The sequence below is a fragment of the Urocampus carinirostris genome, chromosome 8, assembly GCF_059441175.1.
Source record: "Urocampus carinirostris isolate Australia breed hairy pipefish chromosome 8, RoL_Ucar_1.0, whole genome shotgun sequence".
NCBI classification, from domain to species: domain Eukaryota; kingdom Metazoa; phylum Chordata; class Actinopteri; order Syngnathiformes; family Syngnathidae; genus Urocampus; species Urocampus carinirostris.
Genome location: NC_142356.1, coordinates 695241 through 839419, shown reverse-complemented (window position 1 = coordinate 839419; position 144179 = coordinate 695241). Strand labels below are relative to the sequence as shown.

Here is a 144179-nt window from a genome sequence, read left to right as displayed (position 1 = left end):
ATGTCGAAAAAACACAAAGGGGTTAGTATGTCAAAAATATGAAAAAACACAAAGGGGTTACTATGTCGAAAATGTCGAAAAAACACAAAGGAGTTACTATGTCCCCAATTTAAAAAAAACAATAAAGGGGTTACTATGACGAAATTTCAGGAAAAACACAAAGGGGTTACTATGTCGAAAATGTCGAAGAAACACCAAGGGGTTACTATGTCGAAAATGTTGAAAAAACACCAAGGGGTTACTATGCCGAAAATGTCGAAAAAACACAAAGGGGTTACTATGTCGAAAATGTCGAAAAAACACAAAGGGTTTACTATGTCGAAAATGTTGAAAAAACACAAAGGGGTTACTATGTCGAAAATGTTGAAAAAACACAAAGGAGTTACTATGTCCCTAATTTAAAAAAAACAATAAAGGGGTTACTATGACGAAATTTCAGGAAAAACACAAAGGGGTTACTATGTCGAAAATGTTGAAAAAACACAAAGGGGTTACTATGTCGAAAATGTCGAAAAAACACAAAGGGGTTACTATGTCGAAAATGTCAAAAAAAGACAAAGGGGTTACTATGTCGAAAATGTCGAAAAAACACAAAGGGTTTACTATGTCGAAAATGTTGAAAAAACACAAAGGGGTTACTATGTCGAAAATGTTGAGAAAACACAAAGGGGTTACTATGTCGAAAATGTTGAAAAAACACAAAGGGGTTACTATGTCGAAAATGTCGAAAAAACACAAAGGGGTTACTATGTCGAAAATGTTGAAAAAACACAAAGGGGTTACTATGTCGAAAATGTTGAAAAACACAAAGGGTTTAGTATGTCGATAGTTTAGAAATAACAATAAAAGGGTTACTATGTTAAAATTGTTGAAAAAAACTATTGTCGGAAATTATGAAAAAACATAAAACATTAGAAAAAACACAAAGGGGTTACTATGTCGAAAATGTCGAAAAAAGACAAAGGGGTTACTATGTCGAAAATGTCGAAAAAACACAAAGGGGTTACTATGTCGAAAATGTCGAAAAAACACAAAGGGGTTACTATGTCGAAAATGTTGAAAAAACACAAAGGGGTTACTATGTCGATAATTTAAAAAAAACAATAAAGGGGTTACTATGACGAAATTTCAAGAAAAAACACAAAGGGGTTACTATGTCGAAAATGTCGAAAAAACACAAAGGGGTTACTATGTCGAAAATGTCGAAAAAACACAAAGGGTTTACTATGTCGAAAATGTTGAAAAAACACAAAGGGGTTACTATGTCGAAAATGTTGAGAAAACACAAAGGGGTTACTATGTCGAAAATGTTGAAAAAACACAAAGGGGTTACTATGTCGAAAATGTCGAAAAAACACAAATGGGTTAGTATGTCGAAAATGTTGAAAAAACACAAAGGAGTTACTATGTCCCCAATTTAAAAAAAACAATAAAGGGGTTACTATGACGAAATTTCAGGAAAAACACAAAGGGGTTACTATGTCGAAAATGTCGAAAAAACACAAAGGGGTTACTATGTCGAAAATGTCGAAAAAACACAAAGGGGTTACTATGTCGAAAATGTCGAAAAAACACAAAGGGGTTACTATGTCGAAAATGTTGAAAAAACACAAAGGGGTTAGTATGTCAAAAATATGAAAAAACACAAAGGGGTTACTATGTCGAAAATGTCGAAAAAAGACAAAGGGGTTACTATGTCGAAAATGTCGAAAAAACACAAAGGGGTTACTATGTCGAAAATGTCGAAAAAACACAAAGGGGTTACTATGTCGAAAATGTTGAAAAAACACAAAGGGGTTAGTATGTCAAAAATATGAAAAAACACAAAGGGGTTACTATGTCGAAAATGTCGAAAAAACACAAATGGGTTAGTATGTCGAAAATGTTGAAAAAACACAAAGGGGTTACTATGTCGAAAATGTTGAGAAAACACAAAGGGGTTACTATGTCGAAAATTTTGAAAAAACACAAAGGGGTTAGTATGTCAAAAATATGAAAAAACACAAAGGGGTTACTATGTCGAAAATGTCGAAAAAACACAAAGGAGTTACTATGTCCCTAATTTAAAAAAAACAATAAAGGGGTTACTATGACGAAATTTCAGGAAAAACACAAAGGGGTTACTATGTCGAAAATGTTGAAAAAACACAAAGGGGTTACTATGTCGAAAATGTTGAAAAAACACAAAGGGGTTACTATGTCGATAATTTAAAAAAAACAATAAAGGGGTTACTATGACGAAATTTCAGGAAAAACACAAAGGGGTTACTATGTCGAAAATGTCGAAAAAAACACAAAGGGGTTACTATGTCGAAAATGTCGAAAAAACACAAATGGGTTAGTATGTCGAAAATGTTTGGAAATTTGGAAAAAACACAAAGGGGTTACTATGTCGAAAATGTCGAAAAAACACAAAGGGGTTAGTATGTCAAAAATATGAAAAAACACAAAGGGGTTACTATGTCGAAAATGTCGAAAAAAGACAAAGGGGTTACTATGTCGAAAATGTCGAAAAAACACAAAGGGGTTACTATGTCGAAAATGTCGAAAAAACACAAAGGGGTTACTATGTCGAAAATGTCGAAAAAACACAAAGGGGTTAGTCTGTCGAAAATATGAAAAAACACCAAGGGGTTACTATGTCGAAAATGTTGAAAAAACCCAAAGGAGTTACTATGTCGATAATTTAAAAAAAACAATAAAGGGGTTACTATGACGAAATTTCAGGAAAAACACAAAGGGGTTACTATGTCGAAAATGTCGAAAAAACACAAAGGGGTTACTATGTCGAAAATGTTGAAAAAACACAAAGGGGTTAGTATGTCAAAAATATGAAAAAACACAAAGGGGTTACTATGTCGAAAATGTCGAAAAAACACAAATGGGTTAGTATGTCGAAAATGTTGAAAAAACACAAAGGGGTTACTATGTCGAAAATGTCGAAAAAACACAAAGGGGTTACTATGTCGATAATTTAAAAAAAACAATAAAGGGGTTACTATGACGAAATTTCAGGAAAAACACAAAGGGGTTACTATGTCGAAAATGTCGAAAAAACACAAAGGGGTTACTATGTCGAAAATGTTGAAAAAACACAAAGGGGTTACTATGTCGAAAATGTTGAAAAAACACAAAGGGGTTAGTATGTCAAAAATATGAAAAAACACAAAGGGGTTACTATGTCGAAAATGTTGAAAAAAACACAAAGGGGTTAGTATGTCAAAAATATGAAAAAACACAAAGGGGTTACTATGTCGAAAATGTCGAAAAAACACAAATGGGTTAGTATGTCGAAAATGTTGAAAAAACACAAAGGAGTTACTATGTCCCTAATTTAAAAAAAACAATAAAGGGGTTACTATGACGAAATTTCAGGAAAAACACAAAGGGGTTACTATGTCGAAAATGTTGAAAAAACACAAAGGGGTTACTATGTCGAAAATGTCGAAAAAACACAAAGGGGTTACTATGTCGAAAATGTCAAAAAAAGACAAAGGGGTTACTATGTCGAAAATGTTGAAAAAACACAAAGGGGTTACTATGTCGAAAATGTTGAGAAAACACAAAGGGGTTACTATGTCGAAAATGTTGAAAAAACACAAAGGGGTTACTATGTCGAAAATGTCGAAAAAACACAAAGGGGTTACTATGTCGAAAATGTTGAAAAAACACAAAGGGGTTACTATGTCGAAAATGTTGAAAAACACAAAGGGTTTAGTATGTCGATAGTTTAGAAATAACAATAAAAGGGTTACTATGTTAAAATTGTTGAAAAAAACTATTGTCGGAAATTATGAAAAAACATAAAACATTAGAAAAAACACAAAGGGGTTACTATGTCGAAAATGTCGAAAAAAGACAAAGGGGTTACTATGTCGAAAATGTCGAAAAAACACAAAGGGGTTACTATGTCGAAAATGTCGAAAAAACACAAAGGGGTTACTATGTCGAAAATGTTGAAAAAACACAAAGGGGTTACTATGTCGATAATTTAAAAAAAAAAATAAAGGGGTTACTATGACGAAATTTCAAGAAAAAACACAAAGGGGTTACTATGTCGAAAATGTCGAAAAAACACAAAGGGGTTACTATGTCGAAAATGTCGAAAAAACACAAAGGGTTTACTATGTCGAAAATGTTGAAAAAACACAAAGGGGTTACTATGTCGAAAATGTTGAGAAAACACAAAGGGGTTACTATGTCGAAAATGTTGAAAAAACACAAAGGGGTTACTATGTCGAAAATGTCGAAAAAACACAAATGGGTTAGTATGTCGAAAATGTTGAAAAAACACAAAGGAGTTACTATGTCCCCAATTTAAAAAAAAACAATAAAGGGGTTACTATGACGAAATTTCAGGAAAAACACAAAGGGGTTACTATGTCGAAAATGTCGAAAAAACACAAAGGGGTTACTATGTCGAAAATGTCGAAAAAACACAAAGGGGTTACTATGTCGAAAATGTCGAAAAAACACAAAGGGGTTACTATGTCGAAAATGTCGAAAAAACACAAAGGGGTTACTATGTCGAAAATGTCGAAAAAAGACAAAGGGGTTACTATGTCGAAAATGTCGAAAAAACACAAAGGGGTTACTATGTCGAAAATGTCGAAAAAACACAAAGGGGTTACTATGTCGAAAATGTTGAAAAAACACAAAGGGGTTACTATGTCGATAATTTAAAAAAAAAAATAAAGGGGTTACTATGACGAAATTTCAAGAAAAAACACAAAGGGGTTACTATGTCGAAAATGTCGAAAAAACACAAAGGGGTTACTATGTCGAAAATGTCGAAAAAACACAAAGGGTTTACTATGTCGAAAATGTTGAAAAAACACAAAGGGGTTACTATGTCGAAAATGTTGAGAAAACACAAAGGGGTTACTATGTCGAAAATGTTGAAAAAACACAAAGGGGTTACTATGTCTAAAATGTCGAAAAAACACAAATGGGTTAGTATGTCGAAAATGTTGAAAAAACACAAAGGAGTTACTATGTCCCCAATTTAAAAAAAAACAATAAAGGGGTTACTATGACGAAATTTCAGGAAAAACACAAAGGGGTTACTATGTCGAAAATGTCGAAAAAACACAAAGGGGTTACTATGTCGAAAATGTCGAAAAAACACAAAGGGGTTACTATGTCGAAAATGTCGAAAAAACACAAAGGGGTTACTATGTCGAAAATGTTGAAAAAACACAAAGGGGTTAGTATGTCAAAAATATGAAAAAACACAAAGGGGTTACTATGTTGAAAATGTTGAAAAAACACAAAGGGGTTAGTATGTCAAAAATATGAAAAAACACAAAGGGGTTACTATGTCGAAAATGTCGAAAAAAGACAAAGGGGTTACTATGTCGAAAATGTCGAAAAAACACAAAGGGGTTACTATGTCGAAAATGTCGAAAAAACACAAAGGGGTTACTATGTCGAAAATGTTGAAAAAACACAAAGGGGTTAGTATGTCAAAAATATGAAAAAACACAAAGGGGTTACTATGTCAAAAATGTCGAAAAAACACAAATGGGTTAGTATGTCGAAAATGTTGAAAAACACAAAGGGTTTAGTATGTCGATAGTTTAGAAATAACAATAAAAGGGTTACTATGTTAAAATTGTTGAAAAAAACTATTGTCGGAAATTATGAAAAAACATAAAACATTAGAAAAAACACAAAGGGGTTACTATGTCGAAAATGTCGAAAAAAGACAAAGGGGTTACTATGTCGAAAATGTCGAAAAAACACAAAGGGGTTACTATGTCGAAAATGTCGAAAAAACACAAAGGGGTTACTATGTCGAAAATGTTGAAAAAACACAAAGGGGTTACTATGTCGATAATTTAAAAAAAACAATAAAGGGGTTACTATGACGAAATTTCAAGAAAAAACACAAAGGGGTTACTATGTCGAAAATGTCGAAAAAACACAAAGGGGTTACTATGTCGAAAATGTCGAAAAAACACAAAGGGTTTACTATGTCGAAAATGTTGAAAAAACACAAAGGGGTTACTATGTCGAAAATGTTGAGAAAACACAAAGGGGTTACTATGTCGAAAATGTTGAAAAAACACAAAGGGGTTACTATGTCGAAAATGTCGAAAAAACACAAATGGGTTAGTATGTCGAAAATGTTGAAAAAACACAAAGGAGTTACTATGTCCCCAATTTAAAAAAAACAATAAAGGGGTTACTATGACGAAATTTCAGGAAAAACACAAAGGGGTTACTATGTCGAAAATGTCGAAAAAACACAAAGGGGTTACTATGTCGAAAATGTCGAAAAAACACAAAGGGGTTACTATGTCGAAAATGTCGAAAAAACACAAAGGGGTTACTATGTCGAAAATGTTGAAAAAACACAAAGGGGTTAGTATGTCAAAAATATGAAAAAACACAAAGGGGTTACTATGTCGAAAATGTCGAAAAAAGACAAAGGGGTTACTATGTCGAAAATGTCGAAAAAACACAAAGGGGTTACTATGTCGAAAATGTCGAAAAAACACAAAGGGGTTACTATGTCGAAAATGTTGAAAAAACACAAAGGGGTTAGTATGTCAAAAATATGAAAAAACACAAAGGGGTTACTATGTCGAAAATGTCGAAAAAACACAAATGGGTTAGTATGTCGAAAATGTTGAAAAAACACAAAGGGGTTACTATGTCGAAAATGTTGAGAAAACACAAAGGGGTTACTATGTCGAAAATTTTGAAAAAACACAAAGGGGTTAGTATGTCAAAAATATGAAAAAACACAAAGGGGTTACTATGTCGAAAATGTCGAAAAAACACAAAGGAGTTACTATGTCCCTAATTTAAAAAAAACAATAAAGGGGTTACTATGACGAAATTTCAGGAAAAACACAAAGGGGTTACTATGTCGAAAATGTTGAAAAAACACAAAGGGGTTACTATGTCGAAAATGTTGAAAAAACACAAAGGGGTTACTATGTCGATAATTTAAAAAAAACAATAAAGGGGTTACTATGACGAAATTTCAGGAAAAACACAAAGGGGTTACTATGTCGAAAATGTCGAAAAAAACACAAAGGGGTTACTATGTCGAAAATGTCGAAAAAACACAAATGGGTTAGTATGTCGAAAATGTTTGGAAATTTGGAAAAAACACAAAGGGGTTACTATGTCGAAAATGTCGAAAAAACACAAAGGGGTTAGTATGTCAAAAATATGAAAAAACACAAAGGGGTTACTATGTCGAAAATGTCGAAAAAAGACAAAGGGGTTACTATGTCGAAAATGTCGAAAAAACACAAAGGGGTTACTATGTCGAAAATGTCGAAAAAACACAAAGGGGTTACTATGTCGAAAATGTCGAAAAAACACAAAGGGGTTAGTCTGTCGAAAATATGAAAAAACACCAAGGGGTTACTATGTCGAAAATGTTGAAAAAACCCAAAGGAGTTACTATGTCGATAATTTAAAAAAAACAATAAAGGGGTTACTATGACGAAATTTCAGGAAAAACACAAAGGGGTTACTATGTCGAAAATGTCGAAAAAACACAAAGGGGTTACTATGTCGAAAATGTTGAAAAAACACAAAGGGGTTAGTATGTCAAAAATATGAAAAAACACAAAGGGGTTACTATGTCGAAAATGTCGAAAAAACACAAATGGGTTAGTATGTCGAAAATGTTGAAAAAACACAAAGGGGTTACTATGTCGAAAATGTCGAAAAAACACAAAGGGGTTACTATGTCGATAATTTAAAAAAAACAATAAAGGGGTTACTATGACGAAATTTCAGGAAAAACACAAAGGGGTTACTATGTCGAAAATGTCGAAAAAACACAAAGGGGTTACTATGTCGAAAATGTTGAAAAAACACAAAGGGGTTACTATGTCGAAAATGTTGAAAAAACACAAAGGGGTTAGTATGTCAAAAATATGAAAAAACACAAAGGGGTTACTATGTCGAAAATGTTGAAAAAAACACAAAGGGGTTAGTATGTCAAAAATATGAAAAAACACAAAGGGGTTACTATGTCGAAAATGTCGAAAAAACACAAATGGGTTAGTATGTCGAAAATGTTGAAAAAACACAAAGGAGTTACTATGTCCCTAATTTAAAAAAAACAATAAAGGGGTTACTATGACGAAATTTCAGGAAAAACACAAAGGGGTTACTATGTCGAAAATGTTGAAAAAACACAAAGGGGTTACTATGTCGAAAATGTCGAAAAAACACAAAGGGGTTACTATGTCGAAAATGTCAAAAAAAGACAAAGGGGTTACTATGTCGAAAATGTTGAAAAAACACAAAGGGGTTACTATGTCGAAAATGTTGAGAAAACACAAAGGGGTTACTATGTCGAAAATGTTGAAAAAACACAAAGGGGTTACTATGTCGAAAATGTCGAAAAAACACAAAGGGGTTACTATGTCGAAAATGTTGAAAAAACACAAAGGGGTTACTATGTCGAAAATGTTGAAAAACACAAAGGGTTTAGTATGTCGATAGTTTAGAAATAACAATAAAAGGGTTACTATGTTAAAATTGTTGAAAAAAACTATTGTCGGAAATTATGAAAAAACATAAAACATTAGAAAAAACACAAAGGGGTTACTATGTCGAAAATGTCGAAAAAAGACAAAGGGGTTACTATGTCGAAAATGTCGAAAAAACACAAAGGGGTTACTATGTCGAAAATGTCGAAAAAACACAAAGGGGTTACTATGTCGAAAATGTTGAAAAAACACAAAGGGGTTACTATGTCGATAATTTAAAAAAAAAAATAAAGGGGTTACTATGACGAAATTTCAAGAAAAAACACAAAGGGGTTACTATGTCGAAAATGTCGAAAAAACACAAAGGGGTTACTATGTCGAAAATGTCGAAAAAACACAAAGGGTTTACTATGTCGAAAATGTTGAAAAAACACAAAGGGGTTACTATGTCGAAAATGTTGAGAAAACACAAAGGGGTTACTATGTCGAAAATGTTGAAAAAACACAAAGGGGTTACTATGTCGAAAATGTCGAAAAAACACAAATGGGTTAGTATGTCGAAAATGTTGAAAAAACACAAAGGAGTTACTATGTCCCCAATTTAAAAAAAAACAATAAAGGGGTTACTATGACGAAATTTCAGGAAAAACACAAAGGGGTTACTATGTCGAAAATGTCGAAAAAACACAAAGGGGTTACTATGTCGAAAATGTCGAAAAAACACAAAGGGGTTACTATGTCGAAAATGTCGAAAAAACACAAAGGGGTTACTATGTCGAAAATGTCGAAAAAACACAAAGGGGTTACTATGTCGAAAATGTCGAAAAAAGACAAAGGGGTTACTATGTCGAAAATGTCGAAAAAACACAAAGGGGTTACTATGTCGAAAATGTCGAAAAAACACAAAGGGGTTACTATGTCGAAAATGTTGAAAAAACACAAAGGGGTTACTATGTCGATAATTTAAAAAAAAAAATAAAGGGGTTACTATGACGAAATTTCAAGAAAAAACACAAAGGGGTTACTATGTCGAAAATGTCGAAAAAACACAAAGGGGTTACTATGTCGAAAATGTCGAAAAAACACAAAGGGTTTACTATGTCGAAAATGTTGAAAAAACACAAAGGGGTTACTATGTCGAAAATGTTGAGAAAACACAAAGGGGTTACTATGTCGAAAATGTTGAAAAAACACAAAGGGGTTACTATGTCTAAAATGTCGAAAAAACACAAATGGGTTAGTATGTCGAAAATGTTGAAAAAACACAAAGGAGTTACTATGTCCCCAATTTAAAAAAAAACAATAAAGGGGTTACTATGACGAAATTTCAGGAAAAACACAAAGGGGTTACTATGTCGAAAATGTCGAAAAAACACAAAGGGGTTACTATGTCGAAAATGTCGAAAAAACACAAAGGGGTTACTATGTCGAAAATGTCGAAAAAACACAAAGGGGTTACTATGTCGAAAATGTTGAAAAAACACAAAGGGGTTAGTATGTCAAAAATATGAAAAAACACAAAGGGGTTACTATGTTGAAAATGTTGAAAAAACACAAAGGGGTTAGTATGTCAAAAATATGAAAAAACACAAAGGGGTTACTATGTCGAAAATGTCGAAAAAAGACAAAGGGGTTACTATGTCGAAAATGTCGAAAAAACACAAAGGGGTTACTATGTCGAAAATGTCGAAAAAACACAAAGGGGTTACTATGTCGAAAATGTTGAAAAAACACAAAGGGGTTAGTATGTCAAAAATATGAAAAAACACAAAGGGGTTACTATGTCAAAAATGTCGAAAAAACACAAATGGGTTAGTATGTCGAAAATGTTGAAAAAACACAAAGGGGTTACTATGTCGAAAATGTTGAGAAAACACAAAGGGGTTACTATGTCGAAAATGTTGAAAAAACACAAAGGGGTTACTATGTCGAAAATGTCAAAAAAAGACAAAGGGGTTACTATGTCGAAAATGTCGAAGAAACACCAAGGGGTTACTATGTCGAAAATGTTGAAAAAACACCAAGGGGTTACTATGTCGAAAATGTCGAAAAAACACAAAGGGGTTACTATGTCGAAAATGTCGAAAAAACACAAAGGGGTTACTATGTCGAAAATGTCGAAAAAACACAAAGGGGTTACTATGTCGAAAATGTTGAAAAAACACAAAGGGGTTAGTATGTCAAAAATATGAAAAAAACAAAGGGGTTACTATGTCGAAAATGTCGAAAAAACACAAAGGGGTTACTATGTCGAAAATGTTGAAAAAACACAAAGGGGTTAGTATGTCAAAAATATGAAAAAACACAAAGGGGTTACTATGTTGAAAATGTTGAAAAAACACAAAGGGGTTAGTATGTCAAAAATATGAAAAAACACAAAGGGGTTACTATGTCGAAAATGTCGAAAAAAGACAAAGGGGTTACTATGTCGAAAATGTCGAAAAAACACAAAGGGGTTACTATGTCGAAAATGTCGAAAAAACACAAAGGGGTTACTATGTCGAAAATGTCGAAAAAACACAAAGGGGTTACTATGTCGAAAATGTCGAAAAAAGACAAAGGGGTTACTATGTCGAAAATGTCGAAAAAACACAAAGGGGTTACTATGTCAAAAATGTCGAAAAAACACAAAGGGGTTACTATGTCGAAACTGTCGAAAAAACACAAAGGGGTTAGTATGTCAAAAATATGAAAAAACACAAAGGGGTTACTATGTCGAAAATGTCGAAAAAACACAAAGGGGTTACTATGTCGAAAATGTCGAAAAAACACCAAGGGGTTACTATGTCGAAAATGTTGAAAAACCCAAAGGAGTTACTATGTCGATAATTTAAAAAAAACAATAAAGGGGTTACTATGACGAAATTTCAGGAAAAACACAAAGGGGTTACTATGTCGAAAATGTCGAAAAAACACAAAGGGGTTAGTATGTCAAAAATATGAAAAAACACAAAGGGGTTACTATGTCGAAAATGTTGAAAAAACACAAAGGGGTTACTATGTCGAAAATGTTGAGAAAACACAAAGGGGTTACTATGTCGATAATTTAAAAAAAACAATGAAGGGGTTACTATGACGAAATTTCAGGAAAAACACCAAGGGGTTACTATGTCGAAAATGTTGAAAAAACCCAAAGGAGTTACTATGTCGATAATTTAAAAAAAACAATAAAGGGGTTACTATGACGAAATTTCAGGAAAAACACAAAGGGGTTACTATGTCGAAAATGTTGAAAAAACACAAAGGGGTTAGTATGTCAAAAATATGAAAAAACACAAAGGGGTTACTATGTCGAAAATGTTGAAAAAACACAAAGGGGTTACTATGTCGAAAATGTTGAGAAAACACAAAGGGGTTACTATGTCGAAAATGTTGAAAAAACACAAAGGGGTTAGTATGTCAAAAATATGAAAGAACACAAAGGGGTTACTATGTCGAAAATGTCGAAAAAACACAAATGGGTTAGTATGTCGAAAATGTTGAAAAAACACAAAGGAGTTACTATGTCCCCAATTTAAAAAAAACAATAAAGGGGTTACTATGTCGAAAATGTCGAAAAAACACAAAGGGGTTACTATGTCGAAAATGTTGAAAAAACACAAAGGGGTTACTATGTCGAAAATGTCGAAAAAACACAAAGGGGTTACTATGTCGAAAATGTCGAAAAAACACAAATGGGTTAGTATGTTGAAAATGTTTGGAAATTTGGAAAAAACACAAAGGGGTTACTATGTCGAAAATGTCGAAAAAACACAAAGGGTTTAGTATGTCAAAAATATGAAAAAACACAAAGGGGTTACTATGTCGAAAATGTCGAAAAAAGACAAAGGGGTTACTATGTCGAAAATGTCGAAAAAACACAAAGGGGTTACTATGTCGAAAATGTCGAAAAAACACAAAGGGGTTACTATGTCGAAAATGTCGAAAAAACACAAAGGGGTTAGTCTGTCGAAAATATGAAAAAACACCAAGGGGTTACTCTGTCGAAAATGTTGAAAAAACCCAAAGGAGTTACTATGTCGACAATTTAAAAAAAACAATAAAGGGGTTACTATGACGAAATTTCAGGAAAAACACAAAGGGGTTACTATGTCGAAAATGTCGAAAAAACACAAAGGGGTTACTATGTCGAAAATGTTGAAAAAACACAAAGGGGTTAGTATGTCAAAAATATGAAAAAACACAAAGGGGTTACTATGTCGAAAATGTCGAAAAAACACAAATGGGTTAGTATGTCGAAAATGTTGAAAAAACACAAAGGGGTTACTATGTCGAAAATGTCGAAAAAACACAAAGGGGTTACTATGTCGATAATTTAAAAAAAACAATAAAGGGGTTACTATGACGAAATTTCAGGAAAAACACAAAGGGGTTACTATGTCGAAAATGTCGAAAAAACACAAAGGGGTTACTATGTCGAAAATGTCGAAAAAACACAAATGGGTTAGTATGTCGAAAATGTTGAAAAAACACAAAGGGGTTACTATGTCGAAAATGTCGAAAAAACACAAAGGGGTTACTATGTCGAAAATGTCGAAAAAACACAAAGGGGTTACTATGTCGAAAATGTTGAAAAAACACAAAGGGGTTAGTATGTCAAAAATATGAAAAAACACAAAGGGGTTACTATGCCGAAAATGTCGAAAAAACACAAAGGGGTTACTATGTCGAAAATGTCGAAAAAACACAAAGGGTTTACTATGTCGAAAATGTTGAAAAAACACAAAGGGGTTACTATGTCGAAAATGTTGAAAAAACACAAAGGAGTTACTATGTCCCTAATTTAAAAAAAACAATAAAGGGGTTACTATGACGAAATTTCAGGAAAAACACAAAGGGGTTACTATGTCGAAAATGTTGAAAAAACACAAAGGGGTTACTATGTCGAAAATGTCGAAAAAACACAAAGGGGTTACTATGTCGAAAATGTCAAAAAAAGACAAAGGGGTTACTATGTCGAAAATGTCGAAAAAACACAAAGGGTTTACTATGTCGAAAATGTTGAAAAAACACAAAGGGGTTACTATGTCGAAAATGTTGAGAAAACACAAAGGGGTTACTATGTCGAAAATGTTGAAAAAACACAAAGGGGTTACTATGTCGAAAATGTCGAAAAAACACAAAGGGGTTACTATGTCGAAAATGTTGAAAAAACACAAAGGGGTTACTATGTCGAAAATGTTGAAAAACACAAAGGGTTTAGTATGTCGATAGTTTAGAAATAACAATAAAAGGGTTACTATGTTAAAATTGTTGAAAAAAACTATTGTCGGAAATTATGAAAAAACATAAAACATTAGAAAAAACACAAAGGGGTTACTATGTCGAAAATGTCGAAAAAAGACAAAGGGGTTACTATGTCGAAAATGTCGAAAAAACACAAAGGGGTTACTATGTCGAAAATGTCGAAAAAACACAAAGGGGTTACTATGTCGAAAATGTTGAAAAAACACAAAGGGGTTACTATGTCGATAATTTAAAAAAAACAATAAAGGGGTTACTATGACGAAATTTCAAGAAAAAACACAAAGGGGTTACTATGTCGAAAATGTCGAAAAAACACAAAGGGGTTACTATGTCGAAAATGTCGAAAAAACACAAAGGGTTTACTATGTCGAAAATGTTGAAAAAACACAAAGGGGTTACTATGTCGAAAATGTTGAGAAAACACAAAGGGGTTACTATGTCGAAAATGTTGAAAAAACACAAAGGGGTTACTATGTCGAAAATGTCGAAAAAACACAAATGGGTTAGTATGTCGAAAATGTTGAAAAAACACAAAGGAGTTACTATGTCCCCAATTTAAAAAAAACAATAAAGGGGTTACTATGACGAAATTTCAGGAAAAACACAAAGGGGTTACTATGTCGAAAATGTCGAAAAAACACAAAGGGGTTACTATGTCGAAAATGTCGAAAAAACACAAAGGGGTTACTATGTCGAAAATGTCGAAAAAACACAAAGGGGTTACTATGTCGAAAATGTTGAAAAAACACAAAGGGGTTAGTATGTCAAAAATATGAAAAAACACAAAGGGGTTACTATGTCGAAAATGTCGAAAAAAGACAAAGGGGTTACTATGTCGAAAATGTCGAAAAAACACAAAGGGGTTACTATGTCGAAAATGTCGAAAAAACACAAAGGGGTTACTATGTCGAAAATGTTGAAAAAACACAAAGGGGTTAGTATGTCAAAAATATGAAAAAACACAAAGGGGTTACTATGTCGAAAATGTCGAAAAAACACAAATGGGTTAGTATGTCGAAAATGTTGAAAAAACACAAAGGGGTTACTATGTCGAAAATGTTGAGAAAACACAAAGGGGTTACTATGTCGAAAATTTTGAAAAAACACAAAGGGGTTAGTATGTCAAAAATATGAAAAAACACAAAGGGGTTACTATGTCGAAAATGTCGAAAAAACACAAAGGAGTTACTATGTCCCTAATTTAAAAAAAACAATAAAGGGGTTACTATGACGAAATTTCAGGAAAAACACAAAGGGGTTACTATGTCGAAAATGTTGAAAAAACACAAAGGGGTTACTATGTCGAAAATGTTGAAAAAACACAAAGGGGTTACTATGTCGATAATTTAAAAAAAACAATAAAGGGGTTACTATGACGAAATTTCAGGAAAAACACAAAGGGGTTACTATGTCGAAAATGTCGAAAAAAACACAAAGGGGTTACTATGTCGAAAATGTCGAAAAAACACAAATGGGTTAGTATGTCGAAAATGTTTGGAAATTTGGAAAAAACACAAAGGGGTTACTATGTCGAAAATGTCGAAAAAACACAAAGGGGTTAGTATGTCAAAAATATGAAAAAACACAAAGGGGTTACTATGTCGAAAATGTCGAAAAAAGACAAAGGGGTTACTATGTCGAAAATGTCGAAAAAACACAAAGGGGTTACTATGTCGAAAATGTCGAAAAAACACAAAGGGGTTACTATGTCGAAAATGTCGAAAAAACACAAAGGGGTTAGTCTGTCGAAAATATGAAAAAACACCAAGGGGTTACTATGTCGAAAATGTTGAAAAAACCCAAAGGAGTTACTATGTCGATAATTTAAAAAAAACAATAAAGGGGTTACTATGACGAAATTTCAGGAAAAACACAAAGGGGTTACTATGTCGAAAATGTCGAAAAAACACAAAGGGGTTACTATGTCGAAAATGTTGAAAAAACACAAAGGGGTTAGTATGTCAAAAATATGAAAAAACACAAAGGGGTTACTATGTCGAAAATGTCGAAAAAACACAAATGGGTTAGTATGTCGAAAATGTTGAAAAAACACAAAGGGGTTACTATGTCGAAAATGTCGAAAAAACACAAAGGGGTTACTATGTCGATAATTTAAAAAAAACAATAAAGGGGTTACTATGACGAAATTTCAGGAAAAACACAAAGGGGTTACTATGTCGAAAATGTCGAAAAAACACAAAGGGGTTACTATGTCGAAAATGTTGAAAAAACACAAAGGGGTTAGTATGTCAAAAATATGAAAAAACACAAAGGGGTTACTATGTCGAAAATGTCGAAAAAACACAAATGGGTTAGTATGTCGAAAATGTTGAAAAAACACAAAGGGGTTACTATGTCGAAAATGTCGAAAAAACACAAAGGGGTTACTATGTCGAAAATGTCGAAAAAACACAAAGGGGTTACTATGTCGAAAATGTTGAAAAAACACAAAGGGGTTAGTATGTCAAAAATATGAAAAAACACAAAGGGGTTACTATGTCGAAAATGTTGAAAAAACACAAAGGGGTTACTATGTCGAAAATGTCGAAAAAACACAAATGGGTTAGTATGTCGAAAATGTTGAAAAAACACAAAGGGGTTACTATGTCGAAAATGTCGAAAAAACACAAAGGGGTTACTATGTCGAAAATGTCGAAAAAACACAAAGGGGTTACTATGTCGAAAATGTTGAAAAAACACAAAGGGGTTAGTATGTCAAAAATATGAAAAAACACAAAGGGGTTACTATGTCGAAAATGTCGAAAAAACACCAAGGGGTTACTATGTCGAAAATGTTGAAAAAACACAAGGGGTTACTATGTCGATAATTTAAAAAAAACAATAAAGGGGTTACTATGACAAATTTCAGGAAAAACACAAAGGGGTTACTATGTCGAAAATGTTGAAAAAACACAAAGGGGTTACTATGTCGAAAATGTTGAATAACACAAAGGGTTTAGTATGTCGATAGTTTAGAAATAACAATAAAAGGGTTACTATGTTAAAATTGTTGAAAAAAACTATTGTCGGAAATTATGAAAAAACATAAAACATTAGAAAAAACACAAAGGGGTTACTATGTCAAAATTGTCGAAAAAACACAAAGGGGCTAGTATGTTAAAATTATGAAAAAACACGAAATGTTAAAAAAAAAACACAAAGGGGTTACTATGTCAAAAATTTTGAAAAAACACAAAGGGGTTACTATGTCGAAAATGTTGGAAAAACACAAGGGGTTACTATGTCGATAATTTAAAAAAAAACAAGAAAGGGGTTACTATGACGAAATTTCAGGAAAAACACAAAGGGGTTACTATGTCGAAAATGTTGAAAAAACACCAAGGGGTTACTATGTCGAAAATGTCGAAAAAACACAAAGGGTTTACTACGTCGAAAATGTTGAAAAAACACAAAGGGGTTACTATGTCGAAAATGTCAAAAAAAGACAAAGGGGTTACTATGTCGAAAATGTCGAAAAAACACAAAGGGGTTACTATGTCGAAAATGTTGAAAAAACACAAAGGGGTTACTATGTCGAAAATGTCGAAGAAACACCAAGGGGTTACTATGTCGAAAATGTCGAAAAAAAAACAAGGGGTTACTATGTCAAAAATGTTGGAAAAACACAAGGGGTTACTATGTCGATAATTTAAAAAAAACAATAAAGGGGTTACTATGACGAAATTTCAGGAAAAACACAAAGGGGTTACTTTGTCGAAAATGTCGAAAAAACACAAAGGGGTTACTATGTCGAAAATGTTGAAAAAACACAAAGGGGTTACTATGTCGAAAATGTTGAAAAAACACAAAGGGGTTACTATGTCGAAAATGTTGAAAAAACACAAAGGGGTTACTATGTCAAAAATATGAAAAAACACAAAGGGGTTACTATGTCGAAAATGTTGAAAAAACTCAAAATGATTACTATGTTGAAAATTTTGAAAAACCACAACGGGGGTTACTATGTCGAAAATGTTGAAAAACACAAAGGGTTTAGTATGTCGATAGTTTAGAAATAACAATAAAGGGGTTACTATGTTAAAATTGTTGAAAAAAACTATTGTCGGAAATTATGAAAAAACATAAAACATTAGAAAAAACACAAAGGGGTTACTATGTCGAAAATGTTGAAAAAACACAAAGGGGTTACTATGTCGAAAATGTTGAAAAAACACAAAGGGGTTACTATGTCGAAAATGTTGAAAAAACACAAAGGGGTTACTATGTCGAAAATGTTGAAAAAACACAAAATGATTACTATGTTGAAAATTTTGAAAAACCACAACGGGGGTTACTATGTCGAAAATGTTGAAAAAACTCAAAATGATTACTATGTTGAAAATTTTGAAAAACCACAACGGGGGTTACTATGTCGAAAATGTTGAAAAACACAAAGGGTTTAGTATGTCGATAGTTTAGAAATAACAATAAAAGGGTTACTATGACGAAATTTTGGAAAAAACACAAAGGGGTTACTATGTTAAAATTGTTGAAAAAAACTATTGTCGGAAATTATGAAAAAACATAAAACATTAGAAAAAACACAAAGGGGTTACTATGTCAAAATTGTCGAAAAAACACAAAGGGGTTAGTATGTTAAAATTATGAAAAAACACAAAATGTTAAAAAAAAAAAAACACCAAGGGGTTACTATGTCGAAAATGTCGAAAAAAAAACAAGGGGTTACTATGTCAAAAATGTCGAAAAAACACAAAATGGTTACTATGTCCAAATTTCAGAAAAAAACAATAAAGGGGTTCCTATGTCGAAAATGTTGGAAAAAACACAAAGGGGTTACTATGTCGAAAATGTCGAAAAAACTCAAAGGGGTTACTATGTCGAAAATGTCGAAAAAACACAAAGGGGTTACTATGTCGAAAATGTTGAAAAAACTCAAAATGATTACTATTTTGAAAATTTTGAAAAACCACAACGGGGGTTACTATGTCGAAAATGTTGAAAAACACAAAGGGTTTAGTATGTCGATAGTTTAGAAATAACAATAAAAGGGTTACTATGACGAAATTTTGGAAAAAACACAAAGGGGTTACTATGTTAAAATTGTTGAAAAAAACTATTGTCGGAAATTATGAAAAAACATAAAACATTAGAAAAAACACAAAGGGGTTACTATGTCAAAATTGTCGAAAAAACACAAAGGGGTTAGTATGTTAAAATTATGAAAAAACACAAAATGTTAAAAAAAAAAAAACACCAAGGGGTTACTATGTCGAAAATGTCGAAAAAAAAACAAGGGGTTACTATGTCAAAAATGTTGGAAAAACACAAGGGGTTACTATGTCGATAATTTAAAAAAAAACAATAAAGGGGTTACCATGACGAAATTTCAGGAAAAACACAAAGGGGTTACTATGTCGAAAATGTTGAAAAAACACAAAGGGGTTACTATGTCGAAAATGTCAAAAAAACCACCAAGAGGTTAGTAAATCTAAAATTTTGGAAAAAAACACAAATGGGTTAGTATGTCGAAAATGTTGAAAAAACACCAAGGGGTTACTATGTCGAAAATGTCGAAAAAACACAAAGGGGTTACTATGTCGAAAATGTTGAAAAAACACAAAGGGGTTACTATGTCGAAAATGTCGAAAAAACACAAAGGGGTTACTATGTCAAAATTGTCGAAAAAACACAAAGGGGTTAGTATGTTAAAATTATGAAAAAACACAAAATGTTAAAAAAAAAAAAACACCAAGGGGTTACTATGTCGAAAATGTCGAAAAAAAAACAAGGGGTTACTATGTCAAAAATGTTGGAAAAACACAAGGGGTTACTATGTCGATAATTTAAAAAAAAACAATAAAGGGGTTACTATGACGAAATTTCAGGAAAAACACAAAGGGGTTACTATGTCGAAAATGTTGAAAAAACACAAAGGGGTTACTATGTCGAAAATGTCAAAAAAAACACCAAGAGGTTAGTAAATCTAAAATGTTGGAAAAACACAAGGGGTTACTATGTCGATAATTTAAAAAAAAACAATAAAGGGGTTACTATGACGAAATTTCAGGAAAAACACAAAGGGGTTACTATGTTGAAAATGTCGAAAAAACACAAAGGGGTTACTATGTCGAAAATGTTGAAAAAACACAAAGGGGTTACTATGTCGAAAATGTCGAAAAAAGACAAAGGGGTTACTATGTCGAAAATGTCGAAAAAACACAAAGGGGTTACTATGTCGAAAATGTTGAAAAAACACAAAGGAGTTACTATGTCGAAAATGTCGAAAAAAGACAAAGGGGTTACTATGTCGAAAATGTCGAAAAAACACAAAGGGGTTACTATGTCGAAAATGTCGAAAAAACACAAAGGGGTTACTATGTCGAAAATGTCGAAAAAACACAAAGGGGTTACTATGTCGAAAATGTCGAAAAAACACAAAGGGGTTAGTATGTCGAAAATATGAAAAAACACCAAGGGGTTACTATGTCGAAAATGTTGAAAAAACCCAAAGGAGTTACTATGTCGATAATTTAAAAAAAACAATAAAGGGGTTACTATGACGAAATTTCAGGAAAAACACAAAGGGGTTACTATGTCGAAAATGTTGAGAAAACACCAAGGGGTTACTATGTCGAAAATGTCAAAAAAAACACCAAGAGGTTAGTAAATCTAAAATGTTGGAAAAACACAAGGGGTTACTATGTCGATAATTTAAAAAAAAACAATAAAGGGGTTACTATGACGAAATTTCAGGAAAAACACAAAGGGGTTACTATGTTGAAAATGTCGAAAAAACACAAAGGGGTTACTATGTCGAAAATGTTGAAAAAACACAAAGGGGTTACTATGTCGAAAATGTCGAAAAAAGACAAAGGGGTTACTATGTCGAAAATGTCGAAAAAACACAAAGGGGTTACTATGTCGAAAATGTCGAAAAAACACAAAGGGGTTACTATGTCGAAAATGTCGAAGAAACACCAAGGGGTTACTATGTCGAAAATGTTGAAAAAACACCAAGGGGTTACTATGTCGAAAATGTCGAAAAAACACAAAGGGTTTACTATGTCGAAAATGTCGAAAAAACACAAAGGGGTTACTATGTCGAAAATGTCGAAGAAACACCAAGGGGTTACTATGTCGAAAATCACAAATGGAGTTAGTATGTCAAAAATGTTTATTTAAAAAGGCATAAGGGGTAAGGTAAAAAAAAATTTTGAAAAAACACAAAGGGGTTACTATGTCGATAATTTAGAAAAAACAATAAAGGGGTTACTATGACGAAATTTCAGAAAAAACACAAAGGGGTTTCTATGTCAAAATTGTTGAAAAAACACCAAGGGGTTACTATGTCGAAAATGTCGAAAAAACACAAAGGGGTTACTATGTCGAAAATGTCGAAAAAACACAAAGGGGTTACTATGTCAAAAATGTTGAAAAAACACAAAGGGGTTACTATGTCGAAAATGTCGAAAAAACACAAAGGGGTTACTATGTCGAAAATGTTGAAAAAACACAAAGGGGTTACTATGTCGAAAATGTCGGAAAAACACAAAGGGGTTACTATGTTGAAAATGTTGAAAAAACACAAAGGGGTTACTATGTCGAAAATGTCGAAAAAACACCAAGGGGTTACTATGTCGAAAATGTCGAAAAAAAAACAAGAGGTTACTATGTCAAAATCGTTGGAAAAGCACAAGGGGTTACTATGTCGATAATTTAAAAAAAACAATAAAGGGGTTACTATGACGAAATTTCAGGAAAAACACAAAGGGGTTACTATGTCGAAAATGTCGAAAAAACACAAATGGGTTAGTATGTCGAAAATGTTGAAAAAACACCAAGGGGTTACTATGTCGAAAATGTTGAAAAAACCCAAAGGAGTTACTATGTCGATAATTTAAAAAAAACAATAAAGGGGTTACTATGACGAAATTTCAGGAAAAACACAAAGGGGTTACTATGTCGAAAATGTTGAAAAAACACAAAGGGGTTACTATGTCGAAAATGTCAAAAAAACCACCAAGAGGTTAGTAAATCTAAAATTTTGGAAAAAACACAAATGGGTTAGTATGTCGAAAATGTTGAAAAAACACAAAGGGGTTACTATGTTGAAAATGTCGAAAAAACACAAAGGGGTTACTATGTCGAAAATGTTGAAAAAACACAAAGGGGTTACTATGTCGAAAATGTCGAAAAAAGACAAAGGGGTTACTATGTCGAAAATGTCGAAAAAACACAAAGGGGTTACTATGTCGAAAATGTCGAAAAAACACAAAGGGGTTACTATGTCGAAAATGTCGAAGAAACACCAAGGGGTTACTATGTCGAAAATGTTGAAAAAACACCAAGGGGTTACTATGTCGAAAATGTCGAAAAAACACAAAGGGTTTACTATGTCGAAAATGTTGAAAAAACACAAAGGGGTTACTATGTCGAAAATGTTGAGAAAACACAAAGGGGTTACTATGTCGAAAATGTTGAAAAAACACAAAGGGGTTAGTATGTCAAAAATATGAAAAAACACAAAGGGGTTACTATGTCGAAAATGTCGAAAAAACACAAATGGGTTAGTATGTCGAAAATGTTGAAAAAACACAAAGGAGTTACTATGTCCCTAATTTAAAAAAAACAATAAAGGGGTTACTATGACGAAATTTCAGGAAAAACACCAAGGGGTTAGTATGTCAAAAATGTCGAAAAAACACCAAGGGGTTACTATGTCAAAATTCTCGAAAAAAACACTAATGTCGGAAATTATGAAAAAACACAAAATGTCAAAAAAAACACAAAGGGGTTACTATGTCGAAAATGTTGAAAAACACAAAGGGTTTAGTATGTCGATAGTTTAGAAAAAACAATAAAAGGGTTACTATGACGAAATTTTGGAAAAAACACAAAGGGGTTACTATGTTAAAATTGTTGAAAAAAACTATTGTCGGAAATTATGAAAAAACATAAAACATTAGAAAAAACACAAAGGGGTTACTATGTCAAAATTGTCGAAAAAACACAAAGGGGTTAGTATGTTAAAATTATGAAAAAACACGAAATGTTAAAAAAAAAAAACACAAAGGGGTTACTATGTCGAAAATGTTGAAAAACACAAAGGGTTTAGTATGTCGATAGTTTAGAAAAAACAATAAAAGGGTTACTATGACGAAAATTTGGAAAAAAACACAAAGGGGTTACTATGTTAAAATTGTTGAAAAAAACTATTGTCGGAAATTATGAAAAAACATAAAACATTAGAAAAAACACAAAGGGGTTACTATGTCAAAATTGTCGAAAAAACACAAAGGGGTTAGTATGTTAAAATTATGAAAAAACACAAAATGTTAAAAAAAAAAAAACACCAAGGGGTTACTATGTCGAAAATGTCGAAAAAACACAAAGGGGTTACTATGTCGAAAATTTCGAAAAAACACAAAGGGGTTACTATGTCGAAAATTTTGAAAAAACTCAAAATGATTACTATGTTGAAAATTTTGAAAAACCACAACGGGGGTTACTATGTCGAAAATGTTGAAAAACACAAAGGGTTTAGTATGTCGATAGTTTAGAAAAAACAATAAAAGGGTTACTATGACGAAAATTTGGAAAAAAACACAAAGGGGTTACTATGTTAAAATTGTTGAAAAAAACTATTGTCGGAAATTATGAAAAAACATAAAACATTAGAAAAAACACAAAGGGGTTACTATGTCAAAATTGTCGAAAAAACACAAAGGGGCTAGTATGTTAAAATTATGAAAAAACACGAAATGTTAAAAAAAAAAAACACAAAGGGGTTACTATGTCGAAAATGTCGAAAAAACACAAAGGGGTTACTATGTCGAAAATTTCGAAAAAACACAAAGGGGTTACTATGTCGAAAATGTTGAAAAAACTCAAAATGATTACTATGTTGAAAATTTTGAAAAACCACAACGGGGGTTACTATGTCGAAAATGTTGAAAAACACAAAGGGTTTAGTATGTCGATAGTTTAGAAAAAACAATAAAAGGGTTACTATGACGAAATTTTGGAAAAAACACAAAGGGGTTACAATGTCAAAATTGTCGAAAAAAACTATTGTCGGAAATTATGAAAAAACATAAAACATTAGAAAAAACACACAGGGGTTACTATGTCAAAATTGTCGAAAAAACTCAAAATGGTTACTATGTCCAAATTTCGGAAAAAACAATAAAGGGGTTCCTATGTGGAAAATGTTGGAAAAAAAGGCATAAGGGTTAGGGTTAGGGTTAGCGTTAGGGTTAGGGTTAGGGTTAGGGTTAGGGTTTATGGTTTAGATTTAGGTTTAGGGTTAGGGTTAGGTCAAAAATTTTGAAAAAAAACACAAAATGGATACTATGTCGAAATTTCGGAAAAAAACACAAAAGGGTTACTATGTTTAAAATGTTGAATAAAAAAAGGCATTTTTTGGAAAAAGACCAAAACTGCTTACTCTTTGACGGCCCATGTGAGCGCCTTTGATTCAGATGCTGACCCTACCTCTCTTTGACAAATCCCACCTTGACATCAGCCTTTTGCCCCGCTATTGCTGGATTTTTTTCAAAATGGTGATCTTCTCCTTGAGCCCCAGATTTTGCCTCCTCCTCCCTTCTTGTGTCTTCGTCCAAGCGCCTTTGATTCTGACCCCGCCCCACACTGACAAATCCTGCCCATTATCAGCCTTTTGTTTCACGATATTTCAAACTTTTTTAACAAAAAAAACGTGAAAAAGCGGGTGTGCAAAATGATTCAGCCCCTTTACTTTCAGTGCAGCAATCTCTGTCCAGAAGTTCAATCAGGATCTCTGAATGATTCAATGTCGATCTAAATGACTAACGATGATCAATGGAATTCACCTGTCTTTGTATAAATGCACCTCTACTGTGATTGTCTCAGGGGTCTGTTTAAAGCGCAGAGAGCATCACGAAGAACGAGGCACACACCAGGCAGGTCCGAGATACTGTTCTATAATATTGAAACGGAAGGAATATCAGACCACTGCAAAACTACCAAGATGGGGCTGTCCCCCCAAACTTTCAGCTCATATGAGGAGAAAACTGATCAGACAACAATCGGTTGTATACTGCACAAATCTGGCCTTAATGGAAGAGTGGCAAGAAGGACGATATCCATAAAAAGTGTGGTTTAAAGTTTGCCACAAGCCAATTGGGAGACACTCCAAACATGTGAAAGAAGGTGCTCTGGTCAGATGAGACCAAAATCCAACTTTTTGGCAACAATGCGTAGAAGCAGCACAGCTCATCACCACTGTCAAACATGGTGGTGGCAGCATCATGGTTTGGGCCTGCTTTTCTTCAGCAGGGACAGGGAAGATGGTTAAAATCGATAGGAAGATGGATGGAGCCAAATTCTGGAAGAAAACCTGACGGAGTCTGCAAAAGACCTGAGACTAGGACGGAGATTTGTCTTCCAACAATGGAACGGCTCACCAAAAACATATCAAGGCGTTAGAATGTCCAAGACGAAGTCCAGACTTCAATCTAATTGACAATCTGTGGAAAGAACTGCTGTTCCATCCAACCTCACTGAGCTTGAGCTGTATTTGCAAGGAGGAATGGGCCAAAAGATCAGTTTCTCCATGTGCATAACGGATAGAGCGACTTGCAGCTGTCATTGCAGCAAAAGGTGGCGCTACACAGTATTAAGTCGACGGGGCTGAATCATTTTGCACACCCACTTTTTTTTTTTTTGTTTTGTTAAATTTTTTTAAAATATCCAATAAAATGGGTTCAACTTCATCTTTGTGTCCCACATATTGTTGATGCTTCAGAAGAAATGACACTTTTAGATCTTGAAGTCTGAAATGTGGCAAAAGGTGACAAAATTCAAGGGGGCCGAAGAGTTTCGCAAGCCCCGGTCCTATTTTCTGGGCAGCAGGTTTGTTTGCACCAGCAGGCGTCTCTTTACGCTCGACGGGAATCGGGCCGTCCCATTCTGGTCCGACCGGCTTCTTCCAAAAACAAAAAATCTCTTTCCAAAATAAAAAAAGAGACAAAAAGTTGATTGTATACCTTCACTTTTATTTTGAAATTAAGAGGCTGCTGATTATCATTTCTTACTTAGGCAAGTCTTGTATTTATTATCTATCCGAATGTTTTTTTTTCACATTGAATGGAATTCTTCTTTATGTTTGCCTTCCTTTTGGCCATATTTCCCTTTTTTACCATTTTATACTTTTCCTTTTTTTCTTTTCTCCTTTTTTGTGCTTTTTCTCTCTTCCCCTCTATTTTCCTTTTTTACCCATTTTATTTATTGTTTTCAATTTTCTTTTTTACTCTTTTTTCTTCCTTTCTGTTTTTTCTCCTTTTCCCATAGTTCCCATTTTTCCCATTTTCCAGATATTTTTCTTTTTTCCTTTTTGTGATTGATTACTTTTTTCTTTGGTTTTCTTTATTCTTTTTTGGCTTTTTCCTTTTCTTTTTCCCTTGGTTCACGTTTTTCTTGTTTTTGACCTTTTCCTCTTTTTCCCCCTTTAATATTGTTTTTCTCATTTTTCTTGTTTTATTCTCTTTTCCCCCTCTTTTCTCCTTTTTCTTTTCCCATTTTCCCTTCTTTTTAACCTCTTTATCCTTTTTCTTGTTTCTTTCCCCTATTTACCATTTTTTAACTATTCTCTTTTTTGGTTCTTTTTTCTTTGTCTTACTCTTGTTTCCTTAATTACCCTCTTTTTATGCTGCCCTTCTATATCCATTTCTCCTTTCACCTTTTCTCTCTATTTTTCTCTTCCTTAAAATGTTCTCTTTTTTTTTTACCCTTTCTTCTATATTTTCTTCCTTTTTTATCTAAGTCTCATTTTCCCCCCCTTTTATCCTTTTTTCCCTTTCCCTCTTCACATTGTGAATTTCTTTTTTTACTTTTTTTCTTTTCGGTTTCTCTATTTCTCCTTTTTAAAATTATTTTTTTCTGTTTTGCCTTTCAATTTTGTTTCTTCCCTTTTCCCCTCATTTCCTATTTTTTACACACTTTTCTTTTTTTTTCCCGCTTTCTCTTTTTCTTCTCGTATCCTCTTATTGCCCTGCTCTCCGTTTTCTTTTCTTCTTGTCATTCCAAATAGACATTTCTTGACTTGGGCCCATTTGTTAAAAAAGGAACACACGCTAAATCAATGTTTTTTTTTCCTTATTGACACGCTTTCCCTTTAATATCGGACGGTCTTTTATGAGCTGTTTCTCCAGCTGTTGTTCCACGATAAACAATGCTCCTCCCTCTTCTTGTCATCAATGATAACGGAGTGGATTTTTGAACGGGATCCGACGGGGGACGGACAATATTCCTAGAAAGTCTCCGATCGAATTTCCAGTAAAGGTCACCCGGCTTTATTTTCTCGACATCGATTCTTCATCCGGAGAAAAAGGGACGGATTCCAGGGAATAGATTTTATTCAGAATGTCACCAGACAGACACAGAAGACATATACTCCAGAAAATCCCACCACTTTCCAGGATTAAAAAACGCCGACCAAAAATAAAACCTTACCAATGAGATTTACAAGGTCTCCCCTGGAGATAAGGGGGCGGGGCTAGTCATTTAAGGGCGGGGCTAGTCATGTAGGGGCGGGGACAACAACCTCCCCCAGTCAAAAAGAAAATGGAGGATAAAACAAGGCTTCTAAAAACAATATAGTTCTGAATACAGATTGAAATGTTCATTGCGATGGTTCAGATTTCCGACAACTTCTTCATAAGACACTCTGGAGTTAAAGCTTTAACTCGGTGTTAAGGCTCTGCTTCGAAGATGATTCAACAATTACGCTTTCTTTTAGCATTCAATTAAATCCCGATGAATAACTCAATTTACAATTATGTTCCGTATTTATTCTCCATATGGTAATTGGAGCTAAATTGGAATGAACACAGAGTTAAAGCTTTAACTCAGTGTTAACGCTCCTTCTAAGATGATTCAACAGTTAAGCTTTCTTTCGGCATGCAGTTAAATCGCGATTAATGCCTCAATTTACACCCTAAAAATAGAAATGATGTTCCATGTTTATTCTCCATATTGTAATCGGAGCTAAATTGGAATGAACACAGAGTTAAAGCTTTACCTTTTGAAAGCATGCAATATGTCTTGAGAATTCATTCAGGATTAATGCTTTAACTCAGAATTCATTTAGAATGAGCTTTGCTTTTCTAATGGGTTCAAACGAGTGCGTTAAAAAGTGAATTGAATCTCCATAGTGTGGACCAAAACTTTCATTTAGAATTCACTCATTGTTAAGGCTCTTTAACTCACAATTAACTCAGCTGTAACACTTTACATTTTGATGGTACACATTTCAAGCCTTTCAAAAAAAACATTTATCTCCATGACGTAGCTGGAATTAAATCGAGATCAATGCTCTACCTCACAATTAACTCAAAGTTAAAGCTTTACGTTTTGAAAGCACGTAATATGTCTTGAGAATTCATTCAGGATTAATGCTTTAACTCAGAATTCATTGAGAATAAGCGTTGCTTTTCTAATGGGTTCAAACGGGTGCGTTAAAAAGTGAATTGAATCTCCATAGTGTGGACCAAAGACTTCATTTAGAATTCACTCATTGTTAAGGCTCTTTAACTCACAATTAACTCAGCTGTAAGGTTTTACATTTTGATGGTATACATTTCAAGCCATTCAAAAAAAAAAAACATTCATCTCCACAACATAGCTGGAATTAAATCTAGATCAATGCTCGACTTCACAATTAACTCCGAGTTAAAGCTTTAACTTTTGAAAAGACACATTTCAATATGGACATGATACTTAATCACCATAAGATGAAGTTGAGCGAAGGTAAAGGCTTTGACTCTGAGTTAAAGCTTTAACTTTTGATTTTGACACTCTTAAAACACATTTCAATGTGGACAGTATAAAGAGAATTGTAGATAAATGTTGTATGAAAGAAATCTTCAACTTCAGAAAGCACTGAACACTTTAACGATGATATTTAATCTCCGTGGGATGAAGACCAGCGAGGGTAAAGGCTTCGACTCTGAGTTAACTCAGAGTTAAAGCTTTAACTTTCGATTTTGACACTTTGAAAACACATTTCAATGTGGACAGCAGTAAGAGAATTCTAGATAAATGTCTGAAGGATATCTCCAACTTCTGAAAGCACACCTTTAACGACGATGTTTAATCTCCATAGAATGAAGTCGAGCGAGGGTAAAGGCTTGGACATGGAATTAACTGAGAGTTAAAGCTTTAACTTTTGAAAAGACTCATTTTGACACTTTGAAATCACATTACAATGGATGGTACAAAGAGAATTCTAGATAAATGTTGGCAGAAGGAAATCTTCAACTTCAGAAAACACACTTTGACGATGATATTTAATCTCAGTAGGATGAAGTCGAGCGAGGGTAAAGGCTTCGACTCATAATTAACTCAGAGTTAAAGCTTTAACTTTTGATATTGACACTTTGAAAACACATTCCAATGTGGACAGTATCAAGAGAATTCTAGATAAATGTTGTCAGAAGGAAATCTTCAACTTCAGAAAACACACTTTGACGATGATGTTTAATCTCCATAGGATGAAGTCTAACGAGGGTAAAGGCTTCGACTCATAATTAACTCGGAGTTAAAGCTTCAACTTTTGAAAAGACTCATTTCAATGTAGATAGTATAAAGAGAATTCTGGAAAAAGGAGGAAATCTTCCACTTCAGAAAGCAATGAACACTTTAACAATGATATTTAATCTTCACGGGATGAAGTGGAGCGAGGGTAAAGGCTTCGACTCGGAATTAACTCGGAGTTAAAGCTTTAAAGAGTCATTTCCCCACGAGGGCTTATCTCAGTCCGCCCACAACGCCCCACCCCCAGGAGCAGTCGGGTATTTCCAGTTTCAGGCGCAGCGCCTGTTGTCCCTCTTGCAGAGGATCTTCTTGAAGGACCTCCTGAAGTCGTTGTTGAAGATGGTGTAGATGATGGGGTTGAGGGCGCTGTTGCAATAGCCGAACCAGAAGAAGAACTTGAAGAGCGTGTCGGGCACGGCGCAGCCTCGGCACAGCGTCATTAGCATGTAGGTGAAGAAGAAGGGCAGCCAGCAGGCCACGAAAACGCCGATCACCACCGCCAGGACGAAGGTGAAGCGTTTCTCTCGATTCTGACGGCCTTTCCAACGACCGGCCGTCTTTTTGCCCGTCTCCCCGCCCGGTTTGACTTTGCCCCGCCCCTTGTTCGTCTTCCTCTTGCCCCGGCAGGGGTTGTCCACTTTATGGTCGGAAGATGTGGATTCCTCGGCGTCCACCGCGCCGTTGACGTTCCTCAACTGGATGTCCTCGTTGTCGCACTTGGGCCTGCGCTCGCCAGGGGGCGCCCTGGTCCTCTTCTTGGCGATCTGGTAGATGCGGACGTAAACCAGGACCATGATGACGCAAGGCAGGAAGAAGGATCCGATGCAGGAGGCGATGACGTACCAGCGATCGTTGTTGATCTGGCAGACGGGATCGGCCCCGGCGTTCTCCTTCTCCGCGGTGATGAGCGGCGGGAAGGAGATGACGGCGGCCAGTACCCAGACGATCACGATGATGCATTTGATGCGCCGGGGCGTCCGTTTCAGGTTGTACTCCACGGCTTTGGTGATGGACCAGTAGCGGTCCAGGCTGATGGCGCACAGGTGGGCGATGGAGGCGGTGCAGAACAGGACGTCCAAGGCCAGGTAGATCTCGCACCACACCTCGCCGAAGTACCAGTAGCCCATGATCTCGTTGGCCAGGGAGAAGGGCATCACCAGCGTGGCCACCAAAATGTCCGCCGACGCCAAGGAGACCAGGAAGAGGTTCTGCGGGGCCCGCAAGGCCCGACTGGTGAAGACGGCGATGATCACCAGGACGTTGCCGAAGACGGTGAGCAGGATGATGGTGCTGACCAGCGCCGTGAGCGGGAGCGCCGCCCGAGGGCCGAGGGGCTGGGGGCCGCCGAGGGTCTGGTTGCTGGCGTTTTCCGAACCCATGGGGGCGGGATGCCGGAGGAAGCGCTCAATCCCGCCGGGACGGAGTTTGCTCCGCCTGTAAATACAAATCGGGATCGTCAGAGACTTGCCGACGGTGTCCCGGACCCCGCCTCGTTCCCGTTTCTGGTAGGCGCTACGGGTCCTTTTGGATCAAGGACCAACAGGTTCTTCCCCAGGGTCATCGCCACCCAAATTTAAAACCCCTAGCTTTCAATCCTTGTTGGAAACTCAAAGACTCCTTCAAACCTTAGTCCTAAGGCCTAGTTGGAATCTGCAAAAATGCTTTAAAACCATAGTTGGTCTGCAAAGCCTATTTTTAAATCCAACTTGGTCAAGTCTCATAGGGATGCACAGACACGAAAATCAAGCTCACAACAAAATGTAAACATCATTATAGAATCAAAGTGTGTTTTCAGACTAGATTCAATGATTCTAGATTCTTGGCTCTTGCGATCATTAGAAGACCGGCATTTCACAACAGTATCTCGGACCTGCCTGGTGTGTTCCTCGTTCTTCATGATGCTCTCTGCGCTTTAAACAGACCTCTGAGACCATCACAGTGCAGAGAATTTATTCCACACAGGTGGATTCCATTGATCATTGTAAGTCATTTAGATCAACATTGAATCATTCAGAGAGCCTTACTGAACGTCTGGACAGAGTTTGCTGCACTGAAAGTAAAGCATTTTGCTCACCCACTTTTTCGTTTTTGTTTTTTTTTGTTAAAAAAGAAAATATCTGATAAAGTGTGCTCGAGCGGGAACCCTACTTGGAAACCCTTAAAACACTTTCATACCCGAGCTGAAAGCCTCGTTGGGAACCCTATAAACCGCATTCAACTCAAAATTTGAAGCTCAAAGACAAATTCAACCCTAAAAAAGGCTTTCAAACACAGATTTCAGGCCCTAGTGTCAGCCCGGACCCTAAACCAGTGATTCTTAATTATTCCGTCACTTAGTTGGAAACCCTATAATGAAGACAAAACCCGAGCTTAAAACCCTGGTTTTATTTTCAAAGCCTAGTCGGAAACCCTAAAAACGGTTAAAAACCCAAATACGAAGCAGAAATCCTGTCGGATATTCCCAATAACACTTCCAAGTCCCTGGATTCAAGGCGAAACCCTAGCCCATTTTAGCATCAAGTTAGGGTTTTAACGTGTTTGAAGGTTCTAACTAGGGTTTTAAACTATTTTGTATAAGCTTTAAATTTGTGTTTTGAAGCATTTCATGATTTTACTAGAAAATCCCAACGCCTTTCAGAACCGGTCTGCCCGCTACTCATCCTTAGGGAAGATACCATGCTGGATACCCCTGCCCTAGCATCAGCCCTATTTTACCCTAGCCCTACTTGGAAACCCTATTTGGGAAGACTTTAAAACCCATGTTTAACCTCAAAACCCTAGTTTACAACCCCAGTTGCGAACCCTAAAATACTTTAACATCCTATTATAAGGCGACCAACCTAACTTTAAACCCTTGTTGCAGTTTTAAACCCTGATTGCAAACCCTTAAAAATGCTTTAACCCCTAGCTTTTAAACCAAACCCTAATTGGAAACCCTGAGAGTGCTTTAAAGCCACCCAAACCCAAATCTTAAACCCTAGGCGGAAACCCTAAAATGCTTTTAACCCCTATTATGAATCCAACATCCTAGCTTTAAACCCTAGCTGCAGTTTAAAACCCTGATTGGGAACCCTTCAAAGTGCTTTAAAGCCCTAGTTTAAAGCCCTAGCTTAAAGACCTAGTTCAACGCCAAAACCCTAGGTTTAAACCCTTTGTTTGGAAACATGAAAACCCCTTAAAACCCTAGTTTGATGCCAAAACGCAAATCTGAAAAGCAAGGCTGGAACGCTAAAAGTGCTTTAAAGCCACCCAAACCCAAATCTTAAACCCTAGATGGAAACCCTAAAATGCTTTTAACCCCTACTATGAATCCAACACCCTAGCTTTAAACCCTAGCTCCAGTTTTAAACCCTGATTGGGAACCCTTAAAGGTGCTTCAAAGCCCTAGTATGCATGTATGCATGTCTAGATATAGATAGATAGATAGAGATGTCTAAAAAGATAGATGTCTAGATCTAGATTTTCAAACATGTTAAGTGACATTATTTTGTCGTTGACTCATTGTTTTTGTCCTGTTTTTATTTTAATGTTCGAAATAAAACTTTTCATTCATTCATTCATAGATAGCTAGATACTTTATTCATCCCCGTAGGGAAATTGAGCCCTATTTTAAAGCCCTAGTTTAACGGCGAAACCCTAGGTTTCAACCCTTGTTTGGAAAGACGAAAACCCTTAAAACCCTAGTTTGAAAACGCAAATCTAAAAAGCGAGGTGCGAACCCTAAAAGTGCTTTGAAGCCCTAGTTTAACCCCCAAACCTGAGGTTTTAAACCCCTGTTATGAAGCCAACACCCAAGTTTCAAAACCTCCTTGGAAAGCCTGAAAACCCTTCAAACCCCTAAAACGTCCACCGCGTTCTTATCAATAACAAAAAAGAAAACAAATATTGACTCCGTGTGACGTCACTGAGCGACTCCAAACTCTCCTCCTCGCCTATGACGTCACGAGCGCTCGAAAAAATGCTAAAATGACGTTACCCGAGGCAACGCTGACCCCTCCTGGTGCGAATTCTTCAACCGGATCATCGGGAAACCGACCAGATCCCAACCTGGATTCGAACCCGGTACCGAACAGGTGCGCTTTCTGCGTGGTGCCGCCGGCGCGCGGCTCATGATCCGAATCCGATCGAGATCGGAACCGAAGCGCGTTGGAACGGCGACGGGGAGGCGAAGTAGTTGCTGGTCGATCTCCGACTGGGCTGGATGAGGGACAGGCGCTGGTTTTATAGGCGCGGGGGCGCGCCGGATTCGAGGGACGCGCGGGCGCGCGCCTTGGACGCGGATCGGAAAGGCGAAGGAGGAAACTCAGGTGGGAGGGAGAGACTCATCTCGAGCTGACTGACGATCTTTGTCCCTTCCAGTCATTCGAATATTCGAATATTTGAGTGAAACTCAAGGTTTTTTTTCTAGTTGTACAACTTTACTTTTATTTTTGTAGCATTTCTGTAGTCGTTTATTTTTCGTAGTATTTTCATAGTCATATTTTATAAAATTGCTGTTGTATATCTGTCGTTTTTTGTTGCATTACAGTAGTTTTAGGATTTTAGTAACTTGGGAGTATTACTGTAGTATATCTGTCATATTTTGTAGTATATAGTAGCATTTTTATTTTATTTCTATAACATTTATGTTGTATAACTGTTGTATTTCAGTAGTAGTATCGTCAATTTTTGTGATTTTAGTAACTTGGGAGTATTACTGTAGTATATCTGTCATATTTTGTAGTATATCTATAGTAGCATTTTTGTTTTATTTCTATAGAATTTCTGTTGTATAACTGTCATATTTTACTATTATTATAGTAGTATTTTTGCTTTTAGTATTTTTGTAGTATTAATGAAGAATTTTCAGTATTTGTTGTGTCTTGTAGTATTTTGGTCGTATATTACCAAATATTTGTTGCATATCTGTAATATTAGAGTCATTTTATGATTTTGGAATTTTTTTAGTATCACTGTATTTTTCAGTATTTTTGAAGTATTTCTGTCATATTTTGTAGTCTTTGCATAGTCGAATTTGTTGTTGTATACAATTGTATAGTATTTTCGTAGTACAGTATTGATGTGGTTTTGTTTTTGTAAAGTCTTTGTTGTATCAACATATATTTTTTTCTAGTACTGCTGTAGTTGTGTTTATGCAGTATTTCTGTTATAATACTTCAATAGTATTTCTGAAGACAGTTCTCTTATAGTGTTTTGTATTTTGTAGTTATATTTATGTAGAAGTATTTTGATGTATTTCCAAAGCAGTATTTCAGTCGTATTTTTGTCATATTTATGTATTAAAAAAAACATCTCAATGATCTACAGTACATATATATAAGTGCTCTTGGGAGCCTCCTAGTGGTCGTAGGGCTGTAAACAGCCGGTTAGCTCGCTCATCTCTTGGGTTGGCTCTGGTTGGGAGGATGACTTTAAAAATGTAATCGGATACAATAACAAACGACCCGTCGAAACGCGTCATCCGTAACGTCGTCCGAATACCGGAATCCTAAAGTATCGTCACACAATCGCTGGCCGTCGACGCTGAAGAGCGAGTCGACGCTTTACAACGGAACGGCGACCAGATGATGAAGGTGCTGTATCTCGGTCAGATCAGGAAGCTTCTCCCTCTACCGGTAACAATAGAAAACCCGGTAGCGGCGGTGTCACGCGGGGGGAGCAAACCGCGACCGAAAACCGGCCCGGGGAAGAAGGATGGGCGCCGCCAGGCTGTGCGTGCCCAAGACACACTGCAGGAAGTGGTGCCCAGGCGGTTAAGGGATCCGGGAACCTAGTATTACTGTAGTCATCAAGGGCTATACAAATACACACGACAATATCGTAATACTACAAAAATACTATTGTAAAACTTTAAAATGACATTGTGTAATATATGAGCAGGAGATGGCACTGTATTGTCTAATGCGAAGAAAAAGCAGTGCCAAATGAGCACAGCGTAGCAGCAAGATGCAAGACAAAGATGGCAGTGACGACTAGGGAGGGATTCTGATATGTACAACAAATACACATTTCTCAATATTTATGGAAATAAGAATTAGTAAGGTAGTTCATGCATTTCTGGCTAGGTTTTCAATCAGTATTTATTCTTTTTACTGAATGAAGTGGCTTTTTTGCGTCACTAGGGGGCACTAAACATGACACACGGTCCTTTTAAGTTAAAAATAAGAAAATAATACTATGGTCCCAAAATACAACTACAAAACACCACAATAACAAACACACTAGTACTCAAAAACAATACTAAAATACCACAGAAATGCTACAAAATACTAAAAAATGTTATCGTAATACTTGAAAACGATATTGTGTCGTATAGAAGCAAGAGATGGCACTGTGTTGTCTCTAGCCAAGGAAAAGCAGTGGCCAAAGAGTAAAGCGTAGCAGCAAGATGCCAGACCAACAGGGCAGCCACTGTTAAATATGGATTTTAAAGAAAAAACTAGAAATATTTCTAAAAAAGAACGTTGATATGACCGTTCATGTATTTTTGGCACCCCCAGGAGGCTCCGGATATGACACACTGCCCCTTTAAGAATCTGCTTTTTCTTTTTCTGAAGTTTGCGTTGCCTGGGAAACGCCCAACTCTGGATTCTGGATTTCAAAATAATACTAAAAGCGATGGGTAAACAATGAAGTTTTCGGGCTTTTCCAAGAAGTACTGAGTACGTGCTCCACTACATGTATTTTCCCTCCCAGAGGAGAGATTAGAAAATTCCCCGCTCGCTTTTGGAGAATAAGATGTTTATATCTATTTGAAAGTGGAACATTTATAACTGCAAGTAGTATTTTTTATTGTAGTATTTTGGCAGTAAATCCATAGTATTTTTATAGTGTTTCTGTAGTATTTTTGTCATATGATGATTTTTCGTTTTATATCTCTAGTACTGTTGTCGTATTTCTGTTGTAGTTTTATAGTACTTTCATTGTAGAATTTCTGTATTATAAGTGTAGTAGTTCTTGTAGTAATGCTGCAATAGTATTTTTGTATTTTTATAGTATTTCAGCAGTAGCGTTATAGTAGTAAATCCATAATATTTTCTAGTGTTTCTGTAGTTTGATTGTAGAGTTTTTCTATTATATATGTAGTAGTTTTGTACTAATGCAGCAATAGTATTTCTATATTTTTCTGCAGTCAGATTTGGGGATTTTTTTGTAGTATTTCTGCAATAGTATTTTGGTAGTAAATCCAGAGTAATTTTCTAGTGTTTCTGTCGTATTTTTGTCAAATGAGGGTTTTTCGTTTTAAATCTCTAGTACTTTTGTAGTCTTTCTGTTGTGGTTTTCTAGTAGTTTGATTGTAGAGTTTTTGTATTATATCCATAGAAGTTTTGTAGTCATGCTGCAATCATATTTTTGTATTTTTCTGCAGTCAGATTTTTGTATTTTTTGTAGTATTTCTACATTCGTATTTTGGTAGCAAATCCATAGTATTTTTCTAGTGTTTCTGTCATATTTTTGTCATACGATGATTTTTGTTGTATATCTCTAGTACTTTTGTAGTATTTCTGTTGTGGTTTTCTAGTAGTTTTATTGTAGAGTTTTTGTATTATATCTGTAGCAGTTTTGTAGTAAAGCGGCGATAGTATTTTTTGTATATTTCTGCAGTCAGATTTTTGGATTATTTGTGGTATTTTCTACCGTTTCTGTAGTATTTTTTTCATTTTCGTTTTATATCTCTAGTACTTTGTAGTATTTCTGTTGTGGTTTTCTAGTAGTTTTATATCTGTAGTATTTTATATTTCTGCAGTCAGATTTGGGGATTTTTTTGTAGTATTTCTGCAGTAGTATTTTGGTAGAAAATCCATAATATTTTCTAGTGTTTCTGTCGTTTTTTGTTATGATTTCTTTCATTTTATATCTCTAGTAGTTTTGAAGTATTTTAGTTGTAGTTTTCCAGTATTTTCATTACAGAGCTTTTGTATCGTATCTGTCGTAGTTTTGTAGTAATGCTGCAATAGTATTTTGGTATATTTCTGCAGTCAGATTTTTGAATTTTTTTGGAGTATTTTCTAGTGTTTCAGTAGTTTTTGTTGTTGTCATATGATGACTCTTTGTAGTGTTTCTGTTGTAGTTTTCAAGTATTTTCATTGTAGAATCTTTGTATTATATGTGTAGTAGTTTTGTAGTAATGCCGCAATAGTATTTCCTTATATTTCTGCAGTCAGATTTTTTTTATTTTTGTAGTATTTCTGCAGTTGTATTCTGGTAGTGTTTATGTAGTTTCTTTTTGTAATTTAATGTTTTACATCTCTATTACTTTTGTGGGATTTCAGTTGTAGTTTTCTAGTATTTTCATTGTAGAGTTTTTGTATTATATTTGTAATTTTGTAGTAATGCCGCAATAGTATTTTTGTATTATTTCTGCAAACGATTTTTGCAGCATTTCTGTAGTATTTTGTTGCATTACTGTGGTTTTAATTTTTTAGTATTTGTGCAGTAGTATTTTTATAGTAAATCCATTGTAGCATTTTTGTAGTGTTACCGTATCTTTGTAGCAACTTCATAGTACAATTTGTATTGTACATTTGTTGCAGTTTTCCAGTATTTCCATTGTACACTTTTTGTTAGATATATGTCGTATTCTTGTATTTCCATCGTAGATTTTTTGTAGCGTATCCGTAGTATTTCAATCCTAATATTTGGTGTTTTGTATCACAGTATAACGATAGTGGTATCTTTAGTGTATATTTCTGTAGTAGAATTTCCACTGTAGTATTTTCATGATATTTCTAAAAAGCGTGAATAAAATCTAACAAAATAACAAAAACTTTGAAGAGATTTAAGAGAAAAAAATATTGCTAATTCACGAGAAATGAGCCATTACCAAGAAAAAAAAATGAAGGAGAAAAAAAAAAGGCAGTTTATCTATTGCGAGCGTTTTCTTGACCACTAGGTGGTGCTAAATAATACACACCGCCTCTGACTGAAAAAATATGACGAATTGACTCGAATTGAACCAAAACTGTGGTGTTGTTACAAAAAGGCAACATAAGCGACATATTGAATGGAAATATTCTTGAGACATTACAAAATGGCGAAACTGTGAAAAACAAACAAAAATCATGAAGAAAACCTCAGATATCAAAGAAAAATATGTCATTTTTGCAACAATACTGAGATAAAATATGACAAAAGTAATATATTGATATTTGTATTTGTGATTCGTATTTTTACTGCAACCAACTTCAAGTGAAATGAATGAAAAGTGCTTTGTATTGCTTAAATAAACGCAATTCTTGAAGTATTCTTTTTTGTTTGCGTAAACAAATACAACTCTATATTTAAAAGACAAAATTCAAGCTTTGCTGCTGCTGGTGGTGGGGAAAATGTCTTCTTATTTTACCCGAATTTAAAAATTTAAAATATATATTTTTTAAAACTGCAGATTAAAGAGACATTTTTTAAGAGGCCTCGCTGCATTTTTTTCTACAGTGCTGGTTGCCTAGCAACCCCCGGTCAAGCATTTTCATTCGTCGTCAAGCAACGTGAATCACTTCCGGTTTTTTACTCTGGATTTTCAAAATAAATACAGAGATGAAGGAAGACCGGAATTCGATCCTTTTTTGCTATTTAGAATTATTGATGACGTTTGGAGGAAAAGAACGAAAATAAATGAAACAATAACACGAACGATAACAGAGCAGAGCGTAGCAGCAAGATGTCGGACAAAGATAGCGGCGACTGCTAGGTATGGATGGTGCTATGTAAAAGAAATACAAATGAATACTTGGAAAAATCAAAATCTCTACAATACTTGATGCATTTTTCCTAGTATTCAAATCAATATTTGGTTTTCTTGTACCACTAGGTGGCCCCCAATATAACACACTGTCCCTTTAACTCAAAATATGACAGTAATATTAAATACAAAACTACACTACAATAATTAATTCATAGTAATAATACTACAAAAATACTACTTCAGAATACTACAAAAATACAACTACAAGGAAGTACAAAAACTATATTAAAATAAGACAGAAATGCGACAGTATACTACAAAAATACTATCATAATACTCTGAAATGACATTGTGTAATATATAAGCACTAGAATAAAGTATTTTGCCACTAGGGGGCACTAAAGATGACACACTGTCCTTTTAAGTTAAAAATAATAAAAATAACATGATTGTACCAAAATACAACTACAATAACAAAACTACAGTAATACAACTTTGGGAGTACCACAAAAACGATACTAATATACCACAGAAATGCAACAAAATACTATCGTAATACTACAAAAATACTATCAAAATACTTTAAAATGACATTATGTAATATATGAGCACTAAAATAAAGGATTTTTGCCACTAGGGGGCACTAAACATGACACACCGTCCTTTTAAGTTAAAAATAAGAAAATAATACACTGGTACCAAAATACAATTACAATAACAAAACTACAGTAATACAACTTTGGGAATACCACAAAAAGGATACTAAAATACCACAGAAATGCTACAAAATACTATAGTCGAACTACAAAAATGTAATCGTAATACTTAAAAACGACTTTGTGTCATATAGAAGCACGAGATGGCACCGTGTTGTCTCAAGCCAAGGAAAAGCGGTGTCAAGGGTAGCAGCAAGATGCCAGACCAACAGGGCAGCCACTGTTAAATATGAATGTCAAAGAAACAACTAGGAATATTTCTAATAACTAACAATAACACGAACCCCCCCCACACACACACACACACAATGTTCCCCCCCCCAAGCTCGTAAAAGTCCAAAGAGTCTCAAAGGCCTGCACAGATCAATGACTATTATGACAGCATCCCCTGATCTAAAACCTACATGAGGGCAAGGTAAAACTCAAAACCTAGGTCAAGTCAAGTCTTGTTTGTTTGGGACACCCTTAATCCCAAAGAGTCTCAAAGGGCTGCACAGACCACAAATGATTGCAAACCACAGACTATTATGACACCATCCCCTGATCTGGAACAAACATGAGGGCAAGGAAAAACTCAAAAACCTCAAGATGAGGAAAATGAAGAAACCTTGAGAAGGGACAGTCTCAAAGAGCTGCAAAGACCACAGACTAATTATGACACTATCCCCTGATCTAAAACCGACATGCGGGTCAGGAAAAACTCAAAAACCTCAAGTCATATTAGCCATATTTATTTGTATAGTCCTTTATCACAAGGAGTCTCAAAGGGGTACACAGACCATAACTATTGCAAACTACGGACCATCCCCTGATCTAAAACCAACATGCGGGTCAGGAAAAACTCAAAAACATGAGGAAAATGAGAAACCTTGAGAAGAGGCCTCACAAGTCGCCATCTCTCTTCCAGGAAAAAACAATAAATGTCGTAAAGTCTAAATGAAACATTAGGAGTTTCTCAATATCGTCCGGGCCGTAAAGTGGAGCGAGTGCGGACGGTCGATCCCCGGGCGAGCGAAATCGAACGTCGCGGTTTGTGCCGAGGCGCGGCTTTCGCTAAATTGCCGGCAAAGTGAAAGTTATTGGCGCCCGTAAATAGCGGCCGCGGCCGCCTTTCATTTATTTGCTGTAAGTGGGCTCGTTTTTCATCTCGGGGAGCAAGAATTTCAGCCTTTGAGCGCTCGCGAAGACGCCCTCCATCAGGTTACGGTTTGAAACGAGGAATAAGGTTCAAAAGTCAATCGAGGGCTTGGGATTTGGTTTTACAACTAAAAGTCTGGTCTCCTAATCAAAGGTTTGAAACAATTCAGGAGTTCAAACTACATGTTTGGGTTTTCAACAGAGTTTAGGGTTCCTATGATGGATAAGGTTCAGAACTAAGGTTTTGGTTGCAAATTAGGGTTTTAAAAAAAGGTTTTATTAGGGTTTTGAGTTTGGCTTGATATGATTAAAATGCAGGAAAACCCCAAATATGAGACCAGGAATTCGAAACCCTGACTCTTTAAAACCCTAATTTCTTTGAGTCAGCCTCAATCAGGTTACGGTTTGAAACTATGAATAAGGCTCTATATCGGGGGCTTAAAGTCGATTGAGGGCTTCGAATTAGGGTTTACAACTAAGCGTTTAGTCTCCTAATCAAAGGTTTGAAACTATTCAGGACTACAAGTTAGGGTTTTCAACAGAGTTTAGGGTTCCTATGATGGATAAGGTTCAGAACTAAGGTTTTGGCCACAAATTAGGGTTTTAAAAAAAGGTTTTAGGGTTTCAACCTAGAGTTTTGGCTTGATATGATTAAACTGCAGGAAAACCCCAAATATGAAACGAGGAACCAAGTTTGAAACCCTGACTCTTTAAAACCCTAATTTGAAGTCAAAATGATTGAAAGCAAAAAGCAAAACCCTCCAAAAACCCTTTAAGACCTTAATTTGAGGCTAAGGCCCTAGATTAAGAGCAAAACCCACCAAAAAGCTCGAAAACCTTTATCTGAGGCTGAAATCCTTGTTTGAAACCTGAATAACGCATGATGGATAAGGTTCAGAACTAAGGTTTTGGCCACAAATTGGGGTTTTAAAAAAAGGTTTTAGGGTTTCGAACTAGAGTTTGGCTTGATATGAGTAAAATGCAGGAAAACCCCAAATATGAGACCAGGAATCAAGTTCGAAACCCTGACTCTTTAAAACCCTAATTTGAAGTCAAAATGATTGTTTCAAAGCAAAACCCTAAAAACAATGAAAGACCTTTATTTGAAGCCAAAATCCTCGTTTAAGTCCAGAGTTTTAAAGCCCAACAAAACCCCTTAAAACCCCAATGAGGCTAAGGCCCTTGTTTAAAAGCAAAACCCACCAAACACCTTGAAAACCTTTGAGGCTGAAATCCCCGTTTGAAACCTGAAAAACGCTTTGAAACCCCAATTTAAAATCTCCGTTTACAACCAGAGTTGAAAACTCCCCAAAACACCTCAAAACCCTCATTTGAAGCTGAATTCTAGTTTTGAAACACAAAAACGTTTTCAAACTCTAATTTAGTTCAAAACCTAAATAATGCTTTAAAACCCTACCGCAAGCCAAAACCAGAGCCCTAACAGAACTTGGACCCAAAAAAAAAAAAAAAAAAAACTTGATTTGAGGCCAAAATCTTAGTCTGAAACCTTAAAAACTCTTTAAAACCTTCATTTGCAGCCAAAATCCTCATTTCACCCCTGGAAAACTCTTTACAACCTTAATTTAAAGCCCAAATCCTAGTTAAAAAAAAAATCACAAAAAACACTTGAAACCCAAATTTCAAGGCAAATTTCTAGATTGAAATCTGTGTGGGATCTCCTAAAAACGCTTTAGAAGCCTGATTTGAAGCTGAAACCCTAACATTTCTTTAAAGCCCGACTTTCAGCCAGAAATAATAGGGTTTGGGTTCCGAATCGGGGTTTCAAACAGACTAAATCCCCCTTAGAGTTTTAAACTTGAGACCCAGGTTTCAATATCCTAGGATTACCAATTCAGGTTTGAAAGTAGGTTCTGGTTTTAGGTCAAGGTTTTAAATTCGAGGCTTGGGATTCATTGTCTTGTTTAGGGTTTCAAATCAGAGTTTTAAGGTAAGTTTTTCTTTTAAGTTCATTTCTTAAACTTCAGACTCGGGGTTCAATGCTAACATGAGTGGCTAGAGAAGGAGACAGTGGGAAAAACAATGAAAAATCCTTTGAAATCAAGGTTTTAATGTGAGCCTGGGATTCAGGTTTAGGGGAACAGATCGAAGATTTCGTGGAGGATTTGGATCTCAAAGTCAGGTTTTAAATTTAAATTGGGTTCTAACTTGCAGATAGAGTTTTATAGTCGGGTTTGGGTTTTAAATGAGGTTTTGATTTTTTAGATTAACACAGCCGATAAAATATGGGCTTTTGGGTTTCATACTGGGTAGGGTTTCAAACTAAGCATTGTGTTTGAAAGGGCAGCGGTGAAAGGATCCTTGTTTTGGGCTAAACATTGTGCCGTGACGTCACACGCCAGTTCAAATTGGCGTCCGGGTTTCGAATTAGAGCTGCAAAGAAGGGTTCGAGGTTTTAAACTTTAGACTCAGGTTTAAAAATTGGGTTTGGTTTGAATATGGGGGTTTTCATTTGAGACCAAGTTTCAACGTAGGCTTTAGGGTTCGAATGAGGTTTTTAAAGTAGGCTTTGGTTTTAAATGAGGGTTCTAACCATATGACGTCAGGTTGGGTTTCAAGTTAAGGTTTGATTTAAGGGAGTATGATTTAGGGGTGTCCAAGTAGGGATTGGTTTAGAATCATGTTTCTAAATTTGAGACTATGGTTTTAAAGTGGGGTTTAGGGTTCCATTCTGAGACTTTGGATTGAGAATTGGGTTAAGTGTCTCAAATGAAGGTTTGATTTTATTTTGGGTTTGAAACTTGAGACTCTGGATTTGATGTTGGGTTTAGGGTTTCAATTTTTGGTTTCAGAGTATGGTTTTTCGGTTTCACACAACGGTTTTAAATTTGAGACTGTGGTTTATAACTAGGGCTTTAACTTGGGACTCAGCTTTAGTGTCTTGAATGAGCATTTTAGAGTATGGTTTGGGTTTCAAATTCGGATTTAAAATTGAGAGTAAAAGAATGATTTGTGGTTTGACAATAGGAATCCGATTATTTTTGGATCGTTGTTTCAGACACACCGTTTAAAAGATGGGCTTTGGGTTCCAAGTTATCGGTTTAAACTGCAGGTAGGGTTTCAAACTAAGTTTTTTTGTCCCAATTCCTGGGGTAAACACTGCTCTATAACGCCCCCCGTGTTTTTTCCTATCCTTAAGTTGACCAGCAGAGGGTGCCGTTGCACAGGGGCAGGGATTTACTTCACGGGAAATGTAGTTTTTTTTTTAATATCAGTACATTTATAATTCATTTCTGAATCAGTAGAATCTATTTTACAACAGTAGCAACTTCAACTATAAGAATAAGATGACATAGTATATTTACTTTTACTTTATAAATGTGTTTAAAAGCCTTTATTGAAGTCTTAATGCCCAATTAGGTTTGATTGATTTATTATGGGAAATAGGTCATTCATTACCAATTTCAGTTACACATTTCAAGCAATTGTTTTCTTGGTAAAATCACATTTAGCTTAAAATAAGCAGAGTCATCCTGCACACACAAATATGTATGTATATTTTACTCGTTTTCTCAAATTGTGTTATTCAATATATTGTTTTAAATGAACAAAATGATTTAGCCTCTGCTATCTCTCTTTAATTGTGTCTCTACTTGTAAACTACCTTTAGTTTTTCTTTGTTTTTGAAGACAAATCCATCCAAAAAAACGAAGTGACTCGAGACAGTGGAATAAATGGAAGATTCTTGCACGACGGGGCTCGTTTTAAGCTTTTTTTTCCAACCGAGGTAGAAAAGATCAAAATGATAATCCATCTGCTAGATAAGACCATTTTTCTTATTTGAAGTGCATTTGTTTGCAGTTTGTAAGTAAATGCGTATGCAAAGGGCTGAGACATGAGTGGCTAGAGAAGGAGACAGTGGGAGAAACAAAGAAACAAAAACTAATGCTGTGCCTTGAAACAAGAAATACATATTTATCCCAGCTGTAAGCCCGTTTTTGGAAGTAAAAGCATATGCAAAAGGCTGACACGAGTGGCTAGAGAAGGAGAGTGTGGAATAAATGGAAGATTCTTACAGGTCAGGGCTCGTTTTGAGCTTTTTTTTCCAACCGAGGTAGAAAAGAAAGCTTGAAATGATCAAAATGATGAACCATCTGCTAGACAAGACAATTTTTCTTATTTGAAGTGCAGTTTTTGTAAGTAAAAGCGTTCGCAAAGGGCTGACATGAGTGGCTAGAGAAGGAGACAGTGGAATAAATGGAAGATTCTTGCATGACAGGGCTCGATTTAACCTTTTTTTCCAACCGAGGTAGAAAAGATGGCTTGAAACGATCAATTTCTTATTTGAAGTGCATTTTTTACAGTTTTTGGAAGTAAAAGCGTATGCAAAGTGCTGACACGAGTGGCTAGAGGAGGAGACAGTGGGGAAAAACAAACAAAATCGAATGCTGTGCCTTGAAACAAATACATATTTATCCCGCTGTAATCCAGTTTTTGGAAGTAAAAGCATGTGCAAAGGGCTGACACGAGTGGCTAGAGAAGGAGACAGTGGGAAAAACAAAGACACAAAATCGAATGCTGTGCCTTGAAACAAGAAATACACATTTATCCCACTGTAAGCCAGTTTTTGGAAGTAAAAGCATTTGCAAAAGGCCGACACGAGTGGCTAGAGAAGGAGACAGTGGGAAAAACAGAAACAAAATCGAATGCTGTGCCTCGAAACAAGAAATCCATATTCGAAAAGTACAAAACGTGGAAGTTGAAGGTTTTCCCGATCGGTTTTTCGTTCGGATTATCCCGATTCATTTTCCATATACGGCGTCATCTCACCTGACTGGACGACCTCGGGAAGAGACGACCTCCGAGACGCTTCCGTCCCTTTTTCTGGAAAAACAACATCTCATTTCTAGAAACCAGGCAAAAAACACGGTTGGCGGTTTTTTTAATATACAGTCACTTGAAATAATACTAAGTGAATACACATCATTAGAAAAAAGAACATTCAATGATATCAAATGAAAACGCCAGATATGCAGATTTTTTTGGGCCTCCGACGGCCAAACTCCATTCTTAGCGTCGGATGGAGAGGACCCCTCTCCCGTCCCGCTACTGCGTTTAACGTCCGATTTTTTGGGAATCCGAAAAAAGTGCATTCGAGCAGCAGCAAAAGTGGGACAGTGTGGGACAAAAAGATCATAAAATTCAACGAAGACGGAATTTGTTGCCAATAGGCGGTGGACCCGAATACGGGAAGCGGATAAAAAGGCAAGGTCCCCCCAAAACACGGTTGTTTTATCATAGTATACAATAAACTGTCTGAACCGAAACCCGTAAAAACAAACCTCAGAAAGCAGGCGGGTCTGGAAAAAGGTCATGGTGGAAAAACGAAGACGGGAAACGGAAAGATACCAGACAGCCCAAAAAGTCGGACGAATATGTTGGGGCGATTCGGTGATCAAATACCGTCCGTTTAAGAGCACCTCGCCTTTTTCCCCCTTCCTGCGTTTGGGTCCGCCGCCCACGAAAACAGGATTCCTTTGAAGGGATATCCGATATTTTTTGGGGGGGGGAGGCTCCGATCCACTCGCCCGAGTCGGATATGTGGGATGAACACTGAAGAGAATATCAAACGAGTCAACAAAAAACGCAAATTGCACTCAAGGCAACAATCAGAATTTGTGTACATGATATAAAAACATCACTTGTCCTTTCTCCCGTCACCTGATTTTTTTTCCGTCGCGCAAAACACATTGGAAAAAAAAAACAAATTCAAAAATTTTTTTGGGTGGCTATTTCTCATATGTTTACATGACAACTTTACGTCCCCCAAGAAAAGTGAATGACTATTTATTTTGAAGGAGACTTTCAGACAGGAAGTGATGTCACATAGGGAGCTATATTGGCGTTTACCGTATTTTCTGGACAATGAGGTGCACCGAAAAACGACACATTGGCCAAAATTGTGAATGTGCTCCTTATATACCGGATAAAATGGGAAATGCATAGTAAACATGAAATCATACTGCATAGGGCAGGAGTGTCAAAGTCATTTTAAGTCAGGGGCCACATGATAGAACATTCTGTCGGGGGCCGGACTAGAAGATTAAAGAGAAAGAAAACAAGAAAGAAATAAGAGAAAGAGGGAGGGAAAAGGAGAGAGAGGGCGGGACATAGAAGACAAAAGAGAGGGTGAGAGCGTGAGAAACAAAACAAAATGTCGCGAGAGAGGGGGAAACGAAAGGGAGAGGAAGAAAGAAATCCAAAGAGAAATAGAAAGACAGAGGGAGAGAAAAGAGACAAAGAGAGTGAGAGACAGAGAGTGAAAGAGACAGAGAGAGAGAGACACAGAGAGAGAGAGAGAGACAGAGAGTTAAAGAGACAGAGAGAGACACAGAGAGAGAGACAGAGACAGACGGACAAAGACAGAAATACAGAGACAGAAAGAGAGAGACACAGAGAGAGAGACAGAAGGACAGAGAGAGACAGAAAGAGAGAGACAGAAGGACAGAGAGAGAGACAGAAAGACAGAGACAGAAGGACAGAGAAACAGAAAGACAGAGACAGAAAGAGAGAGACAGAAAGACAGAGACAGAAAGACAGAGAGAGAGACAGAAAGAGAGAGACAGAAAGACAGAGAGACAGAGAGAGAGAGAAATAAATAAATACAAGTACAGTGTCTTTGTGGGAGGAACCTGGCTTTGGCAAGACATATTTCAACCTGCAGCTTGTTTTTCTCTTGCGCTTCTCTGAGTGTTGTCTCGCGGGCCGGATTCAACCCCTTAGCGGGCCTGATCTGGCCCGCGGGCCGCCTGTTCGGCAGCTGTGGCATAGGGTAACTGCTTTGCCTTTGAGGAACATATCGAGTGGTCTTGAAATGCCCTCTTGTGGTCAACACGTTGTAGGATTGTTGCTTAAAGGAAATAAAATAGGAGCGCAAACCAAAGAGGAAGGGTCTTCAACAATGGCAGCAATGTTTTGCTACTAATTAGCATCTCGGAAATAACAGATTGTTATTACTGTGTTGTTACTGTTCATAGTTGAAAGTAGGATTAAATACTCACAATCAATGAACCAAAACACTGGTTAGCTCATTTAAGAACAAGTCTTCAGGCACCTCAGGAGGCACACCCTAAGGACCCCTCGCCTTAGACGCTAACTTTCGCAAGCTCATCTTTTGTCGTCGCTTCGGACGACAATTGTATGAAAAAGAAATATATTGTAATGACCTGTATTACGATTTTTGTTTTTGTACAACATGACTCTTGTTTGAACGGTTAAATGCAACTGCGTAGGGTAACTGTTCTGCCTTTGAGAAACAGAGTGGTCTTCAAGTGCCCTATTTGAATCAACATGTTGTGTTTGAGCACGGCAGCACAGTGGTTAGCGCGTGTGCGACACAGTTCTGAGGAGGTGAGATCGAACCTTCCTGTGTGGAGTTTGCATGTTCTCCCCGTACTTACGTGGGTTTCCTCCCACATTCCAAAAAACATGCATGTCAGGTTGACTGGCCTAACCAAATTGTCCCTAGGTATGAATGAGCGAGTGAGTCGTCTGTCACTGTGTGCCCTGTGATTGGTTGGCAACCAGTTCAGGGTGTCCCCTGCCCACTGCCTGAAGATAGCTGGGATGGGCTCCCGCACCCCCGTGACCCTACTGAGGATAAGCAAGGCAAGATCATGGATGGATGTTGTGTTTGTTGCTAAATTAATTTTAGTGGTGGAATAAGATGTCATTATGTTCTCATTAATACTTTATCATATTGAAATGTGTTGTGTTAGTTGAATTGCATGCGCCCTATACTTCAGTGCGCCATATATACATATATATATTTAAAAAATCTATCACAAAAGTCCATTTTTGATGAGTAAATGGACTTCATTTCTATAGGGCTTTTCAAGTCACTGAAGATCTCCCAAAGCGCTTTACAATGTGCTTCACACTCTGATAGCGCAGACAGCCATGCAGGGTGCCTACTCGCATATTGGGGGCATTAGGGGTTCAGTGTCTTGCCCAAGGGGACTATGAGGTTTAACTCTGAGGAGCTCGGAATCGAACCTCTGAGTCCTGAGACAAGCACTCTACCTCTTTGAGCCTTAGAGTGCGTAAAATACGGTCATGGTCCTCATTGACACATAGCCCAACCATCAACAGCTTTCGTTGTTGCGCCTTAGACACCATTATCTTAAAAAAGGATAGCGTCCGAGCTCCACTTTCATCCAAAACAGAGGAGTTAAGCTGCAGCTAACGTTGCGTAGCACAACATCAAAACACAGTGATGTTTAAGGCACAATAAAGGAAGTCGATGGCTTCCGACGTGACGTCACTTCCTGTCTGAAAGTCTTCTCCAAAATAAGAGAAAACTAATTAAGCTTATCAATCGTTCCCGGGGGGCAGAACACGACGCCCGCTGCGATTTCTTCACAAAATAAAAAACGTCATCCTCGATAATAGCGCCGGAAACGTCACGTCCGAATGAACACAGCAGTAAAAAGAAAACGAATCGGAAATAATTTATGTGTTTAGAAATGAACCACAGGATCACTCCAAACATAGGCACGGTTTAAAAAAGAAAAGAAAAAGAAAATCGTAAAAAAAAAAAAAAAGTATAAACACAACGTCACTTTTTTGTTCTCTGCGGTCGATCAACACGATTGATAAAGAGCGAATCGTCCCAAGAAAAACCGATACGTGTGAACGTCCCACTTTTTCTCCTTTTTGCATATCGACGTTCTTTCGCTCAAAATCTTCGCTTTTGGCAAAAAAAGGGAAAAAAAGGCGAGAAGATATCATCCTCCTGTAAGATCGGGAACGAGAAGACCGATCGCCGAAACGGAAATCTCCTTTTTTGTCCGCCCGAGAGAAAAAGAAAGAAAAGATCGTTTCTTTACAGTGTATGATACATGGTTTGGCAGGGCCAGTTTGGGTCCTCAGACCATGGCGCGGTAGGGTCCCTGCATCTTGAGGAACTGAATGATGAAAGAGGGGCCCCCGGCCACGATTTGGGGGGGCAAGTGGCTTAGCGGGCAGTTTTCGATGCTCATGATGGATAATTTGCTGCAGAGCGCTAGCTCGAACGGGAGGCTGTGCAGGTTGGGGTTGTCGTTCAGGTACAGCTCCTCCAGGTTCTCCAGTGTGCCTGAGGGGGAGATACATTTAGGAGGTTTTTTTTTTTCTGGACCCTTCACAATCGTCGGAGTTAGAACACACAGAAATAGAACGTCTTTGTTCTAGCCTGTTTGTTTTTGCAACTTAATGCCTGCAGAGGGGTGTAAAATGGGCATCTTAGCTAGAAAACAGCTGGGACAACAGCATGAAGCCTTACCTGCTAAATGTCAATATGAAAAACTAAACATTGTGTTTTACACATTTTTATAAAAGGTACGATGCCAAAGGGTTTCCAAAAGTGGCCCATTGGAGACAACCAGTTTACGGCCCTAAAACCTTTGCCACCTGGTATTTGGCCAATTTTTAAACGTTGTGAAAGAGTTGTAAATGTTTGACTTCTCTTTCCAGATCATTTGATCATTATTGTGCACACGATCATTGTGCGTACAAATGGATCCCGGGTTGCATTTACGCACGTTTATTATCGGCTCGGATTTGAATACACTCCGTACAATTCCATAAAATTATGTTGGGTATATGTAGTAGCATTTAAAGGCGCCATGAGGTGGTTCTGTTAATGCAGGTTTCCCACAGATGGGACTAATGCACTTTGTATAACCAAGGAAAAGTCAACTTTGTCGATACAAAAAAACGAGGATTCCTTGATTTTGTTTTTTTTTCTTCTTCGATCATCGTATAATTCATAAAAAGAATTGCATTTGGCTATAAACTAGTGCGGTAGACTACTGAGACAGGCATCTTAGAGACATAAATTGACATAAATGGCGTAGCACACAGCATTATTTCCAAACAGAAGAGCAGCTTCAGCGACAGACTGCTGTCACAGTCTTGTTCCACGGACAGACTGAGGAGCTCATTTCTCCCTCATGCCACGAGGCTCTTTAACTCCACCCGGGGGAGTCAAAGCCCACATGAAACCCCACCCCCACATTTGCATATTACCCTATTTTTTCCGTAGCACTATTTAAATTTTCCATATCAACACGTTATATTGGGTATTTTTTGTATTCTATATCTTTTATTTTAGGCAGCACGGCGGCGCAGTGGATAGCGCATGTGCGGCACAGTTCATGTCTTGGGAACCTCCTGCGTGGGTTCAAATCCAGCTCCAGACTTCCTGAGTTTGTATGTTCTCCCCGTGCTTGCGTGGGTTTCCTCCGGGCACTCCGGTTTCCTCCAACATTCCAAAAACATGCATTTCGGGTGAATTGGCCGGTCCAAATTGTCCCTAGGTGCGAATGAGTTGTCTGTCCCCGTGTGCCCTGCAATTGGCTGGCAACCAGTTCAGGGTGTCCCCTGCCCACTGATTGCTGGGATGGGCTCCAGCACCCCCGCGACCCTACTGAGGATAAGCGGTTGCAGCTAATGAGAGATAATGAGATCTTTTATTTTATTATTATATTTTATTTTTTAATACAAGGATACTGCTGGAAGTATCAAACACCGCCAAGTTTTTATAGGCACGCTAAAGAATTGGTTGTTGATGTATTACTGTATGGTGGGGGAAATGCCATAAAGAGGGGCCGAAGAAACATTTGATTCCACGCCGTAAAGTGAAAACCTCATAAGGTAGGGAGTTTCTGCTGTAGTAAATGACGTTTTCTAAATTGTATTTTTGGAAAAAAAAACGGTTCAGACCTATAACCAAGCGAATCTCTCGTTTCCAAAGCACTTACCGATCTCCTCGGGGAGATGTTGCAGCAGGTTCTCTCCCAAGCCCAGATGAGTCAGGTTGGTGAGGTGGCCGATGCCTCTGGGTAACGTGGTCAGCTGGTTATTGGTCAACACCAATTTCTAATCAAAGCAGAAAAGAAAGCCTCGACATTTTTTTCTCGATATTTTCCATCCACTTTCCAAGAAAACGGACCTGCAAATCTTTGAGATAGGCGATTTCGTTGGGGAGACATTCCAACTTGTTCTCTTCCAAGTCCAGCTCCCGGAGCTTCCTCAAACTACCGATACCGTGCGGCAACTTCTTCAGGAGGTTGTTGGACAAAATTAACACCTGCGTACAAAACCACAACAAATAGACATCACTCTCTACCTACATCCGTCTCTCGCTCTACCTACATCTACAGTGGCTTGCAAAACTATTTGGCCCCCTTGAACTTTGTGACTTTTTCCCACATTTCTGACTTCCAACATAAAGATATAAAACTTTAATTTCCTGTGACGCATCAACAATAAGTAGGACACCGTCATGAAGTGGAACAACTTTATTGGATATTTTCAACTTTTTTTAACACATAAAAAACGAAAAAGTGGGTGTGATTCAGCCCCATTGAGTTAATACTTCGTAGCGCCACCTTTTTCTGCGATGACAGCTGCAAGTCGCTTGGGGTATGTCTCTATCAGTTTTGCACAGCAAGAAACTGATATTTTGGCCCATTCCTCCTTGCAAAATTGCTCGAGCTCAGTGAGGTTGGATGGAAAGCGTTTGTGAACAGCAGTTCTCGGTTCTTTCCACAGATTCTCAATTGGATTGAGGTCTGGACTTTGACTTGGCCATTCTAACACCTTGATATGTTTTTTCGGTGAACCATTCCATTGTAGCGTTTGCTTTATGTTTTGGATCATTGTCTTGTTGGAAGACAAATCTCCGTCCCAGGCTCAGGTCTTTTGCGGACTCCGTCAGGTTTTCTTCCAGAATGGTCCTGTATTTGGCTCCATCCGTCTTCCCATCAATTTTAACCATCTTCCCTGTCCCTGCTGGGCCCAAACCAAGATGCTGCCACCACCATGTTTGACAGTGGTGATGAGCTGTGCTGCATCTACAACAAACCTAACGTCTCGCATTGTTGCCAAAAAGTTGGAGTTTGGTCTCATCTGACCAGAGCACCTTCTTCCACATGTTTGGTGTGTCTCCCAGGTGGCTTGTGGCAAACCTCAAAGAAGGGGCTGAAACATTTTGCTCACCCACTTTTTCATTTTTTATTTGTTAAAAAAGTTGAAAATATCCAATAAAGTGTGTTCCACTTCATGATGGTGTCCCACTTATTGTTGATGCTTCACAAGAAATGACAGTTTTAGATCTTGAAGTCTGAAATGTGGCAAAAGGTCATAAAGTTCAAGGGGGCCAAATAGTTTTGCAAGCCACTGTATATCCATCTATCTAAATACATCTATCTAAATCTCTATCTCCAGCACATACTTTGCACAAAAGCATTGTTATATAACTGACCTAAGGAACTTGCAAAAAAGTTCGGAACACTCAAATTGTCCAAAATCTGCTTCATTAATAAGATTCCAAATGTCAAAATTGTAAGATAAGCGCTTTTTTTATATTGTAGAGGATGGAGTGGGCATGGCGTTAGAAATCAGGTTGCATGGACAGGTGCTGGAAGAAGTCAAAAGCTTTAGGTACTTGGGTTGAGATGTGGCTGCAGTTGGTGGAATGGAGTGAGAGGTATTGCACGGAGTCAATCAAGGAAGCAAGGTTTTGGCTGCTCTGAGGAGAGTGATGAGCAACAAGAGTACGAGTATGGATGTTAAGAGAGTGTGATTGTGCCGACTGTGTCGTACGGTGCAGAGACCCGGAGCCAGAACGTAGATTTGAGAAGGAAATGAAATGTTTTTGAGATGAAGTGTTTGAAGATTACGTTAGGAGTGACAAGATTGGATAGATTGAAAGAGACAGAACTGGAGTCGTCGTGGAACTGAGCAAGCGTGTGGATAACAGAGTTCTCGGTGGGTTTGGACACATGGAGAGGATGGATGAGGAGCCAATGTTGAAGAGGATCTACCGAGCAGAAGTCAATGGGAGGAGACCGAGAGGAAGGCCGCCATGGACGTGGATGGATGGTGTTATGAGTGCACTGCAGGAAAGACGTCTAAATCTAGTGGAAGAGCTCTTGTTGGTGATAGGAATGAGTGGAGAGGTGTTGTGAAAGGATAGTGGGATGTTTAGACATGTTCTAAGGGGCAGCTGTATGATGCGGCAGGGGTAAACCAGTGAAAGCTGTCGGGCCCTGCTGTTGAACAAAAAAGTGTGAGTGACACGGCCGCTTTCTTGTGTCCCGTTTCATCCGGAGGGAAGAAAGCACGACCATCTTGGGTGCCGAGGTGCTTAACTTGTTTGGGTGTTCGGGCATTTGGGTTGGCCATGGCCCTAAAATTTTTGTGTGTGTTTTTTGGCTACTTTTCCCCCTTTTTTCTTCTTTGTTATTATATGCGTTTGTCTTACTGTCGGTCACCCCTCTTGAGGGATATGACCAAAGTAGGTAGATAGATATTCTAGAGGACCGATGTCAACTCTGCAAGAACTTTACAAGAAGCTAACATCGGAAAAGAATGTTATGTTATATAACTGACCAAAGGAAAATTCTGGACACTATTAATCCGGAGTCGTCGAGGACATTCCTAGCGTTGACACTTTTGGACAAGAGTTGTCTGCGTGTTTTGGTAATCTGGTCTCGTTTCTTAACTCTTTTTCTACTGTGAAACAGTAAGAAGCCTTTGCAGGGTTCCTACAGCTTAAGGCAAATTCAAGACTTTTTTCTTTTTGCCAAATGAAATCAATGATAAGACCAAACAGACATAAAAAACACAATTGAAACAAAACAAAAACAAGGAATAAACAGGATGTTCACTGAACTTCAAAACTGGAAGATAACGAATTTCAGAGAACTATTCTGCTACTTTCATGAACCTTGATGCACGAAAAATGACTTTTTGGTGCAGTGAAAAACGTCTTTGAAAACCATAACACTGCTATATTCACGACCAATTTGGAGTGTAGAATTATAAAAACGCATGCTTGGGAATAAACTGTACTCTATGGATGTAAACAATTGATAAATATCACTCAATCTTTGCGTTTCAATTTTTAGGACCTTGTGAAAATTGGATTGAAGATCTTTTAACGCCAATGAAGGCCTTATTTTCAGAATCATGAATCCAATGTCTTTTAAGACTTTTCAGGAAGGGCTATACAAATAAAAATGACTTGACTTGAAAGGCTCACCTCGAGAGACACCAGCCCGCAGACGTCCTCGGAAATCTTGGTCAACTGGTTGGTGGCCAGGTTGAGCTCCACCATGCTGGTCCATGTGCCAAAGTCCAAGGGTAGAGAAGTTAACTGGTTGTCCTGAGGAACACGGGGTCATTGAGAAGGTCCGTCCATATGGAAATGTCAACTGAAATGGGTCCTCAGACCATGTGTCCAATAGAGACATCTGATACGATAAAACCCCGGGAAACAGCAACGCCCCCCTACAGCGTTTTCACATTATGGTGTGGAATAAGATGGTTCCTAAAGGCATTTACTCAATTTACAGTAACATGCCCAAAAACTTACTTTTGTTATGTCTGGAAGATGTCTGTCTGCCATCGGTTGACATCATGCAAGATGCTGGTCTGCTACTGGTTTGCGTCAAAGCATCATGATGATGCAGATAGGCTATTGGCTGAACTGCCTCCCACAATGCTTAACAAACTATAACTTAAAAACTAAGCTAGGTTCGGAGCTAATAACCATAGGTTTCTATTCCCTCTTTATACGACAAATTCAGCTTCCGATCCCCACGGAACAAATTCATGTCGTATCCCGGGGCTCTTCTGTAACTGATGGAAGCACAAAGTCACATCTCCCGGATGAAGCGCATACCTTCATGTTGAGTTTGCTTAAAACTTTGGCCCTGATGAAGATTCCGAAGGGGATCTTGTTGATGCGGTTGTGCTCCATGTTGAGCGAGTAGATGGTGGAGAACTGGGACGGTCCGCCCACCGGGTACGACTGGAAGCAGTTCCTGGCTAGCGTCAAGCTAGTCAACTTGACCAGACTTGATAAGAGACCCTAGGATAAAAGAAGGTTTTGAAAACCAACCGTGCGTTCCGGGATCAAGTTCCTGATACCGCTTACCTCCGGCAACACCGAAATGTTATTATTCTCCAGATTAAGCTCTTCCAATTCTCGGCATTTGGCTAAGGACCTCGGGATGGCGGACAATCGATTATATCTCAGGCCCAATCGGTTGATGCTGGCGAGGTTTCCTAAAGACATTGGCGCAATCCATTAGCCTCGACTCTCCGCCAAGACCCCTCTCCTTCCCGACGGGCTTACCCAGAGTCTCCGGGAGGTCCAGGAGCTCGTTGTGCTGCAAATCCAGGTTGGTTATTTGTGTGCAATTGCCGATCTCCTTGGGTAAGTGCTCCAACTGGTTATGGGCCACGTCCAGAGTGATGAGGACGCGGAGTTCGCCTGGGAAGACGAGCAAACGACACATTGGTGAAAGTCGAGGAAGGTAGCAAAGACTAAACTTACAGTATTGTCATATCATCTATGCTAAGATGTTTCATTCGATAGAATTCATGTCTGAAGAGATATTCCCTCTTAAATACATTTTACGAATCCTCTTCTCCTCGTGTGTCTAATATAACAAAATCTCATGGATATACTTATTACATAGGTCAGATATCAATAATTAGAATAATTACAATAATCACATATCTTATACATTAATCTTCGTAATAGCATCCCTCAACGTCATAATGCCACTAGTTACCAAAAATCACTGCGGCACCCATGATAATAACAATAAAAATCAACATAATATTTATAATAACAGTTACGATATAATAATAGCAACAATAACAACAGGTTAAGCATAGTTTTAATTTATTTAATAGTTTTAAGTTCCAATCTCACTCATATCCCATTTTCTTCATCCCTGTATTTCACCAGTAATGTTTTTTGTATTTAAATTTGAAGACATGAATAGTTGGACATTGTTTGATCTCATCTTGTAAATTATTCCAAAGTTTGACTCCACACACAGACACACACATACTTTTCCTGGTGGTTCTCACCTTTGGGATCATGAATTCACGACAGCCCCTTAAGTTATAATTTCCCTCTTTCCGAGTGAATAATTTTTGTATGTTTTCTGGCACTATGTTTTTGTTGACCTTAAATAAGTATGTGTGTGTCTGTGTGCGGAGTCAAACTTTGGAACAATTGACAAGACGAGATCAAACAATGTCCGACTATTCACGTGTTCATATTTAAATACATACTGGCGGAATACAGAGATGAAGTAAATGGGGTATGAGTGATACGAGAGATTGGAAATACTGCGTTTACAACTATAGTTCACCTTGTTGTTATTGTTACTATTATTATATCATAACTGTTATTTTTAATATTACTACCATTGTTGTTATTATCATTGGTGTATTTAATAGGGAAGATGAAGTGGTAGAGAAAATAAGCATTTGCTTCTGACTACCCCTTTTCGAACATTATGTAACATTATTTTGTTGTTGAGTTATTGTTGTTTTTGTTCTGTTTGTATTTTAATGTTCGAATAAAGTTTTCATTCATTCAAATTCAACAACTGCAAAATCCAGCTCTCTAGCCGAATGCTAGTTTTTCAGTGCATTTTTTTTCACCGATGACATTTGATGATTTGATAACATTTCTTAAATAATAATAATACTAGAGCCCGTGTCCCTTATCAATAGAAATATACCACCTACTTTGTCTCACTCCTGCGGTAGCTTAAAGTTTGTTACATTGTGAAAGGGTTCTTTTTGTCCGAAATGATGGTTTCAAAACAAGGTGCAAGCAAAGTTATTTTGTAAAAATGTCACAAAATGCAGTGAACCAACTTCGGCGCAAACGGCGCTGGGTGGAAAAAAGGAAGCGAGCGCTCTGTGTGCATAGCTCCACCCACCCCTACTGATCACCCAATCAGTGCTTGCCTGGTTTTTTTGGTACAGTTTGTTCTGTGCGTTTTCATCAAAGTGATAGAAAGAGAGAGAGATAGACATTGAGTGAAAGTTATAGAGAGAGAAAGAGAGAAATAGACATTGATTGAAAGTGATTGAAAGAGAGAGCGAGAGAGAGAGAGAGAGATTGATTGAAAGTGATAGAGAGAGAGAGAGACATTGATTAAAAGTGATTGAGAAAGAAAGTAAGAAAGAAAGAAAGAGAGAGAGAGTCATTGATTGAAAGTGATCGGGGGAGAGAGAGAGAGACATTGATTAAAAGTGATAGAGAGAGAGAAAGAGAGACATTGATTAAAAGTGATAGAGCGAGAGAAAGAGAGAGAGAGAGAAGCATTGATTAAAAGTGACAGAGAGAAAGAAAGAGAGAGTCATTGATTGAAAGAGATCGGGGGAGAGAGAGAGACATTAATTAAAAGTGATAGAGAGAGAGAAAGAGAGACATTGATTAAAAGTGATGGAGAGAGAGAGAGAGACATTAATTAAAAGTGATTGAGAAAGAAAGAAAGAAAGAGAGAGAGAGAGTCATTGATTGAAAGTGATCGGGGACAGAGAGAGACATTGATTGAAAGTGAGAGAGAGAGAGAGAGATATTGACTGAAAGTGAAAGAGAGAGACACTGATGTCTTGGGATCAAGAGGTGCCAGGTTCGATTCCCGGCTCCTCGTGTTAAATGTCGAAGTGCAAGACACTGAATCCCTAATGCCCCCGATAAGCAGGTAGGCACCTTGCATGGCTGTACAGCCGCTATCGGTGTGTGAATGGGTAAGAGTGAAGCAGATTGTAAAGCGCTTTGGGAGCTCTTCGGTCACTTGAAAAGCGCTATAGAAACGCAGACAGTTTACATTTATTTATTTGACGTGTTTTGACTTTCGGCCGGTGGTTCCGGTCCCCGCGGACCTCAAAAACGGAGGAGGACGGGAGGACCTACCTATCTCGGCAGGGAGCTGCTTGATCTTGTTCTCGCGGATGCTGAGCATGGTGAGCTTGGAGAGGTTCCGGATGTCCTTCTCCACGGCCGTGATGCGGTTGAAGCGCAGGTAGAGCGTGGCTAGAGAACTCAGGCGGTAGACCACCGCCGGGATTTCCCGCAACTTGTTGTGCCGAAGGTCCAGCATCCGCAACTTCTTGAGGGCGTCCAGCGCGTCGGGCAGACTGGTCAGGGAGTTCTCGCTGAGGGCCAGGGTCTGAAGAGCCGACAGGCAGCCCACTTCGGGCGGCAGGCTCTGCAGCTTGTTGCTGTACAGGTAAAGTTCCGTCAGTTGGGTCAGCTCCTTGACGGAGGTGGGCAACATGTGGATGGAGCGCTTGGAGAGGTCCAGCCGAGTGGAGTTCTCCTCCCGGCACTTGTTGAGCTCCTTGATGACCTCGGCGTTGCTGGATTTTTTGCGGGTGCCCGGCGCCGGGTTGGGCCGCTTGATGGTGTTGTCCACGGAGAAGGCCACGCCCGGCGCGGAGCCGCCCGTGTCCTTCTTACCTTCTTTGGTTTCTTTCCCTTTGGTCTTACTTTCTTTGCCTCCATCCTTCCCGATCCCCGCCAGGGCCTTGGCCTCCTTTTCCCTTTCTTTGCCCCCCGAAGCGCTCTTAGGCTCCTTCTCTTTCGATTCCTTTCCTAAAGTACTACTCATGACGACGTTATCCGGCGTCCTCCGGACTGGCTCATGAGTTTCTCGGCGGCGAAATCGAAAAACATCACATTTGCGGCCGGGATGTCGGTTAAAACGCCGGCGAGGGGAAAATCCGTGGAGGAATCTGGAGCGCCGAGTCGGTGGGCCGCATTCTTTAGCGTGGAGGCTGCAGACGATGGTGGGACTTTTAGGTCAAATTCTTGCCGGCTCAAGCGGTCGCGGTAATCCCTCTGTAGAACACAAAATCTGTTAGCATTTTTCTCATACTCATATTTCGGTCTGAAGCGATGTTCCCTCTAAGCTGCGTGCGTGCGCAATTGCGCACTGCCCGGAGCTTTCCGCGCACAAGAAAATCGAGCCGGCTCCCAAAAATCAGGGCTCGAAATTGCTAATTGAAAGGCAAATTAAGTCAAAGTTACAGTGCATGAATGTAAAAATACGCTGACGCTGTGTTCTAAATGCGGTGTTTTGAAGTCCATGTCGAAGTCGAACGAAGTTGAGTAAAGTCGGTAGAGTTTTTCGAGAACCGGCTTCTTCGGCTCGGCTCACTAAAAAAGAACCGGCTCTTTCGGGTCCCAAACGGCTCTTCGGGTTGTTTTTGCTTCTTTCATCCCTACATGACCAAATATGATGTAAAATGATGCACAAAATGACTTAAAGGAAGGGGGAATAGAACAAAAAAAGAAAAAAATACCAAAATGAAAAAGTAGTGAAAAGCTGAGAAAAAATAAGCAAAAGGAAGAGAAAAAGGAAGGAAAAATTTAGAAAAAAGCCAGAAGAAAAGAAAAGAAAGAAACAAAGGAAAAAAAAGGAAATAGAGAACAAAAAGAAAAAGTACCAGCTAAGAAGAAAATAAACACAATGAGAATTTTTTTAAAGGGATTAAAACAAATGAAAAAAAAACTGGGAAAAAGTTTGTGTTGCATTCAAATGATTTCCAATTATACCAGTCAATCTTTTTACCAACATTGTACTTCCACTCAAAAACGTGATTAAATACAGTTGTGTATCTTGCAACCGACTCAATAAGCCCCCAAAAATGTTAATACTATGCGACAAAATATACCAGGAAATAAAAAGAAATGGAAATCTTGTGAAAGAATTGTTGTAAAAACAAATAACGTTTGCAATGGTACATGCGTCAATTCATTCAAAAGTGAAAAAGAATTTTGCATTGCCGGAAACTCAGCAAAATGTAACTTGATGTCAAGTTTTGGACATGTTTGATATCGACTTCGTTGCCACACTTGGGATTGCCGTTGCTCACTGTTGTTTCAAGCGTTGCTCACTGACTTTGTGTGAACGCTCGAACCTGTGGAAAATGACAAGGAAAATTGCTGGGCAGCATGATTTTCTGGCCTGTGTTGATGACGCTCCCAATTTTCTAGGCTGACTGATATACTTGTCATTTCATTCAACAAGTTTGGTCTCGTATTCTAAAATCCGCTGCCGTTGATTTCTTCTTTGCTCGCCCGAACTTGTTTTTGGACTCGTTTCCTCAAACGTTGCTGCTCAACGACGAGGACGAAACTACTGAGGACGTTGCTTTTATTTTCTTTTGGATTTCCCAAAATAAAAGGAAACTCACAGCCAGCAAGCAGCACAAAACCTTAAAAGATAGGTGTCAAACAGGCGGCCCGCGGGTCGGATCAGGCCCGCTAAGGGATTGAATCCGGCCCGCGAGAAAACACTCAGAGAAGCGCAAGAGAAAAACAAGCTGCAGCTTGAAATATGTCAACTTGATGTTGCCAAAGCCAGGTGCCTCCAACAAAGACACTGTACCTCTCTCTCTCTCAGAAGGTAGAGCGCTCGTCTTGGGATCAAGAGATCGCTGTTCGAATCCCGGCTCCTCCGTTTTACATGTCGAAGTGTCCTTGGGTAAGACACTGAACCCCTAATGCCCCCAATAAGCAGGTTAGCGCCTTACATGGCTTCACGGCCGCTATTGGGAAATGTGAAGCACACTGTAAAGCGCTTTGGGAAGTCTTGACTTGAAAAGCGCTATAGAAATTTAGATCCTTTCATTTCATTTTCCATCCCTTTTCTCCCACTCTTGTCTCTCTCACGCTCTGTGCCTCTTTTTCTCTTCCTTTGTTGCTCTTTGTGTCTTTCTCTCTGTCTTTTTTTACTTCTTTTGCTGTAACTTCTTTTTTATCTTTTCTCTCTTATTTCTTTCTCTCTTCCTACCCTTTGCACTTTCTTTTCTTACCTTCTGTCTTTCTTTGGATTTCTTTCTTCCGCTCCCTTTCTTTCCCCCTCTCTCACGACTTCTCTTTTTATCTCTTTTGTTTCTTCACGCTCTCTCCCTCTCTTTTCCCTTCCTTTGTTGCTCTTTGTCTCTTTCTCCGTGTCTTTTTTACTTCTTTTGCTCTAACTTCCTTTTTTCCTTTTCTCTTTCTCTCTTCCTACCCTTTGCGCTTTCTTTTCTATTTTCTCTCCTTCTTTCTTTCTATATCTCTTTGGATTTCTTTCTTCCTCTCCCTTTCTTTTCCTCCTCTCTAACAACTTTTTATCTTTTGTTCCTCACGCTCTCTCCCTCTTTCTTTGTCCCGCCCTCTCTCTCCTTTTCCCTCCCTCTTTCTCTTATTTCCTTCTCTCTCTTTTTTCTTTCTCTTGAATCTACTCGTCCGGCCCCCGACAGAATGTTTGTTCTACGGTGTGGCCCCCCCGAGTTCAAATGAGTTTGACACCCCTGCCTTAAAAGGAAGTTTGCGCTCCGGTCGGGACGCGAGGATCTGGCTTCGCTCACTTCCGAGTTCCTTTAAACAAACGGCGCTGGTTGGCGCGGTCGCTTTTGATTGAGGATTTGGCGTTTGATTTCAGGAAGGGACTTTGGAAGCGCTTTTTTGCTAAAGGTCCCGTGACTTTGTTGTGGCGCTTTGAAGGCCGCTTCCAAAGATTACGCTCAGCGCCGATAACCTTTCCCGTCATCGCAACTCGATAAGCTCGACGAGACCAAAGTCCGAGGTTAACGATTCCCAAACTCCGGAACGATACTCGTTTACGCTCTGCCTCGTTGTCGGACGTTTCAATTCCCGGGATAAATTTGGTCTAGGAAGTTGGATTTTGGGCAAAATCTGGCCTGCTCCGTTTTAGATGCAGTTTCAACCTAAAATAGACGTCCAGAACAGGGGTGTCAAACTCAATTATACACAGGGTTGGGTAGGGTTACTTGAACTGGATGACTTTTGGATGACTCCAATACCAAATAGGCTAATAAAAGACAAAAGAAATTAAATAGGAATACAATGACTCCATTTTGTGCAGGCTTGGGGAGTAACGGAATCCATGGAACGGCAAAAAGGATGTTGGCAAGCTGTTTGGATTGATTTTCATTTTGTTTCTGTCGCATTTGATGTTCGTTTTGCCGGAGATCAAAGAGATCAAAGCCAGGAGAGAAAGCTTACCACGTGTTGTGAGTCATCATTGTATTCCTATTTCCTTTCTTTTGTCTTTTCTTAGCATATTTGGTATTGGAGTCATCCAAAAGTCATTGAAAGTAATCCAGTTCAAGTAACCCTACCCAACCCTGAAATGTATACAGAGGGCCAGAACTCCAACCACACCTTTGGTCGCGGGCCGAACAGGATCGGTATCGATTGAATACCCTAAAACTTGCCTTTTTCAAAAAAAAATAACTTTAAAAAAATGTAAATTTAAAAAAAGTCAGGAATATCATTCCAGAATAAACAAACTTAAACATTCAATTAAAAATCGTTGCCCTCCATAAAAATATCTCCTGTCCTGAAAAAACGGAAATATAAATAAAATGTGTGCTTTTCACTTTGGGAATTTGCTTTGGTGAAAAACATCTTCATAGTCTTCTTGAACTCTTCAATTCTCTGTATCTTTTCTCTAGGTTTTTCAGCTTACTCTGAAGTTTTGTCTCGTAGTGGCGTTTCACATGAAATTGCTTAATGACGGCCACAAAAGCTCCACAAATAAGACGCACGGGTTTACCGGAAATGTCAGTGAACATCACTTTCTCGGCCATTGTGGTTTTTAATATCCGAGTATAATTTGAAAGTTATCAGGGTTTCATAGACCCGGGCCATTATAGTAGATGTATATAAAAGGATTTCGCGGGCCGGATATAATTGTACGCCGGGACGGATGTGGCCCGCGGGCCGTGAGTTTGACACCTGTGGTCTAGAATGAGGTTGTGTTTGGCCCCAAAATAGCAGATACTGAGTTTACCTCATAGAATACCTCATGGTAAATGTGAACTCTCTACCAAATAAGAGCGACGAACTGGCTGTGCTGGTGAAAAACATCAAAGCGAACAGGGAGTGCAGTTTGCCGTGTTTTACGGAAAAATCTAGCATCCCGGACGCTAACGTGGAGCTACCCGGCTTCAGCGCTGTTAGGGCAGACAGAGACACAAAAGCCTGCGGGAAGCGGAAAGGAGGCGGTCTCGCTATCTACGTGAACAGGAGGCGGTGTCACCCTGGGCACAAAGATTTCCATCTGCTGCAGGGACGTCCAACTTTTGGCCTAGCGTGTGACGTCATCCACCCCGCTGTTGCTAAACTACAACACAGCACCCCGAGGCCATCCTGTTCATAAACAACACAAGGATACTGCTGGAAGTGTGAATTTCCCTACGGGGATGAATAAAGTATCTATCTATCCATCTATCTAGAATCTGCTCTGAATTTAGCCCCCTAAAACACCCATTTACAGACTAAAAAATATTTTCTCCGACCAGATTTACCCCCAAAATCCAACGCTCTAAAGATGCCTTTGGTTGATTCAATAAAGGTCTCTATGAAGACATTGAAAATACATCTTTTGGAGGGATTCAGTGTTTGGGAGGTTATTTTATGGCCTAAATCTGGTCTGTTTTAGATGCAGTTTAGACTTAAAATAGACATGAAGAATTGGGTTACGTTGACCTCGAGTAATGTGGTCCAAACTTACCCTGCCAAAAAACGTATTTACAATGTCTTGAAAAAGACTGGTTTTCAACCCAATAAAGACGTCTCGTGAACAGAACCAGGTCGTCTTTAGACCAGTGATTTTCAACCAGTGTGCCGCAAGAAATGATCCAACATCACTTTTTAAAATTGAAAATTTTATAAAACATTTATGAATTATTTTCTGCAAATATGATGTCATTGTCAAGTGTCTGTGCTGTCAAAACTGGGGGTATTATCAATTATATTGTCATTAAACATACTGTTCAGTGTCATTTTATATCATTTTTGGTGAGTGGTGTGCCGCAAAATTTTTCCAAAGTAGAAAATGCGCCCTGGCTCAAAAAAGCTTGAAAAACACTGCTTTAGACGTCTATGTAACGTCTTTTCGACCGGTTTTAAGCAATGATGGGAATAATGCCGTTATGAATAATGCCGTTATGAATAATGCGGTTTTCAGGAACGAGGTAATCTAACTACCATATTTTCCGCACTATAGGGCGCACCCCCCAAAAATAGTTTTTGGTCCTATATCTTCCATACATAAGGCGCACCGGATTATAAGGCGCTACAATGGGAACGAGGACAAAACAGTCAGATAGTTCAGTCCAACTGATTACCCCCTTAACATTCCCAAAGCTTGCAAAGACGCAAATACGTGTCGTAAACACGTGCGGATGCGGTGTCCGTACGATGTCACTTAAATGCATCGTTCCATCATTCGGAAGGTTCAAGTCTTGGGATTCAAGAAATGCCACACATTCCTTAGTTTCTATTTTCTTTTTCGCTCGCAACTTTACTGTGCAAATGACAATAAACACTTGGAATTGAGTTTAATTTATAAAAAGTCTTATCACAGAAACATCGAGATCACTCTGAAACAAGATACTGGGAAAATATATAGCCGGAGTAGCTCACTGAAGTCGTTGCATTCAATAATAATGTGCAGCCAATGTCCTCTTATATCCGTGAGTGTAGTAAATCCAGGAGAGTAAAATATTTACAAATACAGAATGGTAAAACATGTTTCCTCTATGCCGTAGACAACCAAACTTGCTATTCACATTCATTTTTCGGCCAATTGCAGGCTTTGTTTCGCCCTTTTAGCCTATGCGAGCCTGTAAATGATAAAAAGGATCCGCCCCCTTTACCTCCGAATAACTTTGGCCAATAGTGATCGATTCAAATGATGATTGACACGTTGGCTGGGAAATGAAACGCCGGCATATGTATCCCAGCATACACCGCGGACCACATCGCCTACGAGGAAAAAATCTAGTCGGCGGCTGCTTGCCTTTGTTGCAAGACCTTGCGACTTAATATTGATCCATATATAAGGCGCACTGTATTACGCACTGTATTATAAGGCGCATGGTCAGTTTTTGAAAAAAATAAAGGCTTTTAGGTGCGCCTTATAGTGCGGAAAATACGGTAACTATTATTTTCCGCCGTTATTGACGGTCAAAAGATAGGTGTTAGGTATGTTTTGGTGCGTGCCTTTACAGATGTTTTGAATGTAAACATATACAAACGACGTACGTTTTCGTGCATGCATTTACATGAGTTTTATCTGTATACTTGGGTTTTGCATGTTTACATATGTTTTGGTGCGTGCGTTGAAGTATGTTTTAATAGAATAGAATTTACCTTTATTGTCATTGTTACAACACGAGTTGAATATATTGTGACAACTAAATTGGACGTGGCACTCCAGGTCCACATTACAGTGAGGATAAAGAAAACAAAGAAGATAAAGGAACAAAGAAGATGTTTGTACTGTCCTTGTTTTGCGTGTTTACTTATGTTTGTTTTACCTACGTTTTGGCGTGTGCATTTAAATGGATTTATGTTTATACGTACGCATACCTGGCAAGCTGTACGTTTTTGCCGTACAAAGTACGTTTAGGATGCATTTTAAGACGTGTACGACGTACAAGAAAATCTGTACTGTGAAAAGTGATGGGTCTTGGGGACTCACATTCTCAAAAATCTATGGCTCCCCAAAATGTAGTCTTATTGAGGTTGAAATTGTAAATCGGCGACAAATATTTAATATAAATCTATATATTCATTCAGTTTTAATCATCACAGTTTATTGGGAATACAAATCAGTTATCACTTCAAGATTTCTCAGTTCACAACAATATTGTACATTATACAAAATAATATTGCTGAAATATTTACATTAATCTATGTTTTCATTCAGTTTTAATCATCACAATTAATTGGTAATGAAAAGCAAGTTATCACTTCAGATTTTTCAGTTCATATATTCTTTGTGGTTTGCTGTACCGCCACAGTTGTAATGCCTTCTCAAGGTCCAATCCATTATCATCCTCCTCATAGCGTCACCAGGAATATAATTGAGTCCATTTTGGCAGAAAAGTCCTTTTCTTGCTAGAAGTAGTCTTTTGTTTATTTTCTTTCGTGGAATTGTTCGCTTCAACACACGTGTTTTCCTTGCCTCCGCGATCTTCCGAAGAATTTCTTGGCCGTTTTTTCGTGCCGGAATTATTGCCGTTGGTATCACTTTCTGCATTACGTTTCGATTTATTGTTGACACTGAATAAATTACCAATTTTGTGTTGATTTTCACCTAATACTAACTGTTTTTGGAGGCATACTTCTCTTTCCCTCGACAAAAACCACCACAACAACGACGTCATTTCGGAGCAACAAGATCTTGTTTGCCGAGATCGGCGTGCGGACGAAATCTCGAACCGCGAGACCAAAACAACAGTGGCGGATCTGCCTGACCAAAAGTTGAGTGCGGTAAATCTTTGTTAAAAAATGATAATGACAATTTTGTGTCAAAAAAGTTGCGTCCCGGGGACGCACGTGGATTTGACACGATCCGTCCCCGGCAAAAATGATGCGTCTAGGATGGAGGGACGCGGGCAAACCAGAACACTGGGTAAACGAGTTCGCCGCGGTAGCCTCTACCTCGGTATCGTTTTTTTCGTTGCAAACAAAGTGAGCTTCTGGGGATTTCCCATCATGCATCGTTCCGATCACACGTAAACAAAGCGAAAGCGGCGCAGTAGGCCTACATGACAACATCGTTTTGTTTTTTCTTTGGATACGGAGTCGCAAGGGCCGAACCTGGAGTTAAATGGTAGAGGCAAGTATCACAAATGTCAGGACCATACGAGGGATGGATACAAGCATTCGAAGAAAAGGTGTGGAATATTCGTATTGTGTCGTTTGCAACAAAAGACGTGAAAGTAGCTGCCTCCGGTTTCTAGGATTTAAAGACAGAGTTGTATTGCCCTTTACACATTGGTTAACTGCTGTTAAAAGGGTTGATCAAAATTCTTCAAACCTCATATTGTTAGAATATGATATGAAATGATCTGCATTCCTATAGCGCTTTTCAAGTCAAGACTTCCCAAAGCGCTTTACAATGTGCTCCACATTTCCCAATAGCGGCCTTGCAGCCATGTAAGCCGCTAACCTGCTTATTGGGGGTATTAGGGGTTCAGTGTCTTACCCAAGGACACTTCCACATGTATCACGGACGAGCCGGGATTCAAACTGTCATATTGTCAGATGTAAGGAAATTGTGAACGTGCCTAATTGCTGTTGAAATTGTCGAGAAAAATTGTTCAAACCTCACATTGTTTATTTGCTGTTAATAGTCTCAATAAAATTGTTCAAACCAAACCTATGATTTAAAGACGCATTTTGATACAAAGAGCCGTGCCAAAAACGTCCTGTCAGCAAAGAAGGCAACAGTAGAGAACACTAGTAATTAAGCATCACTTGTAATTTCATCATTTATTAAGAATATTTACAGAATCATATAAGGAAACACATGTACAATATAACACGTTGAACGACATAAATAAACAGGTTTGAGAAAAAAAAAATATGGTGTAAGATTATTTTGTATTTTGTAAAAAATACAACAGTTTGGGAAGCTTGACAGGTATGACGTACGTTTTGCGTGTTTATGTAGTTTTGGTGCACCCGTTTACTTTCATTCTGCGTGCTAAAATACGTTTTGCGTGTTTTCGTACGTCTACATAGGTTTACTTTATGTACATTTTGGCATGTGCATTGACATGGGTTTATTTTTTTTCTTCATTTTCCTCATGTTGAGGTTTTTGAGTTTTTCCCTTGCCCTCATGTTGGTTCCAGATCAGGGGATGGTGTCATAATAGTCTGAAAAAATAGTCTGTGTAATAACCTGTGAAGCCCTTTGAGACCCTTTGTGATTAAGGGCGTCACAAAGAAAAATGACTTGACTTATGTGTATACGTACACTTTACGTGTTTTACGTATGGTTTTGGTACGTTTATGCACGTTTTGGTGGGTCTTATCATACGTTTTTGAACGTGTTTATGTTCATGCTAGTTATTTTATTATTATTGTTTGGAGTTTAATTTTATTACACATGACTTATGGGATAAATGATAATGGGTCTGCATTTCTATAGCGCTTTTCTAGTGAATGAAGACTACCCAAAGCGCTTTACAATGTGCTTCACACGTACCCATTCACACACACATACACACTCACACACCAGTCATGCAAGGCGCCTACCTGCTTATTGAGGGCATTAGGGATTCAGTGTCTTGCCCAAGGACACTTCCACATATAACAAGGAGGAGCCGAGAATCGAATCTTGCGACCCCTTGATCCCAAGATCTCTTGCTAGTGAGGTGCAATAAATAGGACAAGATTCTAGAATACAACCACCAGTCTGCTGTTCTCTATATCACTGACTCGAATTCTGCTCAGAAAAATTCTAATTCTTTGACCTTTATGAAGCTATTTTAATTGACCGGAAATAGAAACTTTGACTATGGAGTCATTCCGTTATTAACCAAGTAGTGAGTAACAACAAGGGGCAGCACGGTGGTCTAGTGGTTAGCGCGTGTGCGGCACAGTTCTGAGGTCATGAGATTGAACCTTCTGTGTGGAGTTTGCGTGTTCTCCCTGTGCATGCGTGGGCTTCCTCTGGGCACTCCAGTTTCCTCCCACATTCCCAAAACATGCATGTTAGGTGAATTGGTCCGAATTGTACCTAGGTGTGAATGAGCGAGCTAATTGACTGTCCCTGTGTGCCCTGCGACTGGTTGAGGGTGTCCCCTGCCCGAAGATAGCTGGGATGGGCTCCAACACCCCCGCGACCCTACTGAGGATAAGCAGTGCAGATAATGGATGGATAACAACAACTCAATACCTTTTTACAATAGCGTGCCCCACACTGGTGTTAAGTGAACGTTTTGGCTGAAAACAATAAGTAAAAATAAGGTTTTCAGAAATTCAAGTTGGACAAAACGACTGAAAAATCCGAAATACAACGAGAAGAACGAACGTCAACGCCGCTGAATGCTAACATGCTAACGTCAGCTTAGCCTCTCCGAGCTAACCGAATTCCAAGACAGCTCACCGGTACCAACCGCGGTTCGACGGAACCGGACGCCATTCTTCGATAACTAACTCAATGTAGCCTCCTCGTAACCCGAACAAACGACCACCGAACCCGGTCGAACCCGAAAGCGAAGGCGCTCAGACGAAGCCTCCACGGAGGCCGAACCGAGGGCCACGGAAGCGAACGACATGACGCCAAAGAGGGCGCGGGCTCACTAGGACGGCGGTTCCGAAAACTTCCCGGTAGCCATGTCGGTCCAAAACGACAACAACATAAAGAGGAAAAAGGAGAAAAAGACAAGTAAAACAGCAGCGGCCATTCCCAAGCTGAACAAAAGGGTGCGTTTGTATTCCTTACAGGGAGATGTCACCCGGGCGGCGGGGTGTTTTTTTATTCCCTTCGGTAGAATCACGCTCATCTCGCAATGTTATTTCCACGCGCGACGCAGCAAAACACGCGTGGATCGTCAAGTGTAAATGGAGGTGCGATGTCGTGTTTTTGTCTTTTTTTACCTTTTGATGCGAGCTGTGACACCCTCCGCCATCCTCGCCGCTGCTGCTTCCTCCTCTTTTCCGAGCAGGCAAGCCCCGCCCAACACCGCCCTCTCGGCTACCTAACTGCGTCATTCCCGTAAAAGCCTATCACGTTGCTCGACGCCGGCTGCGCCTCGACCGCCCCCTAAAAACGCGCATGCGCACTGAGAAGGCGCCCCAAAGTTCTCTGCAGCTTTCCAAGAACAGGAAATTCACACTAACTAACAGCACTTTTTCTTTTTTCTTTTTTCTTTTTTTTTTTTTTAAATCTTGTGTTGCAGGGGTGGACAAACTACGGCCCACGAGCCATATGCAGTCAGTCAGGCTTTTTCATCCGGCCCGCCAAACCAAAACGGTCTAAATATAATGACAGTAGAAAAGCGGGATGCCGCATTGCAATGAAGAACAACAGCGACCAGACGATGAAGGTGCTGTAGCTGAGTCAGATCAGGATACTTCTTGATCTAATGGTAACCATGGAAACCAGTACAATCGGTTTCATGTATGGGAGCCTACCCCTACCCAAAAAACGGCTCAGAGAGGGGTGGGCACTGTCAGGCTGTACTTGCCCAAGACACACCACAAGAAGTGGGGCCCCCTACGAACCAAGTGGTTAAGCGATCCGTGAACCCTGATATATAAAAGTAAATGTAGTACTATTCATAAGAACTAATTTTGGCTCCGACTTTGTCTCCATTATCCTTTTGTGTTTCTGCAAAAAAAATTATATATATATATATATATATATATATATATATATATATATATACATATATATAAAACACTACTACAAAAATACCACTGAAATGTCAAAACTAAACAGGGACCTAATGTATTTTATTCTCATTCTAATAAGAAACGAAATACTGTAGAAATACTACAAAAATCCCACTACAATAAAACTACTAACTAACAACTAAAGTAGTACTACAAAAATCCCCCAAAAATACTACCATGGAAACATTACAAAAACATACGACTAAATACAACTACAGTAATACTAGAAAATTCCTAATACAGAAATACTGCTAAAATACATCGAGAGCAATACTACAAAACCCTATAATACAAAGTAAATACTACAAAAATCCTACCACAGTAATACTACAAAAGTCATAATACAGGAATACTACTAAAATACAACTAGAGTAATACTAGAAAAACCTATAAAAATACTATTAAAGAAATACTACAAAAATCCTACCAAAGTAACACTACAAAGTTTCTACTACAGTCATACTACAAAATCCCTAATACAGAAATACTACAAAAATACAACTACAGAAATCCTACAAAAATCCTACTACATTAAAACTACAAACATACAACTAGAGTAGTACTACAAAAACCTAAAAAAAATAATACTATGGAAATATTACAAAAAACATACGACTAAAATACAACTACAGTAAGACTACAAAAACTTATAAAAATAATACTGTGGAAATACTCAGAAAAATCCTACCACATAAATACTACTAAAGCACAACTACAGAAATACTACAAAAACCCGTTAGAATCAAACTACAAACACACAACTCGAGTAGTACTACAAAAATCTAAAAAAATACTACTATGGATATATTACATAAAACATACGACTAAAATGCAACTACAGTAATACTACAAAAACCTATAAAAATAATACTATGGAAATGCTAAGAATAATCCTACTACAGTAATACTACAAAATTCCTAATACAGAAATACTACTAAAATACAACTAGAGTAATACTACTAAAACCTATAAAAATAATACTATGGAAATACTACAAAAATCCTACCACAGGAATACTACAAAACTTCTACTACAGGAAAACTACAAAATCATTAATACAGAAATCCTACAAAAATCCTACTACAATTAAACTAAAAAAGTACAACTAGAGTAGTACTACAAAAACCTAAAAAATACTATGGAAGTATTACAAAAAACATACAACTAAAATACAACTAGAGTAAGACTACAAAAACCTATAAAAATAATACTATGGAAATACTAAGAAAAATCCTACTACATAAATACTAGTGAACCACAACTCCAGAAATACTCCAAAAATCCTACTACAGTAATACTACAAAAATCCTACTACAAAAATACTACTAAAATACAACTAGAGTAATACTACAAAAACCTACAAAAATCCTACTACATAAATACCACTATAATACAACTACAGTAATACTACATAAATAATATCAAATTTCTACTAAAGAAATACTACTATGCGGGCAGCTGTAGCTCAGGAGATAAGCAGGTAGGCGCCTTGTATGGTAGTCGCCGCTATCGGTATGGGTGTGTGTGTGTGTGAATGGGTAAAAATAATAATAAAAATGAGCAAAACCGTGTGCAGTCTATTTTTTTGATTTTTTATTATTTTTGGCATTAAAATGTAAACAATGAGTTATGAAATACCCAATGAGCAGATCATTCGTGGGAAAAATAATATGCTGCCATCTACTGGTATGAATGAATGTTACACACTTACCCTGCTGATCACAGGAAGAGAGCTAAACTGTCAAGACCGGAGCGGAGACAGGACCCACTTGCGTTGCGTTTCTCACAAGTTTTATTGGGAGAAAGAGAAAGGGTTGCGCCCACCATCCGGTGATCGCTGGACGCGGGAAGCAGGTCGCTCCGATACTCGGATCCTGCTCCGAACGCGAGCGATGGCGGTGTCGGGGACGGAAAAACGGGTCAGTCGCCGGGACAGGAGAGCAAAAAGCGTGGTCGTAAGCGAGTCGTAAGCCAGAATTGGAGAGAAGACGTGGTCGGGGAGAAAAAGAGGTCGAAAGCCGGGACGGGAGAGGAGACCTGGTCAAGATCAAAATTCGGGTCGGGAACAGACGGGAGCAAAGTATCCCTGTAGTATTATTTAATTTTGTAATATTCTTGCAGTCAGATTTTTTGTAGTATTTTTATAATATTTCAGTACTTTCATTTTGTAGCATTTCATAAAAACGACGTAAAACAAACAATACGTATGTACAAAACTTGATGACGTACAGATAAAAATACATTCATATTTAATTTCCGTGGTTCTATTTTTGCACAATATTGATATTTTTCGTTTGAGGTTTTTCTGACCACCCGGAGCGTCGCGTCTAATCTCATAACCAATGCGCACTATGCCGTCATCAAGGACAATCAAGACAATTCTAATCTATTCTCCATTCTATTCCAAATCAATGATAAACAAAAGTTATCCCTATTAGTTGTGTGTCAAATGAATAGAAACTTTTTACTCGATGTCTTGATCAGGGGTGTCAAACAGGCGGCCCGCGGGCCGGATCAGGCCCGCTGAGGGATTGAAATCCGGCCCGCGAGACAACACTCAGAGAAGCGCAAGAGAAAAACGAGCCGCAGGTTGAAATTGATCATTGATGTTTCCAAAGCCAGGGGCCTCTCACCAACGCTGTACTGTACTTGTGTTTTTTTTTTCTCTCTCTGTCTCTCTCTCTCTCTCTCGATTTTTTCTCTCTCTCTTTCTCTATCTTGATTTTCGCTTTCTTTTTCTCTCTTGCTTGCTGATCGCTTTCTCTCTCGCTCTCACTTTTCTCTCTCTGTCTCTCTCTCTCTCTCTCTCTCTCTTTTGCCTGCTTTTCGCTTTCTCTCTCTCTCTCTCTCTCTCTTGCTTTCTCTCTCGCCATCGCTTTTCCCTCTCTCTCTTTGCTTTCTCTCTCTCTCTCTCTTTTGCCTGCTTTTTGCTTTCTCTCTCTCTCTCTCTTTTGCCTGCTTTTTGCTTTCTCTCTCTCTCTCTCTCTCTCTCTCTCTCTCTTGCTTTCTCTCTCGCCATCGCTTTTCCCTCTCTCTCTTGCTCTCGCTCTTTGCTTTCTCTCTCTCTCTCTCTCTCTCTCTTGCTTTCTCTCTCGCCATCGCTTTTCCCTCTCTCTCTTTCTCTCTCTTTTGCTCTCGCTCTTTGCTTTCTCTCTCTCTCTTTCTCTCTCTCTCTCTTGCGCTCTCTCTCTCTCTCTCTCTCGATTTCCTCTCTCTCTCTTTCTTTATCTTGATTTTCGCTTTCTCTTTCTCTCTCTTGTTTGCTGATCGCTTTCTCTTTCGCTCTCACTTCTCTCTCTCTCTCTTTCTTTTGCTCTCGCTCTTTGCTTTCTGTCTCTCACTCTCTCTCTCTCTCTCGCTTTTCACTTTCTCTCTCTTTCTCTCTCTCTCTCGCTTTTCACTCTCTTTCTCTATCTTAATTTTTGCTTTCTTTCTCTCTCTCTCTTGCTTTTCACTCTCTCTCTCTCTCTCTCTCTCTCTCACGCTTTCTCTCTCTCTCTCTCTCACGCTTTCTCTCTTTCGCCTGCTTTTGGCTTTCTCTCTCTCTCTTGCTTTCTCTCTCGACATAGCTCCCCCCCCTCTCTCTCTTGCTCTCGCTCTTTATTTTCTCTCTCTCTCTTGCTTGCTTTTCACTTTCTCTCTCTCTCTCTCTCTTTTGCTCTCGCTTTCCTCTCTTGCTCGCTTTTTGTTCTCTCTCGCTTTTCCCTCCTCTCTTTTTCTCTCATCTATTAGTCCGGCCCCCGAGTAAATGTTTGTTCTACCGCGTGGCCCCCGAATTAAAACGAGTTTGACACCCCTGGCCTTGATGATAAATGGGTTTGTTTATGTTGTTCAAACTCTCGACGTTAGATGTCGCTAAAGAGTCTTTTTAGGGTTAAAATTGAAGGCGAAGAAGGAAAAGGACGTCACTGTACAGAAACGTTGTCTTGGCAACTGCAATCTTGCCAGTCAAAGGTGAGTAGTATTTCAAAATATATACATATTTTTACATTATTTGGCATTAATCGATGAAAAGATTTCAAACTATTTAATTGGCGAAAATTAGACGAAAGTGTCAGCGCGTTTTTTAAATCCCGAGTGTTCGTGTTACACGATTAAAGTCAGTTAGCTTTAGAATGCTAACTAGCGTCTGATCAGATCGCTAAAGACCGTGACGTTGTTTGCCTTTGTTAAAAAGCATTTTAGTAAACAAGTGTCGCGCTAAATTATAAATATTTATAGAATAAATACATCGTATGAGATAAAAAAGCAAAATGTTACCAGTCTGTCTTCCTCTTCTGTTTTATATTTTATTACAAATAAATGTATTACTTCTGCGCCTCTCCATCATTAGGCGCAGAAGATTAAAGGAATGAAAAATTAAATCTGATTATTTCGAAATGTGGCAGAGTAACATTCTTTTTTTAACTATCTAAATATATTAAAAATACTTCTACATAAATACTACAAAAATACCACGACAAGAGAAATATCCCAACTGAAATACCACTACAACAAATCTACGATGGAAGTACGACAAAAACACTACAAAAATTAAACTACAGTAATAATGTGCTACCAAAACACTACAAACACAATTTTTGCAATGGAAATACTCCAAATACATTCGTAAAAATACTACAAGAAATGTAACTTCATTAATGCTGTACTACAGAAATACTGCACTGATACAACAAGAATTCTACAATAGAAATACAACAAAATACAACGGAAATACTAGAAAAATACTTAAAAAAATACTACAAAAAATCTATAATCAAAATTCTACAAAAACACTTTAAAAATACTACCGTCATCTTACAAAAACACTCAAATGATAAAACTACTGTGATACGACTAAAATACTACAAAAATAATATAGTAAACAACAACAAAATCAACTTTCGAAATTCAACAAAAATCCCACAGAAATACTAAGAAAATATTGTTATGGAAATACTACAACAATATCCCCCAAAAACCACACCAACACCACAAAAACTACAGAACTTCAAGAAAAATCCGATTCCAGAAATATACGACGATAGTGATACTTCAAAACTAAATCTCAAATGAAGCGCTTAAAACGGGGACCTTATTATTTTTCTTTCATTGTGATTGTTTCCAAACCAAATTGTTTTCAAAAGAAATAACATTTAAATGTCTACATGCATGTATCAATCCTTCTCAAGGTTTCTTCCTTTTCCTCATGCTGTTTTTGGAGTTTTCCCTTGCCCTCATATAGGTTTTAGATCAGGGGATGGTGTCATAATTGTCCGTGGTTTGCCGTGGTCTGTGCAGCCCTTTGAGACTCTTTGTGATTAAGGGCCCAAAAAATGAACAGGACCTGACTTGAGTTTTCCTTGCCCTCATGTAGGTTTTAGATCAAGGGACGGTGAGATAATAGTCTTTGGTTTGCAATAGTCTGTGGTCTGTGCAGCCCTTTGAGCCTCCTTGTGATTAAGGGCCAAACAAATAAACATGACTTGACTATTCTTGAGGTTTTTGAGTTTTTCCTTGCCTTCATGTAGGTTTTAGATCAGGGGATGGTGTCATAATTGTCCGTGGTTTGCCGTGGTCTGTGCAGCCCTTTGAGACTCTTTGTGATTAGGGGCCAAACAAATAAACAGGACTTGACTCGTATAGGTCTCTGGGATGGGTCCCTGCGTGGCCTCTGAATAGTGCCCCTGCCCGGAGTAGAACATGGTCATGATCAAGTAATAGAGGGCCCCCGAAATCTCATTTTTCTCAGGGGCCCATCAGGGCGCGGGTCGGCCCCGCTATCTATTCACAAAATAAATGAACGCACCTTGCAAGAAATACAATTTCCTGATGGTGCCGTTCTATGGTTTCTAATGATATCGAATAACGCGTGAAAAATCGAATGTTGGCAGCACGGCGGCGCAGTTCTGAGTTCATGAGATCGAACCTTCCTTTGCGGAGTTTGCATGTTCTCCCCGTGCTTGCGGGGCTTTCCTCCCACATTCCAAAAACATGCATGTCAGGTTCATTGGCCGTTCCAAATTGTCCCTAGGTGGGAATGAGCGAGTGAGTAGTCCGTCTCTGTGTCCCCTGCCCACTGCCCGAAGACAGCTGGGCTGGGCTCCAACACCCCCGCGACCCTACTGAGGATAAGCGGTGCAGATCATGGATGAATGGAAATCTAATGTTTTCTTTCTCCCTCGCTAGGTCACAATGCCAGAGGTGAAGTCGGCGTTGCGGGAAGTGTTACCCAAGCAAGGTGGGTTTCTTGTTTCTTGTGCCCGTGCCATCATTAATATCTACGAAAAAATGGGATTGATACACTCGCAACATAGGCCAGTCTAAAAGCAAGACCTCGAAAATCTTTGATGATTTCTCTTAGTTGGTTATTTGTGAGCTGATCGACCTAAATGAGGCAAATATCAAATTTGGGCTTTAAAATGATAGATAGATAGATAGATAGATAGATAGATACTTTGTTCATCCCCGAAGGGAAATTCACATTTCCAGCAGCATCCCTGAGCTGAGAACAATCGAGAACAATCGAAAATAACACGGGAGCTGATACCGTCTTCAAAGCTTTCTGACACATTCTTTTGAAAAGGTGGCCATTGGAAGGATGGCCTTCCGTTCACATTATTTTCTGAACAAAAAGCGGAGAAAATCACCTGCAAGGTTGACTTTGCTTTTTTTGCTGTGATGTCATTCAAATGTTTTTACACTTACAAAGAGGTGGGTGTCATTTAATGTAGGCATTTCTACACCTAGAAAGAGAATTAGACTGGACTGAACGACATTTTTAGCAAACCATTATTGAAATACACATTAAATAACTCTTTTGAATGAATGGATAAAACTGTATTTCGAACATTAAAATAAAAACAGGACCAAAACAATGACTCAACAACAAAAATAATGTTAACATAACATGTTCGAAAAGGAGTAGTTAAAGCAGATGCTTATTTTTATGAGAATGTTTTTTTATTTTATTTAAATTTGAACAGGTGAATCGTCGGACATTGTTTGATCTCGTCTTGTAAATGGTTCCAAAGTTTGACTCCGCACACAGACACACACATACTTTTCCTGGTGGTTCTCACCTTTGGGATTAGGAATTTACGTAAATTATAATTTCCCTCTTTCCGAATGAATCATTTATGGATGTTTTCTGCCACTATGTTTTTGTTGACCTTAAATAGCAGTTGCGCAGTGAAAAATTGACTGAATCATCCAATTTTAATCATTTAGACCGCAGGACTAAAATAGGAGTATGATCTCAATATCCTACCCTGTGTATGGTTCTAATTGCACGTTTGGGAGGATTTTATTTTCTAAAATCAGAAATCTTGAACTTAAATCCCTGTTTTTGTTACTTTCCCTATTTATGCGGAATTTCATCTTTCAAATGATGGAGAAATTTCATGATTTCCTTAGTTTTTTGGGGCGAATGACCGACCTGTTGCCAAAAAGAAAAGGTTGCGCCCCATTCCGGCAGCACGTGTCCCAATTTTCTTCTCTGTTTGTGGATTTTGGGCGGTCGCAGGACAGCTCTCCATGGAAGACGTGCCCAGCATGGTCCTGTGCAAACCCAAACTGCTTCCCCTCAAGTCGGTCACCCTGGAGAAGCTGGAGAAGATGCAGACGGAGGCCCAGGAGGCCGTCCGCCGACAAGAACTTGCCACGAAGGAGCAACCGCAGTAGAGATCCCGTCCTGAGACCGGCTCACCTGCGATTTTGAGCTAGCCCTCTTATTTTGATAATATTCAAGTAGCGAAATATTTGTGGTCAATAAATGAGTTTAACAAACACTTTATCGATCTATTCAGTGAAAGTTGATTCTTTTCGAAAGTGGTCTTGTCCTTTTGGAGCACCAAATACGTTTTTAGATCCTTATATCCTAAAAACGCATGAAAAACCTTTGTTAGTTCTATCAAAAGGTTGCCTAAACACAACTTGATATGCATTCTTTTTTCGTTTTTGACGGTTGAAGATACTTTAATGAATACCTGCGCACACTCGCAGATTTATGGAGTTTTCTTTTACTAATCATCTACAGAAAGAACTCAAAACCGAACGAAAATAAGAATGAGAATATAAAACAAATATAGATAAAACTCGATAGACGTGGGGGCCACCAGAGGGTTCTGGGTCAGGTTGGGCCACAAAAGAAATTCCGATAGAAATATTCCATCCATCCATTATCTGCAGTGCTTATCCTCAATAGGGTCGCGGGGGTGCTGGAGCCCATCCCAGCTGTCTTCGGGCAGTGGGCAGGGGACACAGGGACAGACAACTCACTAGGGACAATTTGGAACGGCCAATCAACCTGACATGAGTGTTTTTGGAATGATTGAGAAAACCAGTGTGCCCGGAGGAAACCCACACAAGCACGGGGAGAACATGCAAACTCCACACAGGAGGTTTGATCTCATGACCTCAGAACCGTGCTGCCCCTAGAAACATTGCATTATTCTTAAATATAGTTTGAAAATTCCTTACACTCACTTTATAATAAATGGATCCATAATCCACTAGGGTTGCACTTAAAGGGAGAGAGTGTACTATTCAGTGCCTCCTAGTGGTAAAAAAATTGAATTCATTGAAAAAAAAAAAGTATTGAATTACCCCTTCTTATGTCCTCATTTCAAAGGATATATTTCTACTTTTCATACAGTTTGTATGCACATGTGAATAAAAACATTTCAATTTTGGTACATTTGGGACCAATATTAGGAAAATCATTCAATTTTAACTTAAATAATCTAATGTAGGGAACTTTTTTCTGGGTTTTTGACAACAGGAGGGTTAAATAAATACATGAAATATCATTTGAATGTGGATTTCTTTTTCAAATACTCAGAGGTCAGGAAATGTCTATTTTTTGACATACAATGAGCCTCACGTACTGGTAACAGTCCTAATGGACCTCAACGGGTGGCCAAAAAAAACAAAGATTCTGGGCAAGGCCAGGCAAAAAATGAGAAGAAAAATGGTGGGGGGGTTTTTGGGGGTCAATTTGAGTTTGCGAAGTTTGTATTCTTCGTTCTTGGCTGCCTAACATAATACATCAACATTTTGTGGACAAATAATACATACTGTCCTATTAACTTTCATATTAAGGCGAGGGCCTCGACCTATAACCCTTGGGGGAGCATCTGTCCCCTGGGCCTCAAGTTGGAGACCCCTGATTTAGATTATTAAGCCAACGTGGTTTTTCTATGTTATTGTCATTAGATAGATTTCCTCCTTAACGTCACACCAATACCTGGCACCATGGTTCTGGTTGGATGAAGGTGACGGCCTGGTCTCGATGTCTTCGGAAACAGAGCAGAGAAGAATCCCAAAGGCTGGAGACCCGGCCAAGAAGAAGACCCCAGGATGCAGTCTGTTGAAGCCGTCATTGGCTGTGGGTGACTGGAGGCTTCTTTAAGGGTGCTGGCTGTGTCCCACCGGTTTGGTCGCTGGCCAAGCGAGATTTCTCTGGTTGCTTGTTAAGCTGGCTCCAGAACTCTTGATGTCTTGTCCGCTCGCTGGCTTCTTTCAAACTGAATTGCGAGGTAGCAGGCGTCCTGGCTCACGGTTCTGGCCTCCCACCCCTCTGTTCCTTTGTTTCACACATGCATGCCAGATAACCAATCTCCCTCCCTGGTGTTTTCTGATAACTTAGTTACTGTGAATAATTGAATTAAAGCTTAGTATTCAGTTCACATATTCTGACCTTGTCTTATCATTTTCTTTGACATTGCAAAACAGATTTCTGACCAAACGTTGACATGTTTAACCCATTACAAGATGAGACCTTGAAAGGGGAACAAAATAAAGACCTGTCATTTAATTCTGAGTGTTTCAAATCCGATTTGATGGATTTCATCCATAAACAAATATCAAATAAAATTTGTCGAGATGATTCTTGCATGTTTATTTATTACTTGTTTATCAATGCTGCTATTCCATCCATCCATCCATCCATGATCTGCACCGCTTATCCTCAGTAGGGTCGCGGGGGTGCTGGAGCCCATCCCAGCTGTCTTCGGGCAGTGGGCAGGGGACACCCTGAACTGCTTGCCAGCCAATCGCAGGGCACACAGGGACAGACAATTCACTCGCTCATTCCCACCTTGGGACAATTTGGACCGGCCAATCAACCTGACATGCATGTTTTTGGAATGCGGAGGAAACCGGAGTGCCCGGAGGAAACTCACGCATGCAGGGGGAGAACATGCAAACTCCACACAGGAGGTTCGATCTCATGACCTCAGAACCACTGCTCCGCCGTGCTACCCTGCTGCTATTCCCCCCCAAAAAAAACAATCTCCATTTTTGTTTCATTTACATTTTTTGCGCAATTGGAATAAAATGAAAACATGGAGATAGAGTTTGCGAACATTGCCTACAGTGCAGGTATCTAACACGCGCTCCGCAGGCTGGATGAGGCCTGTGAGAAAGTGAAATAAACGAGCCGCAGTTTGAAATATGTCCACTAGATGTTGCCAGAGTCAGGCATCACTCCCAAAGCAACTGAAGCGGTATTTTTTTCCTCGCTCTCTATTTCTCTCTCTCTCCCTTTATTACTTGTATTTCTCTCTGTCTCTTCCTTTATTTCTCACTCTATTTTTCGTATTTATCTCTTTATTTCTCGTATTCCTCTTTATTTCTCTCTCCCTTTATTTCTCGTATTTCTCTCCCTCTCTCACTGTCTCTCCCCCTTTATTTCTTGTATCTCTCCCTTTATTTAGTAGATCTTCTGATGAAACAGTCTATTTATACACAAATATAAGATGAAATCTTAAATGTATGTAAACCTTTTTATCATTTGGATTTCCATATGTATTGCTGAGGTTTTGGATAGAAGACATATTTGATACGAATATATATTTTTTCTCTCTCTTTCCCGTCCCCGCTCTTCCGCCATTTCTTTTCAACACACCACTCGAAAAAAAGACCGTCCCTAGACATAAACCAAACGTCCTCCTCTTTATTTTCTGTTTTATAAAGCTCTGGACACAAAGTATACAAACATTTGCCTTCAGCTGCGGCAGTGAGGCGGTTCCGCCCTAGCTAGGAACGACTTGTGGCACTTTCAGGGTTAGCTTATCTTTTGATGTGGCAAGACGAGAGGAAAGCAGCCCGTCGGCTTCAAAAGTGCTTTTCGTCGACTTCACCCGAGATCGGAGAGAAGAAAAACGTCTTCTCTTTAGCTTTCGCTTTTGATGACGCCGCCGTCTCCCTCGCTGACGAACCTCTTGCGTCCTCTGTTGAGGAAAGACAAGATGGGAGAACTTTACAAAGCTTCATCAAACAGCCCAGGAAACCATGGACTGCCCTCTGCCCAGTCTGGAGGACATTGCCGGCTTTTATTTTAGGTTTCTCCCATGGAGTGTCACGTCCGATCTCGTTGTAAACAATGTTCGCGACGTTGTTATCAATAACAATAAAGACTATTCAAGAAAACCTTCTAGAGCGTCATCAAGACAGCCCAGGAAATCACAGGAGGTTCTCTACCCAGTCTGGGGGACATTGTCTGCTTTTATTCAATGTTTCCCCCGGAGTGACATTTTTTAAAATCTTGTTGTAAACGACGCTTACTTTGTTGTTTTCATTGACAATAAAGACCTCTAAAAATAAGACCGGCGGGGGAAACTCATCAAGACGGTCCAGAAAATCATGGGCTGCTCTCTGCCTTCTTTTTGTTTCTCTTTAAGTGCCCCGTCTAATCTCGTTGTAAACAATATTTACTCGATCGTCGTCTATGACAATAAATACGATTCTAAATTCTAAAAAAACAAGACAGAACTCACAGAGCGTCATCAAGACAGCCCAGAAAATGATGGGCTGGCTTTTTGCCCATTCTGCCAGTTTTTATGACGCGTTCCTCCTAATGCGCCGCTTTGTCGAATCTCATCGTAAACAACGCTCACTATGTGTTTATCGATAACAATCCAAACTGCGGTTCGAGGTCCTGGGGTTTGCGCTCACCTACAAGGACAAAGTTCTCGCGTTTTGGCGTGGATGATCTTGATGTCGAAGCTCTTGTCCACAAACTGCTCCAGGATGAAGTAGGCTCGAGGAACGTCGATGTTGATTTCGGCGATATCCATATAAACTCTTTCGTAGCCCTAAAGTGGAGAAAAGGAGTGAAATGGGGGGAAGTCTCAGAGTAACCGCCTGGCTATGTCCCGAGGGAGTTCATCGTCCTCAGCTTTTTCCATCAAACCAGATCTTAATGCTAACGTAGCGCAGGCTCCCGATACCGAACAGCAGTCGTCTCTAAATTCTTTTGACTTTTTTTTGAAAGACTCCCGAAACTGATCCGATACTACGCAAGCGGGGCAAATAAAACACTTGATGAGGCGTAGAGCAACATCACTGGATTATTTGGATCAATCTGTCATTTACCCCAAAAATAACCCTAACCCAGTCTCTCTCTCTCTCTCTCTCCCCCCTTTCTCTCTCTCTCTCTCTCTCTCTCTTTATACAAGTCTCTCTTTTCATAAGTCTCTCTCTCTTTCTTTATACAAGTCTCTCTCTCTATTAGTCTCGCGCTCTTTCTATACTGTATATAAGGTCTCTCTCTTAATATAAGTCTCTCTTTCTTTATACTAGTCTCTCTCTTTTTATAAGTCTCTCTCTCTCTTTATACAAGTCTCTCTCTTTAAGTCTCTCTCTCTCTCTCTCTCTCTATAAGTCTCTCTCTCTCTCTTTATATAAGTCACTCTTTCCTTATTTAAGTCTCTTTCTCTCGTTCCTAATATAAGTCTCTTTCTCTCTTTCTTTATATAATGTCTCTCTAAATATAAGTCTCTCTCTCTCTCATTCTTTATACAAGTCTCTCTCTTTTTATAAGTCTCTCTCTCTCTCTTTATATAAGTCTCTCTCTCTCTCTCTTCCTCTCTCTTTCTTAGTCTCGCTCTCTTTCTATACTGTATATAAGGTCTCTCTCTTAATATAAGTCTCTCTCTCTCTCTCTCTTTATACAAGTCTCTCTCTTTCTTAATACAAGTCTCTCTCTCTCTTTATATAAGTCACTCTCTTTCTTAATATAAGTCTCTTTCTTTATACAAGTCTCTCTCTTTATAAAAGTCTCTCTCTTTCTTTCTTTATATAAGTCTCTCTCTCTCTCTCTCTCTCCCCCCATCTTGTTACTCACTTTCTTTCCATCTCTCTCCGTCTCCCCATCTCCCTTTCTCTTCATCTCCCCCCAGAACAATTGAATCCTGGCCATGGTTCTCTCACCATGTGATCAATGACAATCAAAACGGTTCCAATTCTGACAGTAGGCGGCGTCTCACCCTTCTCATTTGGTCGAAAGTGATGATGGAAGACTCCGAAAGTGACTCGAGAAGCTGCAGAACCATTTTGAAGGTCTTCTCGCCTTTGGACTCCAATACCGTGACGATGGCCTGGGGAAAAAAAGGGGCGGAGTTGGAGGCAGAGTCGCAATCAAAACAAGAAAACACGCTCGCATTTTGTCCAGACCTCGTAGACAAACTCGTGGTGGAAATGAGGAACTTCTAAATCTTTCAGGCATCTCTCCGCTTCCTTGAGGTCGCCGGAGAGGATGTATTCCATCAGGAGAAGGTTCATCTGATGGGATCAAATATAGAAGAAAATACAACTTCAAGCAATCAACTCATTCCATGCCAATGACGGCTATAGACGTCAAAGTCAGAGGCCCGACCCTGCCCACGGGGTATCGTAGCTCAACCCAACCGGTTCACTTGATTTGCGGGACCGAGCCCGATGCAAACCCTAAATTTCTGATTTTATTTGTAAAGGAAGAGAGGTTTATGGTAACCAATTAAAGCCGGTATTCTGTAACCAAACATAAGTTTTACAAAACTGTATAAACTTTTACATATTCTATATTCGTGTGTCTGCTGAATCTAGCGCAGTACTTAGAGAGAGAGAGAGGTGGAGAGAGACAATGAAGAACAATAAAAGAGACAGGAAGGAATTATTTCAATGGACATAACAAGAGTTTATTGCAGTACATGTGTTGTGATGAGGCGTCCTCTGTTTTTGTGAACCACAGCCAAAACTCCTCACTGCCTCCAAATGGCCAAGAACAGTTTTATGTTAGCGATGTTAGCGTAGCAACATGACAGTGAGTTGTGACAAAATACTGATTTCACCAAGGTGTTTCTTGCACATCAAGTCCCACACTTTGTTTTAATATACATATTTATTTTTGGTAAAAGTCATCGAGAGAGAAGCCCAGTCTGACCCCAATGTAATGATTGACATTTTCAAGCCAACAAAATCCAGCTTTAGGGTCAACATCTTCCGTGCCATTTTTAAAAAACGGAAGGTTTTCCGAGACGACATCGCGGTTTACCTCTTTGACGAGCTGCGTGACGGGTCTTTGGCCCCCGCCGGCCCCCCAGGGCCTGTCGATGCGGACCCCGCCCGTGCTCATCTTCAAAAGCACGGCCGCCCGGTCCAATGCCGCCCTGCCGCCCAAAAAACATCATGAGGAACAATTGAGGATTGGCGTTTCCACCAGAAAAGACACACAATTGTATTCATCACTATATAGTTTCACCATATATAGAACGGCCGATAAGACAGACATTTTCTAATAAAATGATAAGTTCCATTTTTTTCAGGTTAGAGTTGAAATGAATGTTTTGGTAAATAATACTTATGCAAAAATAATGATAAAAATATAAAATAAATTAAAAAATATTAAAATGGATACAAAATAAAACCCTAAACTATAAAAACCTCATTTAAAAAAAGGGAATCCTTTGATTAAAGTAGATACAAAATTAAAATGATCATCATTTAGCCCTGCAAACGAATAAGAAATTGATATTAAAATATAAAACATTAGTAAAAAATAAAATTGATTTAATATCAAGATAGATAACAACCTACATTTAATAAAAACAAATGTTTTAAAGATACATTAAAAAGATAAATTGGCCCTGAAAAAAAGAAATAATTATTAAAAAACAAAACAGATACAAAATAAAAAAAAACTTTTTTTATAAAAATTCAAATTTAAAAAAAGGAAATACATCAAAATGGACGCCAAAGTAAAATGCATCATTAAAATAGAAACAAAATAAACAATAAATTGGTCCTGCAAAAATAGAAACAATTTTAAAATACAAAATGTAAATAGATTCAAATGTATTAAAATAGATACAGAATAAAACGAATGTTTTCAATCAAAATATACAGTGGAACCTGGGTTTTCGAACGCCTCTCAGTTCGAACAAATCGGTTCTCGATCGACCAAAAATTTCGAGAAATTCTCGCTTCGCTTTTCGTTCAAAAAATCGGAGTTCGAACGCCGGTACGCTAGGGGCGACGCTGAGCGGCGTACGTGTGTAGATTGCCCCCACCCCTCGTGAAGAACTGTTGTCACGTGAACGCGCACTTCTTTTTGCTTTCTTTTTAATATTGGTGAACGGAGTGTTTTAACCCCTAATGATGCCTCGGAAGAAGGTCGGTGCAAGCAGCAAAGTTGCTACAGGTGAAAAAAGAAGAGTAGTGCGTACAACTATTGCATTCAAGAAAGAAATAATAGCAAAATATAAAGAAAGTGAGTGGTTCCCTTCTTTCGAGGGAATAGAGCATGGCTTCTGCAGACCACCACAAAGGTAAAAAATCCTATTGATAAATCTTTTCTTTATCCTTTAACCGCTCACCACTTGTTGTGGAGACCCGGGTGCTAAATGACGTGTAAACGACCTGATTTTTTTATTTTTACACGTTCATGTTAGCGTCATCTTTCGTACGGAAGATTAGGCTAACGCGAACGTACGATTAGCCTGGGTTAGCTTTACGTTATATATTCAAGATAAACATTTAGGGTGTTGGAACAAATTAAAACAATTTTACATTACTTTTAATGAGAAAAAACGGCTTCGGTGATCGTACAAATCGGTTTTCGTACAAAGAAATGGAACGGATTATGGTCGAGAACCCAGGTTCCACTGTATACTTTAAAAAAAATTAATGAAAACGGACAGAAAAATAATGTGCATTCAAAATCAAATATTTGTGCGCGTACCTCGTGTAGGGACATCCCACTCTTCCTTTGTAGCCTTCGATATAACTCTTGGACAAGATTTGGTCGCGGACTGCGCGAGCGATGAACTGGCCCATCAGCTACACAACCAAATACAGTTTTTTTTAATAAATGCCAGAAATGTATAATATATATATATATATATATATATATGCATTCAAAAAAATATTTCCTTGAGAGCGCTCTGCTGGGGTAGTTCCTTTTACTCCAACGTGAGTATTCACAACCACCAGATTCGTCAAACTGATTTTTGGATTTGCTCATTTGCTATAGGATGGCCTGGAGAGAGATGGGCGCCACCAGGCTGTACTTGTCCAAGACGCACCACAGGAAATGGTGTCCCTACCACCTCTGTGCTTAAGGGATCCAACCAAGCAATTTGCTATAGACCCTTCGATACCCGTCACAGTCCAAGCTGGAGGTAGGAAAATTCTCCACCATGTTCAGAAACACTGAAGATTCCAAGCTTTCGTTTCTGCTCGTTAAAATGGCGTCATGTTGTGTGTGAGAATCAACGGAAAAAGAAGAGAGTTGTGCTTAAATGCATTCAGGCCAAAAGATTGGACCGAGGGACTCATCAAAAATGCTTGGGTTTGCAGCTCAAGCTTTATTTCAGGTGATGGATTTTTTATTTTATTTAATTGACTATAAGGATTTTTTTACAATCAAATACAAATGACATTTAAATACAAAAGATATCACTGGCTGAGCTGTGGGACAAGGTCATTCTAGCCTAGATGAAAATGATGTTTACAGAAAAACAACAAGAACGGGGACAAGGCTGATAAGCTTTGTTGGTGTGAGTCCTTTAGACATGGCGGCGCCTTTCAACGAGGAGGTGGTTAAGTTGGTTCCTGGCCTGCCCATGGGGGGTGGCCGACGCCCCGACGTGTGAAGACGAAAGGAGAGACGAGAGAACAGATCGGAGATCGTGAGAGCGAGGCTCGACGAAGACTAATTAGACTAATTCGACAATAATTCAATGGAATTCACTTAGTTAAATACTTTAAGAAAATGAAGTTTGTGTTTGGTTAATGGAGCACAGATAACTAATTCGAACAACTTGGTAAACGATACATTAGTAATATAGTTTTTTCCCTAACGCAGGTAAGAGAAATTCAATGTTCACGATTGTTGCTATTGAGTCCATAGTACTTATTATATCGGTAGAGTATCTTGTTATTTTCTTAGCTTTAGCTAACTGTTAGCATGTAGCCTAAATCCCATCAAGAGATGCTTCTCCTAAGAGAAACAAATACATGAATACATTTAAGTGTATTTATAAATGACATGGATGGCGTGCTCGTTGTTTTTAATGTGTGCTTGTTCAAGCAGTTGCAGTTTTTTTTAAAGCTAACAGTGGCCTTTAGGCGACACGCTAACAGTTAGCTGAAGCTAGGAGAATATTTTCCAAATATGACAAGTAATATTGATTCAACAACAATCAAAGGTTGAATTTCTTTTACTTGTGATCAAGCGTGTGCTGCAAACTAGAGCGTTTTTGATGTGTGCCTTGGTCCAATCTTTTTACTTTGATGCATTTTACCACAACTCTTTTCTTTTCTAACCTTCTTTGATCAGTAATGTCCACCGGGATACTGCCAAACTAACGAGACCCCGCGAGTCGAATGAAAATGCTACAAAGGCGAGCGACAAGGTCGCGACGCTGATCTGCAAGAACGGCAAACGGAGATGTGGATTTATGAAAGAGTGTTCAAAGAACGCCAGCCTGAAGAGTCGACCTTCACGCATTTCCACCTTCCCAAATCTGTTTCGCTTTCTGAAGAGTTTGGACATTTCTCTCTATGTAAACTGGCAAGAAGGTGGACTCGCTATCTGCGTGAAGACGAGGCGGTGTAACCCTGGGCACAAAGATATCCATCTGCTGCAGGGACGTTGAACTTTTGGCCTAGCGTGTGACGTCATCCACTTCGCTGTTGCTAAACTACAACACGGCACCCCGAGGCCATCCTGTTCATAATCAACACAAGGATACTGCTGGAAGTGTGAATTTCCCAACGGGGATGAATAAAGTTTCTATGTATCTAACTGAGGGGTCTCAAATTCATTTTACCTCAAGGGCCACGCGATAGAACAAACATTCTCTCGGGGGCCAAACTAGTATATTAGAGAGAAAGAAAAAGAGAGAAAAAATAAGACAAAGTGAAGGAGAGAAAAAGAGAGAGGGTGGGACAAAGAAAGAGAGAGAGAGAAGAGAGAGAATGTGAAACGTGAGAAACAAGAGATAAAGACAAATAATGAGAGAGGGGGAAAGAAAGAGAGAGAGAAAGATATCCAAAGAGAAATAGAGAGGAGAGAGAGAATGGGAGAAGGAGAGAATGGGAAACCTAGAGAGAGATAATGAGAGAAAAGGAAGAGAGCAAAAGAAAGTAAAAAGACAAAGAGAAAGAGACAAAGAGAAAAAAAGAAAGAGAAAAAGAGAGATGGACATAGAAAGTGAAAGAGAGAGAGAGACAAAGAGAGAGTGAGAAAGTTACAAGTCCACTGTTTTTGTTCGAGGCACCTGGCTTTGGCAACATCAAGTGGACCTATTTCAACCTGCAGCTCGTTTTTCTCCTGCGCTTCTCTGAGCGTCGTCTCGCGGGCCGGATTCAATCCCTTAGTGGGCCTGATCCGGCCCCCTGGCCGCCTGTTTGACACCCCTGATCCAACCCAACGCCGTCCAAGAGTGGTACCTGCGGGGCCCCGGGCGTGTCCAGCACCAGTTCCGGGAGCTCCAGTAGAAGTTTGCGGAAGGACTTCTCCATGTCGGCTCTCGGCAAGACGGAACCGCAGAGGTCGGCCAGCAGCCTGGACGTCAACTCCCGTTGGCTGGCTTTGGCCTCCAGGGCCAGGGCCACCGCCAGCGAGGGCACCCGGCTCCTCATGGGGCCCAGGTTCAGGTCCGACAGAAGCTCCTGGGGGCCACGATTGAAAAGGGGTCAGCTAAAATCTGGGTGAGAATCAGCGCCGGTCCTCACCGCCACTTCTTTGGTGTCGCCGTGTTGAAAGTACTCCTGCACGATGGGCGTGACCCTCTTCTCAAAGTCCGTCTCGTCCAGAGGGGGCGCCACCGTCTCGTACACGCAGTTTTCCTGCGAAGGAGAGAGCGGGTTTCGGCGCAAGGACTTCAAATGCGGAGTCAGAAAAGGTGCAACCTGAGCTTCGTCGTAGTTGGGGTCCCTCACGTCCACTCGCTCGGGCTCGTAAACTTCACCGGAGCGCCCCCACACGCCTTTGCCTCCGGCGCCACCTGCAGGAAACAAACCATACATTTATTGCCAATGAATTTTTCACCTTAGTTTTATTTTTCTGGCCTCATTCCTCTTTTCTTTTCCTTAAATCTCCTTCCTTCATTTCTTTTTTCTTTTTTTTCCCATTAACTACTTTCCCAGTTAGCTTTTTTTCCCCTCTTTCTATCTTTTGCCCCTTTTGCATCAACCTCACTTACTTGCTCTGTTGCCTCACCCTCACTTTCTTTCTCTTTTTCCTCTCTTTCTTGCTCTTTTGCTTGTCTTTTTCTCTTATACTCCTCTTTTGTTTCTTTCTCTCAATCATTTCCTTCTTTCTCTCTGTAGCTTTCTCTTTTTTTACTTTATTTTGCTTCTCCATTTTTCTCTATTTTGCTTCTTTTTTCTATCTTGTTTGCTTCTGTCTTTCTTATACATCTGTCCATCTTTCATTTGCTTCTTGCTCTTGCCTCCCTTTTATTTGTTTTTCTTTCACTTGAATTCGCTTGCTTCTCTTGCACTTTTTTCTTTTGCTTCTTTCTCTCTTGCCTCCTGTTTTTTTTTACTTTATTTTGCTTCTTTCTCCATTTTGCTTCTTTCTCTCTGTAGCTTATTTCTTTCTCGCCTCCTGCTTTTTCACTTTCTTTTGCTTCTTTCTCCATTTTGCTTCTTTTATTTCTATCTCGTTTGCTTCTGTCTTTATTCTACATCTTTCTATCTTTCATTTGCTTCGTTTTCACTTTGGTTTATTTCTATTACTTCTTTCTTACTAGAACTTCTTTTATTCGCTTTCTCTCTTGCCTCTCTCTTTTGTTTTTCTTTCAATTGAATTTCTTCGCTTGCGCTTCCTTCAATTGCTTCTCATTCACTCTCTTTTGCACATTTCTCTCTCACACTTTTGTTTCGCTCTGTTTCAGTCTTTCTTTTTTCATTTTGCCCGTTTTTTCTCCGCCCGTCCCCACCTTTCTTGGGCAAGCCCCGGCCTTTCCCCGGCCGCGACCTCCTGTCCAGCAGTTTGCTTTTGGGGCTGACGGGGACCCCGGTCTGGCCGGCGCCCCGACCGGGGTCCCCGTTATCGCTGAGGGAGTCGCCCCGACCCGAATCCCGGGAGGAGTTCTTGCGCAGCCTCCGCTCGGCCTTGGCCTTCACTCGCGCTTCCTGGACGACGGACGCCGGCGGACGCTTGCCGACGGTCTCGGCGTCGAGGCTCCCGTCTTCAGAGTCGCTGGCGTCTTCCGCTTCTGGCGAAAACCAAAACAGAGAAAAGCTGGCTTCGACGTTCAAAACATTATTCGTTGCACTTGCACTCATACCATCCCACCATTTCTTGTGTAGTGTGTCAATTATAACCTTTATCTTCTTTATTCCTTTATCTTCTTTGTTTTCTTCTATCCTCACTGTAAAACGTGATCCTGGAGTGCCACGTCCAATTTCGTTGTCACAATATGTTCAACCCATTTTGTAACAATGACAACAAAGGTAGATTCTATTCTATTATGAGGCTGGTCTACAAGCTCGACCTTGGATGTTCTGCACATCTTATCTTTCTCTTAAGGACATGTTCTATCCTGGAGTGCCAGAAAGGAGAAAAGGAAATACAGAAGAAAACGAAGAGAAGGAAAATAAATAAGAAGGAAATAAGAGAAGGAAAGAAGAGCATATGAGATGGAAAGAAGACAAAAAACGAAACAAGAGAAGGACAAATGGAAATAAGAGAAAAGAAAATATTGTGGAAGAAAAAAAGATGAGAGCAAAAGAAAGGCAAAGAAAAGACCAGCAAAACGAAAAAAAAAATGAAAAGAAGAGAGTGAACAAAAAGGAGCAAAGAAAACAAAATCCTAGAGGACAAGAAGAGAAGGTAGGCAAAAATAAAAGAAATGAGAAGGACAATAGCAAAAAAAAGAGAATGAAAAGAGAGAGAGGAAAAGAATGGTGACTGGTCTGCATTTCTATAGTGCTTTTCAAGTCAATGAAGAGCTCCCAAAGCGCTTTACAATGTGCTTCACACTTAACCATTTACACACACAGGGAAGAAAAGAAGGAAAGGGAAGAGAGTGAAAAATAAGAAAATGAAAGGTTAAGAAGGAAATAAAAAAAGATAGAATAGGAGGAAAAATGGGAGAGAAGTTAAGTAGAGAAGGAAAGGTAAGACGAGAAATTACAAAACAGAAATGAAATTGGAAAAGAGGTGACGAAATTAATTCAGAAAAAACGAAAGAAAATGAAAAGAAAAAAATGGTAAAGTAAATAACATTATAAATGTAACGGGTGTAATAATAACTTTTCTTTTATTGAAATTCCTGCTGAAATATGTGTATAGTTTTTGGTACGTGTCCCGCAATGATGAGTCCAACAGTGCCACCTGGTGGTATGGGGTGGGGTTTGATTTTGGCTTCTGACATGTGACCGGGAGGCGGGGTTTGTTGGCAGTCTCCAGAGAGAGCTGCTAACGGTAAGACACATCTTTTGGTGCTCCACAAAAGAAGTTCATTTGAAACATTATAACCACAGCTGACAAATTTCTCAAAATGCACAGTAATGTGATTGATGTTGTCAAGCTGTTTGGATTTATTTTCGTTTTGTTTCTGTTTTACTAAAATGTTAATTCCCCTTGTAGAGATCAAAGCCAGCAGAAAAGCTAATGTGACTCATTTCATCTGCAGGTAAATTGTATCTGTTTTTATACTCATTATTGTTCTTATTTCTATTTTCTCATATATATTAAAAAGGATGATGTTGGTTAAAATTCAAACTAAAGAAAAATATGTTGAATTCATTGTAAACGTTAAAAATCCACTATACGATCTCTTGTTAAAAGTTTCTTGTTAAAATGGATGTAAAAATGTATTGTTATGTTGAGTTTTTCCTTGCCCTTATGTTGGTTCCAGATCAGGGGATGGTGTAATAATAGTCTGAAAAAAATAGTCTGTGTAATAACCTGTGAAGCCCTTTGAGACTCTTTGTGATTAAGGGCGTCACAAAGAAAAATGACTTGACTTAAAATGTATTTTATGTCAATTGGAAAGAAAGCTCTTTGATATGCTTTGGGCAGTCTACAGAGAGAGCTGCTAACGAGATCAAAGCCAGCAGAAAAGCTAATGTTGTGACTCATTTCATCTGCAGAAACTGTAATCAAAACCTCATCATCCAGTCCAGCGTGAATGTGGATCTGTGGTGGGACAAGTACACCGCAGTTACATCAAGAAAAAAGAATGAAAGAAAACGACTGAAAAAATATGAAAGAAAAGGACGAATGAAAGAAAAAAAATTAAAATATACATATTTTTTAAATAAATAAAAACGAACAAAGAAAACACAAAAAGAAAGACAGCAAGACCCAAGAAAAACGAAAAAATACAAATCAAAAAGGAATAAAAGAACGAACTAAAAGTCAGCTTCGGCAACTGATGGCGAAGCACCTTGAAGCTCTCAGACCGAACCAAAAATCCACTCACCGACGGGGTTAGAGTTGAGCCAGGCCTCGCAGTCAGCTGCCATGACGGACAAGAAGCAAAAGTGTCGACGGCCAAAATAATTTGGGTCCAAACCTGAAACGTTTAAGACGATAAAACCTAAAGTCGAGCGAATCAACTTGCCCGGACATGAACCTGACAAATCCGCAAACCCCCGCGTCTCCCGTCTTCATTCAAAGCCCCGTTATGTTGATAAACAATGGCTATTAGTAGCATACAAGCTAGCAGGACGGGATTAAAAAGTCAAAATAATAATAACACAAATAATAACTATCATTGTTATGATAATAATACGAATAAAATAATTATAATCTAATCGGCGCTCTAACAAGAATACAAACACTGAAAATGAATTTAGCAGACACGAACACTGTTTAAAAGCCGCAAAACGAGTGACATGAAGCGACATAACATGAAACGAAATTCCTTACAATAATTTTAAATATCTCCTTTTTGATGACTAAAAAAACGTTAATGTTGATTGTTTCCTCTTCTTAACTCACAATTTTGTGTTCGTCTGCAGCTCCGAGCTGACTACGTCGTTTGGGATTTGTCTGCCCGGCAACTGCCACACGTCAGCGTTTTGTCGCGCGTTCCGATTGGATGTCGGGGCGGGGTTTTAAATACAGCTCGGCCAATAGAATGCAGACGTCGGTTACGACGTCCGTCTGCATTTTTCATTGAAACAAATATAATAGTTGGATTTTTTTAAAAGGTTCAACATTTAGTAGTATAATTATAAATATTAAAGTAAAATTTTACAACATCTAGCAAAGTTCACAAAATGCGAAATAAATACGAACATAATAAAGAATTATTATTAAATATATACAAAAAAAGGATAAATAAATACGAAATAAACATGAAAATGCGATTAAATGAATAAAAATAGATGGATACACGATATATATATATGGCCTTGAGAGGAATGGGCACCACCAGGCTGTACTTGCCCAAGCCACATCACAAGGAATGGGGCCCCAACGGCCCTTGGTGCTTTAAGGGATCCGACCGACCGAACATATTAAATAAATGCTGATTAATAAATAAAAAAGTAACTGATTCAAAACTATAAAATAATCATACAAATACAGTGAAATAAATATGTCCAAAAAGAAAATGAATACAAAAAACGGATGACATAAATACGAAGGGATAAATATGAAAATACAATGTCACAACATGTAGTAAAGTTTTAAAATAAGTACGGAAATAATAAATAGTAAAGTAAAATTGGATCAATACAAAATAGTGAATACACATATACAATTACATACATAAATATGCAAGAAATATATAAACAGGGTTGGGTAGGGTTACTTTTACTACTTTTGGATGACTCCAATACCAAATATGCTAATAAAAGAAAAAAGAAACTAAATAGGAATAAAATGACTCCATTTTGTGCAGGCTTGGGGAGTAACGGAATACATGGAACTGCAAAAATGATGTCGGCAAGCTGTTTGGATTTATTTGCATTTGGTTTCTGTGGCATTTGATGTTCGTTTAGCCGGAGATCGAAGAGATCAAAGCCAGGAGAGAAAGCTTACCACGTGTTGTGAGTCATCATTTGATTCCTATTGACTTTCTTTTGTCTTTTATTAGCATATTTGCTATTGGAGTCATCCAAAAGTCATTGAAAGTAATCAAGTTCAAGTAACCCTACCCAACCTTGGATATAATATGAACCGAACATAGAAATAATAAACACACTATATAAATCCGGTACGATTAAATACGAATAAATAGATCTACGATGAATACATGTATAAATAGGATAAATTATAAATGAAAATAAAGGCAAAATATGACAACATATCAAATGAAAACAAAAATAAGACATAAAATTTGATTAAATAAATAAGAAATAGAGGAAAACATAACAAAAATATGGAGTCTATATTTACAACAAAATCAATACAAAAATAAAATGTTAGCAAAGCTTAAACAATTTGACACCAATTTCCTCAAAGTTCAAACACAGTGGGCAAATAAATACAAAAGTAATCCAATATATTGATCAATGCGATTAAATGTTTTGAAAATATAAAATAAAAAGAAATCCGAAATGATTCATTTAATATAGTGCCCCTCATGTGAGCTCGCCTTTCTCAACGCACGAGGGCGCTGTTTCATAACAATAAGCTGCAAACGTCAAGACAGGAAGCGAACAGATTGAAAAATGAGAAAATGATGGCAATATGTATGAATACATATTCTAAATTGGGAAAAAAAAATGAAAAGAGACCATCAAATCTTCATCAATAAAGTATTTATTCACATTAAAGATAAATATCAAGGTTTCATAGTGTCGTTTGTACTTCAAACTACTGGTCCAATTGAACAAACTATATTTCAAATATTGCATCAAGCGACTTGACATTTAGAAAGCAACGTTTGTACACAGCAGATGAAATCCAATTGATATTTTTTACACGTTATCTTTACATGTTATCGGGTGCCATTTCAGTCCCAGTGATATCAAATGATCAAAGGTTGTCAGTCCGTTTGTGAACCTCAGCTCGCGCTAGGCAAGCTTTTCAACCTTGACTCTCTCCTGTTTTGTCTCCCGTCTGTTTCCCCATTTTCTGATCTCGATTTTTGCACCCCCGTCCCGGCTACTGATCTGTTTTTTTCCGCTCTCGACACCGCCATCGCTCGCCACGGAAAGACCACTTCTGCGTCTGAGCAACCAAGCGATCTCCGGATCGTGTGTACTATCCTTTCCCTTCCTCCCAATAAAACTAAGAGGAACGCACGCAAGTGGGTCCTGTCTCCGTTCTGGTCCTGACAGTAGTACACTAACATAATGTCTTCAGTCATGTTTGATTGACTTCTGTTACAAATAGAAGTGAGAAAAATGAATTTTCCCGATTATTTTTGTATTGCGCTAATGATAATACTTCTCACCTAATGCCAATTACAGTCATCATTGCATTTTTGATGTTTCTATGTTTCAATTCTTTAAAATATATTGCTTCCCAGTGTGAACTGCATCTACTTTTTAGCATGTCGTCGTTAGCATATCATCATTAGCATCTGCTTATTAGCATGTGGTCGTTAGCATCTGCTTTTTAGCATGTAGTCCTTAGCATGTGGTCATTAGCATCTACTTGTTAGCATGTAGTTGTCAGCATGTAGTCCTTAGCATCTGCTTCTTAGCGTGTAGTCATTGGCATGAAGTCCTTAGAATGTAGTTGTTAGCATGTAGTCTTTAGCATCTCCTTATTAGCATGTAGTCATTAGCATGTTGTTGTCAGCATCTTAATATTAGCATGTAGTCATTAGCAAGAAGTCCTTAGAATGCAGTTGTTAGCATGTAGTCCTTGGCATCTGCTTATTAGCATGTAGTCAATAGCATCTACTCGTCAGCATGTAGTCATCAGCATGTAGTCATTAGCATCTGCTTATTAGCATGAAGTCAATAGCATCTACTTGTTAGCATGTAGTTGTCAGCATGTAGTCGTTAGCATCTGCCTATTAGCATGTAGTCAATAGCATCTACTCGTCAGCATGTAGTCATCAGCATGTAGTCCTTAGCAACTACTTGTTAGCATGTAGTCCTTAGCATCTACTTGTCAGCATGTAGTTGTCAGCATGTAGTCCTTAGCATCTGCTTCTTAGCGTGTAGTCATTGGCATGAATTCCTTAGAATGTAGTTGTTAGCATGTCGTCCTTAACATATGCTTATTAGCATGTATTCGATAGCATCTCCTTGTTAGCATGTAGTCGTCAGCATGTAGTCGTTAGCATCTCTCATTAGCATGTAGTTGCTAGCATGAAGTCCTTAGAATGCAGTTGTTAGCATGTCATCCTTAGCATATGTTTATTAGCATGTAGTTGTTAGCATCTGCTTATTAGCATGTAGTCATTGGCATGAAGTCCTTAAAACGTAGTCGTTAGCATGTAGTTACGATACCGACGTTATCACGACAACCCTGTATGTAACATCCCACATGCCGACATTTCTTGTGTAAATACCATGTAAATTATAACTATAGCCTTATCCCCCTTGTCTTATAACATTATCTTCTCTGTTCCTTTATCTTCTTGCTCATACCTCACTATGAATGTGTAAAACTGGAGTGTCATGCCCAATTTCGTTGTCACAATATGTTAGCCCATTTGTAACAATGACAATAAAGGTATATTCTATTCTATTCTTCTTCTATTCTATGTAGTCCTTAGCATCTGCTTATCAGCATGTAGTCTTTAGCATGTAGTTGTCAGCATGTAGTCCTTAGCATCTGCTTATTAGCGTGTAGTCATTGGCATGAAGTCGTTAGAATGTAGTCCTCAGCATCTGCTTATTAGCATGTAGTCATTAGCATGTAGTCTTTAGCATCTTTTCATTAGCATGTAGTTGCTAGCATGAAGTCCTTAGAATGCAGTTGTTAACATGTCATCTTTAGCATATGCTTATTAGCATGTAGTAGATAGCATCTACTTGTTAACACGTAGTTGTCAGTACGTCGTTAGCATCTGCTTATTAGCATGTAGTCATAAGCATGTAGCCCTTAGAATGTTGTTGTTAGCATGTAGTCCTTAGCAGCTGCTTATCTGAGATAAATGAATGGTGCAGATCTCAGTGAAAGAAGAGAAAGAAATGGACATTTTGCTTATGAAGTACTTGTTAAAAAAAGAAATCTATGAAATATTTGAGATTTCGTGATTGATGTCAGCACCCGAAACGGCACCCGATAAAAAGAACGAGACGTCGTAAATTTTCCTCGAAGGGAAAAAAAAAGAAAAAGTAGAAATAACCTGAGAATCCGCCTCAGTTTGAACTGAGTGAGAACATTCATTGGCGTCATTCAAGTCGATATTCCTCAAATATACAATTCTAATTTAGCGTGGTTAGGGGAAGGCGTTTTATTTTGAAATCCATTTTTAGGAAGTGCAAGAAGAAGAATACCCTCATTGGCCGCGCACGGAATCGGGGTTGAAGGGATGGAATTGTCGTCGGGTTCCTCATCGGGATCAAAAAGCGGACGAAAAGCAGTGCAATTATTTTGAAGGTCTCCGGAAAGTTTCAGGATGCGCTTGAAAATTCCGGAAAGTGGATGCTCTCCTGAGCCAGCTGGGAAAGATACTTCTGCCAGAAAGGAAAACCAAGAAAGTCATTGTCATCGTAAAAATAACAGATGGTGATTTGCTAAAAGTTCACCGCTCTCGTTGCCGATGGAGAACCGAGAGACCCCGGGATACGGAGACCCCGCCTTACAACGTTTTTACTTTACGATGCGAAATAAGATGTCTTTCGACCCCTCTTCGTAGCATTTTGCCCCATCGACAACAAATGATTGTCAAACTCAAATTTTGGGGTTCTGTTATCTTCTACTGTTTCCTTCTCTAGCCACTCGTGTTAGCCACTATGCAGCACGGCAACAGCTCGGTGCTGGTGCTGGACCCGAAAAGAGATCATATTTTGAGCTGCAGGTCATGCTTATTAACATGTAGACGTTAGCATCGACTCGTTAGCATGTGGTCGTCAGCATGTAGTCGTTAGCATGTCGTCATTAGCATCTGCTTATTAGCATGTAGTCAATAGCATCTACTTGTTAGCATGTAGTCGTCAGCATGTAGTCCTTAGCATCTGCTTATTAGCATGTGGTCGTTAGCATGAAGGTTTGGAATGCCATTGTTAGCCTCTAGTCCTTAGCATCTGCTTAATAGCATGTAGTCAATAGCATCTACTCGTCATCCTAAAAATAACGGATCGTGAATTGCTAAAAGTTCACCGCTCTCGTTGCCGATGGAGAACCGAGAGACCCCGGGATACGGAGACCCCGCCTTACAACGTTTTTACTTTACGATGCGAAATAAGATGTCTTTCGACCCCTCTTTGTAGCATTTTGCCCCATCGACAACAAATGATTGTCAGACTCAAATTTTGGGGTTCTCTTATCTTCCACTGTTTCCTTCTCTAGCCACTCGTGTTAGCCGCTATGCAGCACGGCAACAGCCCGGTGCTGGTGCTGGACCCGAAAAGAGATCATATTTTGAGCTGCAGGTCATGCTTATTAACATGTAGACGTTAGCATCGACTCGTTAGCATGTGGTCGTTAGCATGTCGTCATTAGCATCTACTTATGAGCATATAGTTGATAGCATCTACTTGTTAGCATGTCGTCATCAGCACGTAGTTGTTAGCATCTGCTTACTAGCATGTAGTCCGTAGCATGTAGTCCTTAGTATCTACTTGTTAGATTGTCATCCTTAGAATGTGGTTGTTAGCATGTAGTCTTTAGCATCTGCTTATTAGCATGTAGTCAATAGCATTACAACATTTTTACTTTACGATGCGGAATAAGATGTCTTTCGGCCTCTCTTCGTAGCATTTTGCCCCATCGACAACAAATGATTGTCAAATTCAAATTTTGGGGAGCCCCGTCATTCTGTTATCTTCCACTGTTTCCTTCTCTAGCCACCCGTGTTAGCCGCTATGCAGCATGGCAAGAGCTCAATGCTGGTGCTAGACCGGAAGAGAGATCATATTTCGAGCTGCAGGTCATGCTTATTAGCATGTAGACGTTAGCATGTTACCCTAAGAATGTTGTTGTTAGCATGTAGTCCTTAGCATCTGCTTATTAGCATGGAGTCTTTAGCATGTAGCCGTTAGCATCTGCTTATTAGCATGTTGTTGTTGGCATGTAGTCCTTAGCATCTGCTTACTAGCATGTAGTCGATAGCATCTACTTGTTAGCATGTAGTCGTTAGCATGAAGTCCTTAGAATGCCGTTGTTAGCCTGTAGTCCTTAGCATCTGCTTATTAGCATGTAGTCAATAGCATCTACTCGTCATCCTAAAAATAACGGATCGTGAATTGTTAAAAGTTCACCGCTCTCGTTGCCGATTGAGAATCGAGAGACCCCGAGATACGGAGACCCCGCCTCACAATATTTTTACTTTACGATAAAAAAATAAGATGTTTTTCGACCCCCCTTCATAGCATTTTGCCCCGCTCGACCCCTTTCCACAACAAATGATTCTAAAATTCAAATTTTGGGGTGCCCCATCATTCCGTTATCTTCCACTGTTTCCTTCTCTAGCTGCAGGTCATAACGGGTAGAGAAATGTAAACCTGTGACACTTGGGGCTGGGTTCTGGCATCTTGTCGTTGGCATGTACTCGGTAGCATTTGTGTATTAGCATGTAGTCCTTAGCATATCGTCGTTAGCTTGTAGTCCTTAGCTTCTACTTGTTAGCATATAGTCGTTAGCATGTAGTCCCAAGCATCTACTCGTCAGCATGTTGTCGTTAGCATGTAGTCCTTAGCATCTACTTGTTAGCATATTGTCCTTAGCATCTACTTTTTAGCATGTCCTCGTTAGCATGTCTTCATAAGCATCTGCTTATTAGCATGTAGTTGTTAGCATCTACTTTTTAGCATGTCGTCGTTAGCATGTCTTCATAAGCATCTGCTTATTAGCTTGTTGGCATCAGAATGTAGCCGCTAGCATCTGCTTATTAGCATGCAGTGGTTAGCATAAAGTCATTAAAATGTAGTTGTTAGCATGTAGTCCTCAGCATTTGCTTTTTAGCATGTATTAGATAGCATCTACTTGTTAGCATGTATTCGTTAACATCTGCTTATTAGCATGTAGTCGTTAGCATCAACTTTTTAGCATGTCGTCATTAGCAACTGCTTATAAGCATGTAGTTGTTGGCATGTACTCGTTAGCATCCGCGTATTAGCATGTAGTCCTTAGCATGTAGTCTTTAGCATCTGCTTATTAGCATGTAATCGATAACATCTAATAGTTGTAGTAGTCAGCACGTAGTTGTTAGTATCGGCATGTAGTCGTTAGCTTGTAGTTCTTAGAATGTTGTTGTTAGCATGTTGCCTTAGCATCTGCTAATTAGCATGTAGTCGATAGCATCTACTGGTTAGCATGTCGTCGTCGCCAGCGTGTCATCGGCTTTCCACGCGGTCCGGAAAGGAGATGATATTTCAAGTGGCAGGTTATAGAAATGCAAACCATTAAATATTTTCCGCTTTGACGGACAGCGCAAGTGTCGAGAACTTTTTTTTTTCTTTTTTTTTCTGCGGGGAATGTTCTGGAAGGGAGAAACGTGAGACCTCCCCCTCCGATTGGACGATCGCGTGACCGAGCGATGTCAAGACAGCCGTCCGTGATCAAGAGGACAAGAAATATTTGTGTAAGGGGACGTTGGGGGGGGACAGGGGGGTTGTGAGGAAAACACCCCGATTGAAACATATAGACATCTTGCTACTACGGAGCAAAGGTGGGCTAACAAAGAGCTATCATTCTCAACGGACCCCACCAGAGACATGCCGAAAAGTGGACAAGGAGAAAAGAAGAGGAAGATACTTTTTCTGGCCATCTAAACAAAGAGATAATAGAAAGGTATAAAAACACACACCGCCCTGCAGGAAGTGTCTAGAGACGACAAGGAGGAGGATGCATCAGTCATTCCATTATCCCAAATAAAAGATCATTTCGAAAAAATTCCATGAAGTTTCGGAATCACCCGGAAAAAATGTTGACGGGTCGGGCTATCGCTCTTTAAGATGACGTCTGCCTCGCGCATTTCGCAAATCGTCAAAAGCCGGCAAAAGCAGACGTCATTGGATCAGTTTTTCAAGAAACACTGCTAAAGACCAGTGAATAAAGAGGCCAGTTAAAAAGTAAATGTCAATATAAGATGAAAATAAATATGAAAATAAAAGGAATGTACAGAATTAAATTGGAGAAAATTAAAATCTATAAATGACTATAAAAATGGAACTATGAAATCAAACAGTTGAATGGAAATAAAAACCATGATAAAATACGAATTAAGAAATGAAATACAGTTAGATAGGGAAACATGATAAATAAAATGAATAAATAAAAGGAAATAATAAAATAAATAAAAACATTTGTCAGAACCAGAACAGGTGGAGGACCCAGATGCGTAATGTTTTTCACACAAGCTTTATTTTACCGGAATGGGGCGGACATGCACGTTAACACAAACGCCAGACAGGATGGGACGGACAAGATCGATACCAGACACACGTGCAGATACCGAACAGATGGGCTCGATACCGAACAGAACGAAACAGACCGGATCGATACCAGATACACCAGCAGAAAACCAGACGGACAGGATCGATACCGGAAACTGAAGACTGGCGCAATATATCGGACAGGATGAGACAGGCCGGATCGATACCGAAAATTGTAGCAAGGTATCAGACAGGATGAGACGGACGGGATCGATACCAGACACCGGAGACCGATGTCAAACAGGACGAGATAGACGGGAACGATACCCGATACTGGAGATTTTAGCAAGGTATCAGACAGGACGAGACAGACGGGATCGATACCGGACAGGATACACGAGCGGGATACCGGACAGAGTCAGACCACACGTCTTGCGGGTGCGGGGGTTCGTTGACGGAATGACAAAGGGCGAGTGAGAGCACTGAGCTTAAACAGGAGGGAAGCCGATCAGGCAACGAGATGCAGCCAAACGGGCGGGGCCAATTGAGGGCAATGGGCAACCGTAACAATGTTCTTAAATATGACCCGAATGAAATCCTGTTAAATTGAAATAAAAACAAGAAATGAATAAATAATAGTGGAAATAAAAAAACCATACGCAATATTCAATTAAAAAAAATATGAGACATAAAAAAGTGAAAATATTATGGATAACAAATATTTATTCGTAAATAAGAAAAAAATAAATATAGATGATAAAAAATGGACTGAAATAATAAATAAAGTGAAACGGAAACAAAACAAAAAAACGAATAAAAGTGAAAATACCCACGGATCTATAATATGATATAGTGTGAAACGGAGAGGAAAATATACAAAGTATTTCCTTCTTCCCTTATCCCAAAACAATTTCCCTTTCCAGGTGACGTCGTTGCGGTGACGAGAGGAGGCGCAGTTACCTGCAGGTTCCTGTAGTGGACGCCGCTGCGACAGTGAGCGGATTTGGCTTTTTCTTCGCTGCTGTAGAACAAATGGCAGAGTTTGCAGTAGAAACCCGTCCGAGGCTCGATAAACTCCACTCCTGCGGGAAAAAACATGGCGGGAAAAAAATGGAATTTCACGGAAAAAAAGGACAGAATATTGCGATTTTCGAGCTTTCGACGCACGAAAAAGACAGAAAGGGAAGAAAAGCGCTTGTTGATGCTTTTATTTTGAAAGTTTTTGCAACTAGAAGAAGAAGCTGTTGCACAAAAATTTTGAGAAAGAGAGAGAGGGAGAGCGAGAGAGAGAGAGAGAAAGAGAGAGAGAGAGAAAAAGCGAAAGAGAGAAAGAGAGAAAGAGAGAGACAGAGGGAATGAGAAAGAGAGAGAAAAAAAGAGAAAAAGAGAGAGGGAGAGAGAGAAAGAGAAAAAGAGAGAAAGAGAGAGAGAAAGAGAGAGCGAGAAAGAGAGAGAGGGGGGAGAGAGACAAAAAGAGTGTCACAGAAAGAGAGAGAGGGAGAGAGAGAGAGAGAGAGAATGAGAGAAGAAATAGAGAGCTCCAGTTTCTTTGTGAGTAGTACCTAGCATTGGTGACATCTGGTGGACATATTGGTAAACACTTCTGCTGAAATATTACAAAAACATGAAAAATACAACTACAGTAACACTAAAATGCTATTTCTACCACCCAAATACCACAACTATAATCCAAAAATACTACACCAAAAATATCACAACAAAAATACTATGGAAATACTTTGAAAACACTACAAAAAAAAAACTACTATGTAATTACAACAAAAATACTACTGCCAAAATACTACAACAATAAAACTACAGTATTACAACAGAAATATTACAAAAATACCTAAAAGTACATCTGCATTATTACTCCAAAATGAAATATCAAGGAACCTTCTATATTTTGCTTTAACTGTGAGTGTTTGAAAACCAATTTGATAAAATACATGTACTTCAAAACAAATGAATATATTTATTGATGAATGGGATATTGTCTATGTCACCAGGAGGGTTGCCCTGGACAAATTTCTGAACCTAATGGGGCCCCACCCCTCCAAAAGATTGCCCACCCATGCTCTAGATGACGGGTGTCAAACAGGCGGCCTGCGGGGCAGATCAGGCCTGCTAAGGGATTGAATCCGGCCCGCGAGACAACACTCAGAGAAGCGCAAGAGAAAAACGAGCTGCAGGTTGAAATAGGTCCACTTGATGTTGCCAAAGCCAGGTGCCTCCAACAAAGACACTCTACTTATATTTCTCCCTCTCTCTCTCTCTCTCTCTCTCTCTCTCTCTCTCTCTCTCTCTCTCTCTCTCTCTCTCTCTCTCTCTCTCTCTCTCTCTCTCTCTCTCTCTCTCTCTCTCTCTCTCTCTCTCTCTCTCTCTCTCTCTCTCCCACCCCTTTTCTCCCACTCTGTCTCTGTCTCTTTCACTATCTGTGTCTCTCTTTTTCTTTTTTCCTTTGTCTTTTTGTCTCTTTCTCTCTCTGTGTCTTTTTAACTTCTTTTGCTCTAACTTCCTTTTTTATTTTTTGTTTATTTTATTTCCTTTTCTCTCTTTTCTTTCTCTCTCTCTTCTTTTGTCTTTTCTCTCCTTCCGTCTTTCTATTTTTATTTCTTTCTTCCTCTCCCTTTCTTTTCCCCTCTCTCGCGACTTTTGATCTTTTGTTTCGCACGCTCTCTCCCTCTCTCTCTTTTTCTTTCTTAGTCCCGCCCTCTCTCCTTTCCCTCCCTCTTTCTCTCATTTCTTTATCCCTCTTTTTCTTTCTCTTTAATCTATTAGTCCGGCCCCCGACAGAATGTTTGTTCTATCGTGTGGCCCCCGACTTAAAATGAGTTTGACACCCCTGCTCTAGATCATGATTTATAAGGGTCCTATATTTGTTTTTGAATGTATTTAGCAATGTACAAGCTAACCGCTATTAGCATTAGCTCTTCGCGACAGCTATTAGCGACGGCGTGATGTAAAGTCCCAAAGCTGCATGCGGGGCGGCGTAGCATTCCGTTGCTAATAATAAGATAAATAGTCATCCCTCTGGGGTGCCGTTCAACAAATGGCTCAGCGCCGCTCACCCTCAATTAGCGCGCTAACGCTACACGCCGTTATTTCTTTACCGTGACAAGCTAGCCGTGAAAACTCACCTAAAGGGATGAGGTGTTCCAAGAACGGCTTTTCTTGCTCCGTCCACGACGAAGGCGCTTCAATATCTGCAGGAAAAAAAGAGCTAGCTTGATTAAACGTCAACAACGCGCTAATAGTAGCGCATTTTCTGGACTGCGAGTTAGCATTCGGTTCCTTTAATGTAAATGAGAGCCCGTCCCGCATCGTGAAATTAGCGTGTAGCGGGAAGGTGGAGGGCTATTATTCACAGGCAGTCAGGTAGGTTATGCCCCAAAAAGTCAACTGTGTCGTTTTGGTTTGGCCGAGTCAGCATTTTTTTCAGAAAGACATTCCCCTTTTCTAGTACAGAACAATATTAGCATATCGGCATTTTCATGATGCTGTGACGTCGACCAATAGCAGGCAGGCATCTGTTTGACGTTTAAATGTCCTAAGTTTTGGGCCCACAAAATACATATATTTTTTTGATGTGGTATAGTGAGGGTCTTATAATTCCGTCCAGAGAGGCAAAAGACATTGTATTCTACACTTTAAATGCTTTAAGGCGGGGTCGCCATATCCTGGGGTTCTGCTATATTGTGACCATTTTGTGGCATTGAAAACAGTCAATTACCTTTTTGAAGTAGACCGTCCTTGCCGGGGTCAGTGACTTTTTTCTCATCCTGGACTTTGGCGCCCTCCGATTGATTCCGTTTCTTCTCCCTTTCTTCTTCTCCCGGGGACCGGCAGTCAGGAGTTTGTTCCGTCTCGGTCTGCTCCGGCGCATCCTTCATCTCCAGAACAGGGGAATCCTTTCGGCTCGGAGCCGGAGGCTCAGAAGTTACAGGAAGGTCCTCCACGGTGTCAGGAACGGCGGCGGAAGTTTTCTCCGATATCTGCTCCTGGACGGGTTGGTCAGCAGGTGGCGCCATGGTCACCTCCACAGTTTTTTGTTCTTCATTGGTGTCCTCTTCCGACTCGGGAAGGTCCGGCTCCACGATGGAGTCGTCTTCTCCGACTTCGTCCACCGTGAGAAAATCTGCCATGTCCTTGAGACAACAGCAGTCGTCGTCGCTGTTTCTCTCTTCGCTTTTTAAACTTTTTTCTTTTTCGTTCTGCAAACGTTCCTCGTCCTTCGGTGTGTGGAGACCCTGAGGTGGAGTCGCTTCTTTCGATGGCTCGTCCTAAAAAAGAAAAGCACAATTGCGAGAACCATAAAATCGACAGACCTTGGTTAATTATTTGAGCTTTTCGGGTAGAGATTCGGTGATTTACTCATTTAGTTCTTATCATTATTTGACCCACTTTCCCGTCTCACTACGGTCTTTATTCCCATTGGCCTCTTCCTGTCGTCACACGATCCAGAAGTCCCATCACATGCAGGGTGCATATCTCAAATAGTTGGTATATATTGACCCATTTACTAGTATTGCTAAGAGCTTCATTCTTTTTGGCCTCTTCCTGGTGTCACAAGGTCCTGATATCAGAAGCCACACAGGGTGCATTACAAATGCAGACCTCGTTGACTAGTATTGATATGGGCTTCATTCTTTTTGGCCTCTTCCTGGTGTCACAAGATATACAGGCTGTGTGATGCGTATAGTCATCATAATTTACTCTTAACTAGTATTAATATGGGCTTCATTCTTTTTGGCCTGATCCTGGTGTCACAAGGTCCTGATATCAGAGGCCACACAGGGTGCATTACAAATACAGTACTCGTTGACAAGTATTAAAATGGGCTTCATTCTTTTTGGCCTCTTCCTGGTAACATATGACATGCAGGGTGCATGTCGCATATAGTTATCATATATTTATTCATAAACTACTATTACCATGAGCTTCATTCCTTTTGGCCTGTTCCTGGTGTCACGAGATGTCCAGGATTTTACTATGTGGCCTTATCTTTATGGCCTCTTCCTGGTGTCACAAGGTCCTGATATTAGAAGCCACACAGGGTGCATTACAAATACAGTACTCGTTGACGAGTATTTATATGGGCTTCATTCTTTTTGGCCTTTTCCTGGTATCACACGACATACAGGGTCTTACAGGGCCTTTTTCTTTTTGGCCTCTTCCTGGTGTCACAAGACATACATGCTGTGTGATGTGTATAGTCATCATCATTTACGCTTAACTAGTATTAATATGGGCTCCATTCTTTTTGGCCTGATCCTGGTGTCACAAGGTCCTGATATCAGAAGCCACACAGGGTGCATTACAAATACAGTCCTCGTTGACTAGTATTAATATGGGCTTCATTCTTTTTGGCCTCATCCTGGTAACATATGACATGCAGGGTGCATGTCGCATATAGTTATCATATATTTATTCATAAACTACTATTACCATGAGCTTCATTCCTTTTGGCCTGATCCTGGTGTCACGAGGTCCTGACATCGGAAGACACGCAGGGTGTATGACACATACAGCACCCATTAACTAGTATTACTATGGTCTGCATTCTTTTTGGCCTCTTCCTGGTAGCATATGACATGCAGGGTGCATGTCGCATATAGTTATCATATATTTATTCATAAACTACTATTACCATGAGCTTCATTCCTTTTGGCCTGTTTCTGGTGTCACGAGATGTCCAGGATTTTACTATGTGGCCTTATCTTTATGGCCTGATCCTGGTGTCACGAGGTCCTGACATCAGAAGACACGCAGGGTGTATGACACGTACAGCACCCGTTAACTAGCATTACTATGGTCTCCATTCTTTTTGGCCTCTTCCTGGGAGCATATGACATGCAGGGTGCATGTCGCATTTAGTTATCACATATTCATTCATAAACTACTATTACCATGAGCTTCATTCCTTTTGGCCTGTTCCTGGTGTCACAAGATGTGCAGGATCTTACTATGTGGCTTTATCTTTATGGCCTGGTCCTGGTGTCACGAGGTCCTGACGTCAGAAGACACGCAGGGTGCATGACACATACGGTACTCATTAAGTAGTATAACTATGGTCTCTATTCTTTTTGGCCTACTGCTGGTAGCACACGACATGCAGGGTCTTACAGGGCCTTTTTCTTTTTGGCCTCTTGCTGTTGTAACAAGGTATTGATATCAGAAGCCACACAGGGTGCATTACACATACAGTACTTGTTGACGAGTATTCATATGGGCTTCATTCTTTCTGGCCTTTTCCTGGTAGCAGACGACATAAAAGGTCTTACAGAGGCTTCCTGGTGTCACAAGAAATACAGGCTGTGTGATGTTTATAGTCATCATCGTTTACTCTTAATAAGTATTACTATGGTCTTCATTCTTTTTGGCCTCTTCCTGGTAGCACACGACATACAGGGTCTTACAGGAGCTTTTTCTTTTTGGCCTATTCCAGGTGTCACAAGACATACAGGCTGTGTGATGCGTATAGTCATCGTCATTTACTCTTAACTAGTATTACTATGGTCTTTATTCTTTTTGGCCTCTTCCTAGTATCAAAATATCCTTATGTCACAGGACTGTGCCCCGTGCAACGCCTCAGAATAAAAGCTAGCTTCACATGAGTGGTGAGTGTAGATGTCCAACATCGGCCCGCGGGCTGGCCGAGGGTTTTAATCTGGCCCAAATGGCAACGCTGAGAAGCACGAGAGAAAAATGAGATGCAGTTGTAATTATGTTCATTTGGTGTCACCAAAGCCAGGTATCACTAGCAAAGAAACTGCAGCTAGCTCTCTTCCTCTCTCGTGCTCTCTCTCTCTCTCTCTCTCTCTCTGTCTCTCTCTTTGTCCCGTCCTCTCTCTCTCTTTCTCTCTCTTTCTCCTGTCCTTTCTCTCTCTTTCTCTCTCTCCTGTCCTTTCTCTCTCTTTCTCCCGTCCTCTCCCTCTCTTTTTCTCTCGCTTTCTCCTGTCCTCTCTCTCTCTCTTTCCCGTCCTTGTAAATAAATTTTAGTTTGTTAGAATCATACGGCGTCGCATTATCTTTACGTCAATATTTTTGGGGGATCGATCAATCATTACCAATCCCAACGGATGGAAAAATCGATCGTTTGAAAAGCTAAAATACGATCGCTTTTTCATGATAATGCTAGAGACAGATGAGGCTATTTTGAACTCATCCTGGTGGTGGATCTTCAGCTCCACCTACTGGGCGATTCGGTCACCAGCAAATCCGATTCCAAACCAAAATTCAGAGCAATTCCTTTCTACAACAGTGTCCAGAATATTCAGTTTTTAACCTTTGAGAAAAAGTAGCCTGGCAGCTCAATCAACGTGCGGGATGAAGTGTGTGATGTTTTTTTACCACGGTGTTCCTGTGCCCGTCTCGTTTCTCCGTCTTGTCGTGTTTCCGACTCCTGCCCGGCGAAGGCGACTTCCGCTCCGGATTCCTGGGTCGCCTTTCGTGCTCGCCACCGTTCCTTCTCCTGGATTTTCCTTCGTGCCTCCGGTACGGGGATCGACCGGCACGGTAGCTTTCCTCCGCCGGCCGGTAGGAACCCGAAGACTTCCCCTGCGGACTCCCTCGAGGAAAGTCCCGTCTCGGCGGCCCGGTCTTATCCGGGTAGGCCGCCTTGCTGCAGGGACCGCGCCGTAGGGGTTGTTCCCGGTCTTTGTCGTCCTCGTTTCGGCGGTAGACCGGAGACCAGTCCCAGGATGCTCGACGGGGGCCCGGACCGTTTGAGGGTCTTTCTGGGGGGCTGTGGGCGGAGCTACAGGACGTGAAACTGGGGCTGAGGGAACTCCTGACGGGGCTCCGGGATCGGGGTCGGTCCGGAGTGTAGCTGGGGAAAGAGTCGCTAGTTTATTGGTGTGTGTTTAAAGCGGTCCTTTTCTTACTTTCACCATTTTCATCCTTGGATAAAAGAATACCACCAACGAGCATGTGCCATCTCTCTCCTCCCCATTTTTTTTTCAAAAACTTTGACCGGTTTTCTGCTAGGATAATGACAGATGTGTTGTATGCATGGGCGTAACCATCCTTTTTTGGGGGGTGCTCGAAAACCCCCCAAATTCAAACCGGCACCCCCAAAAATGATACCATTTTAAACACGCTTTCCTTAATAAAGGACAGGAGAGGAATCAATATCATAAAAACGCTAAAAATTTAAAAAAGTCAAACAAAATAAAGACAAAGTGTCAAAATACTCCACTACCTTGAAATGGTTCAGTCCGTTTAAATTCTAGCACAACTCCTCTTTCACTGTGCTAGTGTCACTTGTGCCATATTGGCGGAGTGTGTGGAGGCTCTGGTGTATTACAGTGAGGGTATATTATTATATAATTTTATTTGGATGATTTGTATTTTATTATTAATTTGCGTTTTATATGATTTTTTTTTATTAATTCAACTGTTATTTGTTGAATGTATTTTATTGAGTCTTGTTTGAAATTTGAATATTTTTATCATATTTTTACTTTATTTTTCATTTGTGATTTATCCTATAAATAAATAAAAAAAAAAAAAATAATATTAGAATTTTAGTTTGACTATTTTTTTATTTATTATATTTATTTTTGTTGTATTTTTCCTTTTTGAATTATTTCATTGTATTTCACTTATTTTATTTTATTTGTTTTTATTTTATTTTCACGGTTTATATTTCTAAAATTTTGTTTTATTCATTTTTAGTTTCTTGTGACTCTATTTATAGTTACTTTTAGTTCATATCGTTTGTACTTTATTTTTCACGATGACAAATATTTTAAGCGCTCAATTTGATCAATCGGAATGCAAAAGTGTTTCTTTTTGCGCGACGTTTGCTAAAAATCTCGGAAAATTAAATAACTACGCGATTAAAAGAACGGAAATACAGAATTCAAAATAAATTTGACATCATGTATAACAACGACGCAGCACGGCAGCGCAGTGGTTAGCGCATGCGCGGCACAGTTCATGTCTTGAGAACCTCCTGCGTGGGTTCAAGTCCAGCTTCAGACTTCCTGTGCGGAGTTTGTATGTTCTCCCTCTGCTTGCGTGGGTTTCCTCCGGGCACTCCGGTTTCCTCCCACATTCCAAAAACATGCATTTCAGGTGAATTGGCCGGTCCAAATTGTCCCTAGGTGTGAATGAGCGAGTGAGTTGTCTGTCCCCGTGTGCCCTGTGATTGGCTGGCAACCGGTTCAGGGTGTCCCCTGCCCACTGCCCGATGATTGCTGGGATGGGCTCCAGCACCCCCGCGACCCTACTGAGGATAAGCGGTGTAGCTAATGAGATGAGATGAGATAACAACGACACCAAATTGTATTTGCCGTATATTTTCATTTTGGACCGGATTCAATTCAATAATTCCATACGGGGCCCGCGAGCCGAGGTTTGCAAGCTCGGGGCCGGTTTGAAAATCCGTTTTTCACACGGCGAAAAAGAAAATGCGGACTTACCGCCGGTGTTCTCTGCCGGCGTCGGGTTCCCAACCGGAAGCGATATTCTGGATGATGGCCTGCACGTCTTTTCCGGGTTTCTGCCGAAAGAAGAGCTTTCGATCTTATTTTTTTTTCGGAGGGGGAAAAAAAACGAAGAAGAGGTTCCTTACCTTCAGTTGGAGCTCCTGGTACCTCTTGGACATGCGAATCAAAAGTTTGTGGTTGTTGATGGAGGCCGGGGTCAGTTGGTAGTACTGGACCATGGCCTGGGCCGCTTCCACGTAGGCCAGCTCCAAAAAGGCCTGAGGAGCCCGAGACCCCCCCCGCCGTATTATGAAGCCGATTTCGTATTTCCGTCGTTTCCGATAAAAAAACGCTCGTTCCTTCTCGCGGATTCCTTCACGTCGTTCTGAAATGCGCGCTAGATTGCGCGGCAACATTGACGTAGTCGGATAGATTGAGAGAGAGAGAGACACAGAGAGAGACAGAGAGGGATAGAGATAGAGAGATAGATAGAGAGAGACAGAGAGAGAGAGATAGATAGAGAGATAGAGAGATAGATTGAGAGGGATAGAGAGAGAGAGAGATAGGTTGAGAGAGAGAGAGAGAGACACAGAGAGATACAGAGAGGGATAGAGATAGAGAGATAGAGATAGGTTGAGAGAGAGACAGAGAGAGAGAGATAGATAGAGATAGAAAGATAGAGATAGATAGAAAGACAGAGAGAGACATAGAGAGAGACATAGAGAGATAGAGAGAGAGAGAGATAGAAAGATAGGTCGAGAGAGAGAGGGACTTACAGAGATAGAGGGAGAAAGAGAGAGATAAAGATAGAGAAATAGAGAGAGATTGAGAGAGAGAGAAAGATAGATAGAGAGAAAGAGAGATAGATTGAAAGAGATAGAGAGAGAGAGAGAGAAATTGAGAGATAGATAGATAGATAGATAGATAGATAGATAGATAGATAGATAGATAGATAGATAGATAGATAGATAGAGAGAGAGAGAGGGGGATAGAGAGATAGAAAGATAGAGAGGGATAAAGAGAGAGAGAGAGAGAAAGAGAGAGATTGAGAGAGAGAGAAAGAAGGATAGAGATAGAGATAAAGAGATTGAGAGAGAGAGAAAGAGAGAGAGAGAGAGAGATTGAGATATAGATATATATATATATATATATATACATATAGATAGATAGATAGAGAGATAGAGAGAGAAAGACATAGAGAGATAGAGAGATAAAGAGATGGAGAGATAGAAAGATAGAGAGGGATAAAGAGAGAGAGAGAGAGAAAGATTGAGACAGAGATAGAAGGATAGAGATAGAGATAGAGATAAAGAGATTGAGAGATTGAGATATAGAGATATATATATATACATATAGATAGAGAGATAGAGAGAGGCAGAGAGAAAGACATCGAGAGATAGAGAGATAAAGAGATAGAGAGATAGAAAGATAGAGAGGGATAAAGAGAGATAGATATATAGAGAGAGAGATAGGGAGATTAAGGAGAGAGAGAAAGATCGAGACAGAGGTAGAAAGATAGAAAAAGAGATAGAGATAAAGAGATTGAGAGAGAGAGAGAGAGAGAGAGAGAGAGAGAGAGAGAGAGATCTCTATATCTCTATATAGATAGATAGATGTCTCGATAGATATACGTCTAAATAGTTATATGTCTAGATTTTGAGATATCTAGATGTCTAGATAGTTAGATCCTTGTGTTGATTATTAACAGATTAAGGGGATGGCCTCGGGGTGCTGTGTTGTAGTTTAGCAACATTACGTGGGGAGCAACACACACCGTGTGCTGTAGGACTCGGGAGAGTCTGTGCTAGTGTCTGCTGACATACACAACATCATATGAAAGGGGTTGTTACTTTGGGATTACTTATGTGCTGCCCAGACTGCCGTCATTACTACATCCCGTTTTCTTTTAGGTGTCTGTCGGCACTGGAGTATATATGGCACTCGCCATAAAATACAAAAGATGGAAAAAACACACACTTACAGGAAGGAGCACTGGAGTATAAATCATTTTAGCCATAAAATGTATAATAATAAGAAAACTAAGATATATAAATCACACTGGAGTATAAGTCGCATCCGCCATAAAATGCATAATAGAGAGAGAAATATCTTTTCTAAGTGTATCTGGAGTATAAGTCGCACGGGAAGTCACGCGGTCTGACCTGATGCGTGGAGCGCATGAGGATGTAATTGGTGACCTTGCCGAAGGGCAAACCCAGATTGATGACGTCGTTTTCCGTGCAGCTTCCTTCCGGGAGGTTGCAGATGTGCACCACCCGCCCGCTGACGCTTTTTCTCTGGGGGAAGGCCTGAAAACGGGACAGGTCGCTGTCAAAAATCGGACAACAGGAATAGACCTCGAAACTGGGCAGAGAGTAGCGGATGATTTTCTGGCTTGTGTGGTTGACTCCGGTTCTCTTGACCTAGTTCTGATTTATGGATGTATTACGATGATGACGTAAACGACACAAATACGTTTCGATGGTTAAAATACTTTTGAGATTTTCCTTGCCCTCGTGTCGGTTTTAGATCAGGGGATGCTGTCATAATAGCCTGTAGTCTGTGGCCCACTCTGTCTCTTTCACTCTGTGTGTCTCTCTTTTTCTCTTCTTTTGTTGCTCTTTGTCTCTTTCTCTCTCTTTGTCTTTTAACCTCTTTTGCTCTAACTTCCTTTCTTCTTTTCTCTCTTTTCTCTTTATCTCTTCCTACCCTTTGCGCGTTCTTTTCTCTCCTTCTGTTTTTCCTATTTCTCTTTGGATTTCTTTCTTCCTCTCCCTTTCTTTCCCCCCCCCTCTTTCATGACTTTTTATCTTTTGTTTCTCACGCTCTCTCCTTCTTTTTCTTTCTTTGTCCCACCCTCTCTCCCTTTCCCTCCCTCTTTCTCTTATTTCTTTATCTTTGTCTCTGTCTTTCAATTTAATCTATTAGTCCGGCCCCTGACAGAATGTGTGTTCTATGGTGTGACCCCCGAGTTCAAATGACTTGGACACCCCTGCTCTAATTTCCTAAAAATAATTATTTGTATTTTTAAAATAAAAATGTATCATGTTATTACTATGTTATTACCAAGTGAATGATTAAAAATCGAGTTCAACAGACTTAGTCAACCCATAAAAACAATCGTTTTCCTAGAAAATCACAATGACCCTGCACCGGTGAGCAATTTTCCGAAAAGGTCGGCAGGCCCCTCAATTCTCATCAGGGGGCCCTCTGGTGCCTGCGGAAACCACGTTGGAGACCCCTGCCCAATAGAGTTTGTTGTTTGTCTCCCTTTATTGACATGTCCCTGTTTTTCGAAAGTGGAGCAAACCATTCTAGCGGGGGGAGGTCATGCTTAACTGGGGAAACTCTTCCAACAAAAATACATTACAAAGCTACTTTTATCGTTTGTTTGTTGTTAAACACCACAGCGGGAGGTAGGGGAAGGGGTACAAAAATACATTCGGGGGAGGGAGGAGGGGTCTTTGACATTTCTCTTCAGCGAGCGTTGAGAATTTTCCCCCGTCGAGCGACCGTAATTGGTGACTTAAGCCGCGCGGTGGCTTCTCGTCCGTCGCCAAATGAAAAAGATCCTCGTGAAAAGAATCGGCCATTCAAAAAAAAAAAATCAAACCGAAGGGGCGTGGCTTTCAGGTTCCGGCTATTATTAGCCAGCGTGCCGGAAGATTTACACGCTGTCCGGCTAACATTCGATAGCGCCGAGTATCAACGCCGGCTCTCCGGAAAAGCCCACATAATACCCGGACACGGCCGAGACGCGGTTAAACGTGGCCGCCGGCCAGCACGCGGCGAAGCCTGAGGGCCCGGCGAAGCCTGAGCGCGGTCACCGGTTGTCGGTCCGTCTGCGAACCTCAGCTGACGCTAGGCAAGCTCTTCGATCCCGACCCATCCTGTTCTGATTCCCGTCTGTTCTCCCGTCCCGAATAACGACCCATTTTCTGATATCGATCACGTTTTTGCTCTTCTATTCCGGCTACTGACCCGTTTTTTCTCATATGCTTAACTGCCCTCTAACATAGGACACAACTGATATTCGTACCGGATTCATCCATTTGCCTCAGACGCTGATTGGCCCCCTGTCACTATTTGAACCCACTCCCTTCTGTCACCTGTTGTCAGTCCGTCAGCAAACCTCAGCTCACACTAGGCAAGCTCTTCGACCCTGACTCTCTCCTGTTCTGATTCCTGTCTGTTTCCTGCCTCCAACCCCTTTTTTGATCTCGACCACGATTTCCCTCTTCTTAAGGAACAGTGTTTTATATTTGTCCACTAGATGTCGCCAGAAACAAGTCCAAAAAGAAGGGAAAATATTTGTTATTTCAAAGAATACAAAAATTGGGAAGAATAAATTAGAAAAAGACGCAAAAAAGGAAATAAAGGGAATAAAAAGGAGAAAAGAAAAGAAAAGAAAAGAAAAGAAAAGAAAAAAGAAAAAGGAATTAAGAGAATAAAGACAAAAAACGGGGGGGATGCATTTTTCTTTTCATTTTTCGACTTCTGTCTTCATTTTTTCTTTTTCTTTATTTTCTTTTTCCATTCTTTTCATTTTTTCTCATTTCTCCTCTTTTCAAAAGTAATCAAGTGCGTTTTGGTCACATTGAGTCTCCGTATTTTGCCTTCTTCCATGATGCTTTTAGCAATCGTTTCCGTTGGCGTGGCAGAAGATTGCGACATCTAGTGGGCAAATAACACACTGTCCCTTTAATCTCGAGTGCAAATAAATGTCGAGTGGATACTATCAAAATGGGGTTTTTTTTCACTATAAAATATTATTTCCCCACAATTTTTTAATATATTTTTCATGATACTTTTGAAGACGGTGTCCTTAACTTCAAGATCTCGTACTGGCTGACGCCATCTTCTGGCTAAAATCACAATCGCAGCCTGTCGAGTTTCTATTGTTGCACGTGCAAGTATGTGAAATTCATAGGTGCGCAGGAATAAACTCTTTGTTTTTCATGTTTTTGGGGGTTCGGTTTGGCGCTCGTACTGTATTGGAAGCAGTCCTTTTCTTACTTTCACCATTTTCATCCTAGGATAAAAGAATACCACCAGCACACTGCTCGTTTTTTTAATCATATTTTGTTCATTTTTTGGTCAATTTTGTAATCTTTTTGGCCATATTTTTTCGGGGGGGTTATTTTGGTGACATTTTGGTCTGTATTTAATGTAGTCCTCTTCTTACTTTCACCATTTTCATCCTAGGATAAAAGAATACCACCAGCACACTGCTCGTTTTTTCATCATATTTTGTTCATTTTTTGGTCAATTTTGTAATCTTTTTGGCCATATTTTTTGGTGGGGGTTATTTTGGTGATATTTTGGTCATTTTTAGTTTGTTTTATGTTCTCTTTGTTGTTCTTGATTGTTTGGGGGCCAATGATATCGCTGTTCCTTGAATCCAAACTGTTAAGACAAATAGGCTTTCGTTAAAGGTTGTGTCCTTCACTTTCAAATATTCTAATTGCTGACAGCATCTTGAAAATGAAATCGTCATTGTGGCTCTTTATGTTGCGCGTGCAAGTATGTGAAATGTTAAGAAGCACTTGGCTAAACTCTCTTGTTGTGGGTTTTGTTGGTATTTGGCCTGTATTTAAAGCAGTCCTTTTCTTACTTTCACCATTTTCATCCAAGGATAAATGAATACCACCAACGAGCGTATGCCGTCTCCCTCCTCCCCCAATTTTGCTCATTTTATGTCATATTTTGATCTTTTTTGTTGTATTTAGTCATTTTTTTGGTCTGTTTTGTTTGTTTTGATGTTTGTTGTTCTTTGAGTTGGTTATATTTTGTTGTTTTTTTGTTCTTGCTTGATTTTTGGTAAATGATATTGCTGTTCTTTGATTCCACACCCTTGAGGTCGGATACGCTTTTGTTAAAGGTGATGTGTGTAACTTTGAAAAACCATTTTTGTAGTTTTTTTTAATGAATTTGTCTTCATGATAATGCTAGCAATGGAAAGGATGAGGTATCAAACTGGTTTTCTCTGTGGGGACCCCAGAATACCCCCCAAAATACCCAAAGTCAGCTGAGTGGCAGTCCGGGAAACCACAAAATAGGAAAAAACGATTTTTGACGGGAGCGTCTCGTCATTCATATTTGCGAGTATCGAGTCAGAGACACATCCGTCCCCGTCCGTCCCCGTCCGTCCCCCGTCCCCCCCCGCCGACATCCAGAGGACGTTAACAAGCTATAAGGGGATGGGTTTATTGAGCCGGCCAGATTTTGACCTTTAGACGCTAACGCGGCGCCGTTAATAGAATTAGCGCTCTTGTTCCTCTCCCGGAGCCAAATTCCCCCCACCGGCGACCGGCCGCCCTTTCAAAATAAAAGGGGAGCCAAAAATGCAGACGCGGCCAGTACTTTTAAATATCCTGTGAGGGCGTGACGGGTATTTTTGGAGTCCGGGGGGAGAGAACCGCTCACCTCAGAGAAAAACAAAAACCTTATTGAGGTGGGAGTTTGATAACTCGTCGTTTCCACTGTAAGCATTATTCGTAAAAAAATCAAATAAACATTTTCAAAAAAACTACAAAAATGTTTTTTCGTTAGCAAGAATAATATTTTGACACATATTATTGGCCCAAAAACAAACAAGGAGGGAAAAAAAAAAAAAACTAAATACAGTGGAACCTGGGTTTTCGAACGCCTCTCAGTTGGAACAAATCGGTTCTCGACCATAAATTTCGAGAAATTCTCGCTTCGCTTTTCGTTCCAAAAATCGGAGTTCGAACGCCGGTACGCTAGGGGCCATGCTGAGCGGCGTACGGGTGTAGATTGCCCCCGCCCCTCGTGAAGAACTGTTGTCACGTGAGCGCGCACTTCTTTTTGCTTTCGTTTTTAATATCGGTGAAGGGAGTGTTTTAACCCCTAATGATGCCTCGAAGAAGGTCGGTGCAAGCAGCAAAGTTGCTACAGGTGAAAAAAGAAGAGTAGTGCGTACAACTATTGCATTTAAGAAAGAAATAATGGCAAAATATGAAGAAGGTGTGCGAGTTTCCCTTCTTTCAGGAATACAGCATGGCTTCTGCCGACCGGTAAGAAATCCTATTCATAATTCTTTTCTTTATCCTTGAACCGCTCACCACTTGTTGTGGAGACCCCGGTGCTAAATGACGTGTAAACGACCTGATTTTTTTATTTTTACACGTTCATGTTCCGTACGAAAGATTACGCTAACGCGAACGTACGATTAGCCTGGGTTAGCTTTACGTTAAATATTCAAGATAAACATTCAGGGTGTTGGAACGGATTAAAACAATTTTACATTACTTTTAATGGGAAAAACGACTTTCGGTGATCGAACAAATCGGTTTTCGAACAGGGTTCCGGAACGGATTATGGTCGAGAACCGAGGTTCCACTGTATAACCAGAAAATGGAATAAAAACAGACCGCTCCCAAAAAAAACTGGAAAAAAAGACATAAAAACAAACACAAATGACAAAAAAGACTGAATACAACAAAAAACATCAAAATATCACAAAAAATGAGCAGAAAGGGGGGAGGAGAGTGACGGCATGCACTTGTTAATGGTATTCCTCTATCCTAGAGCAACAACGATGATTTCATATTGAAGATGGTGTCAGCAAGAAGAATAGTTGAACGTTAAGGACACCCCCTTTAACAAAAGCGTATCCAACCTCAAGGGTGTGGAATCAAAGAATAGCAATATTATTGGCCAAAAAACAAACAAGAAAAAACAAAAACAAAAAAAAACTAAATAGAACCAGAAAATAGAACCAAAATAGACCGCTCCCAAAAAAACTGCCAAAAAAACGACATAAAAACAAACAAAATAGATAGATAGATAGATAGATAGATAATTTATTCATCCCCTATTCGATAATATGGCATATGATATCATTTGCGAGGGGACGGTTTTGTCCGACCTGCGACTCGGTTCGGTGCGAAGTAAATCCGGCGTCGGGAAAATGATTCAAAGCGGAAGCCGGCAGGTAGGAACTCTCCACTCCCGAGGAAACGTCTGGGGAAACAAAATACGCAAACAAATTATTTCGTAAATTGAGATAAAAACAGGAGAGGCGAGTGACAGGACCAGGGGTGTTTATGTCTTTCTTTATTTCAAAAGGGGAAATGCTTTACACTTGTATAGTGCTTTAACCGGTCACTGAGGACTTCCAAAGCACTTGAGAGAGAAAGATAAGAAAGAGAGAAAGAAAAAAAGAGAACAAGTAAGGGAGAAAGAGAAATATATAGAGATGAGAAAGTGAGAAAGGGAGAAAAAAAGAAATACAGAAAAAGAAAGCGAGAGTGTGGCAAAGAGAGAAAGGGAGAGGAGTAGAGGGAGAAATGTACAAAGAGAACGAAAGGATGAAAGAGAGAGAGAAAAAAAAAATGGAAAAAGAAAGAGAGAGTGAAAAAGAGAAGGAAACAGCAAACAGGGAAAAGAAAAAGACAAAGGTAGAAAGGGAATAGATAGAAAGAAAAAGGTTTACAGAGAGAGAAATAATAGAGAGAGAAGCAAAAAGAAGGACAAAGGAGAGAGAAAGGGAGATGAAGAAGTCAAAAAGAAAGCGGGGGAGGGAGTGAGAGGGAGAGAGAAAGCTAAACAAAGACAAAGTGAAAGTCAGAGAGAGAGAGAGAGAGAGAGAGAGAGAAAAATAAAGAGCGCAAGAGAAAAAGCGGATGTGAAATAAGAAAGACAGAAAGGACCCCGGCAGGCCTGATACGGCCCACGGGCCGCACGTTTGCCACAGTCAGCAACGACTGAAATCCGGCTCGAAGGACCAAGCGGTCTCTCATTTCGACATTATGGAAGGGGACGAGAACTTTTTTTTTCCGATGCGATCTCATCACCGACAATCGGAGAACATGTGAAGAACTGACCTTGAGCCGCAACGGTGTAGTTGCCGGCGTCGCTCCCGTTGAGGGCGCCGTCGAGCGCATAGAGCGCCGCTCCCGCTGCAGTCGAGCTGGAACGATTCGTCGTTTTTTTCTTCGTGAAACCAAAAAATAAAGCCATCTTTCCAAACGGGACTCACCTTTCATTGTTGTAGGACGTTCGATTCTGCAGGTGGAGTTTTCCGTTCACGTGATGATCCCAGTCCTGAAAAAGTTAACAACATTCAGGCGTTTCCTCCTCTAGCCGCTCATGTTAGCCACATGGCTTCAGGATACAGCTCGTCGCTAATAACGCTAATCGCGAGAGTATCTAAACCATGAACTGTTCCCAAAAGTAACAGTGAAATGTTTTTTCGTCCCCTCTTTACGGCATTTTAAAACCCCACAAGACTACCTTAGTAACATTCGGGCGTTTCCTCCTCTAGCCGCTCGTGTTAGCCACATGGCTGCAAGATACAGCTCGTCGCTAGTTACCTTTTTTGCTCGTTATCAGGCTCAATCTAGCCAACTAGCTAACTTTTTTAGCTTTGTATCTGGCTATTTAGTCGGCGTTTTACTCTTTTAGCGCGCTATCGAGCTACCTTTTAGTTTTTCATTTGTTTACCCTTCTAGCTAACCATCAAGCTACCTTTTTAGCTAGCTCTTTACCTTTTTTGCTAGTTATCATGCTAAATTTTGGCCTCCTTTCTAGCCAGCTAGCTTACCTTTTTATCTTTGTATCTGGCTTTTTAGTTGGCCTTTTTATTTAGCGCGCTATCTAGCTCTCTTTTAGTTTTTCACCTGTTTACCCTTCTAGCTAACCATCAAGCTACCTTTTTAGCTATTTAATAAGCCATCTTGCCAGCTTTTTAGCTTTCTTTGCATACTATCTAGCTAACATTTAGCATTTTTTGCTGGTAATCCAGCTCAATTTTTGCTTCCTTTCTCCTTGCTTCAGAACGGGTGTTTGAAGCCCTCATCTAAGGGTTTCCACCCCAAGTCAAAATCTATCCATATCTTCTTTCCTTGAAGGTTCACTCAAGTTTAAACTTGATGATGATGTCACAAAAGATGGAATTTGATCTCAAGTTTCAGAGATGTTTGATAAGAATTTGGTTGCCACCGATTTTGTGTGATTGCCCCAGGGATTCTGTGACCCCACCTTACATCATTTTCACTTTATGCTGTCGATCCAGATGTTTCGATGCCCCCTCTTTACAGCATTTTCAGGCTATGAACCATCATCATTATTTCCCATTGCCCCAAATTTTCAATTGTTGTGCTGTTTGTGCCTATAGAGAGTTAAGTCTCTGATCTGCTCGTCTGCTATTGGTCGACATCATACAAGACGCTGGTCTGCTATTGGTCTGAGTGATGACATCGTGAAGATGCAGATATGCTATTGGCTGAATTTCTTTGGTTGCATTAGAAATCAATATGTAGCAAGAAAAAGGATAAATATCGTAGATATAAACACGACATGTAATTTGGGGGTCGTACAAGTGCTTGAAATGCTTGAAATCTTATGTTGTGATTTCAAGGTCAGGAAAATGCTTGAATTTAGGGTGAGGTGCTTGAAAATTCTTGAATTGATTTCCATCGGCGTGGTTCCCAGCAGTCTGAACTGATAGAAAATGTAAAAAAAAATTTCAAGTGCTTAAAAATGACAATGATAGTGGCTCCGGTCCTCATTATCTAGTGCGTTACTGCCCCCTACTGTCGCATCCAAGAGGACAGCTTTATCAGACCGGCTCTTTTTTTGAGAAGCGGCTTTTATTTTCACGAATAAATGATCCATTTCAAAACAAAAACTATTTCAAATTCCATTTAACCAATTGAGACGCAGATCCTCTGAAAAACACGCAAAAGTTATTGGGGATCAGCGCTGGATTTCTTTGAAGGTACTGGAAAAATTGGCCTTGAAAGTGCTTGAACAGTGCTTGAATTTGGCCATGAAAAACTGGTACGAACCCTGTAATCCTAAAGTCTATGCTAAATGGGAATTAGCCTAATTATCGCATTGTTTTTTTTTTCCAACAAAAAATATTGTCTCACTGGTCTGAATTTCTCTAGCGGTGATGCCAAAGGAAGAAGTAAAAACGTGATGAGCATGTACCCGTCGGTCCGGAAGGCATGGGTTTCTAACCCTTGCCAAAATAGCAGTGTCTCTTTACCACCTGCACCTCAAAAGCGATTCATGCCATGTTCCCAGGACCCTAGTGTAGATTGGCCCTTGAGACCGACCTTGAGATTGTAGACCTTCTTGTCGCAGATGCTGCACTGATGCGGAAGCTGAGCGGGCGTGACGGCGTGGTAGTCATTGAGCTGGTAGGGCTGGAGCGTCTTGTTAGGGAAACCCCAGTTCTCCCGGTTCCCGTCCGAGTTCTGGTAATTCCCATCCGAGGAGGAGGCCTTGAACTCACCGGTGGGCTCCTCCGGGTTGTAGAGTTCGTTCCGGGTAGTCGGGGTGATCCAATCGGCGGCGCCGGAACCCGGACGGGTCAATCCGTTCCAGTTTTCGGCCCCGTCGTACGGATTGAAGTTCTGATTGAGGTTGAACCTCGGGACGTTTTGTCCGCAGAAGTTCTCCGGTTTGGTCTGAGCGTCCAGGACGTGTCCCTCGGGAGCCGGCATCCGGGTCCCGGTCCCTTCGGAGCCGTACCGGAGGCGGCGGTCCACGTCGGACGGGTACGGAGACTGTCCGTGACGCTCGGGTCGGCCCTTGAAGGCGGGCAAGGCCTGACCCCCGGCGGGAAAAGCCGGCTGGGGGTTCCGGAGTTGCGTGAAGAGGGGCTGGGCCATGGCCACATTGGAAAGGACCCGGTTGAGGACGGCCCCGGCCGCGTTACCGCCCCGGGCCAGCGTGAGGCGCTGCAGCGTGAGTTGGGCTTGCAACTGGGCCAGCTGGAGACTGGCCGGGGTCAGGAGGAACTGCTGCCGGTTCTGCTGGAGCGGGGGCCTCGCTTCCGAAGGGCCCGACAGCTGCCCGCCTGCCTGGGGGCCCGTCCCCTGGGCCGTGTCGGGGGCCACCGCACTGCCAAAAAAAAATCATTCACATTTGAAAAGCTTGAAAACGGTCAACTACTGTGCAATAGATAAAGATAGATAGCTAGAGACAGATAGATAGGTGTCTAGACAGATAGATAGATGTCTAGAGAGATGTCCAGATGTCTAGATAGATAGATGTCTAAATGTCTAGATAGATGTCTAGATAGATAGATGTCTGGATAGATGGATGTCTAGATGTCTAGATAGATGTGTAGATGTCTAGATAAATAGATGTCGAGATAGATATCTAGATGTCTAGATAGATGTCTAGAGATAGAAATATAGATGTCTAGATAGATAGATGGATAGATAGATGTCTGGATAGATGTCTAGATAGATAAATGTCTAGAGAGATGGATGTCTAGATGTCTAGATAGATGGATGTCTAGATGTCTAGATAGATGTGTAGATGTCTAGATAGATAGATGTCGAGATAGATGGATGTCTAGATGTCTAGATAGATGTGTAGATGTCTAGATAGATAGATGTCGAGATAGATACCTAGATGTCTAGATAAATGTCGAGAGATAGAAATATAGATGTCTAGATAGATAGATGGATAGATAGATGTCTGGATAGATGTCTAGATAGATAAATGTCTAGATAGATAGATGTCTAGATGTCTAGATAGATGTGTAGATAGATAGATGTCGAGGTAGATGTCTAGATGTCTAGATAGATGTCTAGAGATAGATATATAGATGTCTAGATAGATGTCTAGATAGATAGTTAGATGTCTGGATGGATAGATGTCTAGATAGATAGATGTCTAGATAGATGTGTAGATAGATAGATGTCGAGGTAGATGTCTAGATAGATGTCTAGAGATAGATATATAGATGTCTAGATAGATATCTAGATAGATAGTTAGATGTCTGGATGGATAGATGTCTAGATAGATAGATGTCTAGATAGATGGATGTCTAGATGTCTAGATAGATGTCTAGATGTCTAGATATATAGATGTCTAGGTAAATGTCTAGATGTCTAGATAGATAGATAGATGTCTAAATAGATAAATGTCTAAATAGATAGATAGATAGATGTCTAAATAGATAGATAGATAGATGTCTAGACAGATAGATGTCATGATAGATGTCTCGGTGTCTAGATAGATGTCTAGAGATAGATGGATGTCTAGATAGATGTCTAGATAGATAGATGTCTACATAGATGGATGTCTAAATGTCTAGATAGATGTCTAGATGTCTAGATAGATGTCTAGATAGATAGATAGATGCCTAGATAGATAGATGTCTAGATAGATGTGTAGAGATAGATAGATGGATAGATAGATGTCTAGATAGATAGATGTCTAGATAGATGGATGTCTAGATGTCTAGATAGATGTCTAGATGTCTAGATAGATGTCTAGATAGATAGATAGATGCCTAGATAGATGTGTAGAGATAGATAGATGGATAGATAGATGTCTAGATAGATGTCTAGATGTCTAGATAGATGTGTAGAGATAGATAGATGATAGATAGATGTCTAGATAGAGATAGATAGATCGATGAATAAAATGACTAAATTTTGTGCAGGTTTGGGGAGTAACGGAATACACGGAACGGCAAAAAGCTGTTTGGATTGATTTTCATTTTCTTTCTGTGGCATTTGACGTTCGTTTTGCCGGAGATCAAAGAGATCAAAGCCAGGAGAGAAAGCTTACCACGTGTTGTGAGTCATCATTTGATTCCTATTTAGTTTCTTTTGTCTTTTATGATCATATTTGGTATCGGAGTCATCCAAAAGTCATTGAAAGTAATCCAGTTCAAGTAACCCTACCCAACCCTGGTGGCATAGTAGCCATCCTGGTCATTATCTATTGATAGAGCTACCATCTAGATTTGCGGGAATCCAGCAAATAAAAAAAATGTGGTCAAGAGAGAGAGAGCTAGAGAGAGAGAGAGAGAGAGAGAGAGAGAGAGAGAGAGAGAGAGAGCATCGGTCATAAGCTATAAATATGAAGGTTGTCCTCTTCCATCACAACAGTGTGTCCTTAATAGACTTTACAGTCATTTAGTCAGCATTCAAATCACAATGAGTCAATAAACGAGCGCTCCCTCTCTTCATTTTGCCTCAAAGATACATTTATTGTGTTTGACAGAAATATGATACTTTTGTGAAAAAAACTGAAAAAAAAAACCCTCATCCATTATCTTTTTAAGCTTTTGCCTATCTCGTTTTTCTCCTTTCATTCTCGATTGCGTGTTTTCCCGGTTTATCCCGGAGTGTCGCGTCATATGTTGGAATACCAACGAGGCTTAACGGAACAGAACATGAAAGGGCGCAAGACAAAAATCATTCGCCCACGAGGACAGAACTAGATTTAGAGTGCCGTGACTACTAAACCATGAAATATCATACTGGGACACTAGCGGTAACTGAACAAAACATGAAGGGGAGGATGATGTGCTCACGTGCGGATAGAACAATAATGAGAGTGCCAAGATGACAAGACTGCGAGGCTCCGTCAAGGATTTTTTTTTTACTTTTGCAGAATAAAGCGCAATTGCGCCTCCACGACACTAGGGTGCAGTGGCGCTCTCATTGGCAGAATATTTTCTTTACATTTAACGTACATTTAAGCATCGAGTGTGACCTCAATTAAAAGAAATGTAGGGACGGGTAAAGAGACAAACAAAAGTCTTCTTCTGATAGCTAAATCGGGGATGTCTTTGGAAGCATACGTTGCACTTCACTGCTACCACGGAAGGAGACGAACAAAGACCAGCGTGCCTGCTATGTTAAAATTGTCGGCGGCGGACAGCGCTGAGACAAATGAATGAAGCCGTCAATTAAAACATTGCAACCCTATCAAGCTAATAAAACACTGGAGTTTTTTTTGGTATAAATGAGAAAAAGTTTTCTTTGTCCTATTCCTTTTCTATTCTGCAATGAAGAGATATTTAAATGTGTACACAAAGAATGTTACTGCCCGAAATGAATAAATACGATCAATTGATTTTTTTTTAAAAATGGGGGTGGCGGGAGAGGATTTCTTCTCCCAAGGGGGGCGTGACAGAAAATGATTAAGACGCACTGCTCTAACTGAACAAAACTTGAAAGGAATTGAGGAGTTGGTGAAAGATAATGCTGAAGAAAATGTGAAAAAGAGAAGACTGAAACAAAATGATGGAAAGCCAAATGTCTCTAACTGAACAAAACGTGAAGTCACAGGAAAATATAATACAAATACAATGTCACAGTGTATCATATTTTGAACCTTTTCCTCCAGTAAAATCAAAATCAAAACTCCCTTCATATGTTTTAATCCTCTTATATGACCCCTTAAATTTCTGCCGGCAGGCCCCCAGACCGAAGTCGTGCCTTCGTGATGTCACCGGTCAATGAAATCATCATGCCACATCGCGTTGGAACGCGCAAACTCCTCAAATTCGAGACTTGATGACCATTTCAAAATGTACTTATCGCAGAAGATTCTCCGCAAGCGCGGTCTGGTTATGTCCACAAGTGAATGCGACCGTGTCAAAATATATTTAGTCCAAAAACAGATTTTTTTTAAAAATCCGCCTAAAAGTCCTTCGGCATCATTTGACAATTCTTTTTGCGATCAGTTCGTAAACAGACCCATCGGATCATTTCCGATATGGCGGTTAGCCTCTAAACTTTCGATCGACACCCCTCTGGACCCATTGCAAGCTTTTTACGGTCATCGGCTTGCGATAGCCTACGACGTCCTGTATTGAAAAACTGGACCTGAACTACTTTGGCTTAAAAGATCTCTAGCCAATACAAATGACGGTTGACACATTGGCCAGTACATGAAATTCCCAACATAACAATATACAATTACTCGCGTATTCAAATCGGAGTCGAAAATAAACTCGGTGTCCGTTTTGTTGTCGATGATCACGCGCAAGTGTGCACCATCGGTGATTGACTTCTGGAAAGAGAAGTCAAACATTCACAACTCTTTCACAACGTCTTAAAAATGTGAAATACACGGTTGCAGAGGTTTTAGGGCTGTAAAGCGGTCACCTCCAAATGGCCACTTTTGGAAACGCTTCCAGCTATTGTCCCAGCTGTTTTTCAGCAAAGATGCCCGTGCGACACGCTTCTGCAGGAATCTGATTGCTAAAAAATTCAGGCAAGAATAAAAACCATTCTTTATCTAATGTGTTCCACAAAGTGTTACCTTTAATAAGACAGCAAATATATTCTCCAAAGGGTTCAAGAAGAGCATTCAGTTGACTTTGGGGACGTCTTGGATGGGATTTACGGTCAATCAGACAGGAACAAAAAGGGTTTGAAACGATTTTGTGCAAATCTGAAGCAAACCTTTTCACTCTGCAATTATTTATTTGGATATATTTAGGAAGAATTCCGAGTAACATAACTTCTGTTTTGCTTGCGAGTGATGTGACTGTACTTATATAGATGTATTTTTTATAATATTTTTGCTTGCATGAAAGATATGTTATTCATTATTTGTTGGCCTGAAGAGGGATGGGCGCGATCAGCCTGTACTTGCCCATGACACACCACAGGAAACAGTGCCCCGACCACCCGTTTTCAGGGACCAGAACAGGATCAAGACCCAAACGTGTGACGTTCTCACACAAGCCTATTAATTTAGGGGAATGGGGAGTCATGCACGTTAGGCAGCAGTCTGGCGTGAAAAGACAGGAAGCCGGAGAGCGACGAGATCGATTCCAATTGCCCGAGTTGATATCGGACAGATGGGGTCGATACCGGACAGGACAGACAGACAGGATTGATAACGAAACAGGATATCGAAAATAAACAGAACAAACAAGACAGGAACGAAAACTGGAGAGAATAATAAACAGGAAAAAATAGACTGAAACGAAACTGGAAATCGATATTTAACAGGACAAAATAAACGGGAACAATACCAAACTGGAAATACCAACAGGAACAGGACTGAGTCGAAACCCACGTCTTGCGGGACAGAGGTTCGTTGACCGACTGACAAATGATCGAGGAATTAAAAGGGATTTCGGAATCTTTCCTGACGAGTGATGAAAACTCCCACACGGACCTCCGGGCCAGTCTGCAGGAAGTCACGGATCGGGTTGGGAATGCCGGTAGAAATCAGAAAATCTCCGTGGCCGGAGGACAAATTCCCGAAGACGGCCTGGAAAATTTAGAGACGCGGGACTCACCTTCAAGAGTTTCCCTCCATTATAGCCGAAACCGGGACTCCCTCCCGGAAAAGGGTCTGAGAGCGCCGGACTGATGAAAAGTCACAAGTGGTCAGCAGCGGCGCGTTCCCGTCAAGTATTTTCAGAGGAGGCCCGGCGGGGTTCGCACGCTGACACATACGCGTTAAGCCCTCGCGCCGCCGGACACTTTTCCGGCTTAAAGAGACAGTGTGTGATAAATGATCGGCACAAGTCACCGTGGCTTAGAGTGAAGATGGAGCACGGGAAGAAGATACCGCGGAAGCCCGAAGGATAGCGCTTGGAAAAATTCCAAAGCCTACTCCCAGATTTTCGGAATATCAGCCAAAGACAGGACAACAGAAAACCGGAGCAGCTGAAAGGAGAAAATAGCTGCATTTGGTCAGAGCTGCTGGAAGTCAATGCTAAAAAGACTTCAATTATAAAGCGCTTTACAACACATTTCACACTCGAGCCATTCAACTGTGCAAGGCCATTACCTACATTTGGCATCAGGGGTTCAGCATCTTTAACACGTAGGAGACAGGAATCGAACCTGCGACCTTTTTTGGCGGACCGCTCTACCTCCTCAGAAACTTTCGTCCCTCAAGTGGCTAACTTTAGCATGAGATGCTATAAAAAAGGCCAATTAATGACGGCAAAAGCAGACATCAGGACCCTAGATCCAAAAACTGAGTGGCTGGAGAAGGAAATTGGAGAAAAAAGGAGCAGATGACCGCATCGCAGGACTCATTCGCTCGCACGAACAGCTGTGGGAGGCACGACGAGGCATTCCCACACCAAAGACAGAACAACCACCAGGGTGCCTTAACGATGAGACTATGAAATATAATGCTGGCAAACAATCTAGATCGAACTAAACAAAACATGAAAGAAAAAACATAGGAAACTTTCCAACACGTGGTCAGAACACCAATAGAAATGCCATGAAACATAATGTTGGAACAAAAACTAGCTCTTGCTGAACAAAACATGATAAGAAAAGTAAAGGTATGTTTGGAATCTTAACTAGCTCTCAATGAAACAAAACATGAAAGTAGACAGTGCATGACATGTACTCACAGGTGGGCAAAACAATGAGAGTGCCATAACAGTGAGACCATGAAATATAATCTCACAATACTAACAGTCTCTAACTGGGGAAAAAACATGAAAGGAGACAATGCAGGAACATGAATTCTAACTGAACAAAACATTAAAAGAATACAAAAAAAAACAAACATTCCCAAACAGTACAGGACATGTACTCATGGCTGGGTAAAACAAGAAGAGTGCCATAACAGTGAGACCATGAGATATAATCCCGCAATACTAACTGTCTCTAACTGGGGAAAAAAACATGAAAGAAGACAATGCAGGGTATGCAGGAACATTATTTATAACTGAACAAAACATTAAAAGGATACAACAAAACAAACATTCACAAACACGGACAGAACAACAAGAAGAGTGCCGTGATGACAAGATGATGATCAAACGTAATGGAACACAAAATGGCTTGAACTGAACAAAACATGAAAGGACGATGATGCAGGACATGCGAGAACAATCACGATTGTGCAGGATACGAAATGACATGCGGGTAGAATCATGTGAAGAGCGTTAAAGTGCCGAGACCATAAAATATAATGCTGGAACAGTAACTGGCTTTAACAGAACAAAACATAAAAGGAGACAACAAAGGACTAACTCGTAACTCAACAGAACATGTAAGAAACCAACGCAGGCTATTCGCCAAGAACATGACAGAAACGCATAGCGGACACGAATTGAAAGGGAGGAAGAAAACAACAGCTCCGCGTCGTCTTTCCCGAGGTCGTTCGCGGTCGTTTCCAAGATGGCGGACTCGCGGTCACGTGACCGCGAGCTGACATTTTGCTGCCGCGTAGCGTCTTTCGATTCCTCGCCCGCTTCGGAGTTGACGCCTGTGTCGCCAAGCCCGAAAAGCACAGGCGAAAAAGAAAATGGCAACCCGATCCCACGTTTAACGCCTCTATATTCATGGGAAGTGACAACAACTCGCCGACAGCCGCAAACAGCGTTTTATAACTGCACAAAAAGGTTATTCTCAATCCGCCTCACTCTGCCACGAGTGACCTTGGCTTCGTTTACATGCAGGCAACAACTCCCATGAGGGGGTTTTGCTTTCATTTCATATATTTTGTGTTGAAAAGAATTCTTCCAGAATTTGCCTCTGGATGTCAATAGCACTTCGCCGTAAAGTTTAGTTTTGAGATTGCTTTTTTTTTTACTGAAGGAGCAGAAACTCGCTACAAATGAATTTTATTTTAAATCAAGTTCTTTCAGTTCTTGGAATTGTAATCTCAATGACTCATTCGGAAAGAGATGAAACCAAGGAGCCGTGTAATAGAACAGAAAATGATATGTTAATACATGTCATCAAGAGAGACCGGTAAAAGGGTTAAGTTGCTATCAAAAGGTTTCGCTATAACGCTAATCAATTTGGGAAGAGTCAATTCTGCTCATAATTTCCCTGAGAACTGTTGTGGAATATTAAAGTAAGAGCTTGCCAGTAGAATTTAGGAGAGAATAACACTCGGCTTCATTTAGAACTGGAAGTTGGCTGGGTCAAGGCAACTTCTCCCACTGTCTTCAGCGAAATTGCGTCATTTTGGAGAATGGAAAAAGGACAAAACACTCCGAGAAAAACAACACGTCGTCGCTGGCCTATGCCGTTGAACGCAGGGTATAAAAAAGCTGATTGTCTCTTAGACGAATGAGAACGCCGTTTGAACGCTGACGAATGTTAATAAACGACGTCCCACTCTCCGTCCACTCTCTGCTCTTTTGTGTTTATTTTGGGGCAAGGCCCATAGACGGTCTGCCCCGAAATATTTAACAGTAGGATGTTTACTTTCAACCGTCACCTTGAAAGCTACATCTGGAGTTGAATTTCCTTCACGATCCGAGGTGTGTCAGCTTTTCGCCGGGGTGACAAAGGAAGGGCTCAACCTAGCCTGGGGTCAGTCCGTCTGTGAACCTCAGTGTACTCTAGGCAAGCTTTTTTGACCCTGACTCCCACCTGTTTTTGCTCCCGTCTCTTTCCCGGCTTCGACCCGTTTTTTTGATACTGACTACGTCTACTCTCCTCTCCTGGCTTTCGACTCGTTTCCGATCCCGACCGTGTTTTTGCTCTCCTGTCCCGGCGACTGACCCGTTTTTTTTTCGTTCCCGACACCGCCATCGCTCGCCACAGAAGTCCCACTTCTGCGTTCTTCCTGCGCTCACCGATCACCAGATCCTCGGTGCAAACCTTTCCTTTCTTCCGATAAAAGTGAGAGAAACGTAACGCGAGTGGGTTCTGTCTCCGTTCTGGTCCTGACACTATTGGACTATCTGAAACTTAATTGTAACGATCAATCGCACTGTTACAACTGTCCACTAGCAGTGTTAAAACTTGGTACTGGGTACGGTTGTAAGACTGTGTATATCTCTTTTTGAGAGACCGTTACAGACTATTTGGCTACTTAGCACTCTATCTATTGATCTTGACTCAAGGTACCACGTATAGAAGTTTGAGAGGACTAGCACAAAAAGTCATAAGATGGAGAAAACAAAATGTGTTACGACCGTACCCGGACTCCCCTATTCAAATCATACCCTGCCATGTAGAGACCGTGAAACATAACGCCGAAAACCATAACCAGTTCTGACTTAACAAAACATGAAAGGAAACCAAAACACACGAAACATTCCCACATCCCAAGACGATGACACCGCGGAACATAATGCTGTACTACAAAATAGGTCTAACTTAACAAGACATTAAAGGAAGACCACACAGGACGCATTCCCACATGCCTTAACAATAAGACCATGAAACATAATGCCGGAATATTAACTAGCACTGACTTAACAAGACATGAAATAAAGACAACAGAAGAAACATTCTCACATGCCAAGACAAAGACACCATTAAACATAATGCTGTACAACAAAATCGATCTAACTTAACAAGACATGAAAGGAAGACAACACAGGACGCATTCCCACATGCCTTAATGATGAGACCATGAAACATAGTGCTGAAATAGTAACTAGCACTAACTTAACAAGACATGAAAGAAAGACAACAGAAGAAACTTTCTCACACCCCAAGACAATGACACCATCGAACATAATGCTGTATTACAAAATAGGTCTAACTTAACAAGACATTAAAGGAAGACCACACAGGACGCATTCCCACATGCCTTAACAATGAGACCATGAAACATAATGCCGGAATATTAACTAGCACTGACTTAACGAGACATGAAATAAAGACAACAGAAGAAACATTCTCACATGCCAAGACAAAGACACCATTAAACATAATGCTGTACAACCAAATCGATCTAACTTAACAAGACATGAAAGAGGGACAACACAAGAAACGTTCCCACATGCCAAGACAACAAGACCATGCTGAAAGACAATCTAGTTCTAACTGAATAAAACATGAAAATAAAACCACACGAGAAAATTCCAAAATGTGCAAAGAAACAACAACGGGAGTGCCGAGATGACAAAACCATTTCATATCATGCTGACAAAACTATTGATCTCCAGCCAAACAAAACATGAAAGGGAGAGAATGTAAAAAACATGACAACAAATGGATAAAACGACAGTGAGAGTGCCAATGAAGCGGAATACTGGAACAATAAGTTGCTCAAACAAAACATTAGAGACGAGGCAGGATAAGTTGGAATACCTCACTTGTTCAGACAAAACATGAAATAAAGATGACACGAGAAACATTTCAATATGTGAAAGAAACAATAACGAGAGAACCGAGACGAAGAAACCACGAGACAGAATGTTGGAACACTATCTAGCTTTAACTGAACAAAACACGAAAGGAAGACCAAATCGTTCGAACTGAGCAAAGCATCAAAGGAATCCAACTAGTTCTAACAGAACCAAACATGAAAGGGAGACATCACAAGAAACATTCCCACATGTGGACAGAAAAACAATACAAGTGCCAAAACAACGAGACCATGACACAGGATACTGGCACAATACGTAGCACTAATAGAATAAAACATGAAAAGGAGGACGAGACAGGATAGGTTGCAATACCAACTAGAGCTAGCAAAACATGAAAGTAAAAATAACAAAAGAAACGTTCCAATATGTGCCAAGACAAAAAGACTATGAAACAGAATTTTGGAACACTAGTTGCAACTGAACAAAACATGAAAGTCAGACACAGGACAGGATATGTTGGAATACAACTAGTTCTAACTGAGCAAAACATGAAAGGAAAATAAAGTTGAAACACTAACAATTCTAACAAAACAAAACCTAAACCGACTCGTTATAACTGAGCAAAACATTAAAGAAGACAACGCAGGACGACGCAGTAAGACGACACAAGATTCCAATAAGTGCCAGGGCAAGGACTAAGAAAGAGAATGATGTAACACAAGCTCTAACTGAACAAAACATGAAAAGGGGGCACAGTACAGGATATGTTCAAATGAAATCAGGACAACCCAAGAAACATTCCTGCATGTGGACAGAAAAACAATGGTAGAACCAAAGCAAAGAGACCACGGAAGAGAATGTTTGAACACGATCCATCTCTAACTGAACAAAAGATGAAAGAGTGACACAAGACAAGGTATGTTGGAATACCAACTTGTTATAACTGAGCAAAACATGAAAGGAAGACAACGCAGGACGACGCAGTAAGACGACACAAGAAACATTCCAATATGTGCCAAGACAAAAAGACTATGAAACAGAATGTTGGAACACTAGCTCTAACTGAACAAAACATGGAAGGGCACAGGACAGGATATGTTGGAATGTAACCAGGACAATCCAAGAAACATTCCAGCATGTGGACAGAACCACAATGGGACAAAGGGACCATGGAAGAGACACAATCCATCCCTAACTGAACAAAAGATGAAAGAGTGACACATACCAACTCGTTATAACTGAGCAAAACATGAAAGGAGACAACGCAAGACGACAAAGTAAGACGACACAAGAAACATTCTAATATGTGCCAAGACAAAGACTCCGAAACAGAATGTTGGAACACTAGCTCTAACTGAACAAAACATGAAAGGGAGACACAGGACAAAATATGTTGGAATACCAACTCGTTATACCAGCTCAGTAGCCTAGATGGTAGTGTGCCCGCTTTGAGACAGGGAGGTCGCTGGTTCGCACCCCGGCCGAGTCATACCTAATTGGTAAAATGGCGGCGCCCTCTGTTGGCTGCGGCTGCATCGGCTCGCTACAACGGGTCAGGTGTATCCACATTTCGTTCTGTGTACATTGTTACAAAGAATGACAATACAAAGGAAATTATTATTATTATTATTATTATAACTGAGTAAAACATGAAAGGAAACAATGCAAGACGACACAGTAAGACGACACGAGAAACATCCCAATATGTTCCAGGACAAAAAGACGATGACACACAATGTTGGAACACTAGTTCTAACTGAACAAAATATGAAAAGGTAACACATACCAACTTGTTATAACTGAGCAAAACCTTAAAGGAAGACAATGCAAGACATGTTAGAACACCGAGGAGTTCCAACAGGACAAAATAGAAAAGTAAGACGACGCAAGAAACATTCCCACATGTGGACAGAACCTCAAGAAAGACAAAAAAAAGGGATGCGGGCACACCAACGGAACAAAACATGAAAGAAAATAGGACACATCCAATGTTGGAACGCTAGCTCAAAAAATGTTTTTCGTCGTCGGCTTCAAAAGGTGATTATCAATCGAGATGGAGAATTTTAGCGCCTTTGATAAGAAAGCCATAACGAACGGAGCGTCGATCTCCTTTATTTTATGGAATCTCGGTATCGCCTTATCGCCCGAGCTAGCTTAGCGGCCGGACGGACGGCAGGCGGGGGGAAAGTGGCCGCCTCCCCCCCGGCGACCGGCTATTAGCATCAATTAGGTAGAGTCGGGTTTCGAGGCCGACGCGGCTCCAATTAGCACTCTGCGCTTCTGGCTCGCTTTCCCATTTGGAGAAGCGCTTAGAGGAAGAGATAGGGGCCGGGGGAGCTCCACCGGCGCCGGGCTAACTTTTGGCTTCCCGTTGGCGCCCAGGGAACACGCTCTCCTCTACAGCTTCCGGGTTCATAGAGTAATTATTGCAAATAGAAAGAAGAGACAGAAAAGAAAGAAAGATAGAAAGCTAGAGAGAGGGAAAGAAAAAGAGAGAGAACAAGTTATAAAAGAAAGAGAAAAAAGAAGAAGGAAAAGGAAGAGTCAGAGAAAGAAAAGGGAGAGAGAGAGAGAGAGAGAGAGAGACAGACAGAAAGAAAGAATGAAAGGGAGGAAGAAAGAGATCGAAAGTGAAAGGATACAAAAATATATATAAATACAGAAAAAAGAAAAATGAAGGAAGATGGAACGATAGGAATGGACAGAGAAAGAGAAAAATAAAGAGAAAGACAAAAAGATGGAGAAAAGGAGAAAAGAAGACATATCAAAAAAGAGAAAGAAGAAGAATGAAAAGGAAGAGACAGAAAAAGGGAGAGAGAGAGAAAAAGGAGAAAAAAAGAGAGAGGAAGATAAAGAAAGCGAAAGTGAAAGGATAAAAAAAACAGAAATAAAGAAAATTAAGGAAGACAGAAAGATAGAAATGGAGAGAGAAAGAGAAAAAATAAAGAGAAAGAAAGACAAAAAGATGGAGAAAGGGAGAAAGATGGAGAAAGATCAAAAAAGAGAAAGAGAAAGAGAGAAAGAGAGAGAGAGAGTGCGAAAGAAAGAAAAAGAGAGGAAAATAGAAAGAAAGAAAGAGAGAGATGAGTAGAAAATAGGGTATAAACAGACTCAGTTAACCACCCACAAGAATTTGACTAGAAAATCCCAATGACCCAGCACATGTGGGCTGTTTTCCAAACAGGTCCACAGACCCCTGGGCTGTCTTCAAAGGGCACCCCGGGGGCCCGCAGGCACCGGATCGGAGACGCCCGATACGGGCAGACTTCCTTCAATCCCTTTTACTTTGAAGGAGCAGTGAAATGACGCAAATTGCAAATAAAAGTGAGTTTGTTCAGTCCTTCTTCAGTCTGAAAAAACGTTGAATAGATTTTCACAAACATCCTTGGTGCTTTTCTATCCAACACCTTCAGGGTTCGCCTTTTTTAACTCAATGTTCAATTGCAGTTCAGTAGCTAGCATCGTTTTAGAAGCTAATGCTAAATAAACTATAAACAACAAAAAGAATTTGATTCCAATTCAATTTAATAACTACTCATGCTACTGCTAGCGTCATGGCAATTTCAGCCATAACGGTTGAAACTGTCATGAACCGGAACAGGATCAGGACCCAAACGCGCGACGTTCTCACACAAGTCTTTCATTTCACAGGAAATGAGAAGTCATGCGCGTTAAGCAGCAGTCTGGCGTGGAAAGACAGGAAGCCGGAGACCGACGAGACCGATTCCGATTGCCCGAGTTGATATCGGACAGATGGGGTCGATACCGGACAGGACAGGACGACAGGATCGATAACGATACAGGATATCTAAATTAAACAGAACAAACTAGACAGGAAGAAAACTGGAAACTGAAATTAAACATGACAAAAAAATGGGAACAATACCAGACGGGAAATACCAACAGGAACAGAACCGACTCGAAACCCACGTCTTGCGGGGCAGAGGTTCGTTGACGGACTGACAAACAAATAGTGAGAGCATTGAGCCTAAATAGACGGGAAGCCAGAGAGATCGCTTCCGATCGCCCGAGTAGATATCAGCCGGACGGGGTCGATACTGGACCGGACGAGACAGACAGGATTGATAATGAAACAAGATATCGAAATAAACGGGACAAACAAGACAGGAACGAAAACTGGAGAGAATAATAAATAGGACAAAAATAGACGGAACAAAACTGAAAACTGATATGTAACAGGACAAAATAAACGGGAACAATACCGGACAGGATATACCAACAGGAAAACAGGACCGAGTCAGAACCCACGTCTTGCGGGGCAGAAGTCGGTTGACGGACTGACAGAGAGTGAGAACACTGAGCTTAAATAGACAGAAAGCCAATCTGTCAGCGCCATGGCAACCGTGACAGAAACATTGTCCAGTTTGCACCCAAAAAGTAAAATGAGCAGAAATGAGCATTTTTTAAAAGTTGTCATCGTTTTAAAAACGTTAGCGATATCGTATTCTTGCCGTGTCGGAAATGTAGTAGCTAGCATGACTTTAAGAGTTAGCGCTAAATCATTAAACTGTATTTATATATATCCATTTTCCCGGATCCAGCAGGGACCCCAAAAGGAATTTGTATCCGCCCTCGAAAGCGACTTTGACCTTGAGTAAACGTCCCCGCGTCTCCGACACCTGCGCCGTACGTGAAATTCCCGTTCCCGTTTTGCGGGACCGCACACTTTTCGCCATCCGCACCTGTTGGCACCTTCTTACAGCTGTCGGACGCCGTTCCCCATGGACCCCCCCCCCCCCCCCCCCCCCCCGGAATCATATATTGTGAGAGTGTACATCCAATATACGGTAGGGTGAAAAAGTGTATATACCCCATTCCTGATTTCTGTGGGCTTTTGGCCCATTCTTCTTTGCAGGGTAGTATCAAAGCTGCCCTATTGGAGGCTTTTCTAGCAGGAACTGCCTGTTCAAGATCACACCACAGCATCCCAACCATGGGTCCTTCTTATTGAAACATCGAAACCTATTTGAGGAAGGATTTTGGCCCATTCTTCTTTGCAGGGTAGTATCAAAGCTGCCCTATTGGAAGCTTTTCTAGCAGGAACTGCCAGTGTAAGGTCACACCACAGCATCTCAACAATGGATCCCTCTTATTGAAACATCGAAACCTATCTGAGGAAGGATTTTGACCCACTCTTCTTTGAAAGTAGTATCAAAGCTGCCCTATTGGGGGCACAGTGCTTAGTCGCAGTTTTTGATTTAACAAGGGGGGCTATGACCTTTTCACCAGCTGCGGCTCATTGACTGATTAGCTTCCCATCTATTTAAGCTCAGTGCTCTCATTTTTCCTTTGTCAGCCCGTCAACGAACTTCTGCCCCGCAAGAAGTGGGTTTCGACTCGGTTCTGTTCCTGTTGGTATTTCCTGTCCAGCCGCTCTCGGCCAATCACGTTTCCTGTTCTTTAATTTCCGAACCCCTGTTTTTGTAACCTTGAATATTGAATCAAGAGGAAACTCGGAGGAGCGCTTGGCAACCGGGATGGAATTATCTTCTATAAAAGCTCCTCTCTCCCTGTTCTCCTTGCAAGTTCAAAATCCGTTGATGTCTTCTCTCCTTATTCTGAGTGTCTACTCCAGTTTCAAAGTAACACTGCGGGAAGCCTTTCGTAAAAACGGTTGTCGATTTTGAGGAAGGGAGCGACGACGGAGGAGGCCGTCTTGAAAGGGTGCGATTGATTTGCGGACCGGTCGGATTTCTGGAACGTCAACACGTGCCGAGGCGTCTCCAAGTAAATAATGGCTACGTTTCATTTTTTTTTTTTTCTTAAAGTGACAGTGAGTAATCATTTCCCACCCGAGGTTTTAGTTGCTAAAATGGAGCTGATGTTGAACCAAAGAGACACACTACAGTCTTATTTATTTTCAGGAAAATAACAAACTATTATTTTATGATTCATCTAGAAAAATAGAACACAGATTGAATTATGATGTTACTTCAGATTATACTTTAGTTTTTTTTTTTCATTTTTAAATTGCTTTTTATCTTATTCTTTTCTATCATTTTATGTTTTTTTAATTATTATTTCATATATTTTAAATGGGGCAGCACGGCGGCGCAGCGGTTAGCGCGTGCGCGGCACAGTTCCGAGGTCATGAGATCCAACCTCCTGTGTGGAGTTTGCATGTTCTCCCTGTGCTTGTGTGGGTTTCCTTCAGTTTCCTCCCACATACCAAAAACATGCGTGTCAGACTAATTGGCCGGTCCAAATTGTCCCTAGGTGTGAATGTGTCCCCTGCCCACTGCCCGAAGATAGCTGGGATGGGCTCCAGCACCCCCGCGACCCTACTGAGGAGAAGCGGTGCAGATCATGGAATTTATTTTTGAAATGTTATGTATTATTATTCATTATTATTTATCATAATAATACAGTCGTAGTAGTAGTAGTATTAGTAGTAGTTTATAGTTTTTTATTATGAAACCATTTAAAACTGGCTTAAATATCTTTTATAGTTTTTGTTATGTAAAATTTGATACAGTAACATTTGTATCACTTTTTTTTTGGAAGATTTTTAGGATTTGATTTCGCTTGAAAAAAAAAAAAACAGAAATAAGATGATTAAAGGACGCACCGTACTACCAGGAAAAGGTTTTCTCGATAACTCAATAACGGTTCCAAAAACGGTTTACATTTCTGCAGATGTAAAATATATACAGAAAGAAAGTAAGATAGCTCTGTATTCTTTTACTCGGTTTAAACAACGATACGGTGGAATCAATTCACGACAATAATACTCACTCTACCGTTACCCTCGAAAAAAACGAGGAATACTTTGCTTGCGTAAAACATGTCAATAATGTGAATTCAAATGATTCATAACACTTTAAAGAATAAATCATTGAAAAAAGGGGAAATATAATAACAATATGTCATAATACCGTGCTCACTTCATTCTACTTTAACAAATTGAGACCAATATCTCAGAGTAACTTATGCGAGTTATTTTTTGCTCCGAAAAAGTCATCTTGCGATATTAGCATTACCTTACGTACTATTTGTATCATGAAATCAATGAATTTTCCAATGTTTAGTGAATTCTATTTCTTACATCGTCCCTCTCCAGGCCAACAAGTAATGAACAAAATATCTTTCATGCAAGCGAAAATATTATAATATATATAAGTACATTCGGAGCACATCACTCGCAAGCAAAACAGTAGTTATGTTACTGGGAATTCTTCATAAATATATCCAAATAAATCATTGCAACGTGAAAAGGTATCTTGCACGTCTGTCATAAGTGAAAATATTCTAACTATGTATACAAATGTAGAAGTAGAGTATGAAGACTTTATCGGCAATGAAAAATTGACTTCAAATCATTCAGAAATCTGCGGAATAAACAAATATCTTCATGAATCAAATAGAAATATTTCCTATACATCTTTCGTGTCTGCTTTTTGAAAATGCTACATTTAAAGTCAGGTATACTTAATTCAAACGTACTTCTTCTTATACTATTAAACTTAACTGTGGAATCATATTCTGGGACCACTTGTTACAATGACGATAAATGGGATTCTATTTGAACAAAAGCAAACAAATATCACATCACCAATTTTCATCTCCTTCTTTGTAACGCGATAGCGGCTTTCCGTAAGAATAAATAAGAGGCGTCGGAGGCAGAAATGAATCTCGGAAAAGACGGCAATCATTCTCCCGGCGTTGACAAGAATGCCAATAAAAAACTCTGTAAAAATCCATCACTCGGCGAGCCGGAGGGGGGGTCTCCGGAGGGGCCCCTCGGGATTTTTTTTTTCTCGGGGTCTTACCTTTTGAAAAGATCCGCGCCGGCTTCCGAGGAGTATCCGCCACCTTGCATTTTTCCGGGACCTGCTTGCGAGGACTGGGACCCCCGAGGGCCCCCCCGACCAGAAACCTTCTCTCTCTACAGCTGTCGGGGGGGAGAAAAGGGAAAGGGGTCAGTACCGGACCTAGAGGGTGCTGCGCTACGAGTAGGGGGGTCTCTCGGGAGGGGGTAGGGTTGCAAAAGGAGTTGGGTTTCAAGGCAGGGGGGCGGCGGGGGGTTCACGCAAAAAAAAAAATCCTCTTGGGTCACAAATAATTAGAACCCTGACGCGCGGGACGCCGATGGATACCGAAACCCCATAAAATCCCGCTACGATTGTATTTTGTTTATCGTACGCCAGGAGTCTCCAAACTTGGAACGAGGGCCGAGGATTCGGCCCGGCATCCTTCGAACGGTCTTTTTGCATTTCCGTTCGATTCGGGGGTCGCTGTGCCGTTAAAACAGCTTCCAGTTGCTTCACCTGTTCTCAGCGTTTGTTTCCAGTTCGCTTTTTGTAGTTAGCGTGTTTCATCTGGAAGCGCTTCTTGATGTAATTCTCTTTGAAAACGGCCACAGTCTCTCAAATTAGGCCGACGCGGTCGTTTCAGATTTTGGAGGGGAAAAAAAGACAGAATTCCAATTGTCACAAAAGCTGCTGCCCTCACAGTCAACTTTCCTTTTTTTTGTTAACAGTCGCCATGTCGGAAATGGGCCGGACTAAGGGAAAGGTAGCCAAAGGGCTACTACCAATATCTAGTGAAATTGTATTTACAGAGGTAAAGCACCGTTATGTTAATAACGTTGAACTCATCAGAAATACACCCTGTACATAGTTAGCTCGGTAAATGACTATATCAGCTGCAATTTTCTTTTTTCAATGCAAGAACAACAAAGGTGTAAAAATGTCAATTTTCAGTAACTAGCAATACAGTGTTTTTATCCCGTTTGCCAATTTAACTTTGCTTTGTTAGAAAGCTAATAGACGATCGGAATACCCCTGTGCAAAGACATTAGTGCGGCTCAAATCAAAACAGTTTAGCTGGTTTTAGAAGCTTTAAAACTGACCTTCCTTTGAGCTAGTCCAGTATCTGGAGCATCACATTTGTGTGTGAGTGATGACTTTCGTGTGAAACTCAAAAGTCTAGTCTTGTTTTGAGAAATGAAGGCTTTTCCATTTAAGAAATTGCCTAGAAACTGTAGATTTCTTTTGTATCTGGGCGACACCAAACTTTGAAACGGTGGTGTGTATGAAACAAAACTAATTTAATGCTCATCTTTATTTTAGATGTCTAGGTAGGTAGGTAGGTAGGTAGATAGATGTCTAGATAGAATCATGATTACTGATGCGGGGCACCGGAGTCTGCTTTGTTGGCGCCAAAAGTTGTGGACGCTGATTGGCTGCTTCCTCTTTTTTTAACCCCCGCCTTCCTGACAACACTCGTCGGATCGTTCTGCAAACCTGTGCTCTCTGCTAGGCAAGCTTTTGTACTCTGACACTATCCTGCCTGATACCTATTGCCAACCTCTTTTCTGGACCCATTTCCGTTTTGTTCCCCCGTCCCGGCCATCGACCCGTTTTCCCGCTGCCTACGACGACCCTCGCTCGACACGGAAGTGCCACTTCTGAGTTCCTTCTATCTGCTATCTGTGATCATCGGATCATGAATGCAAGCACTTTTCTCTTTCTTTATAAAAACCGAGTAAAACGAATGCTATGGGGTCCTGTCTCCGTTCCTGGTCTATGACAGTCTAGATAGATATCTAGAGAGATAGGTGTCTAGATAGATAGTTGATTCATCCCGTAGGGAAAATGAGACTTCCGGCAGTATCCTTGTGTTGAAAAATAAAATAAAATAAAAGATATAGAATACAAAAATACCCAATATAATGTGTTGATATTGAGTATTTTGCTGACAATATCATGATAACTTGAGCGACAGAAAGCTTGACTTTATTCATCAACGGTCAGACCAATAATGACAATATCTCACTGCATGAGCAACAGATATTGTTGAAAGAGGATATTAAAGGTGGGCAGATCGATCCAAATATCGATATTATCGATACCGAGTGAATTCTAGAATTGAAAGGATACTATTGTTTCGGAATCGACGCAGTCTTCCATTTCAAGTATAATAATGTTATAAGAGTATACGTAAACACATAGGGGATTTTATTTTCTTATCGTACGTCGAATGTTCAATACAGCACTTTGAGATCCAAATCGATGCCTGAAAAGCGCTTTACAAATTATATCTGATTTGATCCATTTCAACTTTAAAATGAGATGGAATTGCGTTTTGATTCTCGAGTTGCACTGCAGGATTTATTTTCAAAATATTGTGCAAGGGAAGGTATTTCAGTTGTACTTAAGTTACATGACTGCAATTTTGGATTTGACTCTCTTTTGAGACAGTTGTAGTAGTACAAACCTCTTTAATCAGTTCAAGTTTTGATTGCAGTTTTTTCATAAAAAAGAAAACATTTTAGTACCTAAAATAGTTGTGCGGCTTTTATTATAATGAGAATAAATAAAGCTATTGACACAAAGTAGTTGGCAAACTCAAAACGTTTTCATTGGGTTCAAATGTAGATTGAATTCTATCTCTTGGGGTTTGATTGTTCAACAATTCTGACATTTCCAAGGAACATGTCACTGTATCGGATCGGTATCGA

The 144179-nt window shown here is 39.7% G+C and overlaps 5 protein-coding genes across 7 annotated transcripts; 1 reads left to right on the top strand and 4 right to left on the bottom strand.

The window, feature by feature from the left end:
* Positions 1-26949: 26949 nt before the first annotated feature.
* On the bottom strand, positions 26950-30638 carry adra2a (adrenoceptor alpha 2A). Its single transcript, XM_088341227.1, has one exon. The coding sequence runs from the start codon at positions 30623-30625 to the stop codon at positions 29516-29518; it is 1110 nt and encodes a 369-aa protein (XP_088197353.1). The 5' UTR covers positions 30626-30638; the 3' UTR covers positions 26950-29515.
* A 15026-nt stretch (positions 30639-45664) lies between these two features.
* Positions 45665-70107, bottom strand: shoc2 (SHOC2 leucine rich repeat scaffold protein). 2 transcript variants are annotated; one of them, XM_088341225.1, is made up of 9 exons: positions 70027-70107; positions 58522-59448; positions 55927-56064; positions 55726-55856; positions 55471-55659; positions 54829-54951; positions 51733-51870; positions 51542-51659; positions 45665-49875 (listed from the first exon to the last, which is right to left on the bottom strand). In XM_088341225.1, the coding sequence occupies exons 2-9, from the start codon at positions 59216-59218 to the stop codon at positions 49667-49669; spliced, it is 1743 nt and encodes a 580-aa protein (XP_088197351.1). In that variant the 5' UTR covers positions 59219-59448; positions 70027-70107; the 3' UTR covers positions 45665-49666. The 2 variants fall into 2 exon arrangements, with proteins under 2 accessions (XP_088197351.1, XP_088197352.1); XM_088341226.1 differs by lacking the exon at positions 70027-70107 and adding an exon at positions 61001-61094.
* A 4566-nt stretch (positions 70108-74673) lies between these two features.
* Positions 74674-78594, top strand: bbip1 (BBSome interacting protein 1). Its single transcript, XM_088341224.1, has 3 exons — positions 74674-74779; positions 76994-77045; positions 78330-78594. The coding sequence occupies exons 1-3, from the start codon at positions 74675-74677 to the stop codon at positions 78485-78487; spliced, it is 315 nt and encodes a 104-aa protein (XP_088197350.1). The 5' UTR covers position 74674; the 3' UTR covers positions 78488-78594.
* A 3141-nt stretch (positions 78595-81735) lies between these two features.
* pdcd4b (programmed cell death 4b) lies at positions 81736-94117 on the bottom strand. 2 transcript variants are annotated; one of them, XM_088341221.1, is made up of 12 exons: positions 94032-94117; positions 93511-93603; positions 91018-91296; positions 89984-90078; positions 89807-89920; positions 89522-89743; positions 86808-86905; positions 85122-85236; positions 84263-84370; positions 84076-84186; positions 82763-82902; positions 81736-82038 (listed from the first exon to the last, which is right to left on the bottom strand). In XM_088341221.1, exons 2-12 carry the CDS (start codon positions 93551-93553, stop codon positions 81981-81983), a joined length of 1383 nt encoding a protein of 460 aa, XP_088197347.1. In that variant the 5' UTR covers positions 93554-93603; positions 94032-94117; the 3' UTR covers positions 81736-81980. The 2 variants fall into 2 exon arrangements, with proteins under 2 accessions (XP_088197347.1, XP_088197349.1); XM_088341223.1 differs by having other exon boundaries at positions 93960-94083.
* A 4417-nt stretch (positions 94118-98534) lies between these two features.
* rbm20 (RNA binding motif protein 20) lies at positions 98535-141549 on the bottom strand. Its single transcript, XM_088342898.1, has 13 exons — positions 141487-141549; positions 123006-123795; positions 120923-120987; positions 120768-120853; positions 119810-119904; positions 114081-114227; positions 112065-112196; positions 111913-111992; positions 109838-110315; positions 106218-106767; positions 105625-105690; positions 103445-103566; positions 98535-98623 (listed from the first exon to the last, which is right to left on the bottom strand). The coding sequence occupies exons 1-13, from the start codon at positions 141534-141536 to the stop codon at positions 98561-98563; spliced, it is 2724 nt and encodes a 907-aa protein (XP_088199024.1). The 5' UTR covers positions 141537-141549; the 3' UTR covers positions 98535-98560.
* Between the last annotated feature and the right edge of the window lie 2630 nt (positions 141550-144179).

Coding starts and splice junctions, on each gene's coding strand:
- adra2a (XM_088341227.1), bottom strand. CDS start 30,625: ATGGGTTCGGAAAACGCCAGCAACCAGACCCTCGGCGGCCCCCAGCCC.
- shoc2 (XM_088341225.1), bottom strand. CDS start 59,218: ATGAGTAGTACTTTAGGAAAGGAATCGAAAGAGAAGGAGCCTAAGAGC. Junction 55,857..55,926: donor GGACCTCCCGGAGACTCTGG/GTAAGCCCGTCG, acceptor CAATGTCTTTAG/GAAACCTCGCCAGCATCAAC. Junction 51,871..54,828: donor GCGGGCTGGTGTCTCTCGAG/GTGAGCCTTTCA, acceptor TTTTGTACGCAG/GTGTTAATTTTGTCCAACAA.
- bbip1 (XM_088341224.1), top strand. CDS start 74,675: ATGTCGCTAAAGAGTCTTTTTAGGGTTAAAATTGAAGGCGAAGAAGGA. Junction 74,780..76,993: donor TGCAATCTTGCCAGTCAAAG/GTGAGTAGTATT, acceptor CTCCCTCGCTAG/GTCACAATGCCAGAGGTGAA. Junction 77,046..78,329: donor GGAAGTGTTACCCAAGCAAG/GTGGGTTTCTTG, acceptor GGGCGGTCGCAG/GACAGCTCTCCATGGAAGAC.
- pdcd4b (XM_088341221.1), bottom strand. CDS start 93,553: ATGGCAGCTGACTGCGAGGCCTGGCTCAACTCTAACCCCGTCG. Junction 89,921..89,983: donor CCAACTACGACGAAGCTCAG/GTTGCACCTTTT, acceptor TCTCCTTCGCAG/GAAAACTGCGTGTACGAGAC. Junction 82,039..82,762: donor CGAGAACTTTGTCCTTGTAG/GTGAGCGCAAAC, acceptor TTTCCTCAACAG/AGGACGCAAGAGGTTCGTCA.
- rbm20 (XM_088342898.1), bottom strand. CDS start 141,536: ATGCAAGGTGGCGGATACTCCTCGGAAGCCGGCGCGGATCTTTTCAAA. Junction 105,691..106,217: donor GGACGGTCTACTTCAAAAAG/GTAATTGACTGT, acceptor TTTTTCCTGCAG/ATATTGAAGCGCCTTCGTCG. Junction 103,567..105,624: donor GGAACACCTCATCCCTTTAG/GTGAGTTTTCAC, acceptor TTTTTCCCGCAG/GAGTGGAGTTTATCGAGCCT.